The sequence below is a fragment of the Aythya marila genome, assembly GCF_965140915.1.
Source record: "Aythya marila genome assembly, chromosome: 16".
Lineage (NCBI taxonomy): Eukaryota > Metazoa > Chordata > Aves > Anseriformes > Anatidae > Aythya > Aythya marila.
In genome coordinates, this window is record NC_139057.1 from 9,796,067 (window position 1) to 9,939,504 (window position 143,438).

The 143,438-nt window shown below is 41.9% G+C and overlaps 5 protein-coding genes across 9 annotated transcripts in view; 3 read left to right on the forward strand and 2 right to left on the reverse strand.

The window, feature by feature from the left end:
* Positions 1–12,570: 12,570 nt before the first annotated feature.
* On the forward strand, positions 12,571–66,295 carry UQCC1 (ubiquinol-cytochrome c reductase complex assembly factor 1). 3 transcript variants are annotated; one of them, XM_082773441.1, is made up of 10 exons: positions 12,571–12,594; positions 17,482–17,586; positions 19,125–19,229; positions 23,163–23,267; positions 26,184–26,256; positions 32,202–32,259; positions 39,536–39,644; positions 60,408–60,485; positions 61,866–61,979; positions 64,546–66,295. In XM_082773441.1, the coding sequence occupies exons 1-10, from the start codon at positions 12,586–12,588 to the stop codon at positions 64,678–64,680; spliced, it is 891 nt and encodes a 296-aa protein (XP_082629567.1). In that variant the 5' UTR covers positions 12,571–12,585; the 3' UTR covers positions 64,681–66,295. The 3 variants fall into 3 exon arrangements, with proteins under 3 accessions (XP_082629567.1, XP_082629566.1, XP_082629568.1); XM_082773440.1 differs by lacking the exon at positions 12,571–12,594 and adding an exon at positions 15,282–15,308; XM_082773442.1 differs by lacking the exons at positions 12,571–12,594; positions 23,163–23,267 and adding an exon at positions 15,282–15,308.
* Positions 66,296–73,192: 6,897 nt separating this feature from the next.
* Positions 73,193–98,124, forward strand: FAM83C (family with sequence similarity 83 member C). Its single transcript, XM_082773625.1, has 4 exons — positions 73,193–73,780; positions 82,606–82,773; positions 87,119–87,243; positions 96,738–98,124. Exons 1-4 carry the CDS (start codon positions 73,226–73,228, stop codon positions 97,654–97,656), a joined length of 1,767 nt encoding a protein of 588 aa, XP_082629751.1. The 5' UTR covers positions 73,193–73,225; the 3' UTR covers positions 97,657–98,124.
* A 1,058-nt stretch (positions 98,125–99,182) lies between these two features.
* EIF6 (eukaryotic translation initiation factor 6) lies at positions 99,183–104,332 on the forward strand. The gene is made up of 6 exons (XM_082773574.1): positions 99,183–99,346; positions 99,456–99,541; positions 100,603–100,778; positions 102,047–102,223; positions 102,850–103,031; positions 104,140–104,332. The coding sequence occupies exons 1-6, from the start codon at positions 99,240–99,242 to the stop codon at positions 104,147–104,149; spliced, it is 738 nt and encodes a 245-aa protein (XP_082629700.1). The 5' UTR covers positions 99,183–99,239; the 3' UTR covers positions 104,150–104,332.
* A 163-nt stretch (positions 104,333–104,495) lies between these two features.
* On the reverse strand, positions 104,496–122,954 carry LOC309884517 (matrix metalloproteinase-24). Its single transcript, XM_082773572.1, has 5 exons — positions 122,889–122,954; positions 116,528–116,742; positions 114,754–114,892; positions 112,567–112,833; positions 104,496–110,340 (listed from the first exon to the last, which is right to left on the reverse strand). The coding sequence occupies exons 2-5, from the start codon at positions 116,597–116,599 to the stop codon at positions 110,003–110,005; spliced, it is 816 nt and encodes a 271-aa protein (XP_082629698.1). The 5' UTR covers positions 116,600–116,742; positions 122,889–122,954; the 3' UTR covers positions 104,496–110,002.
* An 11,024-nt stretch (positions 122,955–133,978) lies between these two features.
* LOC309884518 (matrix metalloproteinase-24-like) overlaps positions 133,979–143,438 on the reverse strand; it is a 33,480-nt gene continuing 24,020 nt past the window's right edge. Inside the window, exons 5-8 of one of the 3 annotated variants that reach the window (XR_014318636.1) lie at positions 139,707–139,752; positions 138,601–138,760; positions 138,134–138,248; positions 134,640–135,491 (exon numbers count right to left, since the gene is read on the reverse strand). Coding sequence is in view for 1 of the 3 variants with exons in the window: in XM_082773573.1 (XP_082629699.1) it covers positions 139,366–139,369; positions 139,707–139,752 (50 nt within the window). In the remaining 2 variants the exon portion in view is untranslated. The other 2 variants (XR_014318635.1, XM_082773573.1) reach the window with 2 other exon arrangements.

The following is a 143,438-nucleotide window of genomic DNA, read 5'->3' on the forward strand; positions in this document are numbered from 1 at the left end:
GAATTAGTTTCAATTTTCTGCAATGATTAGGTTAGCTGAAGTAATGCAGCTGGATTCTGTTTTCCCTGGTATCATTTTGAAGGGCACAGCTGTCAAGAGAAATGACTCTGTTAGTGGTAATCAATTGGCTGACTCTCTGCTAGGGGACACGAAATGTCTTTTTTTTGCTTGTTTTCTCTAGGAGTCTGCTCACTATAATATCTTGTGCCAGGCTTTGCCATTCAGGAATCAGTGCTGAGCAGACTCTGCCCATTGTAGTGCCAGAGAAATGCCATTACAATGAGTGTTATGCTTCAGTATATTCAGAAAGTGTCTGCTTGTTTTTGACATGATGCCACTTATTATTGGAATAAAGTTAGGAACAACTATTTTTGAAATTGATAAAATCAGCCACATTTCATTTTTGCTTGTGCAAATGGCTTCAAAACATTGATCATTCTCCAGAAATACTGAAAGAGAAACACAACTTGGGTCCTCCACAGGATTAGACAAGGGAGTCTATATCTTCATAGGAACAATCTTTTCTGTGAAGGTGCAATAAGACTCATAAATTTTAGATGGTAAAGAAGTCCTTAGCTCATATTGTTAGTGATCAGATTACAGGAGCCCAGAGAGAGGAGAGAAAAGGCTAATGGCTGTGTGGGGAGAATTGCATGCCACAGGAGGTGCTCCAAAGAAACACCCAAGGGAATGTGGCTTGTGAGGAAGGAGTTGGGGAGAACTGGCTTTTGGGGGAAGGCAGCACTTGCAGAGTGGTGAAGGACTAGAGTAGCTGAGGACTGGCCGATAGATGGAAAATAAAGATGGACTGAATACAGGATCATGGAGTGAATGCATACCCAAATGGAACAAGAGCTGGGTTGCAGTGCTGCTGGTGGAAATAGGAAGGTCCACAAGCCAAACAGTGAAACAAAATTTTATTTTATTTTATTTTATTTTATTTTATTTTATTTTATTTTATTTTATTTTATTTTATTTTATTTTATTTTATTTTATTTTATTTTATTTTATTTTATTTTATTTTATTTTATTTTATTTTATTTTATTTTATTTTATTTTTCCCCTGAGGGCTTAGTGTGAGTAATTCTTTCTTCTTTCCACTTGCCACTGGCTTTCAGGACTTTGCTCAGAGATTTGGTCCAGAAGCTGCTGAAGACTTAAAGCGGGAGGAAGCTGCTGAAACCCAGCAAAGTCAAATGGCTTCTGCCAGTGGCCCTGTGCAGCCAGAAGCATCGGTAGCTTTAGCATGAGTACCGACTGTGGCCATGTGTGCTGCTGGGGGAGGTCCAAAGTAACAGAGTTGAGAAACCCAAGTGTGAATGATGAGGCACTTTCATTTATGAGGTTTTTCACATGGATCATGAGTCTCACTGATGGGCTGCAGGCAGGCAGGCTGTCTTCTCTAAGCCATGTGCAGCTTTAAGGTTAAAAAGACTGAGCGTGCAGCTCTGGATGGTTACCTCAAATGTCTTAACTTCGGCCTTCGTGTGTTTTTCACAACAGCCCTTGGCTTCATCTTATTCAGAGCACTAAAGCAAGTGGCTTTCCTGAGAGTCCAAGGGGAGACACTGGTTCCAGAGGAGGGAACGGAAGCATCCAAGCTGGGAGCTGTTGAGGCACCCAGGCCCAGCACCCCCTACGCTCACTTCTCCTCTCCAAGGCCTGGCACCTGCAGGCCAGGACCTGTCCCCTTTCCTGCTGTGCTTGTGGCTGCTGGGAGGCACAAGGTGGGGGGGACTCCACATCCCTCATTGTGCGGCTGCATTTGGACTCCACTTGGGAAATTCCCACTCATGCCCGACAAGGGGAAGCCAAACTGCATCCCCAGGAGGGCTGAGGTAGATGTCTGCACCTGCAAGCCTTGCAGAGAGCTCACCCTTCAGGGAATAGGTGAGCTGACCAAGCCTGTGATGCCAGTAACACAGAGGAAGGACTTGGGCTAAATGCTTCCACATTCAACTGGGTCCTTTAGCTGCTGAGTCCTTAGGTAAACGGCTGTGCTGTAGGAAGATGAATATTTTAGGTACAATATGAGAACAGCTGCTGGAAGAGTCTAACAGGCAAGAAATACTGAGTGCAGGGAGGGAAAGAGGGGAGAAAGAAAGGTCACTAGTGCCCCATATTTGGGCTCTGGGCATGCATCCAAACTACTATGCCTGTGCAAGAATGTATTTGCAAGAAGCTGTCAGTGATGATACATGGCCACAGTGTTTTTACAGATCCTCGAACCACAGCCTGGTGTCCAAGCTTGGTCAAGGCTGAGGTGTTTGCTTGGACATCTAGTAGCTACAGTCCATGGATTTTCACTTCACGTTATCCTTACTGGAACTTGAACTTCCTTGGGGTGAGTTGGTCATGGAAGATGAGGCTCAAATGTATGCAAAAATATTAAAGAAATGGGACAAGTTCATTGATTGCTCTGCTCAGCTGGGGTCCCCGGCACAAGAAAGACATGGAAGTATTAGAACAAGACTGGAGGAGGCCACGAGGATGATCAGAGGGTTGGAGCACCTCTTATATGAAGACCGTCTGAGGGTGTTGGGAGTTGTTCAGCCTGGAGAAGAGAAGGCTTTGGGGAGACATTACAGTGACCTTCCAATACCTTTAGGGGGCCTACAGTAAACCTGGGGAAGGACTCTTGTCAGGGAGTGTAGTGATAGGACAAGGGGAAGAGGCCTTAAATTAAAAGAGGGTAGGTTTAGATAAGATGTAAGGAAGAAATTCTTCACTCTGAGGGTAGTGAGGCACTGGAACAGGTTGCTGAGAGAACCTGTGGATGCCCCATCCCTGGAGGTGTTGGGTGGCCAGGCTGAATGGGGCCTTGGCCAACGTGATCTAGGGGGTGGCATCCTTGCCTATGGCAGGGGTGTTGGAGTTAGAAGATCTTTAAGGTCCCCTCCAACCCAAATCATTCTGTGATTCTATGATTCTATCACTTCATTTTCATTTTTTTTCCCCCTAGGGATTATTTTGTGATTATAATCAGATCCGTGAATTCCAGAAAATGTGACTAGCTGGAGATTTTCTGAGGTATACAAACTTTAAAAATAGGTTGATTCTTTGGAGTGCTAGGAAAAAAGACCTGCTATTTATTTCAAAATGTAAATACAGTTAAGCTATCTTTCTCAAACCACTGTAATACATTGGTAAGAGAGAAATGCCATATGAAATAATTCACTTCTCGCAACAGTAATGAAATATTCCCCATGCCAGTAAGATAAGAAAGTGATGAGGAGCATGTGCTGGCGCTGTCTGAGTTTTAGAACATTTAACCTGCCCCAATAAGCTTACTGATTTTTAATAAATCTTGGAATTCTGGGGAAATTCCAGAGGTTTGGGAGGCTCTGGAGAAAAGGAATTTAATTCAGTACTATAAAGGGTCACTGTTTTGACCTAGCAATTATAAGCAAATTATGGGTCTGTTGATACCGACTGAATCTTGCAATATGATTGAAGGGTTGTAGTTTAATTCATAGGCAGGAAGAACAATTAAGATAATTTAGTTGGATGAGCTGCACACCCAAGGTAAAACTTTAACCTAGGGACTCTGCATCTCTGAGAATATCAGCTCAGTTTTTACAGACGTCAAGGTGGCAAATGCAACTTTAGCAATGACTGGGAGAAAAATAGAGAAGAAATGAGAAAACAATATGTAGGCACTCTAGGGATATACACGGCTCTTGAACACTGTGATATAGTAGAGCTGGAAGAAGGCAATGAGAAAGATTGGAGGTATGAAACAGCTTCTGTATGAGGAGTAATTAGATAGACTGGAGCTCTTCAGCAAGAGGTGACTGGGGCAAGAAAGAAAAGTGATGAGGGCTAAGAATGTGAACAAGGAGTGTTTGCTCCCAAACAAGAACCATGGTGCACCAAATGAAACAAGTTTTGGACAGGGTTGAAACAGAGATACTGATTCCTACAGCATGCCCAGCTGCACAACTCCTGACTATATGCTGGTTTCTATGTTACGTATCTACATATGTTAAATAAATAAATAAATAAACTGACAGAATTAATTTCATGTAAGAAAACTCCATGAAAAGCTGGTAGACACAGGGACCTGCGACTTTCTGAGCCATTGGTAACTGAGAAGCTGTGCCAGGAAAACCTCACTGCACATTTCTCCTGTCCTTGTTATCTTCTTTAGCGATCTGCTGTCACCCATTGAACACAGGCTAGATGGAGCCATGGGTTCACTTAACAAAACCATTCTTATGTTCTGTATGAAGCCCCAAATTTCCAGTGGACTAGTACAGTACAGCCTCCTGGCTTAATCCATTGCATAGGACTTATGGCACCTTGGCCACTGTCCTGTTAGAGAAGCATGGCTTTCTGATGTGGTCTCTTTTTCCCACCAATTTGTTTTTAAAAGGAAGTCTATTTTTAAAATTCATTGGAATTAAATGATGTTACAAAATAGCTGGGTATTACATATATGGAAAGAGAGATCCAGAACTGATCTAAAGACCAGAAGTATTAAAAAGCTCACCACAGTCAGCTCTAAGCTAATACTGTGAATATTAGCACTTCATTTTTTAAATAAGCAGCTTATTTCTACCTACTGTCCAGTTTTCACTTTGAATCAGTGAATTGGCTTATTTGCCTGCTATACTAAAAACTTATTCCTATGGGCATTGTTCTTCATATGCAGACTCTGATGATCTCTCCTCTCCTCTCCTCTCCTCTCCTCTCCTCTCCTCTCCTCTCCTCTCCTCTCCTCTCCTCTCCTCTCCTCTCCTCTCCTCTCCTCTCCTCTCCTCTCCTCTCCTCTCCTCTCCTCTCCTCTCCTCTCCTCTCCTCTCCTCTCCTCTCCTCTCCTCTCCTCTCCTCTCCTCTCCTCTCCTCTCCTCTCCTCTCCTCGATGGAAGACATACATGTACATCACCTTGGTTATGTTTTTGCTGTGCCCTTTCTTTGCCAGATTCTTTCTCCTGCTTTCATTTATTTGTTTGTTTGGTTGGTTTTGGTTAGACTTTTTCCATTTTTCCAAATACTTTTTGCACCAGATCTCTCATTTCACATTTGGTTAACATTAACTGTCTAATCAATGACACAGAGACAACACAAACTGTAGTTTTACTGGATTTTGACCTTCATTATCATCCAGGGTTTGGCTTTCCCTCTCTTCTTTGGTACCACATTAGGAGCTCATTCTCAGCCTTCTATTATAACCTACACTGCTCTCCATAATCACTGCTTTCAGATGAAAATCTTTCCATTTTACAAATTGAATCACAAGATGATAGACATACCCGTAATGGATCACAAGACTGATTCATACAGGTTTTGTTGTCCTGCCAGCTCTAGGAGGTGTGCATTTTCTGAGACCTGAAGGAGGCTCACACCTCTCACTGCTATTCCATAGGGTGCTTCTATCACTTGCTTGCAGCCGCTTACACCCGGAGGCCCACCAGTGCCCCACTCTCCCTGGACAATGCCAGCTGTCTCAAGGAGACTTCAGCTCTGGACATCAGGCTCTTTTTTGCACTGTGGCTTCCAGTGTAGACAACACTAACATTGCTCAGCTACCCAGCCCAGCAGGAGTGATGGGAGGCATAACAAGGACTCCCACTTGTCTCTATTGAGATACAGGTAATAAATACATTGACACCATGGGAGTCATCCCATTGCGTGGTCCCTCTGGGACTCTGGAGCAGCAGGACCACTTGCTACCACAGGGGAAGACCACCTTGTGCCCTATTCACAGACCGTGGCCAGCTCCTGCAGCTTTTGTTGGGAGCCATGTGAAGGGAGGGAAGAAGAAAGAGGGAATTACTGCTGGAAGGTGGTGGGTTGAGGGATGGTGGGGACATTTCTTGGTGAAAATTGTTCAGCCATTGCTAGTAGGGACTGACAGCATGCCTCTGATAGATTATCCTGGATAGCCAAGCCTTACCCCATATTATATGGTTTTAATCACAAGCATAAATGTACTCGGTATAAAACAGAAGGTCAAGGAGGTTTAAGACATGGTATATGAGAAAACATTTTCCAGATTTCAGCTTCCTCCAAGGTAATATGCAAGTGTAATTAAAACAGAACCTGGAAATATAGAGTACAGTACCCTATTGAAAGTGTGTTGTATGAGCTGAACTCCCTTCATTGATAGTTTTCCAAAACACACAGCTGCAATAATCTTTATCCAGGAGAAGGGAATAAATTAAGTCTGAACACCTCTGCATATAGTACAGTACAGTGTATGGCACTGCACCCCATATAACCTCTTAGCAGTAATGGAAAGCTGAAGGAGGCGCATGTGGAAAACCTCTCTGACCAGCAAACATTTTCTTCTTCAGAAAGCATACAGATGGGAAGAAAAGTTCATGAAGTAGAGGTGGCTTAAGTACTGGGATGTCTTGTTTCTGAAGCTGTCTGCTCAAGACGTTGAGACTCCACAATGGCAGGGTGCCAAAGCACACTTCAAGCTTGACAGGTGGGGAGGGAAACATCCTGGGCTTGCCCCAGCAAACAGTGACTACTGATGGCAAGTTAAAGTGAACAAATAGGAGTTTATCATGTTTAACAGTAGCAGCAGCCACTAGGATATATATGCTTGGAAAAAGTAATCAGGTCTGACTTCTGCTTCCCCTGAACAGTTCAGTCATGGAGTTCAGATGCTGCTTGCTAGGCTTCACCAAACCCAGTGAGTGCCCCAGTGAGGAGCCTGTTCTGCTCCAGGTCTGCTTTTACTACTGCAGCGCTTGCACAGGAGAGGGGTAGTTCCCTCTTGGAGACCAGAGCAAGGACCACTATGCACCTGTGGCCAAGGAATTCCAGATCAGGCAATTGATGTCCATACTTGCTAAACCTTGCAATATCCATAATACATTGTTGGGATTATACTTTTACTGAAAATTTCTCTTCTTTTTATATGCTTTTTTTATATAGCTTGAGAAGCAGCAGTAGTAAATGTATTCATACCGACCCCACAAACTGATTCAGTCTTACAGAGAGGACTAAGCATCTTTACTTTGTTAATAACACAATTAGCTTCCATTTAAATTCCTCTATCAGCTTGTAATGTCATCCCAAAGCTGAATTCAGTCTCAAAATGTCCAGATATACTATGCATGCAATGGTGAAAAATTGTGTGAAAGCAAAGTATGACAAATCCATTATAAATTACCAGTTCAACCCTACAAATGCCCTTTTCCTTCAGCACAGAGCCTCAGCTAGAAATCCAGTGGAACCTGGTTTTCCCCATGCTGAGTCAGGTGGCCCCTCACTTCATTTCTGGGACTGGGAGTTCTGGAAGAGCAGTGCAAAGACATCCAAGTGAGCTCTGGAAGAAGTCAGTCCACATATGCCAGGGCTCCAAAGGCCTGTTATCACTGATTTGTACTCCAAGTCCTAAAAGGGTGCATTAGACAGGATGCAGTGCCAGACCTGCACTGGCTCGTTGGTACATACAAGGCCCTTTCAGAACCTGGAGCACTGGGAAAGTATGCTGCAAAGACAGTCAAATAGCTGAGGGGCCAGCTGGCAGTCTTGCAGCATTGGCACTGAACCAGAGTTAATAAGACCTGCTGGACCTGAACAGAGTTTTTGAAATTGGGTTTTTCTTTATCATGATCTCCAGGGTGTCCTGGAATACCCATGGAGACTATTTTCACTCTGGAGTATCCCAGCCGCACTTGTCCCAGATAACAGAGAGAGATTCTGTTTTCCTATATATTCGTGAGATTTCCTTTGACTTTTCTCCTGTGGAAGCAGGAGCAGGCTGTTAAGAAGGAAAATCAATATAATTTTAAATTCTGCACTTAGACAGGAACTCCAGACCGAGCAGAAAAAAGACTGAAGTTGAGATCTGTACTTTTGCCCTAGTGCAGAGTATGTTTGTGTTTTGGAAACAGGGAGCTCTCCTCAGGAATGTTGGGCTAACAATTGCTTTATGTTAATTTTGATTCTTCCTGTGATCAAGAGGAGAAAAATAGAAGTTGTCTTGGAATTTCATATATTTAGACTGTTTCAAAAAGGTTGATTTACAAGTGTAGTTACTTTTCAAAAGATAAAAATATACAACTACATAAAAATGATCAGTGAAAAGAAAAAAAATCATGTTCTATGCTAACATTTGAAATAAAATCTGATGCTAACAGGAAATTAGGAGGACAGGAACATCAAAATATTTTTAAATGTGTTTGTTTAAAAGCTATATATCATTTCTCATTCATTAAGTCAAAGAACAAACAAAACTAGTACTGACCACTGAACCTGCTTGGGAGAGGTTAAATACATACCTAAACTCAAGATCTCAGTAGCCCAAAGACCTCTGTGCAATGTACGGAGAGTCTGTGGGGTCTATTGAAAATGAACAAAAATACTCAGAAAAAAATAGATAAAGGTTATTTCCTGTTGTGTTACATACAGAAAGGCTGGCTGACTGCAGTCACTGCTGGAGAGGAGGAAAGATAGCAAGTGAAAAATAGCGAAGGAGGTCATTGAGGTGGCTGTCTCTGAAGTCCAAAAAGTGGAAATTTCAGGAAAGATTTAGTCTGGAGATTCCAGCTTAGCAGGTCAGGCAGTGCTCACTGTACTAAATTCCCAAGTGCAGCCCCTTTGCCTTTTCAGCACTGTATTGCTCACTCTGAAAGACATAAGCATTCTGCAAGGCAGACTATGATACAGAGGCCACACAGGACCTGGATCACTGGGTCACCATAAACTGTTTTGTGTTTTTCACAGTATGGCCTTCACATACCTGCTTGTACTTCTTATTTCTGATGGCACTATAACAAGCTATTTAAAACCAAACTGAAACAAACCCTGTGTCATTTTCTGAGGAAATATGTGCATATCCACTAGCAGAGTGAAGAAAACCCAAGTAGTTTGTAAATGTTGTATAAAAAATAAACTTGCAGAGCTGCATTAAGAAGCCTTCTTAACAACTCTACAGAGCTTCTCACAGCAAATACCTTGAGGTCAATTTCTTAAAATATTAGCCAAACTCTGCTCTGACCTAATACCTTAAGGAACTTGACATTAAAGGGAGAACAGGGCTCACACTGTGCATCTTTTTAGTAAGTATGATGAAACTTTCACAGTGAGAGACTGGAATGAGCTTCATGTGGAAATTGGAAATCCCCTCATTAAAATATTTAAGTGCAGGTAAGAGAAATGTGCACCAGAGGATCTAAATTTAGTACAGCCTTGGACATGGAGGATGCTTCAGGTGATCTTTTTAGCTACAAACCTATGGGATTTGCAAAAGTTTGTACTTAATTATGCCAACCAAGGAATAACGTAACAATACAGAATCGAAGTCTCAGACTCTACCATGGCCTAGCATACCCTTAGAGCACACATTTTAAAACTAATAAATCATCTAAGCATCATTGCTGGTCTGGGACACTTCTTCATATTAGAAAGTTTCTCAAAATTGAAGTTTTCAGGGTAGTTAAATACCCAGTTTAGACAAGGCAACGTTCTGAGTCTGGGATTGAATTACTGGGCAAAAAAAACAGAGCCCTTGTCCTGCTCTTCTCATAGAGAACAGCCAGCACCCCAGGCCATAGTACTTCTGTGCAATGCTACCCATCTTCAAGCTTTGAAGATTTTAATCTGAATTAAATTTGAGCAACCTGATTTAGTGGGAAGTGCCCCTACCCATGGCAGGGGGGTTGGAACTGGCTGATCTTTAAGGTCCCTTCCAACCCAAACCATTCTCTGATTCTGCGATTCTATGAATTTTTCACATCAACGTCAGTCATCACAACTGTGTGTATTGGGCTTACATGGTAGGTTTCTGGTAGCAATGGGGGCTGCAGAGGTGGCCTCTGTGAGTAGAACCCAGGAGCTGCCCCATATTAGAAAAGAACCAACTCCATCCAGCTCCAACAGGGCCCCACCACTAGCCAAAGAGAATGATGCTGCTGCATCTCTAGAGAGGAGATTGAAGAAAGGAAAAAACTGCTGCACAACAGCAGCTGGGAGAGAGGAGCAAGGAAATGCAGAAAGAACCAGTCCTGCAGCCAGCCACCAGGGTCAGAGCAGGAGGGCAGGAGGTGCTCAAGGCACAGAGCAGAAGTTCCTCTGTGGCCTGTGGAGAGGCCCCTGGTAGAGCAGGCTGTACCCCTGCAGCCCATGGGTACCATCGTGGAGCAGATCTCCATGCTGCAGCCCATGGAGAGAAGCCCATGCAGGAGCAGGGGAGCTGGTGGGAGCTCCTGCCTGTGGGGGACCCATGCTGGAGCAGTTTGCTCCTGACACATGGACCCCGTGGTACAGAGCCATACTTGGAGCAGTTCTTGAAGAGCTGCTGCCTGTGGGAAACCCATGCAGGATCAGTTTGGGAAGGGTGGCATCCCGTGGGACGGACCCCACTTTGGAGCTGGGACAGAGAGTGACCATGAAGGAGTACTGGAGACGAAGTGTTATGGACTGACCGCAGCCCCATTCCCCATTCTCTTGCACTACCTGGGGGGAGGAGATAGAATAGAGTAGAAGGGTGGAGGGGGGGAGAGGGGGGAAGTGGGGAAGGTATTTGTGTTGAGTTCTCACTGCTCTGCTCTGTTAGCAGTTAGCAATCAAAGTACATTAATCTCCCTTATGCTGAGTCTGTTTTGCCCATTTGAGTTCAGCTGCCCGTCAGTGTGAAAACATCAGATTATGCTAGAGACCTCTGCTAGTCTTCCAGTCTTTCTTGTGGCATTTTATGACTATTTAGCAGTTCACTGTATCAGAAAGTCAGTTTCTGTTCTGATAAATTTTAATAACAGGTGTCCAAGTCACCCAGTTGATAATAGTCAACCATTCTCCCCTTGCTACTCTTCTTTTCTTACAAACTCTGCAAATAGACTGCCTGCAATTAAATGGAGCTGCAGTCCTGACAAACATTGAAGTCAATAGAAGGCGACCTGAGACTGGATCAAAACAGATAAAAAGATAAAAATTCCTACAGTGGCTTTCATGGGTTAAATCAAATCAAAATTATTAAAAAGAAATGCTAGGCGCAACTTGGATCTGTGAGTTCTTTCAAAAGAAAGAACTTTCTTTTAAATCGACTCAACTTTGGTGTAATATCTCAACACCAAAGAACTTCCTATGTGCTTGTAATTCACACCCGATGCTGCCAGCTCTCTCCTGATTCTGTGCTGCAAAGATCACAGTTCCTGGTTGTCTCCCCTCTAAGTAACCAATGGATCAGATGCTTATCTCATCTTCATGTACCTGGATAACAAGTAGATGTGGAAATTTTCCTCCCTGAGCTTTTTCAACTCTGAATAAACTTTACTGCTGCCCTTTGTGTTTTGATGCTTCCTGGACTGAGACTTTAACAATCAGGCTAGAATTATATCCCCTGTCCTCTTCGTTGCAACAGTCACCTTGTACAAATGAAGCCCTGCTAACCACCACAACAGCCTTGACCTAGATGTCATGTGCTCTAGAAAAGCTTATGCTTCTGCAGAACCAAAGTTAAACTCAAACCAAAACTAAAACAACCAACAATACAGGGGCTGTTAGTTGTTAGTTTCTCTCTGTATCTGGGCTAGCACAATCCCTAAAGGGTCTGGGATGGCTTCCCAGGCCTGCCTGGAACCTGCTGTGAAATGGACCTCATCAAGAGCAGTTCAAGCATCCTGGCCTCTCCAAATGGCCTCCTGGGGAAGCAGGGTTTCCCTGTGTTGGGGGAACAGGCTTCAGGGTGACCACTACAGCTTCTCCCCTTGTTCCCTCTATTACCTGCAGGAACAGAATCACTAGTGGCACCTTCTCAGACAAACTACTGACAGCAGCAGCAGTCAGGATGGAGGTTTCACATGGTTTGACAACACAGCTAAGCTGACCGATTAGCTGGCTACTGCCAAAACAGCCTGTCTGCTCTCCTCAGCCTGTCCCCAGCTATGCATTCCTGGCATTCCTCTGATCCTGTGGAGAGGTGGTTCAGGTAGCTAATTTCACAGAAAATTAATCCTACTAAAAACAACAAAAAAAGACATTTTTCTGGTGGTCTAACTCCTCATTGGCTCAGCATTCATTAGATGAATGCTAGTGCTAGCTCAGCCAGGAGCAGAACCTTTCCTTTCAGGTACAAGTAACTTTAGGTGCTTAGTTATATTAAACTGTATCCTTATTTCATCCACCAGCCCCATCAAACCTGACATGCAGGAGCAAGGAGAGGCCTTTACCAGCTCTGTCTTGACACACGTGGATTATCACTGCATCTATCTGAATGGGCGCAGCATGTAGGACTGCATAGCATGGTCCCAATCACTGGAGTAAAGAAGCAACCATTCCTGTGGTCACCAGGCTTTTGTCACCCCCAGTGTTCCAAAGAGCAGCAGAGAATGGTCTCTCCATCCTCCTCCTCTGCCTTTAGTACTGAACAGTCCCACACCTCTTCTTGGTCAAGCTTTGAAAATGACAAATACCAGCTATTTGGAGGATGCCTCTGCCTGCCCCCAAACTGAGTCTTCTTTCCTGTTCAGTCACCTGGTTGCCAGCACATGTAGGGGGCACCGTCAGCAGCACTGAATAAAGAACACCAGCAGTGAAATGGGAACTTCACTGTTCTGCCACTGTGACTTCTTGGTGCTGTTTGAAAATGCTCGCCCAGGAGCAGCTCCAGACTGAAGACTCATTATGACTGAGGTAAGACTCATGTGGTCATGGAGCTGCCCACCAAGCAGAGCTGAATGGTAGGAACTTGGGGACAACAAGGATTCTGTACATAAAGAGGAGTAAATTGCCAGTGCTTTGACCGAGGAAATCCCTGTAAAACTGAATTTAAAATTCAGATCCAGCAACTGTTCTGTCTCCACAGTCCCGTCAGAGCCAGTCTGGTGTGCTGTTCTGTGCTTGAGATAGCTGTGTTCTGCTATATTGCCATGAAAAGGAATTAGTGCTACAAATTCCTGAATGAAAGAGAACAGCAGAGGAACTTTAGGTTAAGACAATAATTTTCTGCTATTGAAATGTGTCAAAATCCTCCTATGTGATATTAGTTAAGACTGATCCAAACCTAGGCTGCTATCAAAAACTGTCATACTCAGTGTATTTCTCGGACACGCAGCTCCTAGTTGGAAATTGTCCACTGCTGTGGACAGACTGCTGCACACTGAGACTCCTCTGCCACTGATGGCAAGTCTTTTCTCTGTATAATAAAAAAAAGGAAAGGCTGTGGATGTGGTCTACCTTGACTTCAGCAAGGCTTTTGACACTGTTTCCCACAGCATTCTCCTCAAGAAACTGGCTGCTCTTGCCTTGGACTTGCGTACGCTTTGTTGGGTTAAAAACTGGCTGGATAGCCATGCCCAAAGAGTCGTGGTGAATGGAGTCAAATCCAGCTGGAGGCCGGTCACTAGTGGCATTCCCCAGGGCTTGGTACTGAGGCTGGTCCTCTTTAACATCTTTATCAATGATCTGGATGAGGGGATCAAGTGCACCCTCAGTAAGCTCACAGATGACACCAAGTTAGGTGCATGTGTCGATCTGCTTGAGGGTACGAAGGCTCTGCAGAAGGATCTGGATAGGCTGGACCTATGGGCTGAGGCCAACTGTATGAAGTTCAACAAGGCCAAGTGCCGGGTCCTGCACTTAGGACACAACAACCCCAAGCAGAGCTACAGGCTGGGAAATGAGTGGTTGGAACGCTGCCTGGCGGAGAAGGACCAGGGAGCATTGGAGGATAGTCAGCTGAATATGAGCCAGCAGTGTGCTCAGGTGGCCAAGAAGGCCAACAGCATCCTGGATTGCATAAGAAGCAGTGTGGCCAGTAGGTCTAGGGAAGTGATTGTCCCCCTGTACTCGGCTCTGGTGAGGCTACACCTCGAGTACTGTGTTCAGTTTTGGGCCCCTCGCTACAAGAAGGACATCGAGGTGCTCGAGTGAGTCCAGAGAAGGGTGACGAAGCTGGTGAGGGGTCTGGAGAACAAGTCTGATGAGGAGCAGCTGAGGGAGCTGGGTTTGTTCAGCCTGGAGAAAAGGAGGCTCAGGGGCGACCTTATTGTTCTTTATAAGTACATTAAAGGAGGCTGTAGTGAGGTGGGGGTCGGTCTTTTCTCCCACATGCCTGGTGACAGGACAAGGAGGAATGGGCTAAAGTTGCTCCAGGGGTGTTTTAGGTTGGATGTTAGGAAGAACTTCTTTACTAAGAGGGTTGTGAGGCATTGGAATGGGCTGCCCAGGGAAGTGGTGGAGTCACCATCCCTGGAGGTCTTTAAAAGATATTTAGATGTTGAACTTAACGATATGGTTTAGTGGAGGACTTGTTAGTGTTAGGTTAGAGGTTGGAATTGATGATCTTGAAGTCTCTTCTAACCTAGACAATTCTGTGATTCTGTAATTGCATGGTGTAGGAATCCTGGAGCTTCATCACTTTCAGTGACTCTAGCTCACTAATGGCAAAGAGGAGGCTTCAGAAATGGATGCGCATTCTCCTCTTTCACCTTCTCACACACACAAAAAAGCTGCTGTTATGAATGGCATTCAGCATTGCTTTGAGTCTAATACACAGAGGACAGCCAAGCAAATGGAAGCAGAGCTAGCTCTGACCTTCCTCGCTAGAACTGACAACAGGCAGAAGAAACAAATGAAATGGTGCACATCCCTGGGATCTGCAGTCCCCTGCATTGTTCAACATCTGGCACTGCATCAGAACAACTTGTTCACTAAACACAGTCAGATACAGTTTAGTCAGACGTATTTCAACCTATAGCTGCAGTGAGTCAGAACACCTCAGAAAAACTGCCTGCATGTGCAGGGATCTGGGATGCCTGTGGAAAGGAAGCCCAGGCAGGTGTCTCCATTGGCCCTGGGAGAGCTGACATTTAAGAACACAGGAAAGAATTCCAAGGACTACTGTGGAGTTTCAGAGCCATTAAAGCAGCTGCTACTGCCCTCTTGAGAAGCTGACATCCCAATAAATATGCCGGGAAAGAGGGGAGCAGAATGTTATAGCTCCCCAAGCCCTTTAAGCCAGCACTGCTGCTGAGAAGCGCAGCCTCCCTCTTCCCCAGCTGCTCTTGCTCACATCTGCACCAGCCTTGGACTAGCACTAACATTTGCGAGGTGATGTGGATGTGATGCAGACGGGGACTACCCCGGCGCAACAAGGCGGCTGGTTCTGTCCCACCGGGACGGTGCCAGCAGGAGCAGCGCGGGAGGCGCGCTGGGGGCAGTCACCGCGGGTGGGGGGGGGGGGTGCTCCGCCATGTTCTGCGGGAAGACACCCAGCACATCCCCCCCCCCGCCTTCCTCCCTCTCCACCCTTTCCTCCTCCTCCTCTCCGGCCGGAGGGCGGAAGGGACGGGGCTTCCCTGCCGGAAGCGGCGCGAGGGGCCATGGCGGCGCTGGTGCGGGCCGTGGTGAGTGGCAACGGCGGCGGGCGGCACCGCCACCCCCCCCTCACCCGCCGCCCTCCGCCCCGCCCCTCCCCGCGGCATGGCGGCGCTCTGAGGGGGCTGAGCGGCCCCTGCGGCCCCTCTGCCGTGCTCCGACCTCACAGCGCTCGCCCGGGGCGAGGAGGGGGCTGGATCGGGATGGGGAGGCTTCCTCTGGGTTTGTGCTTCCATAGGAGCCCTGCAGGGTTTTCGCGTTCTGGGCTTGGGCTTTATATTTGAGGATTTATTATTATTTTTTTCCTCTGAGGGTTTCCCTTTCTGGAGATCCCTGTCTCGCTTTAGAGGTGTTATAAAGGTTCCAATTTCCGTGTCAGGTGGAGGAGATTGGGTTCCTGTTAATGAGAGCGGGTTACTAATCAGCTCCTTCGTTTCCCATCCATGTGTACATTTTTGGTCTATTGGCTTTTGAAATCTCAGCAGCAGGTTACCAGATTTCAGCTTTGCATCTAGAGGTTGGTGCCAGGATCTGATTCCCTGCCCCAGTGCAGATACGGGCATGGCCAGCGCTGCTAGCTGGAGACCAGTGCTTGAGGAAAATGGAAAGCCCTTAATCAGAGAGCTTGCGCAATTAATCCACCTAAGTTTTAGAACCGATGTCTCAGGGTGTGGTTTCGCAGGCATGATGAGCCCTGCCCTTTCATCTGTCCATCTGAAAGCAGCTGAGAGCAAACTTGCCTGAGAGCAACTGAAGCGCAGTGAGCATGAGTTCCTGCCTTCCTTCTGCCATTGCTGCACTCCGACCTTATTCACATCGCTATGCTGTTGCCTACCTCTCTGTGTCCCAGTGTTTTTCTTGACCCCTATGCTCTGAATGCCAAAGCAGCAGAACTGGTGGAATATAAAGTTAGTTTCCTGCTGTGATGAGTTGAAGAGGCAGTCATGAGCAAAAGTGGAGGGGGAAGCCAGGGGGAAGGGGAGCTGAGCGCTAGAGGAGCAGTGAGTCACCGGGGGTTCAGCTGTCTGAGGAGCTGTGCCCCAGGGTGCTACTGGCAATGCCAGGCTGCGTGCACAGAGGGGGCAGGACACATCTCCCAGGCCTCCCTAACCCTGGCTCTTCTCCCAGCTACTTCTGGCATTCGTATGGCAAAGTTGGTTCAGTTCTTCAGCCTAGCCAGAAGAATTTCTCTTGGGATGAGAGATTTAGTTGGCTGCAATTTTTGTGATCTGAAGAGCCTCATTTTGTGATTTTGGGAGAAGCATTGGAGCATTAGTAAGAATGGGAGGATGCAGCTGGGAGGCTGGGGAGTTCTAACAGCAAGCAACACGCTTCACCTCAAGCTTTGTACTATCATAGCATTACTGATCCATGGTGTTTCCTAGTATCTGCTTTTGCATTAGGATTTAATAGTTTACTAATCAAATGAAAGTAAGTCTTCATACTTTAAACATCTCTTCCATGTATTAAAAATGGGAAGGGACTGTTTTGTTTTCCTTTGATCTTCAAGCCTCCTTGGGTTCTCACAGCGTATGTTATAGTCATGATTATTGTCTGAACATTTCAGTTAATAGTGCTGTTATGATACAATTGTCTTTTACTTAAGAAGAGTTCCTGATGAATGTTTGTGTGTTACCTAAGGTTTTTTGAAAGGTTGCCAGGAGGATTTAGATGACCCGTGGGTATTTGTTTTTATCTGAATCCTGACAAGACAGCTAGCTGCAGGAGGTGCTTATGCTGCCTGCGGACTTAAAGATCTATTGCAATCTATGTGTGTTTTCTTATTACCAAGAATAAGCCTCAAAAAATCTGTAAGACACATTGGAGTCTTTTAGTCATTCTTTATCAATTAAAAAAAAAAAAGTGAATTTTCTTTCCGGCTTTTAGTGTTAGTTAAACTGTTTGTATCAGAGCACTGGATTGCCTCAATAATTGTTTTCTGTTACTCAGCTGAAATGTAGACAGCCCACCACTTCCTTTGATTAATCTGTTTCTCTTATCAAACTCAGGTTGCATTACTTTACTGTAAGGCAAGATTTATTTTTTATTTTTTGCAATCAGAATTTAGATTTCTGTCAAATGCAAGTTTGGAGCTTAATCTGAGGGTTGTTGTACAAATGAGTAAATCTGTGGAAGCAGGATGACAGTTATACTGTCTTTCTATTAGGATCCTCTTCTTCATTGCTACTCTTTCTGTTCCAGAGCTGCCGGACTGGAGTAACTCAATGGATAGCAGTATGCAGTGGACTATTACAGACAGCCGTGGTCCAAGGCCAGTGTAGAAGGATGCTCCATAGTATTTTCCAGGTAGGATGTCACAGTATATTAAAGTGTGTAAACACTGGGATGAATTTGAATCTGGAATACTTTTTCAGTAAAGAGGCTTCCAGAAGTGGTGTCTTCACTTCACTGTGTATTGCTGAAATATCGAGGCAACTTAAAAGCTTTCTGCTGCTGAAGGAGTGAGGTCCCAGTCTTTATCACACAGTTGTCTTGATTCAGAATACAGAAATCCAAACGTAGGTGTCATTTTTTCAAAGCAGCTAATTACAAACAAGTCACATTTGCAGATAATTGCCAGCATTTTATGTTATAGAACATTTCTCTGCTGTACAGTAGCCTTGGACTTTCTAGTATAGATGGTATGTTTACCTAGCACAGAACAACATTGAGGAATATTATTTCAAAATTGCTTTGCAATTTTACTTCCAGTTTTAAACAAGCATACCTAGTATCAGATTGTGTCTATAGTAAATCAACAAGAGGATTGCTTAATAGCAGCCAATTATAGAGGTTAAAATGCATATATAGGAATGCAATACAAAACACAAATGGGAATAGATGCAGGTTATCAGAACAGAAATAGGGTATGTCTCTGGGTGTTTCCTTCACGTGTGCAAGGTAGCCAGAGGAGATTAATCCTCTTTTCTCTTTTCCTGTATATGACAGCTTGTAGAGCCAGGACTTACAGAATTAATTTCTAAGCTCTTTGGCTTTGATGTCTATCCTCTGATAAGACCTTCCAGTCCTGGAAAAATCACTTGTGCTTTTGTGACACTAATAAAGCACCAGCCCACATAAAGTAACATATAGCGTTGAGAGTAGTGAGAGAAATTAGCAGTTGTGAAGTTGATTGATAAAGTTAGACTTGACTCTGAGCCACATGTTAGGATTTAGAGGCTTCTGGGAATGGCTACACTGAACAAAACAGCATATTTGCTTTGACTGAATTTATTCATAAATAGTTTGCTACTGACTTGGGCAAGCTGTAGATGTATGATAGATATGCTTTCCAGTGTGGCGCTTCTTAGAATTCCACTCACTCCTGTACGATGTTTTGTTATTATGCAGTAGCTGTGTAATGCAAATCACGTGCAATGTAGAGGTTACAGTGACGACTATTACCCTGTAATTTGTTTTGCTCAAGTCTTGGCCATAAAGGCAGTTCAACGGACTATAAAGTTGTAGATTAAAAATGCCATAAGCTCTGTTTCTCTGCAAGGCCAGGAAAAATAATTATTTTTTTTAAGAGGCAAAAAGTGTAATTAGACATAGTTTGTGAGTCAAAGCAGTTAAGCTGTGGTTTTTGAGAGTGGAGCGTTCTGCCGGTCCATTCCATTAGTACATTTTCAGAAAACTAGTAAATTCGTAAAGTGGAGCATTAAGCATGAGCAGCCATTTTATTTGTAGCAGTTATGATATAAATTTGTGCTTTTTTTTTCTTCAGGATTATACCAAATTGGCTTGGAAGCAAAGTGAGGGTAATTGGTGTAAAGTTAAGTATTTACTAATCAATGGTCTCTTCAATTTTTCTTTTTCTTTTTTTGTTTCGTCATTTTTACTAGAGACACAAGACTGGCCGGTTCCAACTTTCTGAAGCCTGTGGTGGATTTATTCAAGCCAATGGAACCATTAAACAGCTAAATAGAACATTTTACAATACAAATAAGGTTAGAAGAGTTTTATGTTTTTATTGTCAGGGCACATTGTTCTAGGAATTGTACAAATACAGGTAATGAAATGCTTTTGAAAGCATGTAGGAGATGATTCATCTTTTACGTAAAATATTTTAGTATAGCATTAACAATGAATCCAATAAATTGAAAAGAAACTCTGTTGCTTTCCAGAAAATGAACTGCTAGTATAGGAGAGTCAAATCACATTTGCTTTTTTTGGGAAATGAGCCCAATGAGGAAAGAAGCAAAGTTGGGAAGAGTAGTTATTGGGGTGGGGGTTGGTGGCAGATGTTCCCTTCTTACCTTCAAAGAAGGAAGAACAGATGTTGTCCATACATATTAGAAGTGACAAGATGTTTCCAGATTCCTTATCTTGGGGATAGTGTGTAACAATGGTTTTGCTGTCTGCTTAACACTGACATTTGTCATGCAGTCTACTAATAATGACTAGTTATTGTCGTACCTTTTCCTGTTCTTCCGTCCTGTTTTGTTAATTTGTGGTGTCCACATCTCTTACATTTATTTTCTTTTGTCTTAGAATAGAAGTTTTCCAGAGCAAGAATTACTAGTTTAGCACTTAATCTAAGAGAGTCAATGTCTCTCATTTAATAAATGTCTCGATCCTGCTCTTGTTATTTCAGTATGAAAAGAATGGCAAAATGGAATATAAGCAAGAAAAATGAGAGAACAGAGGGAAAAGGAAAGTTGACAGGGAACACCAATTATTTCTTTCTTTTTTTTTTTTGTATTTTGTGTCAAAATTAACAGGATGTATATTATTGTACCTTATTTGTACAGATGTACCTTATTAACGTTTATAAATATGTAAAGGATGAGTGTCAGGAGGACAGAGCCAGGCTCTTCTTGGTGACACCCAATGATAGGACAAGGGGCAGCGGGTGTAAGATGGAACATAGGCGGTTCTGCTTAAATATGAGAAGAAACTTCTTTGTGGTGAGGGTGACAGAGTACTGGAACAGGCTGCCCAGGGGGGTTGTGGAGTCTCCTTCTCTGGAGACTTTCAAAACCCACCTGGATACATTCCTGTGTGACCTGACCTAGGTGTTCCTGCTCCAGCAGGGGGGTTGGTCCCTTTTTGTGGTCCCTTCCAATCCCTAATATTCTGTGATTCTGTTTTGAGCAATGAATTTCAGGTATTGAGCAAGAAAGTCAGCCTGAGGCTTATGTGCCTTTCAGTGTTTTGATGAGCTAACTTTAATTTGAATGAGACTTCAAAAACTTTTATCTCTTGTGTTTGATTTTATATACATTTATATGACTTTAATTGCATTTGGCTGCAGTCATGGCATTGGCAAGGTGAACTGCATGTCTCTGTCCATACATTGAACCAAGCATTCACTGCTTAAATCTCCTCTGTGTTTCCTGAGGTAGTCCAGTCAGACATCTGAATGAAGTAAGAATCATGATGTTCCACAGTAAAAAGCCATTTTCCAGTCATTTTTTCATTTCTTTTTTGGTGATGAGCTAACAATTGAATCAAAATAATTTTCGCTTTTAACTTAACTTCCTCTGCATAATGAAAAGTCCATAGTGGGGGGGAACTTCGTAATGCATTTATAGACAAGAGGTGTGTAGTAAAATTAGTCTGCCTAGATTCACTAAGAGTTTAATAGCATTTTAATTCAACTGGAGAAGGTGGAAGTTGATGTAGTGAGTTCAGTGTGACAGTGATTAGTAAGAATAAAGTTCTGTATTTAATGCATTCTATCATTGACTGGCTGGAGGGGGCTTATGAAGTCATCTTACAACATAAGGTTAGATGTCATTTTTAGTGTAGAGAAGAGTATTGTGTGGGATAATCTTGAAGAACAGAGTACTAAAGCTTGGATTAAATTTTCATGTACACATTCATGAACTCGCTGCATCCATCATGTGTTGCAGATGCTGTTGTTTTGCATGATAGCAGTGGACTTGGTGAACAGGTTTAATAGCCATTAGGTTTAAAGGGTCTGAGGTCCTGGACAGTGTGATGCTGTCTAACTAGGTGACTGATAGTAAAATGGCATTGAGCATGTTTCTTTTTAGTTACCTGAATACTAAGCGTGATGGAGGTCAAGACATTAATAGCCATCCGTGGATTGCATGAGTGCAAATCATTTTATCTCAAATGCTAATGATAGTGTGTACTCACTGGATATACGTGGGAGTTGATTATGGCTCTAAGCTAAATTTTTTGTAGCTTTGTAGTTAATTTTTATTGAAGTATAGCAACTTGTGCTGGATATGTGTCAGTATTTAAATATTTGTGTATCATTCATGCCATTTCAAAAAATAGTTGTGCTAGGAAAGCTATAGAGAATACAAAAAGAATAATGAGAAATCTGAAAAGCCTTCTATATGAGAAGAGGCTATTTTAGGACTCATCTAAATCACGGTCTGATAACTGATGGACCTATACATAATACTGGTCTGTAAAATTCGTAAAAGGTACTGAGAAAGGGCATAGGACATGGCTGTTTGCGGCTTCTTGTAGTTAAATTGAAAGCTTCCAATGAAATCCCAAAGTTGGGTTTAAAAGAGGCTCAAGGGAATTGATTTTATGTAACGAAGCTGTGAAAGTCATGTACCACAATTCTATGTATTATGGAGGTTAGATGGTTTTAAAAACTGTTTTGGAGTGCTGAATTTGTAGCTGCCAAGAATAAACATGTGCATATGTTTTCTAGAACAGGAGTGAGCATTAAAAGCTGGGCAAATATACCACAGGAACCTGCAGTGTATGTGACTATTTCTCTGCTCTTCTAAGTGTCTCTTCTAAGCATCTGCAGATGGTCCTTATTCGAGATGGGGTACTTCTCTGAGTAGTCTAGCCATGCATGGAAGTTCTTATGTGGCTAAATTGCTTCCCTGCTAAGAAAATTCTTTTCTTAGTATGTTCACATCTTAGGAGGAAGTGCTTAAAGTGAAATTCCAGTGAGTTAAAGCAATTTAACATTTCCTCGGTCATGGAAGTTTCTCAGATGATAATGGCTCTCAGCTGCATTCCTCAAATATATGTACAAGATACATTTGCAGTAGATTTTGGTTAGAATGGTTAAAAGTAATTTATTTATAACATAAATATTTATACTGCATCCTTCATTGATTAGAAATTATTTGCTGGAGTACAAATGATAATTCCTGTTGGCTGATATAGTACTGCTAGGAAGTTTTAGCCAGAATGTCACTAAGATTTCTTACCAGCCTAATGCTGTATAGTTAATCTGGAGGAAAACATTTATCTTCATGTTTGCAAACACTGCAAATCCTTGAAGAATAAATTACTCCTCTGATGTAGATTTTCCACAAGTAAAATTGAGAAAAACCGCAACGGGAATAAGAATTTGGAGGAGCTATCTAGTAAGATTTCAGTAAGCTTTTCACTGGCTTCATGTGCCTTCATTAATTTTATGATGGAGCGGATTGCTTTTTATCATACATAATTACTCTAGAATGCAATATGACTGTGAGAGTAAGACAGGATGTGAAAGGGCCAACTGTTTGTTTACTATCTGTTTACTATTCATTTACTGTCAATTTACTATTTGTTATTTACTCTGTGTTTGTGATTTGTTTGCTTATTTTATCTGTCTGAGTAAAGGACAGTCATCCAGAAAGAATATGGTAATTTCGAATAAGAGCAATCTTTCAGAAATCAGACCTCTGTACAGTCTGAGCCTGAGCTTGCAGTGGGATGCTCTTATTGGAACAGACACGTAATGCTTGCATTTATATACAGAAGAATGTCAAGAAGGAAAGACAGTATATACTGTTTTGCAGATAAAACCTAAATATGTATTTGTTTTGTTGAGCAGAGAAAGTAAACAGAAAATCTGAAGTTCTCTGTTAAACTTCTAGCTTGTCAAACTAAAATAGTCAGATCCAACTGCTGAGACTGATGTATATGGTAATCTTTCTGTTTTACAGCATCTTTCTGCAAAAGATACCTTGCAGACAGAAGAGAAAGTGGGTCCTTTCACAAGGATAATAGAAGCAATGGGTTTCACAGGACCTCTGAAGTATAGCAGATGGGTAAAGCATTTATTTAGTATCTTGGTTAATACTTTCAGCTTTCTTAAAAAGCAAAGACAAACAAACAAAAGCAGAAAAACTCACAGCTGTTTTTTTTTCTTGCAATAGGAACAATATTTATATGGAACAATTCTAATTATTATACAAGTATGTCATCACTTTATAACGTGGGGGATATAGTAATATAAGCTGGAACCTGCTTTGGTCTGTGTTGTCATCTTTGACCTAAGTAGGAACGTTGCATTAGCTTTGTAGAGTCTTTAAGCCTTCTTGAATTTCTTCAGATAGCCTATTTTCCTCTTTGTTTGTGCACCAAAGAACACAATAACCACCTTACTATCTTAAAAGTCAGTCCAACATCTGCACAGACCAGCATCTTGTCTCTGTTAATGACCAGTACCAGTTATCTAGACAGAATTTAATTACAGTAAAAGCATATAATGATACTTTTCTCGTGTACTTCCCAGTTTACAGCAATTGCCTGTTTCAGGATTTCTTGAACAAGAGTTGGCATTTTTCTGTAGATGAATTTTTATTCCATAAATCTATGCAGTTGCACTTTGAGCTCTTGTAAGCTTGTAACATCTACAGCATTCTATATCAAGGAGTTCCATAGCTTAAGTATCTGCTGTGGGAAGAGGTACAGTTGTTTTCTATTGATGTTTTTTGATTTTGTCATTAAAAAAAAAAAAAAAAGTGATTATTCTTTCCTTGGCGTGTATGTTCACCTTTTCCCTTTCACTTGTGGCTTTATTATCTTATATATGCTGTATTAGCTGAACTTTTTGCTGAACTGAAGAGACCTAGTCAAACTTGTTTCTGTTATTGAAACAAGTTTCATGTCTTGATTTTCATTGGCCTTCTTTGCATCTTCCCTTGTTCTGTGTTTCTGTGACAGGAGGGTCTCTGAAATGGACAGTAGTGAGATGTTACTGCTGTTTCAGTAGTAGCTGCCTAAGGCAGAGTCACAAATAGGTCCTTCTCTTCGGTGTTTGTAAAATAGTCCTTTTATAAAGCAGTTGTTAACAGTGACTAAATGAGAGCAGTTCTGTAGGAGACCTCCAGTTCCTTCTGCACAATGGAAAAAGACAGATGCAATTCTGAATTTTGCTGTGAACCAGGTCACAGGAAAAGGTGACATGACTGGGAAGGGCTGAGCCCAACTGTGCAGATGTTAAAAACTTATAAGGTGCTTTGAATATCTGCAAGGCAGAGTGGACTTCCTGTGAGACTGATCTGAAACTGTTGCTTATTGCATCTTGCCCCTCAGAAAGAAAATATAAAGAAAAGATAACTGGCAGTTATGGGGGTGAGGTATTTTGCTTGAAAACCAGTTGCTTATATCATATACTGATAAACATCATGAGAGGGTAGTTTCTGTCCCATGTGTTTGTGTACATATTGTTGTAATAAAGATTCTTGTTAGCTGCAAGTGTTGATTCAGAGCTCTCCTTAATTGCTACTCTTTAGTGCCTGCTTTTGGCTAGGGAGCTTGGGTTTGGAGAGAGTTATTTTGTGGTTAGGGCTCAGGAGACCTGAGTTCATTTTTGGCCTTGCCAGTGCTCTCTATGAGATCTTAGGGACGTTTTCTTAATATTTCTGTTTTTTTCTTTCTTCTCCCTTCCCCCTTACCTCTTCTACACACCAAAACTTTCATGATTAAATTTCACCAGTTTCTCCTGTGTTTCTTGTCTTATTTAAGGGCTGGATTGCAGGAACTGTTCTTTACAGTATGTTTTTAATGTCTAATAACGCTTAGTCTGGAGCAGTGACTTTCACAGGGGAGATCTCTACTCCCAGGCCAGGCAGTGTTTCTTTTAAAATTGAAACCTTCAGAACTCTGGTAAATGGTGTAAATTACTTCACTGCAAGAATTTTAGACGTATAATCAATTGTTGAGAAAGCTTCTAATCCTTTGTTTTTGACAGAACCTTGTGATTACTGAGTAAAAAATTAATGGCCTCTGTGTTTCCACAGCAGATCAAGTGTAACTTTCCTATCTTTCTTTTGGCTGGAGGAGCCAAAATAAATAGTACTTCAGCAGTTTGAAGTGCCATTTGATAGGCATTGAGTGCTCATCTATAATATATTGATCACCAAGACAATCCCTAGTAGTTACCAATGAAAAGAAAAGAAAACAAAACAAATAAACAAAAGAACCAATGCTGATCCCTGGCTTAGACATGTATGGGAGTAGGCTTTGGAATTTTAAAGTTTTTTTAATTTTCTCCTCCCATGATGTTGGTAGACAGGAATAGCTGTCAGTTATTCTCTTTCACAACTTTGTCTGTTATTGTGCTTTTTGAAGCTTCAGTGTGTCTGTCTTAGTTATCGATGATGCACTGATTTTTTTTGTGGTGGAATGGCAAGCCATGAACAAAATTTAAAGTTCTGAAGCACCTGAAATATACCTCACATCATTCATCACACAGGATTGCTTTCTTGCTTTTGAAGCTTTGTTGGCCAAATCTCATTTTTGTGGGGAAAAACAAGATATTTTTAGTACATCTGGTATATCACTACTTAAAAAATAAAGCATACAGAACACTAATTTATACATCAACAGGTAAAAATATTGGATGAATTTAGGAGTTGTGTGTTGGGATCTTTTGAGCTTCTGTAGGGAAGCTCTTTCATTTATTTTTCTGCAATTCTAGTTTTATACTAAACTAGATTTGGAAGGGTATTCAAGCAGCCACTTAGCCATTTTTTGCCTCGAGGCAAGATGAATTACAGTTGTGTAATTCCTGGGAAATAATAATTTATTGTACTCTTGAAAATCTCAGCTGATAATGAGTCTCAAAAGAAGTCTTTTCAGAAGAATACAGCATATGTATTTAACAAAAACAGTAGTGTTCTTATGATGAATGATTGTATTCATCATGTAATCAAGTATTGTCTTTTCTTTTTCTTTAGAAAATTAAGGTAGCAGCTTTGCGCATGTACACATGCTGTGTGGAGAAAACTGACTATGAGGAATTCTTTAACAGTAAGTTGTGTCTTTGAAGATACTAGAATTTGGAGTGTAACCCTGGTGAGAAAACTTATGATGAAAAATAATTAGATAGGTTTACATGTGTATCTATAAATAAGACAACAGTAAGACTTGCCATATGCTAACAGTGCACAGCCAACTGGAAGCTGACTATGCTACGTTATTACTTTAAGCTCTGAAGCTGCAAAGGTTCAATGGCATGCTCTGGCTTCTGGACTTGTTACATTTTGTCCCCTGCAATGGAGAATAAGAACATGGTGGGATTGGTAAAACCAGAATATCCTGGAATTTGAAGGATATTGCCATTTCTATTACGAAGGGTGGGATAAGCTAAGAATCCAAATGTCTCTTTCTTTTTTACCATGGTCTGATGGTCTCTGTCTTACCCAGTCCCATGACTAGTGAGAAAGTCCAGTGTAATCAGGATACAGGCATGAGAGAACCATCCCCCTCCACTGATGCACAGCTTTTTTTAATGATACAGGATCAGTTAGATTTCAGGGTTCTACTTGTCTCTCTTCCTTGTATCTGGTTAAGCCAGGACACATCTCCTGACTAGTTGGTGAGACTAGAACCAAGACACGTAAGTCCCTCCTTTAAGTATATACGAATTTTAGCTGGAATTGTGATGACTCTTCCTTGTTACACAGTTTAGTTTTGTTTTGTTTTTTTAGCTATCAGTGAAAAAATCTGTTGCTGCTGCTTTTGTTAGTATCAAATACAGATTGGTGAATGGGGAGCTGTATGATTCACTTAAGTAAATTTCAAATAATTATTCTTATATGAATTATTTCCCATGACAGTGTGATTATGGTTGCACTAGGCATAGGTGAGAGCTGCTGCGGCTTCTTCAAGAGATCAGCTGAAGGTGCATCTTTGTGTTTTAATCTAGTGCAGAACTTTCTGAGCGTGGTTTGGCACATGGTATTGCTGCTGCAAGATTTTCCAATGGCTTTCAAAGGTTTTCCAAAACTGTGATGTGGTTTCAGTGGTTGTAGGGAGAACTCTATAAGTAGTAGGATTCATCACTGATGATGAAAAAATTAGAACCTCATCTTTTCTGCACACACACCTCTCCCCAGCTGTGTGTCCTCTCAGACTTTCTCAGCTAAATAGTCTTGTCATATGTACCTCTCAGACATAAGTTTTGCTATTTTTAGCAGTTGTTTCACTATCTCTGTTTAACAGATTAATTGAAAAAGATTTATAAATGTTGCTCTAGATTGAAGGATTTTCAGAACCCGTCTAGGAAAGAGATACTGTGTTTTTTGTTTGCTACAGATTCTTCTGGCTCAGTACTGGGCAAAATGACTTCAATTATTATTTTTGTATTATTTTTGTATTATTTTTGTATTCTTGGTACTGTCTTACCATTTTAAAGAGAAAAATTCCCGGAGCTCCTCCTCTCTTCAAGCATATCACAAACAGCAGGTGGTCTTTCCCTCCTTTTTCTCCAGAATGTCATAGTTGTTCCTATTGTCTTTTTGCTCTACAGTACAAGTTGTAGCCAGTCAAGTTCTAAATTTATACACAGGGAAATCTCTGTTTGCATTCATAGGAGACCTTTCTAATGTAAGGAAGTAGTTTTGTTGACGCTGACTGTATGATGTACCTGTTGGTGTAAGTATGCCTGTGATGTTGGTGTCTATGGTGGTTGTTCCAAAGAACCCATTGTTCTAATATAGACAGATGTTTCTGTTACTTCTATCTCCTGCAGCTGTTTGGGGAATTGGCTCTAGAACCTAATAGGCATGTGATCTGTGTTTAAAAATTAATTCCCCTAAAAGATAGACTGGATGGGGTGGACAGGAACCTTTTACTTTGTTTGTTTGATTGTTTATTTTTAACCAATGAAGAGCTTTAGGTTGTACATGTAGTTCCACGAGCAGATGAGTTAAAAGGGTGGCCAAAAGGAAAAGGCTCACTTCTCCATCTTCCTTCCTCTTCTCTGCATGGGCTTTCTGCCTGTGTCTAGTCTGTTCAATTACCATGTCCTCTGATGAAATGTTTATGTCACTGAAAGAAACTAGCCTGCTTTTTTGCTGCCTTCCTGTTTTGCTGTGTTAGTGAATTAGTGACATATGGAAGGGACTGATGGCCAGAGGCTGTGGCATAAAATAGGTGGTGAGGAGTATGTGGTTCAGAGGTGGGAACATGGCGTAAAAGATACCCAACTTAGTTCAAGTCGTCCTGTTTTAATCAAACTATATCAGTCAGGAACAGGTTTTTCCTTTTCGAGTTGGTCCTTTTTCAAGTAAAGGGAGCAACACCTAAGCCAGAACTACGACTTATTCTCAAAAGAGCAGTCTGGGAGACTAGTAGGAACAGGAAGCAACTACCTCTTAGCTCTGTCTCTTGGTGATGTAGCAAACACAGGTGTGCCTGAGACCATGCTGATGTGGGTGCTACGCACCCACACAATGAACTGCACTGCTCAAGACCCCTATGAATGGTAATGCTGCTGCATGAGACTCAGATCAGGTCTGCCTGCACCAAAGTTGACTGCATGCAGACCTAGCGGTGTGGTTATGTTTTGCTGCCCCCAGCACTTCTGGCTGTAGTTGCATGGTGCTGAGATATCCAAGTGAAATGAACAGTCAGCTCAGGTCTCTGGAGATCTTATTAGCTTTTTCTCTGTAGTTTGTGAAAGCTGTTAACCTACTGAGCTGGCCTTGAAAACAGTATGCCCATGCATGTGTAAAACCATTTATGGGCTGATTAACCCTGTGTGATCAGAACTGGTTTGTCACAGAGTTGTCTTCAGTGTTTCTGGACCTGCTTTTGTGATGTGGTTACCTCATGGCTAGAATAATAACTGTGATGTGACCTTGTGGAACTCATACTGGTATGTGGATTTTGTGAGGTGGTTCTCTGACAGGTGACTTGGGTTGGCTGGATATCGTAGTGTTGAGGACTAGAACAATGACATAAAATGCACGTCTTACAGGCTATCTTGCTGTCTTGGTGCATTTCTGCTGATACCTTGTGCATTTTTCTGAGAGTTTCTCTCATGCACTGTGAGCACTGTCTGCTGCCCTTCTCTGCATTATGCTGTGGAACAGCAGTTCCTAAAACACTATGGATACGAGGTACATGAAGCTTCTGTAGCATAGAAAGGAGGTGTTCTAACTGAGGGTCTCCAGTATTATACTTAAGTTAACTTTAGTGTGTGTGCCATTCTGCTCTCTCTTTGTCCATGGATGATTATAAAGCAAAATTTTGGGAACTCTGCTTTTGGGCTGACATCCCAAATATCTGCTACACTGTGTTGCTTATATGGAAAGTGAGGCTGTTTTAGGATTTTTTCTGTCCTTTGTATAAAGGAGAACAGAGAAGTAGTAGAGGGAAGTAAGATTACTGGTGCAAAACCTTCTGTGCGTAAAGCTTCTAGAGTTTGGGTAGTTCTAACAAAATATAGGAAGCTCCTGTTTGTGAGGAGAACACTTCATGCTTACCCTTATATTTGAAAGACCAGAAGAGCTGTTAATATCAGGTAGGTGATACTGAGAGCTGAGTTGGAGTTTGTCTGAGCATGGAGTGTAGGGTTACCTTGAATTTATCTTCATCTGTTAATAGTGTTAATTGCCCTGTTATGCAGCTGCAGTAACAAAGAGCTGTCCCTATTTCAGGTAGTTCTTAGTAGGGTCTATCAAGAAGCACAAAAGAGATGGAGTTTACCTACAGTGCTTTGGATTCTTCTGGCTTCCGAAGCCCATCAGGCATCCTATTGGCACCTGCTGCTGTCTCAGTCATGCTCTGAGTGGAACGCTGATGTAGTGCACCTATTTTTTTTTCAGGGTGTGGGGATGCTATCCAATTGTGTTCTTCCTAAAATTGTGATAGTTGCAAAGGTGATCTATCATGAAAAATTCTACATTCAAGTTTGCTTCCCCTACTTGATGAATTTTAAGTGCAGAATATGACTGGAGAAAGAGGTACGTCCTCATAATCATGGGCATTCATGTCTCTTATGTGCACAGGTGTGAACAGGAGGTATTCTGTAGGCAGAATAGATTTATTCCCTAGCTGATACTATCACAGTAATATCATAGGTAATTACGCTTTGTAATATTTTTTTTCTGCATCTAACTATATTCTGAAGGGAATAATTTTCTCTTGAATTATAGGATTCATATTTCTGCCATGTTAGTTTCCTGGAATGAGGTCTTTCAAACCCCCAAATTTTATAAGTACCTTCTTTCAAAAAAGCTGATAACTAAGGGGAAGCTTGTTGCTTTAAAGAAACCATCTCTCCTTCAAGTTTAGGATACAGTCAGTCTTAATATTGAAGTTAAAAAAAATGAATTATGGAAATAGAAGTGCAACACTTGGAAAGCTAGAGGAAAAAATTCTTCCCTCCTGGTTATTGAACAGGTGTTTACAAACTCTCAGTATTTCCAGTAGTGGAGTTGTGAGCTTTGCTTTCCAATGAATTGTTAATTTTTGTGGTAGGAGACTGGTATGTGGGAATTGATTTCAGAAACCTCTCTTTTGAATGGAATGTTTCACTCTGTGTCTTACCTGTGGAACCTTCATTTAATGAAATGGTTTGATAAATGCAAGTGCTGTGTACTTTCTCTCTGATTAGAGATGCCTTAGCAAGTCTTTATGTGAAAGTAGTCATTTTTAGGCTCTTGAACTATTCCTAATAGGAATGAGACAGCCAGAAAGTTAGATGGGTGAGGAAAACCTCTGTTTAATCTCCAAACATAGACTGTTAGTGTCTTTTTACCCTCTTAGAGGTGGTGTGGGTGATACATGGGCATTTGATGCTGAAGATTGGCACCTCCTGTGCCCTGGTGGAGTTATCTCTTTGAGGAGGGAGCAATAGTGATTGTTTGTTGTGGAGGATGCCTGACCATGGTTGGTATGTAAAAAGAAAGAGGCTGTAAAAATATTGCTTCATAATCCAGGTGAGCCTCCTTGGTGGTACTTGGGAGCCAGGAAGTATAGGAGTTGGGAAAGAATACATTCCAGTACAGAAAAAGATAAGGCTGGCTTCCTTGGGGCATATCTGACAGGAGAGTCTGTTTTTGAATACTCTGGCCTTCTTAAAACTAGATTTGAATAGTTCAGAAGACAAGATGAAGTGCTTGGTAGGCGAAGGCAGCTGTGATGATTCCTTCTCATGAGGGATTCTCTACTGCTGTTTAAAAACTTCTTCAGGAGACAGATGTAGAAATAGCTTCCCACAAGGAAGCTTTAAGATTGAGAGGAGCTGGAGGACTTAATGTGCACATAGCCCATAGGTCCATGCTTTTCAAACATGAGGAAGAGGAGTATGTTGTGGCCTATAGACTAAATTTCCAGCCCCACAGCCTCATGACATGGTACAAATTCGGTGTGAACGTGCCTATGGAAACCTCTATAGCCCAGTGGCTATTGTAGAAGAACTAAGTATAGAAGAAGTTGTTTCTATGGTTGGTTGTTTTTAATACTCCTAATATGGCTAGAAGCAAGGTATACCCCAGAGTGTAGTGGGTTCTGCAGCCATGCAGCAAGTCCTGACAGCTGAGTTAGAGCCAGCATGGTGTCCTGCCTCCAGTAGGAGGCAACAGCACTTGATAAAGGATGAGTGTAAGAACTGAGCAAAGCATCCATTGTTACTGCCTTGTTATTCTCTACTGCTTTGGGACTTTAGAAGCCACATATTTTTCTTCTTAATTCTCCGTTATGGATTTTTTTTTCTAATATAAATTTTATCTGAGTTCTACGCATATGAAATCTTTTGCAATCTGCAGTGTCCCATGACTGCATGTTCTAAATTTTAAGCACATGTTTGACAGTAAATGATGTTTGCTTCCAATATGTATTTACTATGTAGAGCTAGAAATTAAATTACTAAAATGTATTTGGCTTTTGGTGGAGTGAATTTCTGTTAGATGGGAAAAAAAAAAAAGATGAAATTCATATTAATATTTAGCTTTGTTTCCATCAAGGGTGCCAAATGCCTGATACTTTGAATTCCTGGTTCCTTGTAGCACAGCTTCATGTCTGGTAAGTGGAACTTAAATAGTAATATAACTATTCTTAGGAAATAGAATGATAAGTACCTTATGGGGGGGCGGAGGGGGAAGTAGGATATATGGTTATTGATAACAATGTTTATATTCAATTTACTAAATACTGAATTTTGGTAGTTTTCTACTAAAGAGCAAAAAGACCCATGGAGAAGCTAACATTGTTTAAATCTCTGAATTCCTAGGTAGTGGAATGATCTGTGCCATGAGTTTTCAAAAAGCCTTGCCTAGCCTGTGTGGAAAAATCTTATTTGGGTGTTTTAGGAAAAGTTTAAATTTATGTAGAAGTGTTTTAAATTGTGAGAATTTGTGGTGGTTAAAGTTGCTGCTTGTCAGAAGCATTTAACAAATTATAGCGCTGGCATTTATTCTTGCACCTCTGAAATGTGCACACAGGTTGGTGAATGCCAGCTTGGCTTTATGTAAAAATATTTAACACCTTACACGTTAAGTGTTTTGGCACCTTTTTTCATTTGTGAAAATAGCCAAAAAAAATCAGTTCTTCATCTAATATTACCTACTCATAAAGGTCAGAGGGATGCACAAGGGAGTACAGTTTCATGAAAGACCTGGCACTTAACAAAAATTTCTGAAGTACATAGTCTTGCACTCAGCTATCCAAAGGCTGAAAGGAAGTTTGTACTAAAATAGTTGCCTTACGCACAGGCCCCTTATTTCCTTGCCTCCTTTTTTTTCCCCTTCCCTCTTTTTAATTTCCTGTCTCCTCAGTATATTGAAAGATGGGGCAGCTCATTTCACCAAGCAACGAGTAAATTAGCAGAACCATTGAATCAGTTAATGAAATCAGTGGAATCATTTAATGGATAACCCTTGAGACTTGCAGTTTATTTCTTACAGTTTCCTGTGAAAGGGACATTAATAATAGAATCAATAAGGCAATCGTGTTTTGATATTCGGAAAACTACTGCAATAAATTTCAAAATCAAACCATTTGTAAATACCTGGGGGAAAACGAAGAGGAGTAACATGAATCTGCAAAGAACTTTTTTTCACATCTTGATTTTGCATTGATAGGAAAATGTACCTTGTGCCAGCATCATGGTCAAGATGTATAATCTTCTCTCATGACTGACAGGTGTAAAAATAAATAAGGCAACTATGGTAGGGAACTGTGATAGAAAAGGAATACTGGATAGAGAACTTTTTAAGATCACTGCTACATAAGAGAAAGCCAAGAATTTGAGCCTGTGGTGCTAAGGAGACAGCTAATGAGGGACATTGAAGTTCTTTTATGCTTAAGGTATGGTCAACATGTTGACAGCAAGGTACTACACAACATTGAAGAAACTAAATCTCTGCTTCATTCAACAACAGACTCCGAAGTCTGTTGCAAGACTTCATCTGAGTATTGCGTCCCATAAGGAAAACTGCACTTGTTAAAGTGTTGAGCAGTTTGAGAGAGTCCAAAGGAGAAGAACCATCAAGTTTGTAGAAAACTGTTCTTGCAGAGAAATAATTATCAGATTTGCATAGAAAGGAGTGAGGTTACTGTACTACTTTGAGATTTGCTGCTTCAGAAGAAAGGGAGTAATCTGTCTATGGTTCATCCTAGGAGAACAGGAAGCAAGGGGCTTAAAATTGCACCAAGAGAGTCTTAAATAAAGACATTTTAAGAACAAGTTTATCTGGACTGTCTTAGACATTTAGTTGAGGCATTCCTGTCTTACCTTGAGGGAATGGGCTAATTGACCTAAGCAGAGGCACGAGGAGGGAAGATGGCTACGCAGCCAGGCTCAGATCTATTAGCTTGTGTCCTATCAAAAAACTATACATGGTTGTAAATACAGTAGTTAGTGAACTTGATAGGCTGAAGCAAAGGATAACATGCAAACATTCTAAAGAATAATGAGCAAGAATTCAGAATTCTGCTTCTTACCATTATTCTAAGCTACCATTGGTCATAAAGTATATCATGACATATAGCTGAAGTCTACTCAGGAACTTCCTTCTCCAGTATCCAAGTTGCTGACCGTTCATGAATGATCTGGGTTAAACAGAGTAAAGCAATAGCTTTCCAAAATTCTTGTTTATACTTCTGTTGTTAAGCCAGAGTAATTTCTCTGATCTAGTGTAACACAACCCTAGAAATTGTTGTTCAGGAACAACTGAGGAAGCCAGAATGACTGGCTATGCAGGGGATAGTATGAAGCTCTGAGTGGGCTTTATCCGTGGAAGCATATTATCACCTTGATTGCGTAGTACTGAGCCACATTACAGCAGTTGAATGGGGTGATGACAATTGCTGCTTCTGGTGTATAAGCTAGTCAGTGGACATTACGGGAATACCGATGGAAACACTCACAGCTGAGGCTCTTGTGGGAAACTGCTACTTCTTGCCTAAGATAGATAGAGGTGAAGGTTCTCCTCTTCCTTTTCAGGCATCCTTTCATATATTTTTCTTCTAACATAACCTATCTGCATGCATAAATTATCCAGCAAATGTTAGGTAGATAGATTTCTAAAGACAGTTTGGAATAATCCTGCTTTTCGTGCTTTGACGAAGATGAGTCAGTATTTGAGTAAACTGCAGAACAGATTCAGTAGTGAAACGATAAAATGTTTCACACTGTGTTGATCCAGTTAGAATGTTTATAGTCTTTAAAGAGTGTGTGTCTTTTTTAAACCTCAGACAGCAGGTGTAGTAACACACTACCAAATTTTCAAATAAACTGCAGATTTCCATGATCTCACTCGTGGTGCTGCAGAACAGCGCTATGACAGCACTATGCATCCAAACACAGAGAAACCTTTTAGGCTTCAAGGGTAGCCAGTTTTAACTCAGAACACTACTCCATTCCTGCTCATCAGTGACCAGTTGTTAACTGCTAGTCTGTGAACTACTTTCCTCTTGGTTTGCCATTGCTAAGGGAGACTAGATGGGAACCAGTGTTTATGCCTGTGGGTATTCTTGCCAAGCCACTTTTTTTTTTCCTTTTTTTTTTTTTTTGCTGTGCTTGTGTATTGAGTGAGAGAAGCATAAAAATATTTTTCTTAACCCAGAGTTAGACTTCTAAACTTAGTCTTTAACTCGTTGACTTACGAGTGAGCAAAAAATTTTGGATACAATAACTAATTAACATTTTCATACAAGTCAATTATATAAATACACAAGAGGAACAAAGGTCTTGAAACTGGTGGAAGTAAGAAAGAAGTTTTAAGCTTGCTGTGTGTTTGACTTGTGGCAAGATAGACAGCTGTCCTGATGTCTGGACCATTGATTTAGCAGAAAGCTTTGCCATTTTTCTGAGGGCAAGATGCTGAGAGATCCACTTTTTACTACCATCTTAATTGCATTTAGTTGCTGGGACAGTGGTGCTATTAGACTGAAATGGGGTTGTCACTGCCACAATATAAACCTTGGGAATTCTTACATGGCTCTGTTTCCTGGAATGGGAATTGCCACTCATCCCAGTGTTCCCTTCACTGACTGTTGCCTGTTCCCTTTTCTACCCACCCTCTACCCAGGTCCTCTGTCATTGTGGTGGTTTTACTTGGGTGTGCACCCAAATTCTACCATGGCTGCTCTCTCACTCCCCCTCCTCAAAGGAAAAGGGGGAGAAAATACAATGCAAGGGCTCAAGGGTTGCAATAAGGATGGGGAGTTTGCTCAACAATTATTGTGATAGGCAAAACAGGCTCAGAGTAGGGAGATAGTAAGATTTATTGCCCATTACTAACAAGCTAGAGAACTGAGGAACAAAGGAAAGAAACCAAAAACGCCTTCCCACCATCTGCTCTCTTCCACCTCCTTGCCCCAAGTGGGGCGAGGGAATGGGGGTTGTGGTCAGTCTACAGCACTTTGTCGCCACTGATCCTTTTTGGTCACTCTCTTCCCCTGTGCTGTGTGGTCCCTTCCCACAGGATAACATCCTTCCCGAACTGATCCAGCGTGGGCTTCCCACAGGCAGCAGCTCTTCCAGAACTGCTCCAGATATGGGTCCATACCACGGGGTCCAACCATCAGGAGCACACTGCTCCAACCGGGGTCCCCCACGGGCAGCAGCACCTGCCAGGTCACCTGCTCCTGCGTGGTCCCCTCTCCATGGGCTTCAGCTCTGACCTGGAATCTGCTCCAGTGGGGGTCCACCACAGGCCGCAGCCTCCACCAGTGCAGGTCCACCTGCTCCACCATGGTACTCCATGGGCTGCAGGGGGACAGCCTGCTTCACCATGGTCCTCACCACAGGCCGCAGGGGACTTCTGTTCTGGCGCCTGGAGCACCTCTCCCCCTTCTTCTTCATGACCTTGGTGCCTCCTCTCTCTCTCCCAGCTGCTGTGTAGCAGTGTTGTGTTTTTTTCTCTCCTTTCTTAAATATGTTCTCACAGAGGCACAAACAACATCACTTATTGGCTTGGCTCTGGTCAGCGGTGGGACCCTTATCTAGCATGGGGCAGCATCTAGATTCTTCTCACAGAAGGCACTCCTATAGCCCCCTGCTACCAAAACCTTGCCATGTAAACTCACTACGGTCACTCCACCTTATGATCACATGTCTATGTGACATGCCTCAGTTCCTCTCTCTGGCCTTCTGACCTCATTATGTTAGGATTGTGTTATGTTGGAGCCAGATCCATGGAGCCTCTAATGGTTGCTGTCATTTTCAAAAGCCTCCATCTAGGAATCAGATTCTGGCCCAAAGGCTATACTTTTATTGTTGGTGCGTCAGTTGAATGACCCTTGTATGGGACTTACATGTATGGTTCTATTTAGGGAAAAAAAAAAAAGAGTAGAGAAGCAATGTAGGTTTTGGTGCCTTCAGTTTTCTTTGACTCTGTGACTCATCTCTGGCAATAAATTTTTCTATCTTTGCAGGTTAAAACAAAGTTTTATTTACTAATCAGCACATCACATAGAATCCATCATAAAGATTGGCATCTGCCCTTTTACAGGTCAGCCCAACAGACAAATTCCAAATGTTTATGATTTTCTCTAAGCTGGCATTCACGGAGCACCAAATACTTCTAATGTCTGAAGGGAAGCCCAGATCTTATCTCCACTGAAGGAATGAACAGATGCATAAATCATTTTTTACCTCTTAACTCTTGTGGTACATTCGCTATTGGTAATACGTGGCTGCTTCAAAGAGGCCTGCAGTAGTGCTGCTCTGTTCCTTTTATAAAGTTGTGAGAAAAAGCTTTTATGTGAGCAGTTCCTAAGCTGTAGCATGTCTCTGTGCAAAGCTGTGACTTATTTTAGTTTCAATGTTTGAGCTTCACTGCATCCACAGTAACTTAGTCAACCCAAACAGGCTCTTCTAATCTGAAAAACAGGAGCCAAGCTGACTGGTAAAGTGGAGAACGTGGGGCTGATGATGGGACTTGTCTCTTAGGTTAGTGAGGCAATAGCCTGTATTTCAGTTCATGCTGTTTACAAATGTAGGAGGAAATAAAAGGAAATGCATTTGTGGTGGTGGTGGTTTATTTTTTAAACTGAATAGCAGCAATTAATTTCAAATGGCTTTAAAACTTGTTATAAATTAAAAAAAAAAAGAAAAATAAAACAACCCAACCTGGTATTCATAGTAAGATTGCAGAATCATCTAGGTTGGAAGAGACCCCCAAGATCACCTAGTCCAACCTCTGACCTAACACTAACAAGTCCTCCACTAAACCATAGCACTAAGCTCTACGTCTAAATGTCTTTTAAAGACCTCCAGGGATGGTGACTCCACCACTTCCCTGGGCAGCCCCTTCGAGTGCCTAACAACCCTTTCGGTAAAGAAGTTCTTCCTAATATCCAACCTAAACCTCCCCTGGAGCAACTTTAGCCCCTTCCCCCTCATCTTCTCACCAGGCACATGGGAGAATAGACCAACCCCCACCTTGCTACAGCTTCCTTTAAGGTACCTGTAGAGTGTGATAAGGTTGACACTGAGACTCCTCCAGGCTAAACAACCCCAGCTCCCTCAGCTGCTCCTCATCAGACTTGTTCTCCAGACCCCTCACCAGCTTTGCTGTCCTTCTCTGGACTCACTTGAGCACCTTGATGTCCTTCCTGTAGTGAGGGGCCCAAAACTGAACACAGTACTCGAGGTGTGGCCTCACCAGAGCTGAGTACAGGGGGACAATCACTTCCCTAGCTCTGCTGGCCACACTGCTTCTTATACAAGCCTTCTTGGCCTTGTTGAACTTCATACAGTTGACCTCAGCCCATGGGTCCAGCCTATCCAGATCCTCCTGCAGAGCCTTCCTACCCTCAAGCATATCAACACATGCACCTAACTTGGTGTTGTCTGCAAACTTACCGAGGGTGCACTTTATCCCCCTCATCCATATCATCGATAAAGATATTAAAGAGGACCAGCCCCAGTACCGAGCCCTGGGGAATGCAACTAGTGACCGGCCTCCAGCTGGATTTGACTCCATTCACCACAATTCTTTGGGCCCGGCTATCCAGCCAGTTTTTAACCCAAAGAAGCGTACGCAAGTCCAAGGCAAGAGCAGCCAGTTTCTTGAGGAGAATGCTGTGGGAAACAGTGTCAAAAGCCTTGCTGAAGTCAAGGTAGACCACGTCCACAGCCTTTCCTTCATCCACTAAGTGCATCACTTTGTCATAGAAGGAGATCAGGTTTGTCGAGCAGGATCTGCCTTTCAGAAACCCATGCTGACTGGGCCTGATCACATGGTTGCCCCACAAGTGCTGTGTGATGACGCTCAAAATAAGATCCTACAACACACAAACTTGTGATTTCTTCTAGCATGTACTGCGTTTAGGGGTTTTACCAAGTGGTTGGATGTGTATCCTAAGATCCCTGTAGTTGGAATAATTTAGGACAATGCTAAAGTGAGTTTGGGTGATGTCTGTAACTTGCTTAAGCTTTTGCAACTTGTCTAGGACAGACTCTTCCAGCATTTTAGTATACCAGGCCGAATTAACAGCTGGCTTCTAGCCTAGGATTAGACAAGATATTTGTTCCTACTCCAAAGAGTGATATGTTCTTAAGGCTATGGAATTTAGGTTGCAGTACTGTTTAACTAGATTACAGTACTGTCAGCCAAAGTAGAGTTTGCTGTCACTCTTCCATAGCTGGATTGGCCGAAATTCAACAGATACAGCTCTTGAGAACAGAATAGACAAATTTAGGATATTTAAAAAAACAGACCTTTGTTCCTGATCACAAAAGCACATACTCTAAGGAGAATCTTAAATAAGCTGAAATAGATTTAATTTATTCTTTAAATTTGAAGAAGAAATGAAAGCTATGAATAATATGATGTTTATGTTCTTGCAGGATGTGTTTGGTACGAATGAAGCAAGAGGGTCGTGCCGGAAAATACATGTGTCGCTATATAGTTCATTGCATGTGGGAGGATGTTCAACAGCGTGGTAAGGTGATGGGGGTAAGTTATCTTTGGTGTTGATAATCTTGATTTTTTTGATGATTCATCTCTTCCAATGCTTTTGTAACTTCACATGACTTGAAATAATTTTTAAGAATAAATTTATAGCCACGTATGTAGTTCTTTATTACCTTAAGCTGGTACACATAGCCTTAATCTTGGTCACTTGTTCCTGCAGCTGCACTGTCTATTGTACCGAGCCCGTGACTTTATTTTTGAAACCATATCATGGCCTGGATGAAGATACTGATTTGTCTGTAAATAATTAATTTTCCACGTGGTTTGCTACCTGATTGCAGAAACAGGGATGCTGCTGTAATAGGATGAGCGTTTGTGGATAGGAATTAAGCAGCTGGGGTAGGGAGAAACCTGATGTCAAACTTAAGTTGCAGCTATAAATCATTCCAGAAGAGCTTTGAGTTTTCTCTGTATCCAGGATGCTGAGTAAAAGGAAGGCTAAAGAACAAGGTTTTTGTTAACTGCACATGACTATTAAATAGTCATTAGTTTACTTTTCATTCTGGATTCTTGGTGTATCTAGTCTTCAACACAAAAGAAACATTCTAAGTGTAGTTCTAATGATAGTTGATTTCTAAGTTTGAAGGAAGAACAGGGTTGGGTCTTTTTGCCTGTGCCACGAGCAAAGTTATGCTAGTTGTAATGGTCATTTCTGGCCTTAAAATGCTTTTCTTCATCCTTGTGTCAGTGATGGTCTTCAGACAAGGCACTGCAGAAGCAGTGGACATAGGACACCTATGTTGTCCAACAAAGGACAACTCAACTCCAATTTGACAGTGGTGACAGTAGACCTGAGGGTGTTGAGGATGCCTATCTTCAGGGTGCTTCTAGTGAGAGAACAGGACTAGGAAAGATCTGTGCTGTGGAAAAAGAAGTAAAGAACGGTTAAATAAATAAATACAGGTTTGTCTGTGATGAAAATAAACTGTTCAAGAAGTGACAGTTTTCATATAGCAATAAGGTCATATTGTCAAGTTTAGTTCTCAGCCAAATACCCAAGGGAGAGACAGGAGTGTACCTCTTTGTGACGAACAAGCGACTTAACCAGTGAGTTAGGATTTGGTATGAGACCCCCAACAGTAATTCAAGAAGTTTCTTTCTGATGATCTTTTATTTTGCATATGGTCTTGGAAAGTGTTGATTTGGGTTATTTATTGGCAATTTTTTTCTATTTGTTGGGAACTTCTTTTCTTTACTATGTTGCAGGTTGCTTTTTAAGACAGGTCTAAATTTACTCATCTTGGATTTTTTGCTACATTAATGGGCAAGACAAAACCTCCAATATAGGAATCTCTAATGTCGTGGTCAGATGCCATAGTGTGAGTGAGCCTGGGCAAATCAGATGATAGCTAGTATAAGGTAGAGTTTGTTCTTGACATCTTCCAGTGTTTTTTCATTCTAGGAGACAGAGAATGATGTAAATAATGACATAACAGGTTTCAGACTGTTGATTTTGTGACGTGCAGATTGGGCATGAGCATTTCACTGAAAAGAGGATCTGAATGCCATTACGAAAAAGTTTTGAAGGCCAGATAGCAAACATCTCACATTATTAAGTAGCTGTTCTAAAATCTCTACTTATTTCAAACACTGTAAATTATTAACAAACTATTCTAAACTCTCTGTATTTGATTGTATTTCTCAAGTATTATGTTTTCAGTTTTTCATTGTCCTGTGCTTTCAGCCTTGACTTCCTGTTTATCATAGTCTTGTCTAAGAAAAGCACCAGAGAAAAAGACTGAATGAAATAGCTTATACATTTTTGGCCTTTTCCCATGTCTTCCATGTCATAGCAGCTGTTTCATGTTTCTTTATAAACTGGAGACAGTTCAGAGCCTTGTCCTAGGTGTAAATTAAAGGTTGCTCCTCTTTAACAACAAACAGAACCACATTACCCCTCCTCAGCTGCCCCCCCCCCCTCCTCTCATCTCTTCAGGGTTCTTTGAACTCCATCAGGGCACAGAGAGAATACTGCTTTTGGACAGAAAGCTATTTCTCTGTTCCTTTTTGATGATGCTGTTTTTATTTATATGAACTAAACTCAAATGTCATCGTTTAGTTTTCCTTACAGGATTTGGGGCTTGGACCCAATGATACCTTGAGGTCCCTACCAACCCCTACAATTCTGTGATTCTGTGTGATTCTGTGATTTGAAGCAGCAGCAAACAGCAAAGAGAAGCAAAGCTGTTTGCTACCCTTACAAGTATGTTGAATGCAAAAGTGAGGCATAGTGTAAGTTAGAGCTGTATCGATGCTTTTAAGTAGTCTCTGAGAAGAAAAAAAAAAAAAAAAAAGATAGGGCTTATTGTCCTTTCTTTGTGAAGGGAAGCACAGGGCTTCCATTTCTGCAAACTGAATTATTCATCTGCTCTCAAAATTCCCCCCAGATGATGAAAATTGAAAGCTTCCGTATATGTTTTTATCTAATCTGGAGCCTCAGATGTTAATATATGCTTTTTTAATTGTATGTTTGCTGTATGATGCAACTATAAAGAGATCATATGTTGTTTAAATGCCATTCATTCCTTGCTTTGGCAAGCTAGGCATCTTTTCAGTTTGTCCTTGAATTAAAATTTCACAATCTTTGTAATGATGATCATGCAATGTAATAATAAATATGCTTATACTGCAATAATAAGATGCCTACAATATGTTTTACATTATCAAGATATGCTTTTGGCTGTAACCTACTCTTAACATAGCTTTTATGTAGCAATAGCTGATGCTTAAAGAAAGCATGTACACATTTAAAGGCTTGATCCCACAAACAGCTACATCTGTGTGTATATTTAGTACAATTTAGCTGCACAGAAGTCCATAGATTTTAATGAGACTCCTAGTGAGAGAAGGTGGACTCTTGAGGTAACAGCTAACTAGAATAGGCACTAAGAAAGCCTAGTGAGCTGTACTAGTTTGTAGACTTGGAAATCAGGACAGTGCTCTGCCCCATCCTATTTGTGAAGGAACATTGCTTTCATAATTGTTCAGAGTTTTTTCTTTCATCCTTTAATTATTCCTAATCTTTCAGTCATTAGTTTGTCAAGTTTTTATTTTTAGTATTTAATAGTCTTTACTCTTCTGGTAGTATTTATTGTCTGTTGCATAAAAACAGTTTATGCATTGATGTTTGTAGAGGTTAGCTGTTCCCTTTCTCCTTATCCTCACTTTTTTTTCCCCTCTGTGCTAGTGATCTTAGCCTACTGTCCCATTTTGCCCATCCCTCTGCACAGGTAATTCTCCTTTCACCCATGCTTTCTCATCCTTCCTCACTTTTTTTCCGCTTCACATTCATGTACGCTCACTGAACTTCTCACATCTCAGCTTTAGGAGTGGTAAGTGATAAATAAAGGACACTTACACTGGATGTTAGGTTCTAACTATTAATCTTGATGTATGTATCTCTAGCCTTTCATCTTAAAAGAAGTTGAGGTAATTCTTTACCTTCTCTCTTAAAATCTGACAAAGAATCTGTGAGCCAGTTGAGAAATATGTATAAAAGCTGTTTATTTTAAAGCAGTTTAGTCCTGCAGTCAGTATATATTGAACCTTCAAAAGAAGATAGTTAAATATGTCAAGAGAAGAATAGTAGATAAAGGGAAAAGATTATGACTTTAATGTTTCACTGCTGGTGCTTTCAGATTTCATAATCTTAGACTTTCTCAGAAGTAAGTCAAATGAAAAGAAACTTTTCCTGAATTATTTTATGGCACTAAGATACCAACTGCAGAGCTCCCTAAAGGAGCAATTGAAATTCTATACCCTGATTTTCTGTCATACAGGGTATCAGTGGTCAATATTAACCCCCAATTGGTACATTCCTGTATTGTGGTACAAGTGACAGAGGACCTGTATGAAATTTGCAGGTTGGATGCAGTTAGATTAACTTGGTGACAGACAAAGCTGCAGTTCTTCAGCTTGTTTTCATATCTAGCAAGAATTACAACATTTGATACAGAAAATTGATATTATATTCCTGAATTGATATGGATAGTTTATTGAAATACTCCGTCTGCTCTTAAGTATATAAGTTCATTGGAGCTGAAAGTGATAGAATGCAAGGCATTTTAACTGCTAATTTACATCAGCTCCAACTCCAAATGGAGTTTGTATTATTTCAAAAACTGGTTGTTAAAATTGCTGAAATCTAAATCTCAGCTACAAAGTTTTGGGACCTGTTAGCCTGAGCTCCTTCAGCACTCCTGAATGTCGGCAAGAGTCAGAAACCAAAACTTGACACAGCTGTAAAAACACACAGAGAGCCTGTGGCCTCAGCAAATTCTACTGGTGCAGGCATATTTCAGATATAAATTTTACTCTGCTGTCCCTTGTACTAATGAAGTCAGTTTCTTTTGGTGGATTTGCAGCCAGGTGTGTCCAGTTCTGTGGCTAACCAGTGCTCTTTACTTAATTTTTCCACTAGTGACATTTCTATCAAACTTTAAAAACAAACAGAAAAATTGGCTTGATGCAATGGCTCAAAGTGTTAATAGTAACGTTAGGCTGGGTAAAAGACTTCTTTCGATCCTGCTTTGCCAGAGATCTCCACCTTGTGGCTTGCAGTGAATAGACTTATACTGTCCAAACTGGCAGCTGCTTTATCGTTTTATAAGGGTAATTCAATCAGAAATTTACTAGAAATTGCTGCTATTTGTCTTCCAATCAGAGTTCTTCAGCAACCTGAATATTAACCTTACTGATCTGAGTATTGTTTCACTAACTGGGTGTGTATAAAAGCAGTTGTTGCAAGTTTGAATGTATTTTAATATGCTTAGATGAAGCCGCAGACCTGATCAGAAGGATTTGTGGATGCTGGAGTTCCCTGGAATGGAATTTCAGATGGTAATCTGACAATAGAGATGTGATTCTTAAAACAAAAACAAGAACAACAAACACAATAAAAGGCAACCCCCCCTACTACTTCTGGATGCAGATTGCATGCAGCTTTAGAAAGGGGCATAACTCTTCACTCAAATGCAAGTATATTGTTGTAACCTCATTTTAGCAGTGATAATCTTGTGTGTTGTGGTAGCATTGTGCTTCTGAAATAAGTTTTTTTCATTGCAGAAGAACAATTCATTTTTAAACTGTATGTGTTCTAAAAGCTGCAAAAGAGATGAGAATAGGAGGGGCTGTCAAGCCCAGCATGCTTAAACATGTTTTAATTTATCTTAATCCCACTTTCCTGTTTTCCCACCAGACCACTCAGACCCCTGCTCCCCTGCCCCCCTTTTTTTTCCAGGAACACATCTAGGTGTCTTTTGAATTCATTTATTGGCTCTGCTGCTCATAGCACAATACAGTCTTTGTTATACTTTTAGCTAGAGCTGTTTATATACAGTGACCATAATTTGTTCTCAGTTACATTGGTGTACATCTTAAGTAACACCATCAGAATCAATAACATGGTTCACATCAATGTAGCTGAGAGCAGAATTTAGCTCTGTAAATTTGAACACAATTTTGGCTTAATACTCTTCGTACAATTAAAAGACTTTAGAAGATTAAAATGCCATTTGCTGTACACTAGCAAAAAAAAAAAAAAAAAAAAAAAAGCAGAGCCAGAATTTAAGTTTACATCCTACATTATTGGACTTTCCTAAACTTGATACAGTTCAATTAAAGTTGTTATTTTTGTGGAGAATTAAGTCTGACGCTTACCTAAGGACTCAGAAATCACAGTCAGAGTCAGACCAGTAAGGTTCTAGAATGGCTTTCAGAGATGAGAGGACATAGTGTAAAATAGATAAAATTTTCAAGATTGAATGCAGTCTTTGTGTGAATTGAACTACTGCAGTTGATTGACCTACAGTGAGAAGCTACTACACTTAAAGAATCAGGGGGGTCCCTTTCAGGCTGGTCTTTAAAATCTCGTGGAAAGTCATGGAGTCAATTTGGGATGCACAGAACAGAAACTACGTTATCATGGGAGAACAGGGGAGATCTGGGGCAGAAGGAAAGCGTGTGTAGTATTCTGGCAGCATAGCAGATGCGGTAGTTGAGATGAGGAAAGTATACTGAAGCAAAAGATGTAGAGAAGGTAGTAATCTTTTTTCAGAAAAACTCTGAGATAGAAGAAAGAAGAGAGCTTTTAGTACAGTTGAAAAAGTTAAAATAAAAATCTAAGGCCAAAGAGGAAAGATTTTAGTTTCAAATGGTCTGTACATTTTAAAATGTGCAACTTCACTATGACATTTTAAGGAGAAAAATGTTAAGATATTGATGATTATTTTAAGAAAAAAAAAACAACTTCTCAAAGTATTGAGATTCAAAATCACCGTATACATTTTTGTGCTTTTTTGTTCAATAGGATAGCAAGCTTTGTATGACATGTTTTAATTAAATTTAGTGTATTAAGAACATCATTAAAAATGATGTTTGAATTATCCACAGGTAGTTAATCTAATCTGAAGATTAACTGGGCTGTGGATGCAAAAGCCTTGTGAGATTAGGTCCAATACAGTTCTTTAAAATCAAAGCAATATCACATAGGCACTTCTACTTCCTCAGTGTTTGCTAATTAAAAAACAAACAAACAAACAAACAAAAAAACATGATCTTTTCCTCAGAGCATGAAAGCCAAGTTGCATCAGTTCTGTGCACCACTTGTGGGTCCAATAATGCCAGTGTTCACTTGATTTTCTTTGTTACAGGGGTTCTCCATCCCCTGTTTGTCAGTGTTAGAATCATGGATTATACAGTTATTGACAGTTCTTCAATCCCATTTAAGACAATGATGGCTCTTCTCTCTATTAAGAAACTAATCCACATGTAGAAACTTAAGCACAATACTAATTCTCTAGGTAGAAAAGCCATGTATGTATAACACACTTGTGTTTAGAACATAAAATACTGTGGACCCGAAGATCCTTTGTGCCAAGGATACATGTGTTCCTGGGCATAAAGGAAACGTGTTACTTATGGTCATACACAGTGAATTAAAAATATTCACTTTGGGTGGTTGAAGTGTTTTTGAAATCACAATTGTAGTGTCTGTTTCTCTAGCAGTATGAGAGTAGGGCTTTGAGATTAACATAATAGACAGAAAACAAGTCCTGTAGAAAATGGGATTATAGTTGCTGTTTTAGCAAGATAGCTAACAGCCTATAAAGCTTTTAGTAAAAAAATTTACATCTAGCTATCAATACTATATTTTGAGTAGGAAAGCATGATGGGGTCACACCATATGCTAGGAGCTGTGTGATTCAGAGGGGATAATGAAACATATTTTATTTATTGCATGCTGAGTGTGCATGAATAAAATTTCAGAATGATTATCATCTATGCAGCAGAGTAGATATTTTTTTAAAAAAAACAACAACCTTTTGGAGATATTTTCCACCAAGAGGTACTCTGATGTCTTGAATATAGTGGCCTGAAAATGCCAATTTATTGGCTAGTGTCATTGAAGGTTTAATAGGTAAGTCAGAAATGCATGTTTAAGGTCAAGTTCAATATGATGGAAATTAAGAAACTGGTTTTAAAGTTAGCTTTGTCTTGTTCTTTAAGGCTTTGTATGTGGTTGAAGTATTGCTTTTCCTTCATCAGTAGGATGTGGATTTTGATTGATTTGCCTAAATTCACCTTCTGAATGTCACCAAGAATGTACACCATATTCAAAATTAGAATCCAATTCTTATTGTATGAAGTCTATCTGCACATAATAGAAACAGAAATACAAGCAAAAAAAAAGGAATAGAAGCATCAACTCTTGGTCCTTTCTCAAAGAGCTCCAAAGTTCTTAGTGAGTTTCCAGTAGTCCTCACTTCATAAATGCAAAAGAGCAGCAGGTACTGCTTTCAGAGTAAATTTAGTATTATGTGATTATGGAAATCTTATTAACTTAAGTGTGCAGGCAGATGCATGTGTGTGTAATAATACCTTGAAAATACCTGGACCATGGTGAGGTCTGGAACAAATAGTAAGCATGGTGATGAGAGCTTAATGGGGTCTTTCTCGTGTTCACTTTTTATTGTAGTTCTAGATTTGCCAGGGATACCTGATACTGAAATCAAGGTATAATATATGCTTGGGTTCTTTGCAGTTGACCTGCCCACAGTTTGCTGCAAAGTCTGGTATTAAAAAAAGTAAATAAATCAAATTTCCCAGATGTATTTGCTTCTGTTGCCCTAAGGTAGTGTTTGTCATCTATTTTGTGCCTTCCTCTGGTGCCTGCAAAAACTACACTGGAAGCTGCCGTGTGACTTTTCTAGAAATACTTTTCATTATTCCCCGCATATACCTGTGTGACTCACTTGCCAAAACTGATTTTACTGTGCTGTGGTTGTAGATGTTAACTGCTGCCTCATGTTCCTCAAATTCTCCAGAACATAATGTAATTCCCAGAATTCAAATGTTGAGCAATGGAATTGCTTCTCACCACAACTGCACTATCTTTATTTTCACAGTGTAGAGATGACAGCAGAAACAGGGAAGTGATCGGTAGTGAACCTGTCTCAATTTCCAGGCTCAGCAGAACTGTTAGCAGTTAGGTTTTCAGTGTTCCTGGTTCCTGTCATTGCTCTGTGTATCACTTACTGTATCTTATGCTTTGCCTGTGGTCAATACAGGGTGGAATAATGTGTTATGCTAGGTGTTTAGGAAACTGTTATCAGCTTTCTATTCTTTTGGAGTTTGTCCCAAAATTCCACAACGGAGATCAACTGATCAGCTTGGCTAAGTCTTTGGAGTCTCTTCGAAGACAGGCATCTCATGTGGATGTAATTCTTTATTAACACCAAGCTGTTGCAGTGAAAATATATATACACTTTTAATCTCCCTTTCTACTAAAAATACCCAGACCAATGTCTCTTCTAAATCAAACCATTGAGAGGTTCCCCATGTACTTTGATCATATTGTTGCTTGTGCTTTTCACTGCCAGTCGAATGTCACTGATATCTTCTGTTTCCTCTTCAAAATCTGTATAACTTAAGCTTTCTTTATGTTTGTGGTACATGTCTGTATGAAAAGACAATAACATAAGCATTAGTTAGGGTTCCAGTGTGGTGCAGGGATGCTGCAGAGGGGCTGACATGAAAGGGCTGAAAATCCTGCTCTGGTTCTTCTGCAGATGCTGTTAGGCCACCCTATCATGGCACGTCTATCTGTGAATAATGCCATGTCAGGTAGTATTAACTGAGCATGAGCATTTGACCCCAAAAGAAACATGGTAACTCTTATGAAACATAGCAGCTTGATGACTTTATGGGAGTACATCATGCCAGTCGTTTTCTGTACATATTCAGCTTCCATTGAATGTTTCCAAATGCTAATTCTGTCCAAACTAAGGAGTGGTTGAAGTCCTACATTTGGCACAAATTCTGGCCTTGTCTCCACAAGGCACAGATAAAGTGGTTTTGGGATCTCTTCTCTTGTCTTTATTTTGAAGCAACTATGTTTTCTTCATTTGTGTCTGAGGGAAAATGTGTGTGCAGCTTTGCAGACTACTCTGTTTACAGGATGTCCTGGTTTCAGCTAGGATAGAGTTAATTTTCCTCCTAGTAACTGGTATGGTGCTGTGTATGTGGAAGAAGGGGCGCTGCGCGGAAGGAACTGCAAGACTGTTGTCTCTGTGTCAGCCAGTACAATGACTCTAATAGGATCTTTGTCATCCTTCCACAATATTTGTGCAATTGTGGTGATGAGCCTATACCACTCTCTCCTGTTATAAGAACAGGGTGCTGCTATTTTCATTGCCTTTTTTGCTTGACTCTTTGGTTTTGTTAGTTTACTTCTGCATTGATGACTTTTTGTAATAATGCATTGGCCATATTATTGTTTCCTGATATGCCTCATTTTGGCATTTACTTGTAGTATGTAGGTAATTACTTAAGGTCTTAACTTACCTCACCCATTTTGCATGGTTTTTGTTTTTCCTTCCTCTCATTGTTCTTGATAACTTTTGCATTGCCCTGATGCCTGAATTCACTTGAGCTTGTATCTTTTCTCCCTTTTTAGGTTTTTCACCTGCTTTCACAATTGCTGTGTCAGTATGTCTCATACTTCTCCCTTCCTAACTATCTTTTAGAGAATTAGTCTATTTCTCTACCCGTTCCTTTTACCTGTTAATTCTTTGTTTCCTTGCAGAATTCCTTTCTGTATGTCAGACTGGCACCACCACCTCTCTCCATTCTCTTGTTTTCTTTGATGATCATAATCCTGTTATAGTCATGGTGCCAGCTGCGCCTGCTCTCCGTTCCTGCCATGCTGCTTCACTGCTTACACAGGCATGTGCTGACTCTGTTTGTCATACTCTTCTAGCAGCCTCATATTGCAAAGGTCCACAAATAAACCTCATGATCTGTCTTCTCTGCTAAACCTACTCTTGAAAGTTGAAGCATCTTCATGACTTTGATTCTTTCAATCCCAGATCTTTCTTTTAGTTCCTTTTTTTTTATCTGAACACATGCTTTCCCATGCTAAATACTAGTTGCATATTTGCCATCTTCAGCATTTTCCGCCGTTTCTGTCCTTGTGCCTCATCTTTTTCTTTCTCTGACCTAGACTTGATTCATGTGTCTTCTGAAGACTACTGCTATGATCATATTTGTCTGCTTGTCACTCACTATGGTGTTAAATCTCCAGACCATCTCCCCTAGTTTTTGTGTTTCAATTGCCTCTAGTGGTTTACGGAGGAAGATGGCTGGTAGTCTTAGAATCAACAAATTATCTTGATTGGGAAAGACCTTTAAGATCACCAAGTACTACCATCAACCTGACCTACCAAGTCCCATCACTAAAGCATGTCCCTCACTGCCACATCCACACACCTCCTAAATACATCCAGGGACAGGGACTCTACCACTTCCATGAGCAGGCAGTTCAATGCTTCACCACCACCTCTGTGAAGAAGTTCTTCCTAGTATCCAAGCTAAATCTCCCCTGGTGCAATTAGAGACCATTTCCTTGTGTTCTATCCCTTGTCACCTGAGAAAAGAGACTGACATCTGCCTGGTCCTGCTGGTCACACTATTTCTGATGCAGGCCAGAAGGCCCTTGGCCTTCTTGGCCACTTAGGCACACTACTGGCTCCTGTGCAGCTGGCTATTGACCAGTACCCCCAGGTCTCTTTCTGCTAGGCAGCTTTCCAGCCACTCTTCCCCAGGCCTGCACTGCTACCTGGGGTTGTTGTGCCCCAGGTTCATGGCCTGGCACTTGGTCCTGTTGAATGTCATGCAGTTGGCCTTGGCCCATCAACCCAGCCTGCCCAGATCCCTCTGCAGAGCCCTCCTACACTCATGCAGATTCACAGTTCCACCTAACTTGGTTTTGTCCTCAATCTTATTGAGGGTACACTCTCTTCTCCTGAATGCAGCTCTGTGCCACTTCAGTTGTACAACTCTTCAAAGTACAGTCTTAAATTCTGCTGCAGAAGCAATGTCTTCATGTTTATAATGTACCTACTGCAGTGCCTAGTAGTCTGGCTAGGTAAGTGGATTGCAAATGTTTATGTTTTTCTTAGAGCTCAGTTTATTTTGTTACTTCATTTTCTGACTTCTCCAGCCTGTTTTATCTGTTCATAAAACTGCCAGTTCTGTGAAGTCCTTATTTTTGACTGCTTTTGCTAACAACTCCCACAGTAAAATAAATGGTGCAAATACAATGCATTCAATAATTGCAGTGCTGTCTTTCATGTTTTTTCCTTTGCTGTCTTTTATTCCTTTAATATAAGCAATTTTTTTGTACACATCTAAGCAAACTTTTCTGTTTTCCATGCTGTTTTGGGAATCTCAGTAGATTCAATTCTTTCTATTCCCTTGTCTGTCCTCAGTTGTTTTATCTTCTTCTGTTTCAGATCACGCACAGCACTTACTCTTTCTCTGTTGGTATTAACTAGATAATTATTGTTACATTTCTGTTAGAACTTGAATGTTTTTGTCTCCATATTCAAAGGGTAGGAAATAATGCAAAAGGTTAAAACAATTTAACCAAAACACCAGCATATCTGATCTTAGAAAGAGATCTATGTTGCTAGCATCATATTGATTTTCAAATTAATCACATGGCCTTGTGGTCATGAGAATGACTGAACATAAAAAGGGAGATTCAGCTCATGGTAAGGAGTAATGTGGATGGAAGACTGTGTCACTAAGGTCTTGGTGTATGGAAAATGAGCAACACTGATCTGAATTCATTTTTGTATGGCTTGGGCATAGATGTCATAACTCCAAATGTATGTGGAGGGTAACAGAAAGCAGCATTCCTGTGAATGACCAGTTGTTCTGGGAATATCACCTGAACTATATATTCACTTGTCTAGTTCATGCTGAAGGTACTAACGTTTTCTTCTATTTGTAGCTGTTAAATGAAGACTTTGGTTTTTGAAGCTGAGGAAATTATAGAGACACATTTAGTTGATGGAAGTTTGTGGTGATAGCCCAAGAGGACAGAGCTGTGTACAAGAAGATTGAAAATAAAGTCTGAGAGTATCCTAATTTTCCCCTTTTGTGTTTCCTGTTTAATTCTGTACTTGCAGGGGAGAAGATACTGCATATCTAGGTTTCATCTCTGTTATTTAGGAAACTGCAAAAGGAAATTTTTGCCTTTTTAAAATCCTTGATTGCTCTTTTAGGATCTTCTGAAAGTTTATTTATCCATGGAAGCATCAAGTCTGAATGAAATACAGAATTGGGAAAACTCACAGTATCTTACCATGCGGCTTTTTCATGGTTCACTTTTCTCCTTTGCCTTTTACTTGAGGGCAGAACTAGGGTACAGAAATAATTTTTGTTCGCTTCTGAAAGGTTACAGTAATAAAGAAACTCTTGTTAACATCAGAGTATATGGCAGGCAGGAGTTTTCACAGTCTGGCATTGTTTATTTTACCAGCAATTTGGAACCTTCTGCACTCTTAAAATATTGGCAAGAAAATATTTAACTGTTAACTATTCTGTGGCATGCGTGTGTTTGAAGCCCTGGGGAGGAGGAGTGCTTGGGGAAATTGGGTTTTTCTCAGCTTATGATTGAAACCAGAAGGTGCAGAATATTGGTAGAAGGTGAGAGTATTGTGACTTCAAATTTCAATTTTATTCGAATGTAGAACTGATGGGAGAATGCCAGGCAGGCCATGTATGAGCAGGGCTGTGATAGGAAATACTGTGAAGTCTGATGGGGCAAACACAAATAAGCCAGGCTGCTGGACACTACAGAAATGAATTTCAAAGTTAGATAGTGAAAGTGAGTGTTTGCATTTGTCCTGACCTCAGTCACTGGATAAAGGCTGTACAGTACTAGGTGTTAGCATCAAGGATTAGGTTTACTAATTGCATGGAATCTAGCAATTATTCCTCAATTTTGAAATGAAATAAAATGAACTCTTTTTTGTGTGTGGAGGGTTTTCTTGGAGAGGAGATGGCAACTGCTTTGGGGGACATACTTGTTCCAACTCAACAGAAACTTGGAAACTTCTTGGAGAAAGAGTATTTTCCCCTGGGGAAGAAAATAATTAAGGAAAACATGCTATTTGGTATGAACAAGATCATTCTTGTATTTGTGCATAAAATGTAGCCTCTTCCAGTAAGATTACTAAAAGCTACGCTAAAGATAGCTTTTGTTTTTCTAATCACACTAGCTTATTTCAGATGAATTTCTATGAGGTCAGCAACCTGATGATTGGAATCCAGGATCATCTAATGGTCTGTGGCTGTCTTGCTGCAAGTTAGGACAGGAACAGATATATAGACAGAGATGCCAATCTCTCTGCAAATATCAGCAAAAAATGAATGAAATGGAACATGTTAAGTAGTCATCTTCTAATGTCAGGTGAAGATCCAGTATACAATTTCTAACAATGACCAGAGATATTTGGGAAAAAGTATGAGAAAGAGAACAAATGTGTAGCATGACTTCTGGTATGTCCTCTCAGCATTCACTGATGTGTAATATGAAAGTTGCATAAGGACTGTCATATTTAGTGTCTACTAGCAGAGCAGTCATCTATGAACATGTAGTCCTTTTTTGACCCCTTTCATATTTTTTGTGTATTAATGTACTGTGACAATGACTTCTACAAATTAATGAGATTTTTTTCTCTACATGAGAAAATACTCCTGTTTATTTTTTATGTATTGGTTGGACATTTCATCAGCTTCTTTCTACATCTGGTTTCATGAGAGGAGTAATTTCTTGTTTACCTGCTCTATACCACTCATGGTTTTACCTTCTCCATCTTCTTTCTCATTCATTCATGAATACTACTAATGTGTCCTCTCATGTGTCTAATCCTCTTGGTATTTTGTGTTTTTTATTTTTTTATATATTTTCTGAGATGAAAAAGTATTATGTGCAGCGTTTTATGTATGGGCACGCTATGGATTTGTGGTGGAAGAGGTTCCTCTTGTACTACATTCATAATACTGTATTATGTTCATAATAATTTATGAAACTTATTCATCTTTCTCCACTATTGAATGTTGAGGTGAAATTTTTGAGATAGCTCCATTAAAAACTCTAATTTCTTGAATTGTGGCTGTTAAGCAAGGGTACATTGTTCTGTATTTTTTTTTCTATAAATTATTACTTTTTCTTAACATCTACTATTAGTACATTTATCAGTGCTGAAATTTATTCATAATTATCTGTGATTGTTAATCAATTTATTATTGTGTTTTTTTTTACTACTTCGTACTAATGGAAGTCGGGATTTATCAGTCTGTACTTCCTTGGGTCTCCTGAAATACTTCTCACAATTGACTCTACCTTTTGTGGCTCTGCAATCATATTAAAAGCTACCTAATATTTTTCATGTAGTTTAGAACTTGAGGAGCACAGGGATTTTGTTGCTCCATATTTTTGTCAAGTTGTTTTAAATCTTTTTCTATGGGCAGATCATACCACATGGAATACGAGGGACTCAGAATGCTGGGTGGTAGTGAGGTGGTGACAGAGCTTTGTTTATTCACTGCCTCATCCAGTGAAATATCTTGGCCATCAGATGAAGCTAGTAGGTGTTAATTTAAAGAGAAACAAGCAGGAGACAGTGGTTCTCCTCACGGTTAGTAGACAAGGGAACTTTTTGCTGAAACATCTTGTAGATGCAGAGAGTTCACTGGATAAGTTGCTTGAAATAAAGACCTTCTGAAGGTTAGTATATAAACAGATCTCAAGGGCTGAGAAATGCCCTGAGCTGAAAGTGATTGGGAGAATGCTTTGAGGAAGCACAGATAACCTTGCACTCTTTACTTCTCTTGCTGTATCTGACTGCTGTTGTGTGTTGGGTGGATCCTTGGTCTGATCCACTACATTTTTTTTCCTACTAAGGATTGTGTGTGACTTCCTCATAGTTATTCAAGTTTGTCTCAGTAATGAGACCAACTTTTGCAGGTTCTCTGCTACCTGCTCATGTTGAATATCTACCCTAAAAATTTACTTAGCTTTACTACTGTCTTCTCCAAGTGCCTCTTTGAAGCTTCTTTGTTTAGCTTCCTTTCAGTTTCTCAGACAGAATTCTTGCTTCTGGTTCATTCAGAAACATTTTAATGATCGGTTTTAGGCTTTTAGCAAGTAGGTCTTTTAAAGAAGTGTTACAGCAAAAACTCTCTACAGCTGCTCACCCTTACAGAATCAGCCCAACTAGACAGAGAGCACAGCAATTTGACCTCTCTTCCATGATCTTTCTCTTGAAAGGTTGTCAATGAGCTCTGCCAGCCACATACTACAGAGAAAAGAAGAATTCAGAACAAGCCGCCATATATTTAATATAATTAGGATTGTATTGTGACCTACTCTGCATTTTCACTTGTTACCATGGCAAAGTTTCCAAATTAATAGACTGCAGTATAGAAACATACCTCATTTTCTTAATACTGGCTGTCTAGTAGGGGTGGCCATCAGGTTTTCCTGAAATCTGTAGATAATGTAGTATAACTTGCTTTTCTATGTCTGCTTAAAAAACAGATATGCTCTAAGGTGTGTTATTGATGATTGTACAGTTTTTATGAAGGTAACAGAGCATGCAAAAGTCTTTTTCCATTAACATGTTTTTATAGATTGAAGGTTTTGGCAGGAACTGGTTGTGATACAATCTAAATAAATTTAGCTTTTTTTTTAGGTTAATACGATGTCGAACATTTAAGGTGGCTTTAAAGACTGTTCTCTGAGTTAATTATCTTCTGTGGTACATTACAAAATTAATGTCTCTTAATTAGAAAATTAGATTATTTTAAAAAGTTACTATTTTAAAGTGTACGGGGAATCACAGCTGCAGCTAATTACAAGCCAATACGCTTGACCTTGTTTGAAGACAAAGAAACAGGATGGTTAATAAAAGACTCAAAAAAAAAAAAAAAAAGATTGGAAAAATACTTTCTGTAATATCTTTGTCATTTCACAACTATGCGAGATTGCCTGAAGGAGCTAGCGTTTTCGTCCCCTTGCTATGGAGGTATTTTTAATCTGTTTTATTAGTTTAATCTTCTTGATCTTAGCTGCAGTCTCAGTCCCTTTCAAAATTGCTGTCCTACAAGTAATAGTTATGTTATTAGAAGAAGTAAAAGGGTTGTATGCAGTCTTTTCCATTTTATGCCATGTGCATTTATTAAAAGGTCAACAAAAACTTAAAAGCCCATATATAACTGTACGTGGTTATAATATTTATAACTAATGTAAACACATACAATAAGTCATTCTTTCCAAATGCAGATTTGGAGAAGGTCTGGGGGAAAAAAAAGTCTGAATGTTTGAGGATTGACAAAAAAATAATTGTGAATGATTAGTCTTTATGTCCTTCAGGAACTCCTGCCGACACTGACTGCTCTAGTAATCAGAACTGTAAACAGAAGTGATTCATGTTTGTGGCAGCATGGCTAACAGAAGTCATAGAATCACAGAATTCACAGAAGTCCTCAGAGTAGACTCCTTCATAACAACAGAAGGATACTCAGAGCTGTGTGACTAGTTTTGCTCAAGAGATGGACTGATTTTACTGTATCAGCATAAAACACTACTTTGCTACTACAAGTGTGACTACTCTGGGAGTGCTCTGATGATGCAGTACATCAGTGTACCTAGTGTAAACATTACCTTAACAACCTTGTCTTAGTTTGAAAAGAGGACTGTGGTGACACATTTACTGTGTACACACAAAAGAGCAAATACATTCTACAGGAGAAACATTTTATTCTAGAAGGAATGGTATAATGAGAATGAGGAGGTGGAAGCTAAAGCCAGAAAATTCAAATATGAAATGAGATACACATGTTCAGCTGTGAGTGTGATACACTTTAGCCAAACACAACTTACTGAGCTTAGTACAGAGGGAACTCAGTGAAATGTAATGGCCTGTGATATGCAGAGGGTCAGGTTCTATGATCTAATCATTTCTTCTGGCTGAAATCTCTTCATAAAAAAATCTAGTTCAACCATAACTTATGGCCTAAAGAGAGGAATTGCTGCATGAAATTCAATGACTAGTGCTTGCACAAGGTGAGTTGGAAGTGTCCCTTCTGACTTTATGGTTGGATTAATGTGTTAAAGTAGCTTAATGTCACAATACATGCGAGCAAAAACCATAACAGAAAGATACTCCTGTTAAAATGCTTTCAAGTAGCATAGCCTGTGGAGATGGCAGCTATGCCCACACTAGTGTGTACTGTGGCCTAGCAGGAACATGCATGTTGAGGGAAGCAGTTAATGATCCAGCATCCCTGATGCATGGGCTGAATCCTTATGTGGTGCTGGTGTTGGGCTGATCCTATGACCTGGATATCTCTTAGCAGGCAGAGCACATCCCAGCACATTTTCCAGCTAGTGCTCTTTGAGACAGACTTCTCTGCAGTGTAAACCAAAGCTGGTAGGGAGGGATGGAGAGGAGATTGATTATGAAAGAAGATTCTCCATCCAACCAGAGATTAGTATAGGCTTAACCTAAAGCACCTTTCTTTTTAACTGTACACCTATATGTATGATAGTTCCATACATGTATAGTGTACACAATGAAACAGTCTGCTCTTACTTTCCTAGAAATTTTGTTAGAATACGAACCCTTAACTGGGATTTGATATAGTAAACTGCCTGATGTAGCAGTAATACTCAGCATCTGGCTGTTAAATGATGCATGTTGAACTTGAGGCTGAAGATAAGATTTCTCATTGCAATATAGTAACGAAAATGCAGTGTGGACGCTGTAGTTTGGCAGGCGGAATGTGGGATCACAGAGTGCTTTAATGAAAAGTTGCAATGTAGTAGAAAGATGTACAAAAAATACATATATACACATATATATAAAATATATATGAACTAAGGTAGTTCTGTATGTTAATTTAGATGATGGTACATTCATTTATTCTGGTGACAGTTCTACAATGGATTGTTGCAAAGAAGGCAAAGGGCTGAAGTCCCTAGAAGAGCTCCAGATGTTACGGATTTTTTTTTCTTGTTATTAGCAATTACTCGCTTGGAGTTGTCTAGCATTTTTTGTTCTTAATAATGAACTGTGGAAGAGTCAGCAGAATCATGACCAGCCAGATCATGAAACTTGGTAGTGGTAAGAATATGTAGAAGTTTGAAAAGAGGAAGCATTTCCAACAAACCGTGATTTAGATTTTCTCATTTTTCATACTTTATAAAGGTGTTTTTTTTTTTTTCCTACAGTGTTTGTACTTAACCTCTGCTGTTGTATTCTTCAGAAGCTGCAGTATTCCTTTAAACATAATTTTATTGCTAAGATACTGCTTCATCCCCAAAGTCAAATTTTATATTTTAAACAGTTTGTCTTTTAAGATGTATTTATTGCCATGTTTGTTTAACTTGGTTATCTCCTTCATCAATCTGTTTCTTGCTAACTTAAAGCTGTTGCTCTTTGTTTTTAGTATAGAGGGCTGCTTCCCTGGGGAAGTATAGTCCAGGACTTGTCTCTGTAATGGGACTATTTGTTTTCTTTGCCCCTTGCAGTTGCCTGCTGTAACATTTGTAGTATGTGTTAAGTAATCCTTGAGGTAACATTTTTATTATGTCATAAAAAGTGCGTGGCAAATATATAATAACTCATGGAATTTGTTTGTTTAAAAATGGAAGGATAATTTATTGAGTGTGTTACATGAGACCTGCTCCCCCTTATTAGAGCTGTAGAAGTGCAGCTTATTTAGAAGTATGTTCTATTGAGAAAAACCACGATCTCTGACATACACAGAAAGTTTGAGCATGGTTGGGTAGAAATGACATCATAGTTTATGTACTCAATAAAAATTTAATTAAGTCATTACAGAAGTTGCAGTCATCATTTAACCCTCTGATTTCTTATGGTTAGTTCTTTTTTTTAAACATTCAATAATAACCAGTCACCAAATCTTGATAGCCTATAAAATATCTGCATGAATTTTAATAGCTTAAATTAATGGGAAAATATGAGTAACTGACATAAAAGGAATTTTCCTTGTGTTTGCCCTATATGCATTTCTATAAAAATCGACTGATGAAAAAAGATAGTGGTTTAATGGAAGAATATTTAACTGGAGATTTGCTAGTGTGGCAAAAACTAATTCACATTTCGATAGAAAAGCTGTTGCATAAGCACCAAGTTGAGTACCCTTAACGATGCTAAGAATTTAGGACATGGCTCATATTTTCATAAGTATTAAGATACTAAATATGCAAAGTTTTCACAGCTTTTCTTTAGCCTTGTGATAAGCTGTACATCAAAAAGCAGTAATGCTCAGTCCATTGTAGAATTGACTACCCTGTATTCCTGTTGACAGTTTTTTATAAAACCTGCCTCCAAGATGCAGTCTCATAGATGAGTATTCTGCTAGTATGCAGGTATTAAGATAATTATCTTTGCGTGTGAGGTCTGTTTAAAACAAGAACAAGCAAACAAACAAAAACCAATGGAAGCATAGCTTAACCCTCAGGAAAAGAACTGCTTATTAAACCACTCTGTTGATAGAAATAAAAAAATACAGGCAAAAGAAGTAGATGGTTTGCCTGAGGGAGGTGCACAGAGTTATTTCAACCTTCTCTCTACTGATCTCCTTTTGTTCTGTCTTAATCTCATGTAGGGGTTAGTTCTGCAAGCCAATGAGTGGCTTAGGCTATAACCAGCAAATATTTAAGCAATTGTTAAATTTAGTTAAAAGTCAGTGTGGAACTTAGACTGAGTCACACAGCATGAGGGGAAGTACCTGTGTCATCACAAACTGAAAGAAATTCAGTCATAGTGAATAACTAGTGCATCTGAGTTTCTACTGAGATGCTGTAAGAACAGAATTCATGTGATTCCCGAATGTACAAGTCAATATTGAGAAGTAATAGTAAGAAGTGGTAGGGATGCTATCTTTAGTATTATGGTATTTCTACTGTGACAGGATGCCCAGCTCTGAGGCCCATGCTTTAGGAAAAAAAAAAAAAAAAAAAAAAAAAAAAAGGACAATGCAGCTTAATAGTTAAAATGCAGAGGAGTCTTCATTATCTTATTCTGTAGTGCTACTGAAAGAGAACAGCCTTGCCTTCACTCTTCACCCAGTTGTATCTTTTCCTCTGTTCATGTAGCTCTGTGTCAGCACTGGTGGCTGAGGATTTTTCTGCCATTCCTTGACTTTATAGCCATAACCTTGACTTTGTCTTTCTTTTGTGTACAGACTTAATTGAGCTGCGTTACACGTTGTTCTAAAATCTTTAACTATAGGAATATCATTTCTTACAGACAAATTCTAACTTACATTGGTCAAGGCGCTTTTTCTTCTTTTCCTACTGATAATAATTTTTTCATCACCTCTTTAGATCCCCTACAGAAGGTTTTCTACTTTATTTTTCAGATTAATTCTGTTGTTCTAAAGGAAGATTTGAGAAGTATGGTAGAAAATTTCTATGCAGCTCTATTTGGATATGATGAGGTAAGAAGGATGTTTTCAGAGAAATGTGCAAGAACAAATAGACCCAACTAAGTCACTGAACACAGAATATTGCAGATGGGTAAAGCATTTGCTATATGTATTGTTGGAGAAATGTTACACTGTAAGCAGACTTCTTGGTGATAATCTTATGCCTTTTTAAGAAAAAAGAAAGCACCTGACATACTGATTTAAACCATTGGACATAGAAGAAGGAATATTCTTTGTTCTGTTTCAAAGTCCCTGCTGTCAATAAATAATTTTCTTCCTTTGAGTCCCATTGTATTCAGCTATCCTTCGAGAGTAAATAGAGCATTTATAAAGAACGTGTAAATGTGGAAGTATTTATAGGAAGTATCTGATCAATATAGGGAAGCAACAGTATCACTGTGCATAAGCATCTGTGGGATTTCCAAGGAGAAAATCCAATTGCATCAGCTCTTTTAGTAGTTATTTTTTTCCCTTCAGTGGATATTGTTCTTCATATGCTCTTATTCACGGGGTGGTATTTGCATTCATGTGGTTATTTTGCATTATTAATACATTATTAATGTCTCTTAAATTTAAACTTCAGAGTTTTGGACAGTGTTATGAATGTGAGTCTTTAATCTAGTTTTAAGTGTTGCCACGATGTGTCTGTGTCTGTTTTTTGTTTTTTTTTTTCTCTTTTTGTTGACAGTCTTTTTGGAAACAAGATGTCTAATTAAATTAACGACAAATATTGACCTCTTATCCACTCTTTCCTTTGGCAAATGTTGTCAGCAGAGGCAGGAATTATGATACTATGTACTATGATGAGAACACCACGTAATCTAAAAAGACAACAAAAGTTGGAGAGAATTTATAGAAAAGGTGTTAATGGATGTGATTCTCCTATAAGCCAAATTTAATATTAGATTTAATGGAATATCTAGATAGTTCTTGATGAAGAGTTCTCTTTTTCTCATTTAGTATGAAAAACATAAAAGCAAAGCAAAATAGCAAAGTCCTCGTTACTTCTCTGTGACATCATATTATGCATCCTTTTCCTCCAGTACGTAATTGGAGAATTATACGTCCTCCAATTGTCGTGGTCTTCACAAAATTTTGTAAGGTGGTGTTGTCTTCTTTGTAAAGCCAAAATCTTTGTGGTAAAGTTTTCATAACAGAAATGCAGTGATTAGCTCCTGCATTTAGGAATATCCTAACCTAGCTTTTTTTTCCAGACTAATTTGCCAGAATATTTGTTACAGACTGCTCTGCAAGTTACTTAATTTAAGGCCAGGCTTGTTCTCCGTTCTGTAAAAGGAGTGATGTTGATGCCTTTTTATATGTTGCTGTGGGCTTTGAGGCATCTAATATTGTCAGTTGGCAAGTAATTTTTAACCCACCTCTATACTTTAGGGAATTTTGTCTGATGATCACGTTCTGGCAGCAGCTCTTTGGAGAAACCTTTTTAACAGGAACTGCGAGGACCCTCGGCATCTGGAGTTACTCGTAGAGTATGTGCGCAAACAGGTATGCTACAGCTCATAACGTGAATTCTCTTCATTCTCTTGGTTTGTATATTGAATGTTTATTTTTGCTTGCATAATATGTAGCTCATTTCTCCTTATCAATATCACTTTTTTAATGTTGATTATTTTTTAGAGAAAAAGTAAAACCATAAAAACTGACTGATATTCATTGTGGTTTGATGAAAAATAACTACAGAGAAATTCACAGAGGATTGAAAGCAAACCTGTATTCCTTTTTTCTGGGCCCATGTTATCTTCTGATACTGAACTTAATGGACTGAACAAAACACATAATCACTATAATCACTTGCCTGAAAAATAGGGTGAAAGAATAGATTTTTGAAATCTGGAAGGTGTATGGAAGGTGAGTGGGTGTGGTGGTTTCACACCAACACATACCTAAACTCTGCCATGCTGCACTCTCACTCTCCTTCCTCAAAAGAACAGGGGGAGAAAATATGATAGAAGAAAAGCTCACAGGTTGAGATAAGGACAGGGAGACCACTTGCCAATTTTCATAAAGGGTAAAAACAGACTCAAAGTAGGGAACTTAATGTAATTTATTGCCTGCAACTAACAGACTAGAGCAGTGAGTACTAAAAGCAAAGTATAAAAACACCTCTCTCCCATTCATCCCCTTTTACCACCTCCCCTGAATGGCACAGGGGAATGGGGAATGGAGGCTGTGGTCAGTCCCTAATGCTTGGTCTCCAGTGCTCCTTCATGGTCACTCCCTGCCCCTGCTCCAGCATGGGATCTGTCCCACGGGATGCCGTCCTTCCCAAATTGATCCTGCATGGGCTTCCCACAGGCAGCAGCTCTTCAAGAACTGCTCCCACATGGCTCCGTACCATGGGGTCCATGTGTCAGGAGCAAACTGCTCCAGCGTGGGTCCCCCTCGGGCAGCAGCTCACCCCAGATCCCCTGCTCCTGCATGGGGCTCCTCCATGGGCTGCAGCATGGAGATTTGCTCTGCTGTCATACCCATGGGCTGCGGGGGGACAGCCTGCTCTACCATGGGTCTCTCCATAGGCGAGCTTCAGCTCCATACCTGGAGCACCTCCTGCCCTCCTTCTGCACTGGTCTTGGTGGCTACGGGTTCTCTCTACGTTTCCTCACACCTTTCTCACAGCTGCTGCTGTGCAGCAGGGTTGTTTTTTGTTTGTTTGTTTTGTTTTGTTTTGTTTTGTTTTCTCCCTTCATCATTGTGCTCTCTGGGGGTGTAAACAGCATTGCTCACTTTAGCCACCAGTGGGCCCTTTTGGGTCACCTGGCTGGAGTTGGCTCTTTTCTAATATGAGGTAGCTCCTGGGCTCTTCTCACAGGGACTGCCCATGCAGCCCCCCACACTATCAAAACCTTGCTACATAGCCCAGTAGAGCAAGGAAAGGCTGAATGCAGGTTGCCACAGGTTGCTCGGGATGCCGAAATTGTACATGGGTTTTAATGTCACTGGCAAGTCTTATCGAAGAGAAATTTGTCTAGGGTTAATAAATGCAGAGCAACAACCTGAAGCTCAAAATCTCTGTACTAACAAATTTTGTGAGGGAGGGAAAATAAGGAAAATAACATTGCATTCATGCATTGTATTCAACTCCTGCTGGAGAATCTGCTATGGACTGTCAGAAACAGGATGTTGTGCTTAGGTGGCTCTTCAGTCTGATCCTTGTTGCCATGGATGTATTTCCTCTGTTGAGAAATTCCTTCTCAGATTATCTTTTATTGCTAGTAAACATTGGAAATCCCTTATGTAAGATGTCTTTCACATGTGTTCTTGCTGATCCTGTCTTTAACAGTGGCTATTATTGGATGCGCAGAGAAGAATGTAACAACAGGGCAAGTGTGTGTGCTACTTCCCTGGTTGATTCTTAGCAATCTATGCTCAGGCTTCCTGAGCCAGAGGTGGTGTTTCTAATTTTTAATGCCTCTTGATGGGCTTTTTAGTTCCTTTCCCTCACCCCAGTGCTTGCAATGTCTTATGGCAGCAAGCATGGCATTTACAATGTGTTAACGCTATGTTATGTGACAATAGTACTTTGCTTAAATGTTTTGTTTGCGTTGCACCTTGAAATTTCATTTGATGCCAATTATTTCTTGTAGTGTAAGAATGTGAGTTCATTCCCTGTTCATCTCCTTCATCAGCCTGTGCGTTTTTGTAAATCTCAAAAGTTCCCTGCTGGTCAGGTTTTTTCCTACAGTGAAAAGCCCTGGTCTATGTGAAACCACTTTTATGAGAGCACTCCTTGCAGATAATGGTACTAGCAGTGTGTCATTTGAGTTAACTGCTTGGAAGATGAAATGAATCATGTTATTTTGCATCTTTGTCCTGTTGCCAAACTTTCAGAGGAAGCATTAGCTAAGGAATTAGACAACCTTGCGCAGTTAACTCCAGTTGATCTGCAGATACTTATCTCCTAGCCTGCCTGTAATGCTTAAGCAGTCATAAATCTTTTTCAGTGTACCTCTCACAAATGGCAAAGTATACCAGAAAGTAGCGTGTTTGCGTAGCTCTTGAGGGCCTTTAATGAGTGTCAGGATGCCTTGCACTAACACCCTGTCTCTTGCAGGTGCAGCACCTGGATGCACTGAGCGGGGAGGACCTGCTGTTGACGGGTGAGGTGAGCTGGAGGCCTCTTGTGGAGGACAACGCCCGCAGCATCCTCAAGCCCCTTTCCCCTGTTTACAATGACGAAGGACTCTGAGAGCATCTCTCAAACCAGCTTGGGAAACATGCCTGAAATTGAACTAGGCAGAGGCTGTGAGGTCAGGAAGTGAAAACTGCTGTTGAAAAAGAGCGTATTTAAATAGATATCTTATCTGTGGTAGCTGAATAGCAAATTGGACAGCCTTACTCTTCTGAATATTCACCTGTGAATAAAGCTAGTTGGTTTGGGAACCTGTGTTCTTTTTATGGCACTGCCTGGTCCTTGCAGACAAATTGCAAGACCTGCCTTCCATCTTTGGGAAAACAGATGTTTTACCATGACTTATAATTATCTCCAGAAGCCATTTCTGTCCTTTGCCTCATTTAGAGAGCTGCTACATACAGACTGTACGGTGTTCCTTTGCTTACTGAATGGTTGTTAATACAAATCTGAGCTTTGCATATTAGATGTTAATATATTCTAAAAGCCTGATATCAAGATGGCATGGTCCATTTTTGCTTTAATAGAGTTAAGAATTGCTTTATCAGGTTCTGAAGGATTTTCCATGAAAATCCTTTTCAGGAACTCTTTGCACAGGAATAGGAGGTGCAAAGAATAATGCATGGTCCCCAGTAATCCTCTAACTCTAACCATCTTAATGAGGAAAAAAAGTCTGAAACATGGCTGGGCTGTTGCTAAAAGCTACCTCAGAGCACTTGGTATTTCAGAGGAGCTCTGCCATGCTGATATTTCCATATTCTTTTGAGAGCTGTGGTATAAGAATTTCTTCATGAAAATAGCATCTATGTTTCTGTCCATGGCTCTTAATGGGATAGGACTGTGCTGCCCTCCACTCCCAATGCAGTGGTCCAGGGTTTTTCAACAAGAGCTGTCAACCCCAATTAAAAGTTTATATGGCTGTGCAAGCAAATTACCCCAACACAGTAATTACGGGAGCAATAGCTCCACTGATTAAATCAGCAGAGGCTGAGGTGTACTGCGTAGGTGGATGGTTCACCAGGCTATTTCCAGGTCAGTGACAAAAACAGTTTTCATTTCTCTCATGTCTAAAATTGTAGTCTGTAATAAATGCCAGTCTGGGTAAAAATGTTGTGTATGTGTTTTCTGGGCCATACGTGACTTTGATAAGAATAAGCCCTATGATATTAGGGTGTATTCCTAATAACACTATTAAGCAAAAGTGGAGGAGGATGATTCTTAGTTGATGAAATGTTATTTCTGCTGAAAGAGTGACTGTGCCTGGCTGTGACTGTTCTTTATGACATTGTATTCTTCATATTGTACGTTTTGTTGAATAGTTGACATCCCTCCTCTGTGTGAAGAGCAGTGGGATGTTGAAAATAGGCTCTCAAACACTGGTCTGCATTTTTTTTAGCCTTCACTTAAGGAACCTTCTCTATACAAAAAAGGCATTTTGTTATTTTTTTTCCAAGCCGAACTTCCTCAGTTTAACTTGTTATAAAATGAGTCATGTAAAGAAACCCTCTATGTGTGAGGTGTATCCCTTCTCTGTGAAAACATTACAGACCAAACAACTTGCTTGCAGTTTATTTAAGATGCTTTTGTTGAAAGCTGAGCTAAGCAGAGAAACCTCTTATGTGTGAAGTATTATACAGTGTATGTGAGATAATAACACCTTGTAATTCATTACAGCTGGGTTGTATTTACATAAAAGAAGGCTGAGCTGTGTAGGAATTTGCTGATTAATTTATTTTTAATGGGAGTGAAGTATACCAAGTACCAAAATAAACTTTACTTTGTGTATCTTACTGCTCCTGAAATAGGTGGAAAAATTAATGGTAGATATTTTGGCTCAAAGCTACATACATTAATTCATATACAAAACAGTCATTTAAACTTTAACCCCTTTCCTGCTATGTAATTTAAACCTGGACTCATGTTATTCATGCCATGGGAACACAGGACTGGGTGTACACCACCCAACCCAAAGGACATGGTGCTGCACACAGGTCAGAGATTGTGCAGTGTCTGTGGCACTGATGCTACAGAGCCAGCAAATCAGTAGTAGTCGTGGGACTGCTAGTCTGTGGATGGCAGTGCCATTAGGAGCATGGGTATTGAACAGCCAAATGGTCAAAACTAAAGCTTTCCTAAGTTTATGGGCAGGAGGCTTCAGAAATATGGTGCCAGACTGTGGTTGTTGGCATCTGTTTTTGTGCTTATTAATATGAGAATAGAAAGACCTATGATCATGGTTCTTTGCTTGCTCCAGAAAATACTTTCAACCACCCCTCTGTTACAGAGCTGAGCCAGCAGTCACAGTGTGTTTTGGACAGAACCATGTGGGGCACATTAAGACATTAGAAGATTGTTACAGACCTAGAAGATAGAAAATGTATGAAACGAGTGATCTTTGTTAGAGAGGAAAAATACATGGAAGACTACACAGGACTTTGCTTCCCAGACATTAATGACCTGGAGACAGCATTTGGATGTAAAATGACTCCTCTTACTCTTGATGCATGCCAGTAGGCTAGAAATATGCCATTGCCTACATCTTATGACATCTTTACAACCAGACTTGAGAATCCTTGAGAGAGTGTACATTTCCAGTAGCAAAATCTGCACCTTGCAAGCATTACAGGAGCAGTGGGTAGCAGTTAAGTGATTCCTGTGTACACAACTGCTCCAAGTGCAGCAAAACACAGTTCTTTTAAAAAAATATTGCAAAGGCCATCTTTTCCAGTTTTCCGGGTTTTGCAAAGGGAATCATCAATGGTATTTTGCTTATGGACAATTCTTTTTTGCTTCAGCATGGGGACACTTACTGAGGTTTAGGTTTATATATATGTGGAAATCCACTTCCTCTGAAAGGAGCTATGTTGAGCATTTTATCATCCAACCTGTGATATCCTGAATCATATACAGAATTCGGATGTTGCTGGTTATTTCAAAGGAATTGCTCTCCCAGCTGTGGCTAAAAATCCTGAGACGCAAACTCTCAGAAGCACTCATTATTTCAGCTAGGTTATTGTGGCTTCCTTGTTACTGCAAGCAGAAAATGAAGGCCAACCCTTGGTGTCCTCCTTTCCCTGTCTGCTCCTGTGCACCAGTAGTAATGTAAGTTCATGTTTTTGCCTGCAGGGTCAAACTTGGGAAGTCCCTTACTCCAGAGTAATATTTGGAGACATTTTGGGGTGCAGAGCAATCATCTGATACCATTGGATGCCTAATTTTTTTTTTTGTGGTTACATGTTTTTCTGCAGCTCATGTCATTACCTGTGTCTCTGTGTTCACACCCCTTTGTTGTATTCCTATCTAATAGTTTTCTCTTGCTTCTCAATACAGTTAAAGTTAAATACACTAAGAGCACAAACATCCTTGATGATGTCCAGGTGTCTCAGCCCTGTTGAAATGTAGTTACCACTTCCCAGATTTCTGAGACCTGTCCTCACCTTCCACAAAGTGTAGTTTTTAGTCATGTTCCTGCCACACCAAACCCTCAGGGCAGAACTGTGGCTCCTGACATAGCAGCGGGATTTAACCACTGACCTGTCTCATTTATACTGCCTTTGGTTTGGCAAATAAGGTAAGCAGAAACTGGAGACAAAGAGCAAATTTTTCCACTCGAGCTTTATATTGGATGAATGTAGAGTAGATGAAGAATAGCCATGGGAGGAGAACCATCAGCTGGGAGAGGATGGTGACTAGTTCTGCAAGCGTGGTCCCTGAGGTATGCACCTCTGCATGACACCACTTTGAGAAGCAGCAGGAGCCATACCAGTACAGACTTACCCTGGTGACCCACACCCATATTCTTTGATACTTTGAGCCTTACAAAGGAGGTCTTCATTCAGAAATTCTTATCAGCGTAGACCTGGTGCAGTTTACTTGTAGCGTTCTCCAGGACAAGTTTAATCCTGAGCGTGTAACAGGTTCTGTACATCCCAGAGATGTGCTGAAGTACTGCTGTGAGTGGAGAAGTTTCCTGATCCACTGCACAGGTATGCTGAGCAATTCATCACCCATCTTGAGCTCTGAAACTGAACTGTGTGTGGCTTCTTCCAGGAAGGTGAAAATAACAATGTTGGAAGTGGTAAATGTTTATAATAATACCTAGAAATTACCGAGTGTGTTTCTAACTCTTCTGCTTAGTACAGTTGTGCCACAAATGTATAGGATTCTGCCCTCCCCATCTGCCTCTTCACGTTTGCCGCTCTTTGTTTCATCTCTCGTATAGTCTCTCATACATTGAACTTCAATCAAAACTTCTGTGTCTGTTTCTCAGCTGACACAGCAGTGCTGCGTCAGGCTTGATTGGGCCTTTGGTGATCTAAGGGCAGACTTAACACCTCTTCTAGCAGCTGGGATGACAGTACTACCACTGCAGCATGCCTTGGGGAGCAATATCTCCACCTTTGGGCATATTGCATATGCACAGCCTGGCTTCAGCACTGTCTGTCTTTTCATGAAGGTCCGAGAGGCTGAGGAGAGGTCAAAACCTTGCACAGGAGCCTGAGAAAATTGGCAAGGACATGGGAAAGACCCCGACGCTCAACACGAGAGTGCTAGGCTCTACTGCTTTAGAAAATTGTGCTGTGCTTGTGAAGCGTCCACCTCTCTTCTGTGCCTGCAAAGGAGTTTTGCCCACTGATGCTGGTGGACCTTCTGTGCTGTGTTGGGCCAGTTGCATGACAATCCTTCCCAGGCTCCTCTGGTGAGATTTTCTTTCCTGCTTCCCTTCTTCAGGTGTATTTAACCGTCCTGCACATCCTACATAGGTTCTTGAAGTTGCTGAACATGTTGAGGGAGTACTTGTTTTGCTTACAGTCATTAAACCTGCTCAGCAGCTTGCTCTGCTCATTTGTGGGGCAGAAGAAAAGTTTGGGCCTCATCTTTCCACTGGGAATGCAGAGCAGGAGCTCACATAGGCACAATCCCATGTTTTCTAGTGCATTTCAGTGGCTGCACCCAGCATCTTTAGGGGATGTGGCAGCAGACCTGCCTGAGGGACCTGGGATGGACTGGTGTAAACAGAAATATCTACAGCCCTGTTCTTGTGCAGGTGTTTCATGTAAGAGGACCCTGCAACACGTTGCTGAGGCTGGATCCTGTTGGTGTTGGCATGCTACTGCAGCTCTTCAAGGAGGTAAGAGCCACCTCCATGCATATTTAGGAAGCAAGGAGTCTTGCAAATGCAAAGCTTTCATTAATGGTTACGTCACTGGCAAAAGGAGTGAGCTGGGCTCATATTCATACCTCATCCCACCTGCCTGTATCCTGGGCTGCTCCACATCCTGTCAAAGTGGGGCATCCTGTGTGGATTTGGTCATTGTCTCACATCCTTACCTTCATATCCTCTTCCTGCTGATAACTAGGCCCACTGACATTACAGTGCCCAATTCCATTTCTATGTATTTCCTTTGGAAGGAGAGAAGGAAAAGACATCTGAATGTGCTTTTTGCTGTGTTCAGCACAGAGCAGCAGTGACCAAAACTCAGGCTTTTCCCATCTAGCTGTAATATATCTGGCCACTGAATCCTCCTCAGTGGAACATTTCTGGGTTTTATGAATTTCCAGAAATGCCTATAGATAAGTGTGTTTGAACACCACGATGTTTTATGGTGGAGGATGTGAATTTCAGTGCTGAAATAGAGGTGAAAGAAGGATGTTGGATTTCCTGTATTCCTGGGTGCATGGTCTTCAAGACCTGTGCTATTAGGGAGTGAGGAGGCAGGCTCCCTTCCACTTGTGCTTGAAGAGGAAGTGGCAGGTACATTTTGTGGAAAGTCCTGGCAAGGTGTTTATGCTTGGTGAGCTCCAATAACATCTGTAGTAGAGCATGAGGTATTGCCTAATGCTTGGATCCTGACTGAGCCCAGGTACAGCTGTCTAGAGACATTCACTTGGAAGTGGGAATCAGTATGCATGTTTAGCCAGAGGGGAGTTTTCCCCTTTCTGATTGCAGAAAGTGTGTAGACAACACTTCCAGATAAGATCCTTTTAGCTGGCAGAAATTATCTGATGTGATTCCCACATCCTGTGTTGGCTGATCAGACTGAGGAGTACCAATTATAGACATCTGTTTCCCAGACAGGAACAGGATATATCTCATCTAATTTTAGATGTCTGCATGGTAAACCTCTGTCACTTACCTGGACAACCTGAGCTCTCCTCTTCAGCAGAGAAATACCTTCATGGTACATTTCATCTTACCTGCTTCAGATGTCTGCTGCAGCGTGAGCTGACTCCCAGGAAAGCTTTGCCTCTTTCCACTGACCAACACTGAAGAAGCCCAAGCTGACAAGCTTGGATGGAGAGATTTACACCATAGTTGCTTTCATGTGCTGATGTCCATGAGAAATTACTGGAGGGAGAGCAGGTTGCAACCAAACACTAGCTGGAGACAGTGGAAATCTCCTTCTAGAACCAGAAGCAGTTGCTTATCTAGCAGAAAACACACACCTGATGACCTTTTAATGTATATAAATATCAGAGAAGAGGGTGTTGAGAGGATGGAGTCTCTTTTCAGTTGTGCCCAGTGACAGAACGAGAGGCAATGGGCACAAACCAAAGCACAGGAGGTTCCAGCTGAATATGAGGGGGCACTTCTTTACTGGGAGGGTGACAGAGCACTGGGGCAGGTTGCCCAGTGAGGCTGTGGAGATATTCAAACCCCACCTGGATGCTATCCTGCGCAATGTGCTGTAAGTGATCCTGCCTGGCAGAGTGGTTGGAATAGATGATCTTCAGAGGTCCCTTCCAACCTCAGCCATTATGTGATTCTTTTAAAAGTTTATGCTCATTTTAGCTCTTTAGAAAGGCAAAAATAAGGGTGATTTTGCCCTTTTTTATGTTATCACTAGGGCAATGTTATCGCCCTGACAGAGCACCTTGAGAAGAACCATCAAATGTTTTACTTCCTTCTTTCCTTCTTTACTTCCTTCCTTTTCCCCCTAAATTTCTTTACATTTAATTTAACTATTCACCTCACCATTTTAAGTTAATATCATTCTTTAAACTGCTATAACGCTTATTCACACCTATAAACTTCCTTTCAGCAGCTTTGTTACAATTTTGTCCTAGATCTATTATCTGCAGCGGCAAACTCTGCTCCTGCTTGCTGCTGGCTACATTGCAGCACAGCTCTTGACAGGCAACTCAAATTTTCTAATCAAATGTGTTTTTTTCTTCTGTTCTTGCGGTTTGTGCAGTCCCAGTAAGAGTTTGTTCTGATTTCAGCAGTCTAAGGACCAGACAGCTCATCCAAACTAGTCATCTCACTCTAGCTGCAGTTGATAGGGAGTGATAGTCCTTTGGGACGTGATTCATCCCAGATGACTTAGAACCCAGTGTCTTAATGTGCTGGTTCACACTTAGGCACGGCTGTCTAGCGCCATTGACTATAGCCTGCTGATTATTTGAGAGTAGACATTTAGTGTTTTGATGACTTAATTTAGCCTGGATTAGTTTAATCTACTGGGTTTTTGTGACTTGAAGATAAAAGACAAACTGATGAGATCAGCTATGTAGCCAGTTCTTCATCCTGTGCTTTAACATCATTCTCTGGTTAGCTTCTGTGGAGTTCAGTAGCTCCAGGGTAAGTGGGATGAGTGAGGTGGGGGAGGTCTGGCTTGTAGTCTGGGGACTTCTGTGCTCCTCCTGTGGACGATTTTTCTGTGGTCTGGGTGCATTTCTAACACAGTGTTTTAAATCCCATATTAATGTTTGTCTGTATTGTTATTTTCCAAAAGTAACTTAATGGTACTTCTGGGAAAACTGGAATTAACAACTCCCCAACTACGTGGCATGTGGACAGTATCTTTGTTCACACTGCACCAGACTCAGACTTGATTTGCACTGTCCCTTCCATGAGGAATTTACAGGGAGATGCTAAAAGACCATATGAGCTATTGCTCTTGTGGTATCTAATGATGTGAACTGTGCTAAGATTCCTGCTGAGTTTCAGACAAATACCATGGTCCTGTGATAACAAAAAGATGGTGGTTTGGATTCCCTGCTGGGTGCCAGTGTAGCAGAGCCCAGGCTCCCAGGAAATGCTAAACAGGAGCTATGTTTCAAGGATTAATTAGTTTCTTGGCCAAATCTCGTTACCCACTTGGGATATATGTATTTCATTATAGCTGCCACTGAGAAGCATGTTTGATTTGGAACAAAATTCAAGCAGGAACAAGTTTCAACATCTGCATTTCCACTGAGAGCACAATGAGAGACAAAACAGGTTAGAGCATGCTTGGCCAAGGGTGGGGACCTGTCAGGAGAGAAAGGGAGGGCAGTGCATGAATCAGTTACAGGGAAAGGGAAGGAGCAGCTTGAAGAGATGATCTTCCTCCCCTTGCAAAAGGGATACTCTAAGTCCCAGTTATCAAGTGTGCAGTTGGCGGAGCTGCGAGAGGGAGCTGAGAGCCTGCTCCTCCCATAGGGTGGGAGGCTGTACCTCGTGATTCACTTCCAACCAGAGGAGTGGAGCTCATGCTGAGTCCTGAAGGAACCTGTTGGGAGGAACTCAGGAGTGCAGGAAAGGGACAGAAAATACCTGGAATCAGCCGGAGGACTGACGCGGCTGGAGAGGCTCTTCTTAGCAACAATAGCTCTGGTCATGTTCAACTACCTGGCAGTAGAGGTGAGACCCCAGTTCCACCGCAGCTATGGGAGCCAGCAAGGGATGTCTGGGCCACTAAGGAACCGCCTGGAGCAGCTGAAGAAGCCGTGGTGGAGGGAGCCCACCCCCCTGGTGCTCCAGCACAGTGAAACAGCCAGGCTTGCTGTTGACGCCTTTCTTGAGCAGGGGGAACGTGGCTACCTGAGTGCCATCACTGAGGAACGGGAGCTGCCTTTTCTTTCCACCCTGGACATGGAATATATGAGCCACCAGAGAAACCTAAGCTATCCAGAACTCGACACAATCAAAGACAAAGAGGGTGACCCCGGTGATGCAGATACTGGAGACAGGTCCTCCCTCTGCTCCGAACTAACATCTGGCACCTACTTCCCACTCATGTCTGATGTGCACCCTCCTGAGCTGGAGCTGGGGTGGCCAGGAATCCCACTCCTCACAGTGTCTGGCCAGACTCAAGCCACTGTGATTTTCCAAAGAAACAAAGCTAACAGCATTAAGGATTTGTTCCGGTCTCTGATCAGCCGGGCACGGACGGTATGTATAGAACTGTGTCCCTCCAGCGGGGTCTTCTGCTCCAGCCCCCAAGTCCTGGTGGCTGGTCCTACAGCTGTACAGCACATGCTCCAAGCTGGTGCTGCTGTCTAGATGTCTGGCATGATGTGGTTGCTCTTTCTCTAGCACATCTGTAACTGTTCTGCTTCTTTCCTTTCCTGTAATTTCTTTCCACCTCAGATTTCATGTCATCCAGGCAGTATGCTTTAAGGCATTCATGTCTGTATTTGTGGGTATGCAGAGCACGGTACCAAAGCCTGGAGCAAGTGGCAGGGTGTACAGTGTTAAAGCTTCGCTGTCCTCAAGCAGCAGTCATGCACCTGCTGGCCCTTCTGCCCTGCACCAGGGAGTCTACATGGCCAGGGCTGGCCTTGACCCCTGGATACCATGTCAGGCAGAGCAAGAGGATGGCACTGGTGAGTTGCTGTGGGAGAACAGGACCTGAGTAAACTTGTGGGACTGAAAATCCCTGCCTGTGGTTTGAAATAGTTCAGAATACATCGTGTCTTCTAGACTTGATGTCTGTGTCTCTCTGAGGATGAGTAAGATTAGCTCTCTTTGCCCCATCACACAGCCTCTGCTGAGTGGTGATTGCCAGCCCGTGGATGTAATCATAACTGGACAACTACCATACTGGTATATGAAGCATAATCCTGGCTTGGATATACTCACTGACCTATGCTTCTCACTTGTTGCTTCTTTTTACTTTGCCATTATACTGTGTACTAAACGAGCAACTCAGACACATTTTTAGCTTTTATTAGCTTTGTCCTCTTCGTGGTTCTTTTCAATTTTTCCACATCCTTCACATCCTTTATTTTTATTTTTTTTCATACAATTTCGTTCCAGTAGTGTAGTGATATTGAGTTAACTTTCAGTGCAAATATTTCTCTTTTAATCGGTCAGCTCGTAGGTAGTTTCTCTTATTGCTCTAGTCATTTTATATTTAACTCAATAGTCACTCCTTAAATCCATCACTGCCTAGTACATAAAGTAGGAACTAGAGAATTGGTAGAATTGGACTTTAGCTTTGTCAAGAACACGAGTCATTTCCAGGCAGACTGAAGGAAAGTGCTGTCTTATACCACCACCCACAGAATTGAGCAAACATAGTTATGTTGTCCTCAGTAGATGAAACTGGGACCATGCAGCAGCTCACATTGCTGTGTAGCTTTGTAACATTGTTGAACAACCACATATAATTGAAATTTAGGCATGACATGAAGAAAATGAACGTCTTCAATTTTTATCCAATAGTAGGCCATTTCGGCTCAGTCGTAAGCAGCTGTTGCTTAATACCTGAATTTCTATTGGGCTTTTTAGGCAAATATGGGAAGTTTTTTCCAGGAAGTAACAAACAAAAAGCTTTGTTTGTCTTTGCAGGCAGCCAGTTTATAACATTTTAAATAATCTGATAAATCCTGTGACACTCCAGCAGTGGGGATTAAGACAGTCATGGCTGAATGCACAAAGTAAATGACTACCAAGAAATGTCCCCTTGTTTCTTAGCATGCCCCAGATCTCTGATGACATTTTGATCCTTTAAACCATGTGAAAAATATCCTGCTGCTTTTTCAGTTCAGAGGAACTTCCTTGTTGCTGAAGAGAGGCTGCTTGGATATCAGGTGCTTTATTGTGCTCTGAGTACTTTTTGAGCTTTTTATTTTTGCTTGGCTTGAAAAAGCACTGATGATCTTCAGCCCTTTATTTTCAAACTGGGGATTTTCTCATAGTGTTTTTGACTTTTGTGTGAAATGTGATAATGAGTTTTCAATCATCTTATTGGTTCCCTACTGGTGTTTTATTGGCTTCTGTGTTAGGAGCTCTGGCCAGTGCTTCCCATGATTAACTCTGTGATTGACAGCAGTTCCAGCTCATCCACAACCCCAGTTACACATCTTTAAGTAGTTACTGAGTCATTTTGCTCTGCAAACTAGTCATTTTGCCCTTCAAACCATCCAAAAGGATGTTATTTGTACGTTTTCTAATACCAAAAGGGCAACCAAAGGTAAGAAACATCTTTTGCCTGAAGTGCCAGTAGCAACTGCACATAGAGCAGCTTCCTATTTTGCAATAGTTAGCAAATATTTTCTCCACTAGACAAATTCTCCTCATATTCCTCCTTCAGAGTGTTTGTTCTCCTACGTGCTTACAGGTAACATAAAAGAGGGAAACAGTGCCAGTGAGATGTAGGAAAGATGCTGAGATCTCTGAATGCTTTTCATTGGTCCTATAGACCGGAATGCATGTGTTGAAATGTTGTTTGCTGTTTTCTCCTGTACAGTCATAGTGAACAACATCAGCTGACATATTTTGCAACAGCATATTTGTACTGACAAATTATCAAAATAGGCATTTGTTTTATTGGTACCTTTTCCTGGTGTGGTTTGTTTTTCTACTTTACTGTATTTAACCAGCTGTCTTTGAAGATGTATTTTCAGATTTGAGCTTTTCCCTTTGCAGACATAAGAAGTTGCAGTGCAGCCACACCTTAGCCTTCACTTGATAATACTATTATAATTATACTTTTGTTGGATGAGCTCCAAGCTATCCAACTGTAGGGGTAGGGTCCATACTTCTTCTTTTGCCCCTCTTGTACAGCTCTGACACTGGCTGTGTGTTTGCATTTGCAAGTGATGGTAGAAGGGTCCTTGGTGGTCCCCCAGAGAAGCAATGTATTGCTGCAAATGGCAACACTATAGTAATAACCAAAACCACACTGCTATTGGCAAATACCAGTAAAACCAGCTGTGCTGGTTAGAAACCAGACAGATGGCAACCCCAGTGGGGTGCTGTTAAATGCTGTAATTCCCAAAGTGATGACTGCAGTAATTGTTGAATTGTGAGTTTCCAGAAGCAGATCCAGAAACATCTTTCTTTAACCCTACAATGACAAGGTGTGACTTTTCTAGAGCCTTTAGGACAGCTGTGTCTTTGCGGTGTCTTGGTGAGGAACAAGGAGGTTCTGAGCCAGCTCCAGCTTTGCAGCTAACAACCACTGAGGCCAAGGAGCTGGGCCCTGGACACGCAGGGTCCATTATTACCCCAGAGTGACTTAAATGTTTTTAAACTTGAGATATGAGTTGTCAGGAGTGTGAATTGGAGATGGTTTTTAGGTACCTAACTTCCACTGCTGCAGAGAGCTGCTGGAAATTATCTTTGAGGGTTTGGACCTCACTTTTGTGACAATACATTCTTAGGATGTTTCAAAGGGAAGACTTCCAGTGTCTTCATCCTCCAAGATATCTTGTCTTTGGGTTTTAACTGATGTTATTATTTAAGCTGCCTGTTTTGTTTATCAGGAGGATACATCAATCTGAGTGGCCCTTACAGTTGTCCTGTGGCACCCACACTTGGTACAAGCAGCCCCTCCGCAGGTACCTGTTCCTCCACTGCATGAGGCTGTAGTAGGGCACAACCTCCCCTCTCCCAACTGCAATGCACAGTGTGTGAGGGGCTGCCAGCTTTCTCCCCTGACATCAGCTGTGGGTGCACACCAGCGCCACCAGGAACAACTCTACCCAAATCCCTCCAGTGAAGGGACTGCATGTGAGGAGGCCATGAACAGAGCCAGCACCCATTCTACCTCCTGATGCCAAGTGAAGACCCACGTCAGAAAACATGAGTCTGACTATCACATGGGGCTCCACCCAGCTTGCACAAGCTGATGTCCCACTGCCTGGGGTGCCTGCTCCCACAGCTACATCAGAGCCCTGCCACAACGCTGCCAGGAGATGCAGATCTGCTTGGCAGCTGGCTGCACCCCAGCCCAGAGCACTCGGTGCCAAGGTGTCCCCATGCTGCCATACAAAGCTGTAATAGCACCTGCTCAGCTATATCCCTCTTACAGTGAGTACTATAGACTGGCTGTACTGGTTTGGGGCAGTCAACAACCCCAAGCTCTGCCAAAGCCTGTGAGCAGTGGTAGGGAAATGCAAACTGGTGTGGCCTTCTGTGCCCTTCAGGCGCATGTGGTGCCCCTGAGCTTGGAGGGTCTGGAGCCAAAGGAGCATCAGTCTCTCTTGACTCCATCATATTGACTTTTCAAGGCATGTTTAGATTGTCTCCAGAGAGAAGCCTGCCCCAGGAACTATGTCTGAGATGAGCTGGGCTATCAAGAAGCAAGTGTGGCTCAGAGGGACTTGCCTGGGGCTCTACACAAGGTTTGGGCTATAGATTTTTTTCCTGGTTCTTCCTCGTTAAAGAATGAGTGGCCTATGAAAGTCATTTGGCTAAATTGCCTGGTCTTGTAACCCTTGGTCTTTGGCTGAAGGCTACTGTGGAAAGACAGGGTGAAGTCCTGCTCTTTTGCGTAGGTCTCAGTAGTACCTAATGCTGACAACCCAGCAGTAATTTTGATTTGGAAAGTTGAAAATGCTTCTTGCTAACTTCAGGGTGCTCTCAGGACTGACTCTGCTGGATGATGGGATTTCAGGAAGGGAGAATAGTTTGCCAGAACATCATAAGGCTTCTAAAAGACATTAGCAACAAAGGCCATGAAAAGTACTTTTTGGAGTCAGGCTCTGAAGCCCATATCTGCCAGGGCGAGAGGGTGGAGGAGACATAATTTTGGCCTGGGCAGTAGGAATGTTTTTTAGTGCGTGTTGAGGAGCTTGTTGAAAGCACCTGTCACTTTCTGACAGTTGTCTTGTGTCCCATGTGGATGCCTGGGATCACACCCTCCAGGAAGGTACTCCCCCAAATCCTTCTGTGGTGGGCTGGGCCTGAGGTCTCCTGCAAGACAGAGAGGACCAAAGCCATTGTGAGGTATGTCACCAAGATGGTCTTTGGGGACAATTCAGATAGAGCCAGAAACCTTGTCCATCCACAAAAGTGTTAAATCCCCAAGAACTCAAATAGCAACCTTTTGGCATTGCTGCCCACCTCTGCTGTGGTCCTGGTGCAGACGGTCCAATGGCTTGTAAGGACACAGCAGGGCTGAGAGGAACCAGCCTGACAAAGTACTGGGCATGAGGGCATGGGGAGGCCAGCAAGGCCCTGTTCTGTCTACGGCAGCTGCCTCCAACCAGCACCTGAACCATGAGTGTGGGCTTGGAAAGAGGCCGTTTGGTCATGAAAACACACAGGAGAGCTACTGGGTGGCAGACGATCTGGAACAGTTTGCCTGTTCTGGGCTTCACAGTACAAGAAACTCAAAACCCAACTGGATACAGTCCTGGACAACCATCTTTACTTGACCCTGCTTAAGTAGGGAGGTTGGACTAGACAATCCTCAGAGGTTCCTTCCAACCTTGACCATTCTATGAGTCTATAAGGCAGAGACATGGGCATGTCCTCACATCCAAGGACAGCAATAGAGCTCCTCAACTCTTTTCTTTGTCTAAGCTGTGAACATGATTCAGCCTGCTCCTGTTTTAAAGTTTGAACCACTGCACACATGAAAGTCAGCTTCACTGCTGTCTTCTGCGTATAACTCTTTATTTAAAGAGGAGCAGCTGAGCAGAAGCAGCAGAGAGACGCTCAGCCTACATGGTCTGCTCCATAGGGTGGTTTGGGCTATTGAGAATTGTATTCATGGCCATGCTCTAACAGGGGCAGAAGAAGTGTTTGGAAACAGGCTTCCCACTCTCCCAGGGTGTATGATTAGCATCAGGAATATGCTATGTTGTGGATTTTGTGTGCAAAGTGTAGTGCAGGGCACAAACATTGAGTAGCAGGGAAAAGAAGGCCATGGGAGAGTCACTCCAAACCTCAGAGCTTTTGGGATGTATATATTTGGGCATCCTTATGATCAGAGGACTGGAACACCTGTTGTGCAAGGACAGGCTGAGAGAACAGGGCCTATTTAGTCTGGAAAAGAGAAGACTGAGGGGAGACCTCATCAATGTGTATAAATATCTGAGGGGAGGGTGTTGAGAGCATGGAGCCAGTCTCTTTTCAATTGTGCCCAGTGATAGAACGAGAGGTAATGGGCACAAACCAAAGCACAGGAGGTTCCGGCTGAGTATGAGGGGGCACTTCTTTACTGTGAGGGTGACGGAGCACTGGGACAGGTTGTCCAGAGAGGTTGTGGAGTCTCCTTCTCTGGAGATAATCAAACCTCGCCTGGATGCCATCCTGTGCAATGTGCTGTAGGTGATCCTGCCTGGCAGGGTGGTTGGAATAGATGATCTTCAGAGGTCCCTTCCAACCTCAGCCACTCTCTGATTCTCTAGTAGGTGGAGAAACTCAAGATTCTCCTTAAGCATGCAACTTACAAGTAACAGTTATCTTATTTAATGCTAAGGTATGGTAAGGACCAAAACTAAAGTTATTGATCACTAATTCCAGTATTTTTTCAGCTTTTGAAATGAAGCTGGCCTGTCTGTATATCTTTCGCTACTTTACTTTCTTCAGTGTGATGTCAACTTCCCTGCGTTCTCAGTGTTAACTGTTACTGGTCTAAGTCATGAGATAGCTCTGCAAGCACTCTTGGGTGAAGTGCATCAGGCCTGGTGCTAATCATTCAGCTCAGCAAGTGCTATCCTTTTGTCTCCAAGATATCACCCTATAGTGATGGCCAATGGATGGATCCCAGCAGTCCCCTCCTGATCCAAATAATAGCCTTCTTGATGGTGTCTGCAGGCAATGTCACTCTGAGGAAGAGTGGAACAGCTTTTCCAGTTACATTTTAGTCTACTTATGGTTGATTTCCCTTGGTCCATTGTCCTTTTTGCAGGTCATACTGTAATATGAATTTTCTAGTTCTGGGATAACTCACTTGTACTAGGTTCTTGTAAAGATGTGCCTTCTACTTTCTGTGGTTTCCTTCTACTTTTTTCAAGAATGCATTCATCCATTGGATGGGTTGCCATTGTATTCTTTATTCTCTCTCTCTCTCTCTTTTTTTTTTTTTTTTTTTTTTATTTTCAATTTTAGAACCACATCCCTTGCAAATCTTTTTAAAAAATCTGTTCTGTTTGTTTGTTTAATTTTAGTGTTATACCTTCTTTCTACCCTTAGAATTCTCAACTGTCTCTTTATGGTGACTCTTACTAACATGCTTTAAAATATCTATTTGCTTATCAGAAAGTCAAATTCAGAAGAGCTCTCCAATTGGTCAGTTTTCTCTGTGTTGAAATAGAAATTTTTCATTTTCTATGAAAACAAATCAGTAGTGCATTCCAAGGTCTTCATAGACAATATCTGCCCTGCTATGTTTCTTTGCCAAAAAATGACTGGACAGTTAATAATTCATCTTTGTCACAAAAGCCTGAGATCTGGGCAACTGCCAATTGCCTGTAAAAAGACTATCCACTTGATCTTTCTGACCCAGTGAGGGCAATCCCTGGTATAATGATGTGTATGTTTTTTTCCACATTATTTATGAGACAGATTCTTTCAGCCTGTTGATGTCATCATTAAGGCCACTCTCTGAACACGTCTGAAATGTTATTGCATTTGGGGGAAGTTTCATGAATGGAAAAGGGCAAACATCACATCCATCTTCAAAAAGTGCAAGAAGGAAAGTCCAGGGAATTACAGGTCTGTTAGCCTCACCCTACTCCCTAGGAAAAAAGTGTGGAGCAAGTCCTCCTGGAAAGTAAATCCAGGTAAATGAAGAATAAAATATGAATATGAAAGCCATAGTGTGCCTGTCCAACCTGATTCCCTTCTGTGAGTCAATGATAGGCCATGTAGATGGGGGAGGAGCAGTGGACACTGGGTATCTTAACTTTAGCAAAGACTTTGACATGGTGTCTCATAGTCTACTTATAGCCAAACTGGTGAGATGTGGTTTGGATAGTTGGACCACAAGATAGGTGAAAAAAAATTGGTTTTATCACTGCACTCAGGTGGTCCAAAGCCTAGCTAATGGCCCGAGGGGGTCAGTACTGGAGCCAGTACTGCTTAACCTCTTTATTAATGATCTGAATGATGGGATAGAGTGCAACCTGAGGAGGCTTGCAAGCAATACCAAAATAAGAGCAGTTAATGTGCTGGAAGGTGGGGTTTCTGTTCAGAGGGATGCTAGCAGTCTACAGAATTTGGCTGATGGAAACCCCAGAAAAGAAAGACAAATGCACAGTCCTGCATGTAAGAGGGAATAACTGCATACAGCAGGACGCACTGGGGACAACAGCCTAGAAAGCAGCTTTCTGGAAGAAAGCTCTGGGGTCCTGGGAAGAGGTCACCAATGTGCCTTGCCTTGTGCCGAAGAAAGCTGACTACATCCTGGGCTGTGTTAGCAGGACTGGCACCAGCAGGGAAGCAGAAGGGTTCTTTATTCTATGATTCTGTCTAGTTGCCCATAGGATGTGATCAAGGACATGTACATACTTGAGCAACATACCTTCTCCCTTACCTGTCAGTGTGTACTTCATGAAGAAATTATACTTCTTGAGATTAATATGCTAGTCATCTATGGAATCACTCTTTAAATTGAGTCATGATTTTGGTCAGTCTCAGTTCTTCCTGTTTGTATGCTATGTTTCTGACGCATTTGCTTAAGGCAATATGTAATTGTTGCACCAATGACATTGAGAGCTTCTGCACACACATTACCCTTTCAGCTATTTCTCTCTGTGAATGACAGATGGATGAGGCAGGAGGTAGCAGGACAGGGAATGTCTTCAGAGTCATTAAGAGTGATTTTATCTGCCATGGTGGGGTAAGGACTATTAAATACAAAGGTCCAGAAGCTATCTCCACTTATGGCCATTGACACTCTGTAAGTCTGGAAGTTTGACTACTTAATTCATGGTTTGAAGTACAATTCACTTGGGCATGAAGTTTCAATACTCGTCTTTTTTTTTTTTTTTTTTTCCCTCCTCTCTCCCGTCCCCCCACCCCCTTCTCCTGGCTAGGTGATAGCAATTGTGATGGATCTGTTTACAGACATGGAAATACTGTGTGACCTACTGGAGGCCTCAAGCAGACGGCATGTCCCCGTTTACCTGATCCTGGATGAAGAATACTTGAAGCATTTTGTGGAAATGTGCAATAAAATGTCTCTTACTCAGGACAGCTTTCCAGTAAGTTTTTAATCACACTTTGAATGTAACAACTGAGTCTTGGAATTGATAAAAAACATGAACTCTTTGTTCTGTTCTCTTCGACTGATCTCTAGGACCTGTTTTCCCATTGCCCCAGGCTAAGGGACTGAGGTCTGGTAAATTGAGATCTTTATGGAAACATGGGGGTTAGAGTGGAAAAGCCCTTCTAGTCCCATGTCTTGATGACTTGTGGTCCTCATTTCAGATTTACACTCAAGAGGTGTGAAGTCAAGCCAGTAAGATGCAATGCATTACTGGAAGCTTTGCTGCACTGGTGAATGTAGGATTTGCTTCTATGCTTGTGAATCAGTTTGGCACCTGGGTTCATGAAGGATTTGTGAAGAGCCTGATTCCCCACTCATTGGGGTGTCCATCATCAATGCTGTGAGGTACCCCGAGCAAGGCAAACACTGAAAATTAATGTGACAGTGAGACAAGCTCTCTTGGGAACTCCCAGACTCAGAAATTTACCCCAGTGGCATGCTGTCCCTCATATAACCTTTCTGGTTAACACCTACCAATGGAGGATGATTTTTGATATCATTTGTTAGTTCTGCAAGGCCAACACCTAGGGGCTATGCTCTGCATTGTGTGCCTTCCCTAGAATCATGAAGCTGATAGACTTCCAGCCAGCCATTTCATAAATTTTCCCCTCATATAGGGAAAATGCAAAAATAATATTTTACAGCATTCAGAATACAGTTGCAAATGTCTGAATTTCTGATAATGTTTAATCTGTCTACACAAAGATTAATTTAGACATGCATCCTTTTCTCCTCATGTTTTCAGCCTGGAGAAGAGGAGGCTGAGGGGAGACCTCATCACAGTCTACAACTTCCTCGTAAGGGGTTGTCAAGAGGCAGGAGACCTTTTCTCCATTAACACTAGTGACAGGACCCGCGGGAACGGGGTTAAGCTGAGGCAGGGGAAATTTAGGCTGGACGTCAGGAGGGGGTTCTTCACAGAGAGGGTGGTTGCACACTGGAACAGGCTCCCCAGGGAAGTGGTCACTGCACCGAGCCTGTCTGAATTTAAGAAGAGATTGGACTGTGAACTTAGGCACATGGTCTGAACTTTTGGGTAGACCTGTGCGGTGTCAAGAGTTGGACTTGATGATCCTTAAGGGTCCCTTCCAACTCAGGATATTCTATGATTCTATGATTCTATGATTCTATGTTGGTGATGCACTGTCCTTTCTTGCTAATCACAAGCCAACCCCATTTCATCCTGCCTGTTGAGATGGCAAGTGTTAGAGTAAATATGCTTCATGTGTGTTTGGTTTCATAAACATTTAACAGCATCATTGAAGTCACCTACTGGATCCAGATAAATTCAACCTCTCCAAAATGTATTTTGTTTGCTTCTTATCCAAAAGTATGGCCATTGTTTTTAATATTAACATTGGTTTACATCCATGGAAATGTCTATGTCTCTTTGTTAGACCTGATGTGACGTCTTGTGCTTTAATGGCTAATTAACACTTGCCTCACCCATTCAGTGACTCATCCTCAGGTTTCAATGTCAAGTCCCTCTTAGGCTTCTGCATCTTAAGCAGTACATTAACATACATGATTGATAGTCACTTCAATGAATGTACATATTTTATTCCTGGTTCTGAGTTGAGACTGGATATGATGGTAAATCTCCATTTGTAAAAAATTGGTGACGATATGGAGTTTAATGAGGATTATGGGACAATTTCTCCTGTAGCTTCTTACTTCTGAGAACATTCTGTGAGCTTAATTGTGTCATATCTTACTGCTGAGCATCAACAAATCCTGCAGTAGTTCATCAGGAATTGCCAGTGGTCACAGCAGAAGATTTTTGGATTTTTTTTTTTCAAATGACCTTCTATTAAACTTAAGACTACTAAGCTGAGTGAGAATGATACACATTGTCCTGGCTTTCCTTCAAGACTGCAGTATTCTCATCTTGCCTGGACAATTCAGGGCCTGGATTGTCATGAAGAAGAAGAAGATGGAAAAAATGAGATAGGTATCAGAAACTCACCCAGCCTTGGAAAGGAGAGAGGGAGATATGCTATGAAAATAAATCTACACGATAACCCTTACTTGGAGTGGTTTTAACTTCCACAGGGGAAGGGTGGGCTCTTTCCATTGAGAATTACTATTACTAGAATTTTAGCATTGGAAGAAAAAAATACCTGTGTTGAATGGCAACAGGATTAGTTGAACACCTCCCCAAGCATCCAGTGTATCTTTCTCTATTTCAGCAATTTGTTGTGGCTTTTCATAGTATCATGGAATAATCCATGTTGGAAGAAACCTCAGGAAGTCATTAGGTCCAACCTCCTGCTCAAAGCAGAGTCACCTGGGAGGTCTGGTCTTGAAAATTTCCAGGCATGGAGACAGCACAATCTGCCCAGTTAACTTGTTCTAATGCTTAACTGTCTTCATGGGGAAAGATTTCATCCCTTCTAATGGGTGACAAATCAGAACATGTTCTGGGTTGCAAGATAATGAATGAGAGCCAAGTGCAAAGTGCAAAGACTATGAAACTTCAGCTCTGTCCCTGCTAAAATTTTCCATGAGCTCAAGAGAAGACTCAACAAATATGAGAATAGGGCCAGGTGGGGTGCCCACTGAGACAAGCCACAAGAGGCTCAAGAATTTCCCTTAGCAGAAAACAGAGGCTTCAGCAATATTAGGGGAAAGTGTCATAAATGATTGCCAGAGCTGTCATGGCCTGCAGCAAGAGATAGTGTTGGGTTAGATGGACACCTGCGTAGAGGAGCCCTGAAGGCAATGGTGGACATTGCATGGGTGGTGAGACTTCCTCACTATGATGTATGAGTCAAGACTTTCCTGACCTGCTGCACTGAGCTCCCCAGAAGATGTTTCTGTGAAGCCAACCTCCTGCCTCCAGGGGCTCTGATGGAAGAGAAAGGCTGGCAGGAGCAGTGCTGAGCTGGGCCTCCCGCAGCGTGGTTGCCTCTAGCTCCTCATCCCCGAGGCACAACTTCTGTGCTGTGAGCTACACGTGAGGCCAGACACTGGGCAAGCCAGTCCCTGGCTGCGTACAGGCAGCCCCATGAGCCCATTCATGGTCATCCTGCCAGGGAAGAGGGAAGGAGAAGGGAGCACAGCTGTTTTCATGAGCAGCTCCTGGGGAGCAACAGGGAAAGGACACGAATCTGTGACCTGCGAAGAATGTCTGCAGGCAAATGAAAACTATTTGTGTCTTTTGTTTCATCCTGGCAGTGGCTGTTAAAAACTGCCGTGTTTGGCCAGACTGAAATCCACAGCATGGTGGAGAATGGTACCCACCTCTGTGGAGGGGCAAAACAGCCCCATCAATTTGTGCCACCCATACCTACCTCTGCTGCCACGGGTCTTCACCTTTTGGGGTACTGATGCCAAGCAGGGATGAGCTGCCCATGAAGGAATTGACCTGTTCAAATGCAGGTGGGGACAGTTTGTGACAGCTCCTGGTGTGCCAAGGCCACTACAGGTGGCCATGAGCTGGCATGGAAGGGCAGAAGGGATGATCTGGCAGGCCCCTGTAGGTGCAGCCTTGGAAATCTTTCTTTACGCTTGAGATGTTTTGTTGGCACTGTATTATATAGACCAGCCCAGTAACTGTTTCCAGTGACTGTTCTCCTCTTCTGCTTGCCCCAGCTGAGGTGCAAATAACTTTTATTATGGGCAAAAATTTCACCTTATGAAAGAGACTCCTGTTGGACACTGGGAGCCTTGTTTCCGATTTTGAACAGGGCAATCCGTTCTACAGGCTGAAGTTGGATCAGAGAAGTTCTTTGCAGTCTTTAAAAGAGGTGAGGATCAGGTTGGTTTCACCTGAGTACAGCAGCAGAAACTTAATACCATTTGAAAAAATACTGGTAAAAGGTTGTTCTTAAAATGTAGGCATACTATTCTGTAAGTCTTTTATATTGAGCAATACTTTGGCTTTAGGAAGCCTGTCACTGTATAAAAACAGAAGAGCATATTTAATTTGATTAAAAATATTAGCAATAACCTGGAAGAAACTCTATAGTCTTGCATACTTCAGAGATGATCTGTAGGATCATAGAATTCTTTTTTTTTTTTTTTTTTGAAACAGCATTTGTACCTGAGTGCAGCTTTTTAATATTTGCTGGAATTTTTATTCTATATAAACAGGCATTATTCCAAAATACTTCATATGTAGAAGTCAGAAAATAGAGAAAATAGTGCTATGCCTTGCTGCATTCTACCTCTAGAACCAGAGCTTCTGCTTGAGACTGTCTAATCATTGATGCATAGGGAAATATTTCAGTTTTGTCCAACACACATCCCCTTACCATCTCTACTTTCTTTGGTTTCAGAACATGCGCATAAGATGTCTGAGTGGAGACACATATTACAGCAAAGCAGGCAAGAAATTTGCAGGCCAGGTTCTGGAGAAGTTTATCCTGATAGATTGCGACCAAGTTCTAGCTGGTACATACAGGTGAGAAAAAACAGTGACTACCAATACAAAGATTGGTGACACTGCAAAAACACGCGTTTCCAAATAACTGAGTAACTCCAAGTTTCTTTTCTGCACGATAAAGATGCACTGCTGTTCCTCTTCATTTCACCCTTATAAACATCCTTTTTCAATTTAGTGGTTTACCTTCCATCCCATCCTCTTGCCTTTACTTTGCTGTTCAACATTCAGATAGCATTAACTGCCTGCCTGCCAACACCGATGCTTCCTGGACACATCTGTCTACAAGTATCACTGAAATTCTTGAAAATGTAAAAAATGCCCTACCAGATCAGATGATGCTCCACCTAGCCTAGATTTTGTCTCCAGTAGTAGAAGATGCTTTTTAGGGAGAGCAGCCCAAACTGCTATCTGTAGGGCATTTCCCTTGTCCTCCCACAGAACAAACAATTAGGGATGTTAAGAGAGTACTTCTCTACTTCTTCCCTTCCCTATCAGTTTTGAATGTACTGTACATGAATGTGCCCAAACTCATTGTCTATTTTAAACCAATCTCGTACTAATTTCATGAGTACCCCTAGTTCTAGTGCTGTACATAGGTAGAATTTATGTCCTACCTTCAGCGAAGTCACTGTGTTCACAGCTTTCCAAGCCTTCATCTTAGCCCCTTCCCCACCCCTTTTCCTGTCCAAATCGAAGACTTTGGCCTTTTCAGTCTCTCCTCTTAAGGCAGATGCACAATCTCTTGGTAATTTTAGTAGTCTTTCTCTGCATCCTCTCAAACATCACTATGCCCTTCTTGAGATGCAGACACCTCAACTGTATGCAGCCCCCAAGGCAGGGCACCAAGGTGTTACAGACTGTCAAAATGATGCTTTCTGCTTTGTAGCCTTGCTGACAGTGACTAGCATTGATTGATTGATTGATTTTTTCTGCTATTGCACATTGGACAGTTTAAATATTTACCTTTCCTGACATTGAATATCCATGTGCCACATTTATTTAGATGCTCTCTCCCACTACAGGGTTAAAATTGGGTTGTGAGCATTATTACAAAATGGCTCTTCCACTGCTGCCTCTTGAACTGAGTCTCATGCATCATTCCAGACCACATCCTGAATAGCACCTTTTCTTGTGGGTCAAAAAATTTAGACTAGTTAATTCTGGAAAGTAATAATTTATTGCTTCCAAAAAGTTTTTCTCCACTGCTTATTCCAGTGAAGCACTAACCTTCTCTGTATATGACTGGATGAAGAATTCTTTCACTATTACTACCTCTCCTAATTTTGCAGTTTTTGTAATCTCACTTAACATTGTATGATCACCATCACGTTCAGATCAGAGGGTCAGGAATAGCCCTGAGTCAGGTTACTGCTCGAAACACACATTCAATTCTCTGTGTCAATTCTTCCCTCTGCTGTTTTGGAGCAGGGATTTGGGTCTGTGATATGCTTGCTCTCTCTAGATATCCGTAGCTGTAATTTCTCAAGTTCTGGAAGATAATAATTCAGTTGAATAGGGGCCTCGTATCTGGTTCTCTGCTGTCCCACTATCCATGTGATGTTCTGGACTACAGGAACCAGTTTCTCTCTGTGGAATTTGTTTAACAGTGAACAGAAAAATTTCCACAGGAGAAAGTCAGGTATACTGCAGCCTGGTACTATACGTAGTATAGCAGATATTTAGGTTAGTCTCCCTGCAGTTGGGAAAGCTAGATTCAAAAGAAGAGTATAATTACCGAGTAAAGCCAAAGATCCATATATGCCTGTATCTTGGGATGATACAGAGAAGTGGGTAAGAGCATTCTTACATAGTTCAGCAGCCTTGTGTGTAAGAATCAGAGGTTTCAGGACCTCTGGGGTTGTATGTTGTGTGTTTCTTTGCGTTTGGTTTCCCATAGGAGAATTTTTCCCACCTTGGTTGTTCTGTTTTTGGCTTCCACGATACCTTCTGGCAATGGGTTATGCAGTTTAATTTATGATTTGTGTGAAGAAGTGATCCAATTTATTTACATTAAGCCTGCTGCTGTACAATTATATTTGATGCCCCCAAATTTCCATAACCTGGGAACAGTAAATCACAGTTTCCTATTTATTTTCTTGACTGCTTCCATGATTTCATCCTCCTCCATTATAATCCCTCATGTGAATCATCTCTTCTCAGAATCACAGAATATTAGGGATTGGAAGGCACCTTGAAAGATCATCTAGTCCAATCAAATACAAGCTCTTCTCAACTGAAGTATCCTCAGTTGTTCAGTCATTTCTCATGCAGAACTTCCAGACCTTTAGCCATAATGTCTATCTCTCATGATATGAATTAATTAGAACTGCACGAAGTGGTCAACATATCCCCACTCACTATATCCTTCAGCATACATGTAGTGGTGTAAGCGTGACTTCTGTCTTTTCCTTTGTCTCCATTCTGGCAGTTCCTAGTCTGCTGTTTGCTCTTTTGACTAGTGCTAAATACTGAAATGATTCTTGTTTTGAATTGTTCAAGGGAACTCTGACCTCCTTCCTAAGTGTTAATATCTAAGAACTAGTAAATATTCAGAGATCATCAGGATTTTTACAACAGTTTGCATTTATTGATGCTGGATTTTGTCTATCATTTTGTCACTTATTCACCCCGTACCATAAAATACTCTCATAGTTTCTTATTATCCAGTTTTTCTTTGACCACTCAGGACAATTTTGTTTCCTATGAGCCCTGTCATGACTTTTTTCCACTACTTTTCAGAACTTTTCTGAATGTGTTGAACTGCACATATCTCAGCACAAAATCTGTGGGATTCCAGTGGGTAAATTAAAACTATTGCTAGCATTTTTCCCCATCTATAATCAACTGTTACTCTTTGGGAAGACTTTCTTTTATACTCATCACTTAGGCTGAGTCCTTGGTGAAAGACTCTGTCAAAATCTCTTTGTAAATCCAAGCATCTTACATCAAGCAGTTTGTATGCATCTGTGTGCTTGCTGCCTCCTTCAAAGAACTGCAACAGGCTTTTGAGGCATGGCTTCCTTCCACAAAAATATGCTGAGTCTTCAGCATTATGAGTAAAGTTCTTTATGCATCTAATCATTTTACTCTCTATTTGCTTCTACCAGTTTGTTCAGTATGGAAATAAGAATGGCTGGTTTGTATTTTCCAGGAGCTCTTTAAAAGGTTCACATTTACTAATTTCCATTCCTCTGCTACCATGTTCAATTTTAAATTATAGGGTATTCATTGGTTAATAATTGGAAAATTGCTGACTTCCACTTTTTGAAGGCTCTTTATTTTAATATTTTCCTTTACTGTGCCTTTTAACTATGGTGACTTTTGGGATGTTTTTAAATGTCTTTATTTTGTTAGGTATGTTTGCTCTGAGCCTCTAATATAGCATCTTCAAACAATCTGTGCTGCCTCAAGCATTTAACCTTTTCAGTTACTCTTTTGAATTTCTTTTTAATAGCATCCCTCACTTTCTCTTATAAATTGAATGTTACTGTTGTGGATTATTTTGCTCCTGAAGGAATATTTGATACTTGTGCATCATCGTTATTTTTTGCCGACTGGCCTTTCCAAAGGAACTTTCTGAACTGAAATGTTATTTCTCCTTTTTTTGGTTTTCTGGTTAGTTTCTTCCCCAAAGCAGTCATTTATAGTGTGCAAAATGCCTTTTCTGCAACTTTCCTAGTCATGGCCCCTATTCAACATGGATATAACTGAGTGTCTCTTTATTCCTCTGCTTTCTGCCTTCATAGCCCCTTAGCATGCCATATTTACCATCAGCACTCTGCTCAGAAAGTTCACAGGCAAGTCCCGGTATTATGGTTTCCATATTTGGGATTGGAATTTTAATCCAACAGGAATATATTTCATTTGATGATATATCATTTACATTGACTTATTTTTCTTTAATGTGTTGTGCTATTGTCCCAGCAACATATCCCTTATTTATTCTTTCTGTATAGTTTCTGCCCTTGCAATCGTTCCTTGATTTTCTTCTACCCAGTAAGTGTCTGAGATGCCTCCTGTGTTAGCCATCATTTCAGCTCAGGTATTCCACAACATCTATCTGTTTCTTTAGTTTAGAAAATCTAGTTACTTAGTATTATTCTGAGCACCAGAAGAATTAATATGTTTCCTTGAGCATATTAAAATAACAGAGGGAAGGATATGAAGACATTTACTAATGCAGATGAGAGAGGAGCCTAAGGGCAAATGGGACTAGAGCTAAACAGGATCTTGAATTGGAAAACTTGAGTAAATGTTTGCCAGACTAGGAGCAGAAAAAAAGGTGTGTTATTGCCAGCCTGAAAGGCATTTTTTGTGTGTCTGAGTTGCCTTAGAGCAACTCAGCTCAAAAAGGGAGGCAGTCAAAGTACGGATATACATCCTGCCACTGACATAGAAAGGAAGGAGCTCATTGTTTGCTGCATTGTACTGAAAGGAACTCAGTTTTTGGTGTTGAAGCTGACTTGACAAATGAAACTGAAAAATGAGGGGAGAAAGCTAAGAGATGGTCACAAACACTCTACATCTGGCTTCAGCACAAAGGAAGAAACTAAGTACAAAAGTGTTTGGGAAAGGACAGGTAAAACTGGGGGGAGGGAGGGAAGCTGGAGAAAGCTTTGGATTTCTTCAGAAGAAAACACATACTTTCAGGTGTCCATGCCCCACGCAACAAAAAGGAGCTTCTAAGAGGGAGTTCCAGATCTAACCCAATGTACAGTTACCTTAAGAAAGAAATCATAATGAAGCAGGAAGTGAACATACAAGGAAAGGAAAGACCACTGTATCAGCCAAGAAACCCCTGGATGAAATGTATAGCAATAAAGTGAGCACTGCCAAACAATAAGTTATATAACACTTTGCAGAGCACAACAAAGAGGAGGAATTCTCAGGTGTATAAAAATAAAAACTGAATCCAGAAGGAAGAGACAAGGCATAATGCTGTAAGGATGAGTAAGAAATAAGTGATAACTGAGATGGCATGCCCAAATTAACTGAATGCATTGCACTGTTTGTAATGAAAAAGAAGATGAAAAAAGAGGAATGGAAATTACTACAAATGCACTGGAAGCAAGCTTAAAGAGCTTACTACAATAAAATCAGATTATCTCCTCAGATATTAGAAAGAAAATGTAACATGAAATTAACAGTCTAGTACTGCATTCTGTGTAATATCTGCATTTAACGAGTAAAATGATACACAAAGGTTTGCTTTGGAATGCAGAAAGATCAGAATGCCCTGACAGCCAGAGTCAAGCAATAAAACAATAAAAATGAGTAACAGAAATTACTGAGGAGAAAAAAATCTGCTGCAAACTGGCATGTCATCAGCTGGAGACAGCTGAAGCAGAGGAGCTGAGTGTGAAGAACTGCAAGCCACCTGCACAATGCAGCCATGAACTGCCGCCCCCCACTTTTCCAGAGGGGCACACTGAGACCTAGTCCCCAGTACCTGGGGGTGCTCCTGTCACTGCTCGGCCCAGGCCAGGCCGGCGTGGCCGCAGGACTCCAGCCTGAGAGCTGGTGCTGCACCTCCACCTCCTGGCCAAAGGAGCAGCTGCACGGGCGTCAGGCGGGAAGGGAAGGGAAGGGAAGGGAAGGGAAGGGAAGGGAAGGGAAGGGAAGGGAAGGGAAGGGAAGGGAAGGGAAGGGAAGGGAAGGGAAGGGAAGGGAAGGGAAGGGAAGGGAAGGGAAGGGAAGGGAAGGGAAGGGAAGGGAAGGGAAGGGAAGGGAAGGGAAGGGAAGGGAAGGGAAGGGAAGGGAAGGGAAGGGAAGGGAAGGGAAGGGAAGGGAAGGGAAGGGAAGGGAAGGGAAGGGCCTATCCTACAGAGAGCCTTACACAGACTCCTGCAATTTGTGCCCCAGAGTGATAGGAAACTGGAGATGGCATCTCTGTATGCAACAGTCCCTTATGGAAAAAATGGAAGGACAATCCTATGTTTTTTGAACCCACATGAACTTTTACCATCCACAGTGCTCTGCAGCAAAGAGCTCCTGAGCTAGCCTGTGTATTGTGTTGCATGGGGAAATGCCTCTTCTTGCCTGTACTGAATATGTAACCCATTAACTTCATTCAGTGCCTCATTTTTATACCAGAAGAGACCAGGAATGATCATTCCCTAGCTATTTCCTCCACGTGTCCTTGGCATGCAGTCGTCTCTAGGAGGATGGCTTTGGGCAGCAGGGCAGTGTCTGGCCAGGTATTGTCAATGGCTGTCATATTCCCAGTGTTCTTGTTTCATATGGAGACACTAGAGCTCAGCTCACATCCCACCAGAGCCTGAAGAGCGTGTTTTTTGGCACAGGGCTGGGGGGAAGCTGTCATGGTGGTACATCCATGGCTGACAAGGCCATGTCATCTTGCCATGGAAACCTGTATCATGGCTAGGAGGAGAGCTGTGCTCAGCACAAATCCATAGCTGCTACATCGTGTCTTGGGTACTTGGATGCCTCCTTCTAGGTCCTGTTGTGACGTGGACTGGGCAGGGTCCCACTGGGACAGCATGGGAAATTGCAGCACCCCAGCTGGACTGGGGGAAGAGCCACAGGAGGCACCAGTGGTGGGGACAGTCATAAGGCCAGGGGAGCTCATTGCTGGATCTGAGGTTGCTCTCTGTGGAGGAAAGCCAAGTTCATATGGTTGAGAGCAGAAAGCTGGGTGTATCAAGGGAGGCAGAACCTGGGCCAAAGGGTGCTTGAAAAGACAGAAGCAGAAGGTGGAAGCCACTGGGTCCACAGATGGAAGGAAAACCTAAGCAAGACCTGCTGTTTGCCTGCTGCTAAGGTGAGGCCAGAGTATATCTGTTGTGATATTCTTGCTGGACCATGTGAGACTATGAGACATGAAACCTCCTAGCTAGAACAAGGTGGGCAGACATGGCCTCTTGTCCAGCTCTGTTTCCAGCTCTGCTGGCAATAGCAGTTCCAGGCTAGATGAACAGGGATGTCAGGCTTTATTCAGCAAGAGAGCTGGCTGGGACCTCTCCATATTCATGGGATGATGCTCACAGTGAGAGAGATGCAAGCCTGCCCCTCCAGAGAAGTGGGTGCTCAGCCCCTTAAGTAGACTTGAGGTTCTGAGGAGTCCAAGTGAACACAAGTGTTTGAGTGAGCATCCTGTGGCTGTCCTGAACCATCCTCATGGCCTGTGGTCAGAGCACATAGGCAGGAGCTGATAGACTGCTGAGTACTCGACTCCAAATGGGGTAGTTTTATCCCCACCTGGGGCAATTAACCCCCTCCCTGGGGTAATTAACACCTTCCCTGGGGCAATTATCACCCCCTTGGGGTAATTATCACCCCCCCCCCCCCCGGATGTAGACATGGGATACATGAAATCTCCACTGTCTGGTCTCTCAGATTTCTTTAAAGAACTTGTACAGCTTTGTGAGAGATGACTTTCCTTTGCAAAAGCCACCTTTCCTATTATATCATATTTACCTATATGGCCATTAATTGTATTCTTTAGAAGAGTTTCTGCTAATTAGTGCTGTGCAGTCACAAGGCTTATTGGTCTGGAACATTAAAAAGAATTCTATCTCCTTAGCAACCTTCCATCCTTCTGATAAAGAAGACACTTTCAAGTGAGAGATTATACATCCCGGTTAGTTCGTAGAATCATAGAAACACAAGGTTGGAAAGGACCTACAAGATCATCTAGTCCAACCATGCTCCTATCACCAATACTACCCACTAAGCTACTAAATCATATTTCGTAGCAACTGTTCAGGTGCTTCTTGAACACCGTGAGGGACAGTGACTCCACCACCTCCCTGGGCAGACGTTCCAGCACCTGATCACCAAGTTGTTAAGATACTTCATCCTTGCATTCCTTTGACAATCTTGAACTAATGTTAAGAGGTCCTGCCAATTTGTTACTCTCTGCTTTGATGATACATTTTCTAATCTCTTCTACAAAGGTTTCAATATGAGACTGATCCTCTCATATTCTGTATAAAGGTGTGTTCAGGGCAGGGATCATTCCAAGCCCCTTCATGGTTAAACACCAATCCAAAGGAATTCTCTGAACATGCCTATTGCACATGGGCCATGCATTAGCCCCACAGAGAGATGAGTATTATTTCTTACAGCTTTTGCAGTGTGTGACCCAACCTTTTTGAAGGATGCCTTTTCTGCTTTTAATAGCTTCTCTTCTGTAATTTAACCATCCCAGATATTTTCTTTTTCCTCTTCCCTCCCCTTCTCTTCCCTTCCCTCTTCCTGTAAAGTGTAGGCATTTGCTTTCATCCTCCAGTATAGTATTTTTGAATAACCTTCATACTCTTCGGGGAGTGTGTGTGCTGAATGTAGCTATACTACTTTTTTTCAAAATAACATTATGAACCATAACAACTGTGTACTGCTCAGGACTAAGCCAAAAGATGCTTTTCCTGTTCTGAGTTCCCAAATACCCATCTTGTGACATTAACGTTGATGAGGTCCCAAAACATAGTGCATACAGAAAGATTCTGGGGAATCTCGCACCAATACTTATGGAAAATATCATTGCGCTTCCTGTCCTGTGGTATCCATGTGGAGCTCTAGAAACATCTTCTGCACCTCAAGATAGTGCCTGAAATCTCCATTCCTCACCCTACTGCATGTCTGTGTAGTGCCCTTGAGTCCACCATGCTGCAGCTCTTATGGAGAACAAAGGACCTGCCAATACAAGGGATGAGAGGAGAAGTCCAGGCATGTGTTGATATCCCCCCAAAACACTCTCCCTGTCCTCTATGAAAGGTGATGTTGCAGTGTCCTGTACTGGCCAAATGCTGTGCTAGGAGATCTGCCATACAAATTGGACAGAAAGAGCCTCTCAATACTGAGTTCAAGTGTTTGGTCAAGCTCTTAGACACGTGGTTTGATTTTTGGGTGGTCATGTGTGGAGCCAGAAGTTGGACTCAATGATCTTTGTGGGTCCCTTCCAGTTTGGAATATTCTGTGGAAGCCACTTGCACTTGCAATGACCCATAGCTTCTCCGTCTTCAGACAAACCATGCATGCTGCAGTGCCCCTGGGCAGACTGACAAACCTGCTGACAGATGTAAGGCTAGTACTCTCCAACACTCGAATGGGAGTTGGAAATGATGCTTCCTTGTCTGTGGGCAGAGTGCTGGCAGTAAGAAGCTGGAGAAGAAAAGGCCTGAAACACAGTGCTGTGCTTTTTAGCACGGGAACCATTTGCTGTTCTGCACTTTTCATAAGGCTAAGAAAACCTGGTGTTACTGTATTAATGGTTTCTACACTGACTGTACAGTGTAATTCTTGTCTGTTGTTTGTATTTTCATACAGGTCATTATATCACCGAGCCAAAATTAAATGACCATTAAAAAAATAAATATGTAATGAGTACAGCTATTACTACAAGTAATCTCAATTTACATACTTCAGAGGAAGTGTTAATTTAATAACATAAATTGGGTAGTGATAAATCACTCGTGTAAAAATCAATGCCAGCTGTCTCAGTACTCTGTGAACAAAAGTTACACGTGATTTTTTTTCTTCCTTTTTTGTAGTTTCACCTGGCTTTGCAGCCAAGTCCACACCAGCCTGGTGACCCACTTCCGTGGTCAAATAGTTGCAGAATTTGACAAGGAATTTCGGTACTTGTATGCAGAGTCCAAAGCAGTGACCAGCTTCTCTGTGTTGGATCCCGTGTGTCAGAACACCTCAAAAGGTACTGAATCCTTTTTGAAGCCCATCCAGAACGATGCTGAAACCCTGAGTGCCTCCAGCAGCCTCTCCAATGTAAGCATCAGAAGCATAAAAATGTCTCCCTTTATGAAAAACCTCAGCTGCAGTGCTCACCAGGAGAAGCATGATGTGAGCCCTGATTCTGGTGATAAGAAGGGGAAGGAAGACACATCTCTGAAGTCCACTTGCCCTGTGCAGCAAGGGGAACCACCAGACTCACCTAACAGTCCTTCAAATAAGACCACCTTGTATCATAAATCAAATCTCATGACAGCAAGGACATTTTTGCAGCCGGAGCCATCCCCTGTCCTCAGCTCCAACAAACCTAATTATCAAGGGGATGACAAAACAAACAGCGGCCACTGCTCCCCGGTGACACAGGAGCAGACACCACAGTTCCCTTCAGAGGGTGCCAATTGCACTGGGACAGGCATAAAGCAGAAGGAAGCTGCTGCTACCTCCAGGGAACCAACAGTAGAAAATGATAACTTTTATGGGACAGAAAAAAGACAGAATCTTGGACAAGGAAAATTGGACCTGTTATTACCATACAACCAGCTCAAACGCACAAAAAAGCCTGCAGTTCCTTCCTATGATAAACTTACTGAGGACATGTTGACGGAAAAGAGCAGCGCATACGGGGCTGAGAAAAGAATGACTCTTGGGCACAGTAAGCTGGATCTGATCACCAAATACAACAAGTTAAAATCTAAACACATACACAGTCGGTTTGAACTCTGACCTGGTTCTCCTGGGCCTTGGTGTGTCCTTTGGTCTTATTTTCAAGTGGTTGCTTTTCCCTACCAATCAACATATCTGGGGCTTGAAATCAAAGTACAGGTGGCAAATTAGTCCTGTTCCTATCAAAAGGTGTTTGTGTTGTGCTGCAATTTCTAATATACATAAATGACTGATTAAGATGAGATTAGCAAGTACAATTCAATTCTTCAATTACGAGTTGATAGCAAGGGAGAAAAAAATGACATAAACAGAACGCACACTTCTATATACTTTTTACTCATTTGGAAAAGAACTATTTCCCCCCAAACTTACAGAAAAACCACTGCTATAACTGGAAACTGTTTGGCTACTGAGGTTTTCAGGATGAACCCAGGTTCTCTTTGTATGGAGCAATTCCTCTCCCTGTAGCCATTTGCTGAAAATGAAATGGTCAAATGCAGGGTGATGTTAAAAAATAAAGGCACTGTTCTACTGGAAAGAGCTGTGTTGGGTCCCTCCTAAGGTGGTGAGCATCTTGAGCTTGGCCAGGGCCTCTTGCGACCCTGTCCTGGGGCCAGGCCCCAGCAGTGCTGATCTGTGCCATGCCAGGAAGATACGGATGGTAGCTGCACATGGGTGGCATGTCTGGGGACATGGGTGACACCTGCGAATGTGTGGTGATGGCAGGTAGGTGGTGTCTGCACATGGGCAATGCCAGCACACGGGCAGTATTTGCACACAGATTGTATCTGAACACAGACTGCAGCTGACATGGGTTGTGCCTGGACATGGGTGGCATGCCCAGGCACATGGATGGTGTCTGGATCGCTGGGTGTATGCTTGCACACAGGTGACATGTCTGCTCATTGGGCTGTTGGGACACTGGTGGTGGCAGAACAAAGGTGGTATTCAGTCATGCCTGGATGGGGAAGCTATGCCCGCACATCGGTGGCATCTAGACACGTTTTTTTCCAGCATGTGGGCAGTGTTGGCCCACGGTGATGGTCCAGACCATGGTGGTACATCCAGGCACGCAGACAGTGATGGCACACAGTGGCACATTTGAGTCCACAGCATATGTCTGTGTCCGGGGATAGCGATGACACGTGGTGGTGCGCCTGGGCACGCAGGCGGTGCCAGCACACAGCAGCGTGTCTGAGAACACAGATGGCGATGGCATGAGGAGACAGGTCCAGGCACAGGTCCATCACAGATGGTGATGGCATGAGGTGACAGGTCCAGGCACAGGGACGGTGCAGCATCCAACTACGCGGATGCCAACGCTGTGTCTGAGCCCACAGCGGCGTGCCTGGACCCACGGTGCCATCTTTGTGTACACGGTGGCCTGCGAGGGCCAGGCCCGCGGCGCTGTGCAACTCCCCCAGCGCAACGCCGGAGCCCTGAGCTGGCTGTGGAGCCCTGAGGCGCTGTGCCACAGCCCCGGAAAATGGCGACAGGGCGGGGAGGGGCCGGCAGAGCGCCCGCTCCTCCCGGCGGGCGGGCGGCGCTGTTCCGCGGGGCGCTGCCGGGGCCGCCCCGCCCGCTGCCTTCCGCCGGGGTCGGGAGCTGCGGAGCCCGCGTGCGTTCGGCGAGGGGCCGCTGCCATGGCCGTCCGCGCCAGCTTCGAGAACAACAACGAGCTGGGCTGCTTCGCCAAGCTCACCAACGCCTACTGCCTGGTGGCGATCGGCGGCTCCGAGAACTTCTACAGGTGAGGGAGCCGCGAGGGCCCGGCTCGACTCGGCTCGGCTCGGCTCGGCTCGGCTCGGCCCGGCGGGACCCCCCCGCGGCTGACCCCTAACGGCTCCTTCTCCTTGCAGCGTGTTCGAGGGGGAGCTGTTCGGGACCATCCCGGTGGTGCACGCCTCCATCGCCGGCTGCCGCATCATCGGCAGGATGTGTGTGGGTAGGTGGCGGGGGGCACCCGGCCTCGGGGCCCGCAGGTGGGCGGGCAGGGCTGGGGAGGCCGACGCGTGGCTCCCCTCATCCGGGATTACAGCAAAGCTGTAGGAAATGAAGCTCACCCGGTTAAAAATCATAGAATGGCTCGGGTTGGAAGGGACCTTAAAGATCACCGAGTTTCAACCCCCCCCTGCCACACGCAGGGATGCCACCCACTAGGTGAGGCTGGCCACGGCCCCATCCAGCCTGGCCTTGAGCACCTTCACGGGTGGGGCACCCACAGCTCCTCTGGGCAGATTGTGCCGGTGCCTCACCACCCTTACAGTGAAGGATTTCCTCCTTTGCTAAAAAGCAAACAAACAAACAAACAAAAAAGACAGCAAGGGTAATAAAAAGCATCTTCTTCTCAAGGCCTGAAGACAGGTTATTGATGCACATAAATCTGCTTTCTGGTAAACTGGGAGAAACCATTCCATTTTTTTTCTGAAGGTTAATGGTTCAGGGCCAGGACTGGAGGGGTGAGGGCAAGGGAGGCATTACAGATGTGAAGGTCAAAGAAAATTCTTTCACTTGTCTCCAGCTAGTGGTGTACTATTCAGAAGAGCATGCTTTGTGCTTTCTTTTTGTTCCTGAAAAAATAAAAATGTATTTGTCCTATGTTACCAATTTGCTAAAGGAGAGTAACAAAATCAAGTGGAATTTGTAGGCTTTGTGAGGACAACCAGCATCTACTGGGGGAAATTTCATAACAAAGTGTTTCATTGAGAACCTTGTGTTTCCTTCAGTTCTGTTAAAAAAGAATAGTGAATAAAAGTAGTGTCATTTACCCATTTACATTCTTTAAGTTTGTGCTTCATCATGGCTTTCCCTCACCTGTGGTGCCATGTTATTTTGTTTGGGCTGATTTGTGGGCTTGAAATGAACAGATGGGGCGGGGCAGTTCCAGCCTTTTTCTGAACTGCAGTAAAGTAATAAGCACAATGGAAATAGTTGCTTTTAAAATTACTGTAATGTGGAATTGTTTTTCTTTCTTATGTATTACTTTCCTTTTTTTGGTCATTTTAGGGAACAGGCACGGGCTGTTGGTCCCAAGCAGTACAACAGACCAAGAGCTTCAACATATCCGCAATAGCCTTCCAGATTCTGTACGAATTCAGCGAGTAGAAGAGCGTCTCTCAGCACTAGGCAACGTCACTACCTGCAATGACTACGTAGCTCTTGTTCATCCAGATCTTGACAGGGTATACGGCTGTTACGCTTTTACATTCCTTATGGTTGCATCTGAAATTATTCTGAAGCTGCAATTGGAGTTTGTAGCTATTGTTGCATACTATAAGTAGCATGAATTCCAGAAGAGTTATGCTAACAGTTAAGCTAATATCATGTAGGAAGCTGTGCTGCCTCACATTTCCTTTCTTTTTGGGAGAGAAATCACAGAATTGAATTTGGGACTTTTGACTCTGTTTCAGTTGATCTTCTTCTTCTCCTATAATTTTCCTTATTTGTTAATGTGGAGCCTGCTGTAAATTCAGTGTGTGCTCTTTTTTGGCATACTGTAGTTAATGGTGGGAAGCCGTGGGATGTGGAAGTTAATTGTCAAGTGCAGTTTGCTATGTGTATATAAAATGGACCGAAAAAAGAGCATCTATGTGTGTAATAAAGAGCATAACAAATTTGATCAGGACTGTAGCAGTAGTTACAAAATGCTGCTGATCACATTGAAATTTCTAATAGAGTTGGAAGAGATCATAGATGATGCAGTGTGTGTGTTTACAGTGAGGTAAAAGAAAAATGGAAGCTCCTGTATGAAAGTTAAAAACAAGGGCAGGGGACATGAAGTTACTGCCAATTTATGTTTGAGAGCTGATACTTCAATAGCACTAGAGAGGTGAGTTGTGTGGCTACAGCTACTGAAGGTCCTGATGTTTTCTTTCAGTTTATGCTAAAGGTGACGGAAATGGTGTAAGGAGTGCAAAGACAAAAAAGAGGTCAAGGTAAAAGCCTTCGCAGGCAATAGTCTTTGCAGCATACTATGTTTTAAGTGTAAAAAGTATGGTAAGATGGCCAGAAAGGGAGAAATCAAAACCAGTTACAATGAAAACCTGCTGAGCTTTATCTGGAAGGGAAGGAAGTTCTTAGAGTTATGCAGAAGGTTAAGACAGTACTCAGGTCTGGGACAAAAAAGGACTGATTCACAGGGGAATACCTACACAACAGGTGTTGACACAGTTCATGTACTGCCAACATCTTTGAGAAAAAGGGGAGGAAGAGCATTTCTCAGTGGTGGTGTGTTTAGTTATAGGAGCCTTGCTTCCAGCTCAAGTGTGCACAAGTAAGTGGAAACACCTCTGGAGTACAGAGGTTGATCAAGAAGAGTGAGAGTATTTTATGATGATTTGATTGCAATGCGTGGTGAAAGGATCCCAGCTAGTTCTTTGCAAGAATAGCTTGACTTCAAATTCTAGAATACCATTTTGCTGAGGATTTTGTTCTCTTTCTCTGTTTGCAGGAGACTGAAGAGATCTTGGCAGATGTACTAAAGGTTGAAGTATTCAGGCAGACTGTAGCAGATCAGGTCCTGGTAGGAAGTTACTGTGTTTTTAGTAACCAAGGAGGAATTGTGCACCCCAAAACATCAATTGATGATCAGGATGAACTGTCTTCATTGCTTCAGGTTCCACTTGTGGTAAGGCATTTGTGTTTTTTCTTGCTGCTCCCTTCCATTTCTATTTTATGGTTTTAAAGTTTCTGCAGTCTCATGGTCTCTTTAGGTACTGTTTTCACTGCAGGGCTGTTCCAAAAGGGAGATGAGGCGAAGTCCTGAAGGAGGCCAGTCTTCTGAGATGTTTTCTCCACCTTTTCTGAGTTTGAATAAGCTGCATAGAGGCTTTAGTTTGCTTCTGAAACATTGCTCTGCTGAGGTTATGCAAGATTTGCTGATTCATTCATATGGAATACGAAATAGTCTGGTTTGGCTAAAGGCACATTTCAAAAAAATCGAGTAATAAAATCCTGTGCTGGCTCAGTTGGATTCGTTAATTTCAAGATTGCTGTGCCTTTATGCTTGTTTGCTAGATTTGTTATTTTAAACTGAATGTCACAAAATGTTCTTTCCAGCTACTGCAGGCTATCTGTTGACTTTTAAGTGTTTAAGTAAAATCTTTGTTGATGCCAGAAGCTTTAATCTTTTCAGGGGTGTGAGTTGAGGCCCTCTACTTAAGACCTAGTAATAAGGAAATGTAACAAAATGTGGTGATGTCAGTGTGCTCTGCAAACTACTGCTGATTATTATTATTTTTTTTTCTTCCCTAGGCTGGAACAGTGAATCGTGGCAGTGAGGTCATTGCAGCAGGAATGGTTGTAAATGACTGGTGTGCCTTCTGTGGACTGGACACAACTAGCACAGAGCTCTCCGTCATTGAGAGTATCTTCAGGTTGAACGAAGCTCAGCCAAGTACCATTGCTACCAATATGAGAGATTCCTTGATTGACAGGTAAGGAGGATACAGCTTCATCTATAATCATAATGAAAACAGTCAAGATCTTACGATAAGGAAGCTATAACACTAGCTGTTTCTCAAAGTTGATTTCTCTCTTTGCTTCCTCTTTGCTTTTATTGGGTTACTGACGAGAATTACCTTGTTGCAGAAAGGTTTGGTTTATGTAGTTGATAAGCATTCTTAGTCATGAATCATGACTGCATAACAGTTCTTGTTGCATTTAGAATTGCAAGATTTTTTTCTGAGGAAACGTAAAAGTAGCCACTTCAACTTTCAGATACTTTTGTTCTAAATGCCAGTGCTAAGTTTATGACACCTATGATTTTTTTTTACTTATTTATTTATTAATGGAAAACAAATCTTGTTTTAAAACTCAAGCGAAGTTACTGGCATTTTAACATCTTGGCTTTTTTTTTTTTTTAAGCCTTTATGTCAAAGGTTTTGTCCAAGTGGAATGCAGGTTATCTTTTTTTTTCTGCCTGGACTGGTAGTGATAGAGGACCTTCCTCACTTGTTGATATATACAAAAACTTTTACAGGGTTTAGGCATGGCTATAGGTGAATGTCCAGTGCGAACTTCATTTGGACTTTCAACTGATTGTAACTCTTATCATTGCAGTAATGCTAGAGGTGTGCTTTTGAGCTGCTTAGGCCACTGTAATTTACTTACAGAGTTCTCAGTTCTCATAAAAATGTATGGGAATGGTTTATGGCATAGAGAAAGAATAAGGAATTCCTTAATTTCTTCCAATGAAGAACTGTTTGAAAGAGTTATTCTTACCTTCACAGTTCCTATGTAAAGGCCTTATGCTTCTGAGCACAGCGTAAAACCATAATTAAACCTGTGCTAAGCTTTTAATAACTGCTTAGACAAGACTGATTTTCTTGCCTTTGCCAACTTGACGAATGTGTTCTTAGAGCTAGCTGTTAGCAGTCACCAGGTCTCCTTCACTCTTTTCACAAACTCATATGTTCTAGGAAGGGAAATTTGCTACTGGTCCTTTGTAGCTGGAGGTTGAGAACTGACTATACTGGTGTTTGGAAATGTCTTCTGCACTGTGGCACTCATTTTCTAAATCTTATTTCTGTTTTGTCTTTTTAGCTTGACATGAGCAGTGTTGGTTCAGGAAGCTCCTAAGGAGTGAAGTGTCAAGCAGCAGTTTGGATTACAGACATCTAGATCTTCTGTTGTTTCTGCAGGCCCAGCACCAGGAAGAGGCTACAAAAAAAAATGTAGTGTTTTGTAAACTAAGTATTGTTGCAAAACGTGACAAATAACATATATAAGTTGCAAATATGGAATGCTTTCTAACCCTTTGCTAATGTTCTCCAGTTTTTCTTCAGTTGTGCTTTCTTTGTGATGCTGACCGAAGTCCTCAATTTAGCCCACATATACTTTTGCCTTTTGGATATTGATCACTAGAGATTGTTTTGCCTTAAATAGCAGATTAGAGTTCTGCTGCGCAGCAGACTGTTTAAGCACGTATATGGCACTGCCTTCTCTTTTCACAGTCTTGCTAAACAGTAATATTTCTGCTGTAAGTGAACTTAAGAGCCCTTTGCATTTTGTATACCAAAAATATAGTAGTTTACTTGCCAAAAAATAATTCGGAAAGCATCACCTGTTCTTGTGACCTGACTTGCAGCTATTCTCATAGGGCTGGTGATTCTGAAGTGATTAGCTCAGATTAGAAATGGAGTTTCTCCAAGAAGTCAATACAGGGACTTAACAGCCAAGTGTAACTGCTTCCAAAGCAGTGGTATTTGATCTGTTGTCTGCAGATGTCTGGTGACATATATGCTACTTCAGAGGCATCTGCAAAAGAGCCTGGAAAAACATAGAGTTGCCAGTAGGCTTAAATGTGCTGTATGGGAGTTGGCCACCTACACTGGAAAGCTCTTAAAAGTCAGCACATCAAAAAGGGTTGAAGAATGTCATCTTGAGTTACCTTGGTGACAAAGGTTAAGTAACGCAGTTGTAAACAGTTACTGCATTCAGTAATATGTTTTGGGTTTGGGAGCTTGCTAATGAAGAGTTCTGCCTTTGTCTAGCAGTGACAGTGACATAAATGCTGCTTTCAGGTAGAAGATAGTCATTTACTTCTAAACAGAGCTGTTGCTCCTTGACCTCTCATTTCAGTTGCTTTTCTTGTGCTTGCTTCGTACAGGTATGCTGAACGCATACAAATGTCTCTACTTCCTATCCAAAGGGTATATGGAAGCTGCCTGCTTGCTTCCGTGTAGCTGTATTATTCTCAGCTGGATTCTCTTGAGGAGTTAAGTCCTGAAGGCAGTTAGGGCAGAACTCTTTTTTTGGCCCTGGTGGTTCAGGCTCTGTAGAATATTAAATAAACCTCCGCATATGTTGGACTGTCTGGATGTTTGGGGAACAATTTATAAGTTTTGGGTTGATTAAAGGTTGTTCCTCAGAGTTTTAAGTGAGGATTGCCATAGGATTGTCTCTGGTAATAGCAAGCCCTGTTATCTAGCTTGTCTAGAACGGTGACAGGCAGGGGCTGCCATTTCCAGACAGCTCACTTGTTCTCTGCCACTGGGGAAGCCTATAAGCAGGTTACAGCTCTTCATACAATTTGGCTAACAATTTCTGGTGTCTGTGGCCCCTTTAATGCAGTGGACAACCTTTTTTGTCACTCATTTCAGGTTTCTTCCTCTTAGCAAGTCTCAGTATTTAGAGTTAGACACTGTTTTTCTTTGGTCACCTCACAGGGCTCTGATAAGGAATAAATGGTAGTCTGACCATCGCTGTGGGTGTTAGCATATATTCATCAAGTGTGAAATGAGTAAAACTGCGTTTTTTGTCTCTACTTTTAATTACAGTCATTATGCAGAAATCCTAGTTTGTATTAATGAACTTGACGCGTGTTAAAAATTGCTTATATATAAGATACATTAATCCAGTTTCTGTGAAATCCAAATCCTTAAATAAGAAAGATACTAGGACAATGTTGGTGATAGAAATATGCCAAAGAGTGAGAGACAGACAGAAGAATAAGGTATTACTAACTGTGATGTATGACCTCCTATGAGTATTGCATTGAAACCTGGGAACTGGAAGGTGGCAAACATGTTATCACTTCTAAACAAAGGGTTTGTGGGATTTCTGAACTAGTAAGGTGGACCTGTGTACAAAGAAAACTATCAGAAACTAGTGAAGAGTGAAAGTAGTAGAAATGTGGATACATGATAGCATGAGAGAGCGTAAACCTGGTGCTTTAATGGCAAGTCCAACAAAGCCTATGGAGTTATTTAAATATGAAGTTTCTTTGTAATCTATCTGAACTTCCAAAAGGTATTTGCAAGGTATTGTGCCAAAGGCTTTTAAAGACCCTGGATAATCCTATGGAATGAGAGGGAGGCTCTTTCGTATGTTACAGGATGGGGGGGAAATAGAGCAAAAGGCTGAATTTTTCACTGCATTTTTATAGGGAGCTCAGTTGGAAGCCATGATGTTCAGCTTATTGTGTCCTGTTTAGGACAGGCAGTGGATTAGTGGAGCAAAATTTACTCAAAATGATTCATTCTGACTAATAGGGATGAGGACTACCTGATGTGGTGATGGGAGCTTGTGTTGAGGTGTAATGACCAATTACAAGGCAGAAGCTGATCCCTCTTAGAGTGGAGGTCCACCTCTGTTAAGACTATAGCGATTGTATGACTAGTGATTAATTGCTGATTGTATTTCCCTGCATATTTATCTGGAAAAATGAATGTACTTTACTGGTGATCAAATTATTCCCAGTCAAAATGTGGAGGAAAAAAAGAATGCAAAAAATGGGCTGCACCTTGGAGGAGCTGAAACTGCTGCGCTCAAGGTAAGCATGCCAGGACTGTCTTCTGTACAGATGGCACATACTGCAGGGCAGTGTGTATCAGTTGAGTAAGCACTGATGTTCCCTGCTCCCCTGTGGTGGCAATGTGTCCTGGTTCTGTGTGTCCGGACAAAAACTGGAATGTGGCCACCTGTCCCTGGAGGTGCTGATGGAAGGCGTGCTGAGTCAGTACTCAGGTGATGTGCTTGTTTTGCATTGGACAGGATCTCAGCAAAAAGCTCAGACATGGGAATATAAGGAACTGTTCCCTATGTGAATATTAACATTTGTGTCTGGATCCAGGTCACTCCAGGATTGTGCAGGTGTTAATCTAACTAAAAGTGAGATGACAACGGAGTGAACTGGGTTGTACTTGCAGAGTAAATGGGCCAACTGCTCATCTACCTGCCTCAGCCCCCCCAAGTGCCAACGCTTGTAGCTGTTGAGGGCTGTTTCTCAGCAACTAAAATGCTTACAGAAACATCTTATGCCCCTGGAAATCACGGACAAATTTATAACATTTACCTGCACCCAGAGGTGCACTGAACAAGCAGTTCAGTGTGCATCAGCAGCCAGTTACGAGGTGGTGATAAAAGGCACCAAACTATTTCTCCAGTTCTTTATAGCATCAGTTCTTCATGGAACACTGGACTTTGGCACTATAGGGCAGAAGGCTTACCTTATTGCAGCAGGGTGCCTGATTTTACAGGGCAATATGTAGCTGTCTGAGGGAACAGCTGAGCTTGCTTCAGACCAGCATCATGCACATGCTGCTTGTACAACTTGGCACTAAGTATAAGATTTTGAAGAAAAATATCTACAGCTGGGCACTAGGAAAAAAAAAAAAACAAACACCCCTCCCTCATACCCCAAAAACAGACATTTCTCTTGGTTGTTGGTTTTGGTTTTTTTTTTAATGATGGCTGTTGGAAGTTGCTCAAAGGTTTGGGCTGTCACAGTCCCAGAAGAGATGGCAGCGTACAGATGAGTTTGATGTGCCATGTGGCTGTGGCATTCATAGTGTGCATTCTACCACATATATAGTACACATAGCAACATACAGAGTAGCATGTAGGGGGGAGTGTCTAATTAATTGCTCTGATTTCATTTGGTCCTTTGCACTCCTTCATCCATCATGAGACATAACCACATTTTTTCACTAAAATTCAGTTTTGCATCTACTAGCTTCTCACTTATTTCATAATATGTTTGTAATACTTTTTAAACACAATAAACAGCGTGGCTATGGAAATCAATTATGAAAGACAAAATACAGTTTGAGACCACATGTTATGCAGTCCTAGTGGGCTTCACTAAGAAGTATCTATTTGTCTATCTGGCTTCATCATAGCAATAGTTGAATCCCAGTTAGAAATTCAGAATGCTAACAATCTTTCTGCTGCTTCATTCCTCATCATTGTAATTACAAATATTTATAGCATGTTTGTCAAGAAAATAAAAATCCTTGGATTTTTTTTCCATAGCTGACATGGAGCTGTATTTTTCTATACTAGTTGGACATTCTGTGCATTGAACTTCTATTGCACTGAATAAAATTCAGTTATATGCAGAGGGCTTACACTAATCACCTATTCCCTATAGTTAGCGTGCAAAGCAGTTCATATGCTTACATGAATGGCACTTTTGTACTGGGCAGGACTTCACCATTAGATTGCATTGCAGGAGACTCTTCTGCTTCTAGTTAACATGGTAGAAGTATCGGCATCAATAAGAAAATGGACTAAGTTTGTGGTTAGGACACAAAATCCTAAACCATTTACAATTGTAACAGGGATAAGCAGAAGCTACTGTTGTGGGAAGAGAGTCATGAAAAGTTACTAACTGAAAGTTCAGGTTTTTATTTAGTGTTTAACTGATTTTTATGGCTCTGTCAAATGTGGCTAGTGATGAACTCATTCTACTGTGTAGCATGCTTCCTTTGGTCCTCGCCAAATTCTTGCACGTGAAGAAGTGAGCAAAAACAAACAAACAACAAATTTCAAAGGCATACGATGTTTGTAACATCTACAGGGATTGGTTTTAGTTTTATAAACAGGCCTAATCCTTACTGTATCTTGACTATTTCAGCAAAATATACTGACGATCTCACTCCAAAAAAAAAAACATTTCCATTTTCCTGAAACCCAACATACAAATTCTACAGTCTAGTTACACATGCCACATAACAACAATTCATCTTTTCCCAGCATCTTTACAGGGGCAGAGTGCAGTCTACGTCTGTACATTTTTTGTTATACTGGTAATTATTGGTTCATTGTTTCTGGCTGATGGGAGCTTAAAACAGCATCATATGACATCTAAATATTTCATTAATGGCTCCCAAAACAAAAGCATATTCTCTTCCCCCCTCCCCCCCCTTTTTTTTAAGACTCAATTACTTTTTGTCTTTAGATTGTCCCAATCTAGGACTTGATATCACCAAGTAACATTACGGTGTCTGTTTTGGTGCTTCTTGAGCTTCTGCTCTGCACTCGTTTACCTCTCGGAGTACTTAATGGTTCCTCATGCACTGTGCTGAGTGGCAGCATCGATTAGTTATGAATGTACAAAACATCTGACCAGCAGGTATTGGAAAATTGTTTCCAGGTAATTCCCTGTTTTTTTGTAATAAACAAAGAAGATCTTTTAGAATGGCTCAGCATCAGAATGTCTTCTTACAGTACTGAATTGTTCCTGTTCATAGATTCCATGATCTTAATTCATTTATGAGACAGCTATTAAAAAAAATGGTTCTGTTCAGAGGTGGTTTAGCTACACTGGAGAATGCTGGGTTTAACAGGGAGCACTGATGCAGGGAACTGAAGGAAGTTTCCCAGGTCAGTTGAAACGTCTGAAGAAAATCTGTCTTGAAGTCTCAAGTCTCTGATGTTTGCAGAGTGAGCCTGTGGAGAATGGCACGCCAAGACTGACACGACTGAGGCAGTTAGAAGGAATGAGGCTCCACATTGCAAGGTTGCCTGCATTTTTTCCAGTTTTTCTGCTTCTTTCGGTCCCAGGATGTCCAAAACTTGTAAGTCACTGAAGTAGTTTTGTTTGGTAGGCTTTTTTAATGCTTTTATTTTTTTTGTCCATATCCTCATCAGATCAATGAGTTGAAATGTGCAGCTGACTGTGTCATACCCATTCCTGGACAGGTCTTTTGTAATACACAACGTTTTGCTGCACCTCTTTGTTTTTAAACTGGAAGATTGTGTACACCAAGACAAGGATACACAGAGACAAAATGCAAGGGATCACAACTGCAATTGCATTTACAGTGCTAGGCACATCGTTTATTGTCACCATAATATCCACATCATCGTGAGGGAGGCGCCTGTCTTTGCTTCTTTCAACATCTTTCTGATTACAGCCCATCCAGTCTTTGAGGATTGACCGGGGATAGCCTGGCTCCACACTCAGCCTCTGGTTATCAAACTTCCAATACTCCTTCCCTTTGTAGAAGTAGGTATAAACTAGGAGACAAAACAGAGAATATTTCTCATCACACCATTTCCAACAGGTTAAATTGTGCACATGTGAGGGTGTACAGAGAGCCTGAAAGGCTGGAGGGTGGTAGCTGTCTAGGTCAATAGTGCATTCATCTAGGGCATTCCAAAGCCATGGAAGTAAGATGACATTTTTAGAGCTTGATTAAAAGCAGAAACAGAGAAGGGATACCATCCAGATGGACCTGGAAAGGCTTGAGATGTGGGCCTGTGCAAACCTTATGAGGGTCAACAAGGCCAAGTGCAAGGTCCTGCACCTGGGATGGGGCAATCCCAAGCACAAATACAGCCTGGGTGAAGAATGGATTGAGAGCAGCTCCGAGGAGAGGAACCTGGGGGTGTTGGTTGATGGGATGCTCAACATGTGTGCTTGCATCCCAGAAAGCCAACCATATCCTGGGCTGCATCAAAAGAAGTGGGGCCAGTAGGGCAAAGGAGGGGATTGCCCACCTCAGCTCTGCTCTTGCAAGACCCCACGTGGAGTGCTGTGTTCAGCTCTGGTTCCCACCACATAAAGAGGATGTGGACCTGTTGGAGTGCGTCCAGAGGAGGGCTGTGAGGATCATCAGAGGGCTGGAGCACCTGTCCTATGGAGACAGGCTGAAAGAGTTGGGGTTGTTCAGCGTGGGGGAGAGATGGTTCTGGGGAGACCTTACAGTGGCCTTCCGATACCTTAAGGGGGCCTACAGGAAAGCTGGGGAAGGGCTCTGTCAGGGGCTGTAGTAAGGAGACGGGGTAATGGCTTTAAACTACAAGAGGGTAGATTTAGATTAGATGTAAGGAAGGAATTCTTTAAGGATAGCGAGACCCTAGCCCAGGTTGCCCAGAGAAGCTGTGGATGCTCCACCCCTGGCAGTGCCCAAGGCCAGGCTGGATGGGGCTTTGTGCAGCGTGGGCTGGTGGGAGGGGTCCCTGCCCATGGCAGGGGGTTGGAACTAAATGATCCTTAAAGACCACTTTCAACCCAAACAATCCTGATTTTTTCTACGATTCTATGATTTGAGAAGCCCTAACTTCTTGTTTGGCTTGTGGGGGCAATGTTGCTCACAGAACACCATTCCCCTTGGCCAAGACAAGCTGATGGCAGGATTTAAGCTGTGAATAACAAAAATACTGAGCTCACTTCTCTCCACCTAAATTTTAACGTAAGTGTTCTGCAGTGATTTGTTTTTTACTAAAGCATCTGTAATATTTACTCATCATTACCAAGCTGTTAACAGTCTGAATATTGACAGTGTTTGCCTTGGTGTGATAGTATTTGGATGGATACACAAGTGTTTCTCTTTACCCCACCTGAGAAAGCAAATACTGAATAAAACAAGTCATTTTGATGACAGAATCTGAAAGATTTGGACTTCGTTAAGAAACGGTCTTGTCCTGCTGCTAATAACAGGCAGATGGTTTATGCTACATGTTGTCTGAAGTATCCTTCATCTCTACAGAGGACTCCAAGCTTCCTTTTTTAATCACTCTTAAGTGATTATTTTTTTTTGGGGGGGAAAAGGAAAGGGAAAGGAACACCAGTGAACGTGACTCTCCTTTATCTAGCCTCTTGCTTAGCTGGCTGTCACTGCAGTATTCCAGATGTATTGGAAAGCCCAACCCCAGAGCCCTTGTCCCACACCACAGCCCTCAAGTTAAACAAGGGCTCAATGGACAAACCCCTTCTGTTAGTTCTTCCCTAGTTGGCGGAAAGGGAAGAAATCTTCAAGTCAGAGAAAGAAATGCTCTAGAAGGAGCCTCTAGAGGTCCAAACCCATGCTCGGGGCATGTCTAACTTCAAAGTACATCCAGAAGGTTGGAGCCTGTAATAGGAAGAGAGCAACTGAGCTAGCTACAGCTAAGAGAACAGGAGAAAAAAAACAATAAGGTATGGCATCCCCACAGTCACAGCCTGGGAATGCTTGGTTAGGGACTCTTGTGGAAGCAAAACCAGAAAAAGTCCTTTTCCCATCCCAAATGGCTAGTATTAGAGTAATGTGGTTTAGTGGCTTGGAGGTACCTGGGCTGGGATGAGGGTCAGGAAGAATTGTAGACTGCCTGTGCTTGCAGGTGTCACTGTGGCCTTGGGCAGCCTGAGATGTGAGTCCTACCTCAGTGGAAAAATTTAAAACACCCCAAACCCAACAACGCAACTCCTGAGCTTGGTAAGATACTATTGGTCTAACTTGTATAATGATTACAGATACATACAGCCTTCTTTGCTGATAAAAGCTCCCTGTGGCGCCTGAGGGATTCCTCTCCACACAGTGATGGGCTTTGGGTATCCTGGGTCCGTTGCTCTCTTGTCCTCGTTGTATCTCCAATACCTGTCTCCTTTGAAGAAGTAGGTTTTGCCTACAGGCTCCCAGCGCAAAGCCGTGTCAATGCCTTCCCGGGGCAGACAGTTACCCAGCTCCACCAAACTGTGTGGGTATCCAGGCTCTGCTGTCACTTCTTTAAAAACCCAGTATTTATCTCCTGGAGACGAACAGGGATACAAGCAACATATGAGTATGCCTAATTAGTAGTTAAAGTGATACAAATGCAAAACACCTACACTGAACCACAGCATGGTGGTGACTTCTGGGCTTAAATGTATTATGTGAAAAGTTCCTCCTTGGCATTTTAAACCTGTAGCCTCTTGATTTTATTTGACACTCTAGCTCTTGTTTTGGAAATGTTAAACAATGCTTTCCCATTCACATACTCTAGGCCAGTCTTGATTTGAAAGGCTTCTCTCACATCCTGTCTTCGTCAGCTCTCATTGAGGCTGAGGAGTTCTAGGATATTTAATTGTTCCTTGTAGAAGGCCAGTCCATACTTTTTGCTAATTTCCATTGCCTTTCTTAGAGCCTTCTCTAGTTTTAATACATTTTACTGAGCTGAGGGACTGAAGCCGCATGCAGTATATTAGAAGACCACATGTACTTTGCATCTGTACGGGGGCATGGTGATGACTTCCAGCTACTCTTCCTTGCTTACAATTTGATCATGCTCAGAAACTGTCACAGTGCAAGGAGATGATATGGGCCTCACATAAAGATGGCCATATGGACTCTTCAGAGAAAACACCCATAACACATTTTTCCAGCACCTCGAAAAGATGTGAGCAGATCATGACACAGAAGCTCACATTGCACTGACAGGAAACAATATGTAGGAAACAGTAGTGTGCCCCTCTTAGACTAGAACAAGGACCGGGACTATAAATCAAGTGCCATGTACCTTCCATAAAAGCCACCAACATGCTTTAAGTCAACTAGCCATATTGATGCCTCACTGATCTCATTATGAACAACCTCTTGTTACAGATGTTTAATGGAAGCCTTTGATTAATGGGCAGTGGCCACAATTAAAGGTCTTCTTCAAGGATACTGACTACATTCTTCCTAATATTTCCCCAGACTCTTCCGATCAAGGTGTCAAAACCTTCATAATTGTCTAGAAGTGTGGTTTGGGGTTGCCCTGTATCTGGAGAAGCTCCAAGATGATGCCACAACATGTTCAAGGAGACAGGCAGGAGCCTCACACTCCCTGAGGAACAGGAACTGTTTCTCATTACCTGGAATTACATGGAAGCCAATATCTACTGAACTATATTAGCTTTATACAGAGATTGTACTGGCAAGGCCAACCCACACTAAGGAATATGTTAAGGCTTGGCTATCACATTGGAAGGTGAAAATCAAAGGAGAACTTTTATGTATGGCTCAGTTGTTAGAAGGACTAACAACCATTAGTAAAAATCTAGCAAAAATATGTAAGAAAAAGACAGGTCTGTGCTAACAGCCTCCCTGTTCCATTTATTCTTGTACAGCCCACATTGCTTACTGGACTAAAATGTTTTAGGGGTGTTGTCACAGAAACTACCTTTGCTAGTGCCTCTAGGGCAGAGAAGATGAGCCCTCTGTGACTCAGCTGCATGGCAAATAGTCAACCAAGCACTTCTACACGGGGATAGAGATTTTTTTCAAGACTGCAGGAGGTCCTGTAGCTGAACTTTCAACCCAAGTTGCAACTGACTGACTCACTGAACTCCCTTTGTAGCAGACTTTGACCCAGGAGAGCAGATCTGTCCCTGAACGTGATGGTATATAGGCCAGCAGTAAAGCCTCAGGAGGTTGCGCAGCACCAGTGATCTGCACTGTTCTGCAGCAGTTTGCACTTGGCAAATGAGCAAGGAGAGGCGCTGGTTCTGCTGTGCAATGACACATCTTTTCTGACTCTTTGATTTGAAATCAAAGCTGTTAAGCTGGTCAGTGGAACAGGAAACTTTAGTTGCTGGAAGTGCCCCCTTGGAAAAGGACAGGGATTCAGTGAACCCATTTTCATCATCTTAATGCTTTAATTGTGTGATGTGAGGCAGGTGTAGCAGGCTCATACTGAAATATACTGTACCTTTGAAGAAAACAAATTTTCCATCAGACCTCTCGTAGGCTGCATCAATCTTTGCAGGAAGACCTTTCCAGAACTGCTCAATTTGCATGGGATATCCTTCCTGCACCCGGTTGTTGCGCAGACGCCAGAACCAGCGATCCTGAGAAAATCAGAAAGCTCTTCAGACTGAGTACTTTCATCTTGCAGTCTGGCATCAAGCACTACTAATCCATGCCTAAGCCTGTAGCCATTAAAGGTAGAAGTCCTGGTCTGGATGAGAGCTCCAATGCTGCCCAACACCAATCCCAGTGAGGGAAGCACTTCATGGGGAAGATGGCAGCCAAAAGGGTAACAAGATGATTATTGGTACTGTGAAAAAGGGTGGACAGAAGGAGAAGAAAAAGAAGCAGGGGGAAGCAAGTTTACAGTTATATGACCTCCCAGGAGAGCTGGTGCTCAACTATCTGACCTTAGGACAGCCATACAGTGTATACCACTATGTATACCACCACATATGGTGACTGTGTGAAACACACAACATCCATAGGCCCGAAGGAGTTATTAAATATCCCTTTAGATATAAGATCATTAGTTAAAGACATAGTGGATGCTCAGGGAAGAGTAAGAGGAGGACAGAGTCTCTGATACTTCTCCAAATACCTTCAACAATTTTCAATTCAGACATTTTCTGTGGCTGATGTGTTCTGTACATTTAATAACCTTCCATATTTCCCACTCCACATTCATACCCAGTGGGCAGAGTGAAAGCCTTGGGTATTTTGGGAGTAGGACCATGGTTTTTCAGATGCAAGGTGATCTAACGTACATGGCTCAAATTCAACTTGATGTCAACCACAACCCCCAGATCCCTCTCTGTGGGGCTGCTCCCCAGCACCTCATTGCCCAGTCTGCACATGTAGCCAGGGTTGCCCCTTCCCAGGTGCAGGAGCCGGCACTTGCTCTTATTAAACTTCATGTGGTTGGTGATTGCCCAGCTCTCCAGTCTGTCCAGATCTCTCTGCAAGGCCTTTCCACCCTCATCCGAGTCCACAACTCCTCCAAGTTTAGTGTCATTGGCAAATTTGCTCAAAACACCTTCTAGTCCTACGTCCAAATCGTTTATAAAAACATAGAAGAGGACTGGCCCTAAACTGGAACCTTGGGGGAACCCACTGGTGACCATCCGCCAGCCAGATGTGGACCCATTTAGCGTAACCCTTTGAGCTCTTCCGTAAGACAATTGCTCACCCATTGTATGATGTTTTTGTTTAGCTGTATGCTGGACATTCTGTCCAGTAGGATCCTATAGGAAACTGCATCAAAAGCTTTACTGAAATCCAAAAGGATCACATCAGCTGGTTTCTCTTGATCGACTAGATGGGTGATCTTATCATAAAAGGAAATCAAATTTGTTAAACAGGACCTACCCCTCGTGAACCAATGTTGGCTGGGACCAATGAATGCATTGTCCCCCAGGTGCACTTCAATAACTTCAAAGACCATCTTCTCCATAATTTTACCAGGCACTGATGTGAGGCTGATGAGTTCACTTTTTGGTGCACAGACACCAAAATTCTGTTTAGTCTGTAAATCCCATTAGGCACTGTTTCAAAATATTACAAAGCCAGTCTGCTTACAGTTCCCTCTAACATTACTCATTTAGCAGCCTCAGAGGAACAGAGCTACCTTTAGAGACACTTCAAATGTAACGGTAACTACCTTATACTTTTATTCATCTTTTCCAGTAATGAAACTAAAGAAAACCATCCATGAGATAAGCAAGAATTTTTAGTACCTTGAAAACAAACATTTCTCCTCTAAAGAGAGCCACAGTGTTAAAGTTGCCATCGCAGATGTTGGGTTTCATGCCAGGAGGAGATGGCCTGTCACCTAGAGGAGGACTAGGAGGTCGTGGCTGTCTCTCGTGTTTCCTTTCTGAAGTGGAGTGAATTCTGCGAACAGGAAGAGTCGGTAAAGGCCTGGTTGGCTCCAAGGGCTCAACAGGAGGACCTAGAATTGAAAAGAAAAATGTTTAGTGAAGTGGGCAATTTTGGATTTTCTGTACTTTCCTCAGGTTTTAAAAGGCAACAGGCTGGATGAAGTGTGTTGTGAGGAATGTATATATTCTTTATGAACTATGTACACATAAGAGATCATTCCCTAGAAATGGGAAGCAGAACAAAATGTATACACACATGAAAGAGGTCCCAGAACAAACAAGGGATACGAACTGAAGAAGAGACAGTGTGTTTGTGTAGGTCTTTCCAAGGAGGCTGTAGATAAAAGGAGGATGCACACCAATCACATTCCCAAATGAGATTAAAGGTAATAGCCATTGAACAGAAATGTTTATTAGTCCATAACAACAACAACAACCAGAACAAAGTTATATTGAAGATACTGCTGCAAACTAAGGGAAACTGCAGAGGAATTTAGAAATTAGAAGGCAATTACTTTATTGCAGATTAGTCACTAATCTTCCTCTTCAGAACACCATAGGAACTCCAACAAACAACTGTGATAAGGGCCTTTGCTCTCATTCCATCATTCAGATGATGCCTTCCCCCCTACAAGCACAGCTCTTCCCTTCGATCCTTACCCAGATTATTCTGGGGATCTTACAGGGCTGCAAGAATGTAAAGAACTATAATAAATATAAGCAGCTGAGACTTGGAGCAAAGGTCTGCTTTTGAAATGACTGTCCCACAGGAAAATTTCATTAACAGTGATAAAATCTGGTCCATACCTAATTAAGAAAATCATGGTAAGATTTCTTGTTGTTTCTCAGAGACAGCCCCAAGTTAGCATGAAAATAAACAAAAGGCTACAAGAAGCAAGAGATTTGGCAAGTTTTACGTTTGATGTAATTAAATAGGATTTGATTTGATTGTTTATAGATCATGGTTTCCATCTCTTTCTGAAAAGTGATTTTTAAGCAGCTATGTAAAGAGATTGCAGGAAAAAAACTTTCATCACCAGGCAGAACAGGGGCTAACTGCTATCAGTCTCACTGTCTTAGGGGTTCAAGCACTGATGTGCTTCACATCAGCTGTATTACTGGGTGAAGCTTGTCCTCACAGGCCACTGCAAGAAGAGCTATCCTGTTGTGTATGATTGTCTTGCTCAAACCCAGAGAAGGCATCTACTAGTAAGGATATAGATACTCATGGAGGCTACGCACCTGTGGGATCAGAACAGTTTTGCAGATGAACATTCTGAACTATGATGCCTAAAATGATAGTTGGGTGTCCAAGCTCACATATCAACTTAGATCTTAAATGTTACATTTTCAAAAGGTTCCTATAATGATCAAGTGCTTAACATGGCCTAGAAGGGTGACAGGGTCAGTGAAAATCATTACAGATAGTGACAAAGAAGTCATCAGAGAAAGTCATCACATTTAACTGTTATTGAGATTCTAACAAGAATTATGTCCATAGGTTTCATGGATGTTATGTTCAGAAAGTGCCACTCCGATAGTATAGTCCAACTTCCTGTATAATTAGGCCAGAAACCTCCAGCTGCTAATCCTGTGACAAATCTAGTGTTTTTTTGTGCAGATACAGGATATTTTCCAGGAAGAGACATCTCGTTTGGGCTTCAAGTCTTCAAACTTCACAAACTTCAAGACATTACATAAAATATGTAATGCACAAATTGTTCCAGTCATTAAGCCCCTGTCATTTCTGAAATCTGTCTGACTTACTGTCTGAATTTGTGCAGGTTTAGATTCATTGTTTTTTTTTGGTTTTTTTTTTTTTTTTCCTTTTCTATCTCTAGTCTCTCAACATTTAGGTGTTTATAGATCTTGATAAGGATGAACTTTAAAGTTCCCTTAATGAGCTAAATGGCCCAATTCCACCTGTTCCTACAATGTCTTTTGGTTTTGAGATCTTGAAACTTGTCTTACAGCTGTTTTGCAAAGTGTTGCAAATGGATAACAGTATTTCTATATGATGACTTGTCCTTACCATGTTGTATTTTGTGCCATCTTTAATTTTTAATAACAATTGTTTTTATTTACTCCAGAACTATGATAAAAGACATTGAATATTGTTCATGGAAACTCTTTAGATGAGGATTCACAGTGTAAAATTATTCTTGGAAAGCTGTCAGATAATTTGCCTACATTAAATGAATAAAAATACTACTCTGTTACCTTGTATTTCTCATTCTCCTCCAATCTTAGCTGGTTAGTGCCCTGTATCTTAGCAGGCCATAAATTTCTCTTAAATCAAGTTCCCAAACTGTGATACTGCTATTACTGATGATCTGTGATTTTCTTCCCCTACTGGTATGCAGTAAATATTTCCAGGTACTGCCTGTCATAGGAGCCAACAGGATTAGCGTCCCCCTCTTGTTGGATATGTCAGTATGGGTGCATCTACACTAGTGTTTCCAGTGAGCTCAGGTGTGTGCTTTTGAAGAGAATTTCTCAATTATTTTCAATATCTGTGCCTTGGTTCACATCAAAACACATTAAACTATTTTTGGATGAAGCTAAGTTTGAAAAATGCATTTCAGGAGCATATCTAGGATACTGCAGCTGCAAATGGGCATCACAGGGAAAGACTAGAGATAATCTGCAGTAACCCCATTCCCCCAGCTGCTGTCAGAGTAAGTGTCAAGTCCTCAGCACTCTGTAACACCATCCCTAAATAACTGCTGCATCTACAGATGTGCTAGTATTATTCTTGCTAACAGCCATAGATGTTGTTTGCTAATATAGCCATAGGTAACATATTGTCATGTGAAGTATGTGCAAAAGCAACTCCTGCAATGAGCTACACACTAGCTGGCACTTCTGATTTAGGCTGGAAAGCTCATGGAAGTAGGACTGAGTTGGTACAGTGGGACATGATGCCAGAGGAAGGGATGGGAATGTGGAAAGGTCCCAGGCTGATCCTATACACTGAAGGCCAGAGTTCTGGTTTGTTCAGCTGTGACATGGGAACATGGTCCTCAGCTCTTGCTTTGACAAATTAAATGGGCCAAGAAACTGGAGACCTGTTTTGTCTACCCGAATATGTTGCAAAATGTCATTTGGATTCCTGTGCTAGCAGACTACTGCAAAGTTCACCTTTCTAAACGAGATTGCAGCATGTTGCTACAGCAGTGCAACCGAGGTGTAGTTATTTGTTCCCCGCTCTGCAAGAGGCTAACGTGCTGACCAAATCAAAGATGCATTTCTGTTGCCATTTATGGATCAGAAAAGCTTCTTTGGTTGCCAGTTTAATTGATATGGTGGAGCATCTTCATAAGACACCTATTTGGTAGTTTGTGAAGGACCACCAACTGTTTCAGCACAAAGTCTACACCTGGAAAGATCCCTGTATTTTAAGAAGCAGTTAGAAGTAAACCCACATGACTGTAGGGAGGGCTCCAAGGACTACTGTTGCCTTTAAACAGGGTGAGATGGGCAGCAGTCTGCAATGCAGAGAGGAACACCTGCTGCCAGAGGGAACTGTCTGGGAGGGACCCAAGAAGTCGCTGTGTTATGTATGTGTGTGCTGTATTCAAACTGTTTGATGGAAAGACCCCTAGCGAGAAAGGGAGTGAATGCCAAGTCAGGGCTGTTCTGCTTCTCAGACACAGCAAATGGACAGAAATGCTGAAACCAACAGCCATTTTGGATTTCCAGAAATAATAAGCCAAAAAATCCACACTTCGAGAGAAGAGAGCAAGAATACAGTCTTATAGAGATGACTGTAATAACATAAGGAGATGAAAATATTTTAAAACTCTCTTTCAAAGTAAAAAAGGCTGAGACAGGAATAGTATCTAAAGACACTAATGTTAAATGTGTCTGACAGGTCAAAAAGACATAAGCTGATATATTGTGCAGAATACAGACTATAGTTTTGTAATCATATGCTATAATTTAATGTTTCATCAATCATTGGAGGTATTCAAGATTCAATGAATTAGAGTTTGTTTTTTTGTTGTTGTTGTTGTTTTTTGTTTTTTTGTTTCTGGCATGTAAATCCTTTTTACAGAGATAATTAAAAAAAAAAAACGCAAAACAAAACAGTCTTTTTTTAGATGAGTATCTCTAAATTGTTAGAACAGCTGAATTGTCATGGAAAGAATCAAAACCATAACAAAACAGAGCATTAATGAAATGGGTTAAAACTATAGGAGTACAGGCAACTCTGCAAATTCAGGAAATTTGGGAATGGGCTATTCTGGTTCATCATATGGACTAGCGATAGGTACTGGGACGGGCAGAAAGGCAGCAAGACAGGATGGTGGAGCAGCACTGGGAAAAATTGTCCCAAGATGTTTGTGGACTCTCCAGCCTGGAGGCTTTCAGGGCTCACTAGAGAAAGCCATGAATGGGGCCAAGTAGTGTTGGCAAGTCTGCTACAGGTGGAAGTTCCAACTACAGACATAGGAGAACGCTTCCAGCCCAAATGCTTTCTATACCACTATGAAAAAGACCAACAGTGTAAGTGACAGAGGAAATAAAACTGCTTCATTTCCCAGGGTAAAGTGAGCTGTGTAAGAATGAAATAGCAATGTGCACAATGAGAGGGGACAAGGGGATGTGCTGTGAGCAGAGAAGCTGTGGACTCCAGCTTCAGCATTCGCAAAGATTTGCAGGGTATACCTGCTGCTGGACACCTGGTAGCTGTATTTGTGACTGCAGCTGGTAAAAACAATCCCTTTCTTGTTTCACAGATTTGCAGCACCAGGCAAGACTAAGAAACCATCTTGTGTTGTCTGCTGTGTAGCATGTATCCATACTTCATTCCTGTTCAAACCATGTTAGTTTTAAACATATTTAATATTAAAAAGAGGGAAAGCCGGAAATGAAAAGCTCACTGCAATCTTTAGTAAAACTGTTCCAGCCAAAAGGTACCCCAGGAATTAAAAGTACTGCCTTTCATTTACAGCTGGGGTTTGGAGAACTTGAATTTGTTCATCTTTCCCAAGGAACGTGAGAGGCCATTCTTGTAGTTTGGTTTTCGGAGCAGGTGCTTGGCCTTGATCCACAATCAAATACACAGATGTCAGCACTGACTGTTGCCACACCTAACTTCAAGGTGCCAGGCCCAGGGGTGGCATCCCTGGGCTTTGGTTCTCTTCTCCCTAAACAAGGGATAAGACAAGTGTGATGCCCCACTTAGATGCTTTAAAGGCAGGTCTCTGGAGTACAGAATGTTGCTGTGCAAAAGGATGGCTTGAGGGCCTTCCCATGGGGATGAAGGTTTACATGGGGTGCTTTTTCTGTTACACCAAGGGCTCAGATTCACAAGCAAGGACCACTCGTACACCAGGCTACAGCTACCCTACCCATGCTGCACAACAGCAGTCACATTCAACTCTCTTAAGGCTTATGTCCCCAAAGTCACAGTCTTCTGTAGTGAAGAAGAAAGTTAAAATAGCCCCTGCAACTCTTAAAGGCTTTCATTAATCCTGAGATGCCACTGAAATTTGGTCTACAGTTAGGGGGATGGAAAGCAGTAGCACAGCCTGCCCATTGCTGAAGAAAGATGCTCTCTTGTAAGATATGAGCCGCTTTTGGAGCCCAACCTGGCACAAAAGCAGAATGAACAGACCCTATATAGTTTGCCAATCATTGCTATTACATTAGTGTCATGACTGTAACCTGCTTTCAAAATAGATGGCTAAGGGCAGGATATAACAGTTTTATGAGCAGCAGAGATGACCGTGAACAAAGAGTTACTTAACAGATGCTGGCACCCTGGTATTTATTATGGAAACTGATTACACCCACCTAATTACACCCACTGATATGACTAACTAGGCAGTATTGCACACAAATCACAGCCTCTATCACTACATTTCCAAACAACTTCAGAGAATCAGTCAGAGCAAATCTCATTGAGAGAAAATTAAGTGAGAGGCTGTTGCTTGGGTCTGCTATTGAGCCTGAACCCGGTCATTGGGTCTGCACCTAGTTATTGTGTGTGATTCCAGCACCGGGGCCGAACCCTCCCCTGGGGCTGACCCTACAGCCATTCCCACACAAGAAGCAGGCAAGAAACCCCCTGGAGCCAGAAACTCTGCTCCATAGGGAGGCACCTTGCTGGGACTTTACAGACACTGTGTGGAGAAGAAGACTTTCTTCCTCTCTATTACAACCAAGGCAAAAAAAAATGTCAGAAAGCTTTTGGGTCACAGCAGATCACCTTCGGAGTGTGACTTCCGCCACTGGCACTTAGCCTCCTCCCTTCATGCTTCCTCTGTCGCAGACCATCTGAATACCAAGGTGACCTGTGAAGATAACACAGAGAGAGGAGGCATTTAGGAGCCACTGTGTCGATAGTTGAGGACAAAATATAATTGTACTGTCCTCCCGGCTATTGACAGAGTGTTCCCTCAACTGCACAACACCCGCCTGGAGGCATCCTGCACGGCTTGGCATCCATCAGGGCCAGCTCTGCATGAGCCAAGCGGCTCTCCAAGCCTGCCAGTGCAGAGGACATCCTTTGTTGCAGGTCAGGGGAGAGAAAAATCCACCTGCAAACAAAGGTGTTTCTTTATTCTCTTAATATTCACTCCAGGAATAAGACTACCAACAGGACTACAGCCAGGAAGTTAGGCTTTTGAATAAAATACAGGGAACTTAGGGTTGTAAAACAGTGAGGTACGTGTTTTTGCAGGACTTAGCCATCTATGCAGGTACAAAGGAAAGGCTTTTCAGATGAAAATCAAAATGTATGATCCAAAGGAGCATGGGAGAGTGAGAGAAACACACTGGGATGCTCTGCAGACCCCACAGAGAGAGGTCCCTGCTCATATTAAACGAGCTAGTTGCCAATGAGCTATCTCAGGGAGGAGAGATGGTCCACCCACAACAGCTCAACACTCAGGAAGGACTCCAGGAGTCCATGGCTGAAATCCTTGCTCTAAACAAAAAGAAATGCTTTCCTGGGCTCTGTAACAAGGTGATTCACCTTGCATTTGAGTTCTCTGCTTTGGGGTCAATAAAAGTGGGTCCAAAATTCCTGGGCTGACCTTAGGCAGAAGAAGGATGAGAGTTTAGGGCTCTGCAAGATGCTCCAGATGTGGTGCCTGCAGCCCAGTTTCCCTCTGGAAAAAAAACAAACATTAAGAAGCCTGACATTCACTCCACTTCAAAACAAAGCACTTTTTTGTACTCCAAAAAATCTGTAGGATGAAAGAAGTTTTTCCTGCCCAGCCATACCATAAAGCAGTGCTCCTCCTTTAGCTCAGAAAGTGCCTAAGAAGGGTGGGGCTCCCCGCTTTGCCAGGGGACAGCTAGTCAGTGTGGGCCAGCTCCCTCCTCTCAAGCCCAAGGTGTACAGCTCCAGGGCCAGCATGGTTGCAGGTGAGTCCCTGCATCGTGGCTGAGACCTTCATGGGTCATGTGGGCCTCAGGGATACCACAGGTGGTTACTCCCTGCCTGCATTTTGTAAGAATGGGAATGGAGATCTGGTGTATAGCAGGTGAGACTCAGTGGATGCACCAGAGGTGGAATCCGATGTTTTGTTCTGGGTCCTACAGAGTCGCTAGAAAGAAGGAAAGGTGAACATGAAGGGAAGCAACAGAGAGAGAGAATCTGGTATTTCTGTAGCATGCCAGAGATGTGTAATCATGGCAGATCTTTTCAGTTCTCTTATTGACAAATGTTGTCCTTCTCCTGCCCTCTGTGGAGCATGGATCTAAAAGTCCCAGATCTGGGAGCATCCTGTAGCATTTTGTGTTATTTCGGGGATGCTGGAAGAACACAAGTGAGGCTGTAGAAAGGCTGATGGTGGTATAGGAAACCCCTAAGTCCTCAAAGAGATGCTCATTTCAATTGCTTTTCTAGCTGCTGATGCTGCATAAGTACACAGGATGGAGGGTCACTGGGAATGAGGATACAGTTTGTCTCTATTCTCTGCACTCAGCAGAGTGCAAGAGTGCAAGGACACAGGATTAATTATACCATCCAAAAAAAAAAAAAAAGGAGAAAATAAAAGCAGCACTATTATTTGTACCATTACCAGTCAGTCTTCCAATACAGATAACACAGGGAGAGATAATACTACTATCTGATCAGCTGCATGCCTTAGTTCTTTTATGACACAGTGAAAAAAACCTGTTCATCTTCTTTGCTTTGAAAGAAAATAGTATTGTCAGTTTGCCAATGAAGTGGAGAGATGGTAACAGGTTTTGAAAGGAATACTAAGATGAACATTTTTGGAAACCTCTGTACTACTGTCTTGAGGACTGATACCTTAGTAAAAACAGAACAGTGATCTCAGTGGTGGCATCTGTGTGGCCCTTGATGTTTCTGAAGCCCACACTGCTGGGACTCCAGGGCTCGCAGTGCCTTTGGATTTTGGGAACTGTGTGACCTTGGGCTCACCTGTAAGATAGCGTGCAGTCTGCTTCCAACTCACCTGGACCTTACCACCTTTGTCCCTGCCACTGCTCATCCACCTGCTCACCAAGCACAGAAACTCACCTTCTTCACCCCTGCAAAGCAGAAGCTCTAGATGGAATGAGCAGTCACAGGGAGAATCACTCTGTCCTCAAGAGCTGGGATCTCTCAGAGTAGGTACTTCATTTCTGCATGTGAAAATTACCCTTCCAAATTCTGTCTTCTGGCACTTGTCCTTCAGGAGACGAACATCCATCACAATGCTGTAGAGGACTGTCATTACTGATCTTTTGGCATGGGGAGATACACTATAAGCATGCAAATTCATCACGCACAACATGCTTCTCTATCTCACAATCACTAAAATCACCTTCTATACATAGGGGTCTTCAGTGTTACTCCATACTTTTACCACCTTCAGAGGCCATTATCAGAAAATGGTCCTAATACGAATGTTTCTAGATCCTGCATGACAGCAAAGCTTGCTCAGATGGTCCCGCTCAGAATGCAGTGTTGTCACATGGAGCTTAGAGCCTTTTGCAACAGGTCTTTCTGCTGTTTCATCACAAGCCACCTGTCACATAAATGTAGGTTATATAGATCTAGGATTGCTCTATGGGAAGCCATTGGGAAAAAGGTGAGTTAAGCTGTGAAACCTATGCTTGCTGCACAGGAGTAAAAGGACCAGAAGAAGGTGCTACTTGCTCAGGACCTGCTGATCATCTATACCTGGATGTCAGAGGTGGCACTGTCCAGTGGTGATTAATCTGTTCCTTGGACAGCCACTGGCAGGGTTTTCACTACCACCCTAGACTTCAGCCCTCATGGGATGCAGCACATGCACTGACTACAAGATCTTCTCTTGGGCTGTGGAAAAAATGTGTGAGGCTAATGTCCTCAGCAGGGCTTGGGAGCATTGAGATCCTTGAGGTTGTCTCCAGGCTTAATGCTTTGGTCTGTCTTTGAGAGGACAGCAGACCTTTCATTTGTGACCTTAGGCTTCAAAAAGCCCTTGAAAGTAATGGCCTGGTTTACCAGCTCAAGTATCCATATAGATAGGAGTTTTTTCTGCACCTCATGTTGACCTCTCTGTACCCCAGGCATGGTGTTAGGAGGGTCACTCCTAATATAAGAGCCTGCTTCACAGCCCACTGCAAAACAGTGCTTAAAGCAGGACATGAAGAACAGAAGAAACAACGTTGAAAGATGATCAATTCAGGTTATGTGACAATGCTATGGCTGAGTATGCCTCATCTCTCCATCTGCATGGTATCTACATGCAGCCCTGACTTCAACACTAGAACAAGTAAAAGAGGCAGTCAGTTTAACTGAATATCCAAAGGACCTACATACTAGTATTACTTCCTGGCCATGCTGCTCATAACACCGGCACAAAAGTACAGTGGGAGATATCCTTCTGAAAAAGACATACAAAGGACAGTCATGGTATTTCCCTCTTTTTGTCAAGGCGCAAGCTTCAAAAAGCACCTGTTAGAAGATGGAAATCCTGCTGACTTGTTTTACAGTCCACTCTGTTACGCATGGTGAGCTGCTGCCCCTTTCATCATTAGCTCATAAATGGAAATAACATTTTAAACATCGACCTTATACCAACCAGAGAAAAGCACAAATCAGATTTCCTATCACCTGCTGTTTTTCCAGGTGAGTTTTGAAATAAATCCATCAGAAAATAACTTAATCATGCAACGAATCATTATATGAGAGACTCAGACATACACTTTTCTAATGGATAGAAAATAGAGATACAACATAAAAACACATTTGAAGTGCATCATTGTCAAAAGAAGACAAAGTGAACTTAAATTTCAGTACAGCCTTGTTCTTTTTTTTTCTAGCAAATTCAGTAGAATGACAAATTGGAGATTTTAGTTGAATTTCTTTTTTTTTTAAAAAAGGATGCTACATGCAAGGCATTAGCTCTATGTCTTATTGACTTTTGATTTATGACTTTTGCATAGCATGCTCCTACATAATATGTATTGAGCACATGCTGCTGCTCTGTAGATAATGTCAAAGCATCACATTGTCAAATGTCAAAGCAGGACATTTTGGTTTTTGGATAGGTGCTTGGTAGACAAGCTTTTGACATCCCCAAGGCAAGATGAGGCAGATTGGCATTGTGGAAATAAAGCACATTAGTTGAATGTTCCTGCTAAAGCTACAAAGAAAGATATTTCAGCAGGCCCCTCTCAGTTCTAAGGCGCTCCGATGAAAGGATTTGTTCTCATATCTCCTGTTCCAGGGAGAAACATAAACCTGCATCTTCCATCTATTCTTTGTGACCCATACGAGTAAGACCTAGACGTAAACTAATCTGTAGTTTCCAGTCCAGAACTCGGTGCTAAGGGATGAAATCTCTTGCTGGAGAAGCAAAGATCTTAATGCAGAAGCTGCTCCTTCTCCCTACAGGGATAGGTATCTCTACAACTAGCAACACCAACCCCAATGCACTTCAGTTCACAGACCTCAGAGATAAGCCTTTCATGATTTCATGATAGTCAACAAACTCATTCCTGATTACCACTTGAACTAGATAGTAATTCATTCATACTGCTTTTTTCAACATGAGTTTGAATTTTAAACATATTATGTTGCATAAGGAGAATCTTAAACATAGTTGTTGGCTAAAGTTTAACGTCACTAGGTAAGTGAAAACTCATTTGAAGTCTAGTGGTGGTGTTAAGCCATGGGGAGTAGAGTGCTGAGCTCTTTGCTCTATTACAGCCATGCACAAGAGGTCACGCAGTGCTCTCACAAACTGTCAGCCCCCAAAGGACACTACTAGGCCTTAATGTCCTTGACCAGCCTCATCCATGATCTCCAGGCCCACCCCAACCATGGGCTCAGGACCCCCATTGCAGCCCAGCCCTGGGCACTGGGGCCCTGCCTGAGCTATACTGATATTGGCTTGAACCACAAATGTGGAAGAAATATCGCTGTCAATTCCTCATCTGTTTCCTTTCCAAAAAGGTATCTGAAAATAGAGAAACCAGTCATATTTTCTTGATTGCACTTTCATTGTCAGATATAAAGTTTTTTTCCCCCCTTTCTAATTCACAGGAAGTAAATCAGTATTTCAAAATAGAAACAGCGTAGTGACATTATAGCAGCTTTCAGAAATGAAAGCTTAGGTATAATATTTAATGAAGCTTTAATGCCTACTACCCCAGCACTTCATTTCAAAACCATGCAGAGTCTCTGTCATCCAGAGTATCTGTGTACATAGTGTGTGTAAGTATGCATAATTAAATTATACCACTTGACAATTGCCATACAACTTCATCCTGTTAATGAACACTGAAGAGAAATCTTCAGTTGCACTAATGGAAAAAGGCAGCTCCCCCTGAGTGTACTTCAAGCCATCTTATTTTAAATGTTGGATTTTACTTGAATATCTATCTGCCTTACAGGGGGGATGAACTGCACTCATACAAATGCTTGTTTTTTCCCACTGCCTAGGCAGGAGTCAGGGAAACTAGTCCAGACAGAGACATAGCCATATGTCTACATTTGGACAAATGAATCTCATTCCAGTCACAAAACAAACAAACAAGCAAAAAAAAACACAGACTAAAACAACTGACATACAGTTTAGATCTCTGAAGTCTCTCTGCACTTCTTTAGAGTCTTACAGGTCTTGGCACAAATTCTATTAGCAGCAATTTAAAATTCATTGGTAGATTATTCATGTAAAGGCTGACTAGTATTGGATCTGCTGCTGACCCCAGCAGCAATCCCTTAGAGACACCAGCTTTCTGTGATGATTTCCCACTGACAACCATCTAACAGGTTTTTTTTGTTTGTTTGTTTGTTTTCTTTTTCCTATGTCTAATTCATATAATATCTAATGGTACTGGGAGACAGTATTTTACTTCAGATGTTATGCAGCTGTGAATATTGCATAGCTACGTAGGGTAAATGTAAGGATAAACTTGTACTTTCCTCAAAGAAAGAAATCAGGCATGTTTGACAAAGCACTGTCCACAAACGACCATGGACTACATCAGATTCATAGCCTCACAGCGAGCATCTTCCAGCTCAGCCTGCCCTCAACAGTGGCTCCTCCAAACTGCATCTCCCCCTGCTCCCCGTTTACTCCAGCCGACCCGCCCTGAAATCCCTGTCCTCATACCCTGATATCCATGATTGTATCACATGGTGCCATATCATCCCCATAATCCCTCCATCTCCTTTTCTCTCTCATTTCCTTGACCCACAACTTTGTGGCATGTTATACAATGATGTTCTTCTATTTCAGCAGGAGACTGAAAGAAGTGTTCCCTAAGTGGGTCCAAACTACTTTTCCCTGCCTTCTGTATATGGAGAAAAAAATGGTGGCATAAATACTTTTTGCTTTCCTTGATATTTCATGTTCTTCAAATTCTTCCCCTCTATTTGTGCTGGCTGTTCCTAACAGAAAACCCTTGGGTACAGCAGTTTGCATAATTTTCCTTTTTTCTGGTCCTTGATACTACAGACAGAGTGGATGGAGCAGCAGTGAGATCATGGTTATCCTGGCCTGTGCAAAGATACTGCCATTGGAACAACCATCTGATATTTGTGTGTGGATTAAGGGTTTTAAACAGGTCTCATTAAGCCATAGGAGGAAATCCATCCAGACTGGAAAGATTTTGAGTGATACCTGTTTGCATCTATAAACTACATGTTACACTCAGGCTCAGTGTAAATAGATGAGTGGATAGTGTTGCTCACCATAGATTTTCTGAATTCCTTGGAGGTCATCCTGGGGCAGTTTGAAGTTGTGTGTTTCCATGTACTGGTAGAAAGGAGCCATGATAGCGCTGGGATCATTGGAGTGTTCCAGACCCAGTGCATGTCCCAGCTCATGGACTGCGACCAGGAAGAGATCGTTCCCTGTGGAAGGAAGGCACACCTGGTTTAGTATGCAGCCACAGCTCAACACAATCCCAAGCCCTGCTTGCTCATCACATAAGAAGCAACTGCTTTTCTATTCTATTGCACAGCAAGTCACAGTGTCAGTGTCAACTCCTGGAGATGGCTTCAGTCCTGAAAGCCTGTGTGGCTTTAACAGTCATCATCACAGAATAGGCAGGAGACTCCTAAACGATGGCCACATGGAGCACCTTCAGAGCAGTTAAAACAGGCAGCTGCCTGGAGTGTATGGATACTGGCTGTAGACTCTTTTGTAGAGTTTACAGAAAATGGCCAATAAAATAGGCAGCTCAGATACCATGGCTTCCTTATCCCAGTGCTGCCAGGAAAGGTGAGAGCACTGCCAGTCTGCTAATCAGCAAAGGCATGGGGCAGGAAGGGAGCCTGGTACCCCTTCTGGGTCCTCCCGTGCTGTCCTCTGATCTGATCTGGACCACCAAATCCTAATGGACATCTGTAATGCACCAGCCAGGCTGATGAAGGGAGGAGGCGGGACACAGAAGACTAGAGCTAACACTCACCACCACATACTTGTGGTACAAGGGACAGCCCCATCTCCTCTAGCACAGGCTTCTCTCAGTGTGCTTTGCTTTGCTAAACTCCTGGCACTGCCATGTCAGCAGCAGCAGGTGAGCACTGGCAGAGCCACACAGGAAAATGCTGGTGACACTCAGTTGAATCTCAAAGGCAGGAGAGAGAAGAACGGAGAAGAGAAGGAACATGTTCCTGACAGGAAAAGGTGGAGGAGCCCTATCTGGTAGAAGGGTGAATTTGGGGTACCTTAAGCTCTCTGTTACAGACATACACTCCTCTTCAGCCCCATGGATATGGGCCACCCATCTCCTTGATCTAGAGTGGTCCCTGGATGTCCTGAGGGCATCTTGACATGGGAGGTGACACAAGCAATGTCTGTGTGAGGTGGTGAAGACACAGCCAACAATAAGAGCTTCCCTGTCAATAAAATGCCTGAGCCTTTCCCCCTGCCTGAATTGTTGAATTGACCTTCTCTGTTGTTGTTTTTTTTTTTTGTTTGTTTGCCTGTTTGTTTTTGCAAGGCACAGACCAAGAGCATTGGCAATCAGACACAGGAAAACACGGTGGTGGCAGCTCTGTGGCTGCTTTGCAGCATCTCCAAACTGCACATCTCCATTTCATGCATCTTCAAACCACACCTATCTCAGAGCGGCAAAAATCTTCAGATTTGTGTGCATGGCTGAGGTGTCCCTGAGACAGGAGTTTTCCCAGTTTCCCCAGACAGGAGAGTAGAACAGTGATTAGCGTAGAACTATCTCCACTTTTTGCTCCATGTAATCCAAGAAAATCTGATAACATTGAATCAGGGGCCTGTGAATCTTCACAGCAGGGTACTTTGCCAGAATCTCAAGACATCTTACCAAAATTAAGTAGCAAATAATGTTTATCTGGTTATACATACCACACCAAAATGGTTAAATCATCGGAACATTTGAGTTGGAAGGAATATGCATTTGCCATGTTAAAACACATATTTCAAATAAATGTTCAAATAAAAACATACAAAAAAATAGGTGGGCTAAAATCTAGCCATATAAGTATTTAAAATACCAGACTTCCTGTATTCTAAAAATCCAAATGGGGACTTACTTTTTGTAATCCATTGCTGGAAAATCTGATGTGTGCAGAACAAGTCAATAAAATGTTCAACACCTTAGTTATAAAATTCATGAAGTAGTTTCATAGTAAAGGACTGATCATTCTTCATGAGTTTTCAAAAATATTCAAGCTTAGAAGATGTACCCAATGTTCAAAAGTGATTAAATGACTCAAGGTCCTATTGACCATAAAAGGACCTAGCTACCTGTATCACTTAAATGCTTGTGAAAACATAATTTTCATCGCCACAACTATTCACACATGGGATTCCAACTAAAGATCACTCAGCAGAGAGCTGACTTTAATGAGAAGAGGGCTGTGTGCATGCTAAGTGCTTAGACACTCTCCTCATCAAAATGGTGGCATTCTATCTCTTGTTGAAGTATCTAAAAAGTCTTTGTAGTGACAGCACGTCTAGAACTTACCTCACTGTAAGTCTGCATACAAATCTACGTAAGTCCCTTGCTGCTTTATCAGGAGCATAATATCTGATACTATTTAAATTCAGTTTTATTAGCCTTTATTTACTTGTTTCTGCCCAAAACAAATACCAGCCCACTCTACAGTTGGAAAACAGAACTGCACAGACTCATAGAATGGTCAAGGTTGGAAAGAACCTCTGAAGATTGTCTAGTCCAACCTCCCTACTCAAGCAGGGTCAAGTAAAGAAGGTCATCCAGGTCATCACCGTTTGGTGTATCAACCACCCCTCAAAACTGTACATTATCTGCAAACTTGCAGAAGTCCTCTTTATCATTGTAAAAGGTAGGGAATTTCACAGCATGAAAGAAAACATACTGCTCATTTTCCTTTTCAAAAGTGGGTTATGATCTACTGTAAAACAAAGGCATCAAGCTTTAAAATTGTTGCCTGATGGTGGTCCTATCTCCACCCTTAGGTTGGACTTGCAACGTCTCATTGTGCGCTGTTACCCATTACTGTGTGGAAATCTAGCTGATCTGCAGCAGCCTTCAAAGAAGCCTGGACCTCTCAGATTGTTTCTGTCAGTTCTTGATTACGCAGTAAGGTCTCTGACTATGTTCTGCACAGCTTTTGTCTGAATAGTACTCTTCTATTAATGTCCATTTTTTTGGAGCAAAACTCAGGAGGGAGGACCATTAGACTAGCTTGATACTCGTCTGGTCATAAAGATCAGGCAATCAGATAAAGCTCCTTAATTTCCTGTTCAGTCCCTGTCTCCCCAAGCCAACAAGAACAAACTAAACTTGTATTCAGTATACACCAGCCACCTGTGTCATAAAGCAGGGCGAAGAAGGAACTGGCTACCCTTAATTTGTATTTGCAGTGAAAGCTTTCCAGAGAAATAAAACATTTTTTGCTAATTTGTACCATAAAATCTGCTCGGTCAGAGACCAAGCATCACCTGCTTGAAGCATCTCCTTCCTGATTCTCACAAGGCATCCCAAAGTTCACTAAAAATTACCAGGTAGAGGATAAGCCCCCAAGACTAAGGGCATTTTTGTAAGTTGGCTCACTGAGTGAAATAGTTTGATTTGCTATGCTAAAACATAAATAAACACAGTTAAATTAGCTTTAAAGCTGGTGCACATTCCTTACAAAAACTATGCTATCAGCAGATAAAGTTATATCTGACAGCCCACCTGCAACAATATAAAAGCATTGCTCATTATCATCATGCCAAAAGAGGTTAAGAATTATGTTTGGTTTAACAATTCTATTATTTTCCATGAAAAACCAGACACCAGAAAAAGAATACACACAACTTTAGAAGTAAATTTAAGTTGAATTTTCCTAACTAGAAGATATCTATATATATGTTTAGAATAACCCCCTCTTAGCAGACTGATTTAAGATAAATTGCAATATAGACACATATCAAAAGCAGTTCTCTGGTTAAGCAATCTCCAGTTGTTTATAAGATACCGCCCTTTCCTAAAGAGATCAGAAACCCATGATTTTATTGCAACAACACAAAAAACACTACAGATACAAATATTTATGAATGATCTTCCTTCTAGACGTGTACTCCACCACTCATGCTTCTTTTATTTGCATCTTCAGCTGGAGAAACAGCTATTAAATCAGCTAAGAAACATTCTGGGAAAGGTTTTCATGAAACTGCTAGCACGTGCCTTCTTTTATAGTTTTATTCGTTTTAACTACCAACATTCATGCAATGCATTTCTTAGGCAAATGTTTTTATATATTAAGGTGTCCAAGTTCTGTAAGTCAGCAAAAAACATTTATTTAAATGCCTATCAGTTTACAATAACAGTTCCCAGGGCTACTATTATGGAAATTGTTATATTACTATCAGTATTTACCACTGAACATGATAGCTGTACACATAGCTGTAATGAGCGTAGGTAGACTCTGTAGAGCACCTAGCACAATGAAGTGTAACTCCAGAGCTTGTAAGACAGCAGAAGTACAATTTAATAATACTGTACATCTGATTAAGAATACCAGAGCAACTGTGAATCTCTGATCTTTATCTTGTTAGTTTTATATTTTATCAACTGCACCATCATGCTAACCCTGATCTACTTACTGCAGTTTACTCAGACAATTAATAGACATACAAAGGTTATATTTTGGAATTTTATTGAAGTATAAACAATACTGAAGAAGTCAAATCATTGGTTGTGACAATACCATGCATACCATAATTACAGAAAAGATGGCATGAACTTAACATGCTTTTAAAATAAATTTCAAGTCCAGTAACTGTTTTCCAAGCACAACTTAAAGAAGCTTTAGGGCTACTCTAAGCTATGCTTTGGTACTTCCATCTACAGACCTGACCTGTTAGGTCTGAACTGTCAAACAGAAGAACATGCAATTTGTCTTGTGCTCCTCCATTCACCTCCACAACATGCTCTGCTTGAGAAAAGCTTTCAGTCTTGCACATAAAGACCCTGAAGAAGTGGTGATATTGCTCTACCATTTGATTGTATCAAGCAAGGGATGTGAAAAACAGCTCTTCGATCTGCAAAGGAAAAAAATGCACTTTAAAAAGAAAAATAAGCTTCATTTTGTTAATGAACTCTGACAGTTGTAAATTTAGCAATGAATATGATACATCTTAAGGATTTAATGAAAACTTTTACGACAGCTTAATTGGAGAAAGAATAGAGAGTGATATACAATCTTGAAAGAAATTGCACAACATGTATGTATGTATGCATACGTAACAAACTTAACTAATTCATATTGCTAAGAGAGATGCCCCCTATAAGGGCAATTTGACTCTTAACTTTTCTTGTCTACAGTGCAAACACATTGAGCAACTGCAGTACTAACTCATACAAGATCTGAGATGCTCTCCTTTATGATAGTTTCCCACCTCCCCTACCTCTTCTTTTTAAATGCAAGTTCTCACTTGACTTTTCTGAATAGACCATTTCTCAAACAAGATTGCAGCTGATCAATTTCTTCAGGGCAGGTGAGCTGCAGGTATAAGCACTCATTTGACCTCACCCTGGAGGAACTAACCTTTTGCCGGCAATTCAAGGTGGATAGATAATCCAGGTCAGGGCAAACAACTCAACTTTTTAAAGCCGCTACGTGTGGGATTTTTGGCTCCCATAGAGAAGGTCTTCAGGTTGCATGGCAGACCTTTCGTATATGAGTCATTGTACTTTTTGTGTACAAACACATCAACATTAGCCCTTAGGACTCCTGTTCAGGGAAGCACAGCACAGTCTGGGGTGTTACATTCAGCATGGTTGCAACAGTCTATTTCAAACTGTTGTCATGGACTGGGTATCTCAATGAAGACAATCAAGTAAAGGTGTCATCTCTGTAGCCATCATTCCACTAAGACACTCAGATCTCTGTAAGATCAAGCGACTGCAGGAGGACAAAATTGCATTACAGTATCAATCAGCGCAAAAGAGAGGCAGCTTGCCTTATTGGCTCCAAAAGACAGCATGCAAACTATGTTTGTTAGTGGTGTTACAGACCTAATTAATCCTGTAAGCTGTACTTCATCTGGCATAGTACAGATGAGAACACGCTTGTGTAGAAATTCACAGGAAAAATATAAAACACTTTTCTGGAGTGGTAACACTGTAACTGACCAAAGGGTATGAAGGCAAGAGTGGACACCCAGGGAGAGGGAAGCAGTAACTGCTTTCAGCTGGCTACTCAGCCAGCTGAAAGATTTTAGTAGATTTTTATTTTTTAAATCACCTCTTTTTCCTTTATTCTCTCCCTGAATGCTTATTCATAGAATATCCATATCAGCACATGCCCCCCCACTCCCTCTCAAGAGGAAGCTGTAAACCGTGATGAAGTTTACAGCTGCCTCCTCTTTTCCAGGCTGAACTTGCCAAGTGACCTCAGCCGGTACTCGTATGTCTTCCCCTCTAGGCCCTTCACCATCTCTGTAGCCCTTCTCTGGACACTCTAATAGTTTGACATCCTTTTTCTACTGTGGTGCCCAAATCTCCACACAGTACTTGAGGTGAGGCCGCACCAGCACAGAGCAGAGCAGGACAATCACCTCCCTCGACCAACTAGTGATGCCATGCTTGACGCACCCCAGGATACGGTCGGCCCTCCTGGCTGCCAGGGCACACTGCTGGCTCATATTCAACTTGCTGTCAACCACAACCCCCAGATCTCTCTCTGCAGGGCTGCTCTCCAGCATCTCATTGCCCAGTCTGTACATATAGCCAGGGCTGCCACTTCCCAAGTGCAGAACCCGTCACTTGCTCTTGTTAAACTTTACACAGTTGGTGATCACCCAGCTCTCCAGTTTGTCCAGGTCTCTCTGCAAGGCCTTTTTACCCTCAACAGAGTCAACAACTCCTCCAAGTTTAGTATCATCAAATTTACTCAAAGTCCTTCATCCATTTACTCCAGTCCTACATCCAAATTGTTTATGAAAACACTGAAAAGAACTGGCTGTAAAATGGAGTCCTGGGGGACCCCACTGGTGACTGGCTGCCAGGCTGATGTAACCCCATTTACCACAGCCCTTCGAGCCTTACCTGTCAGCCAAGTGCTCACCCATCGCATGATGTTTTTATCTAGCTGTATGCTGGACATTTTGTCCAGAAGGATCCTATGAGAAACTGTATCAAAAGCTTTACTGAAATCCAAAAAGATTACATCAACTGGCTTTCCTTGATCAACAAGATGGGTGGTCTTATCTTAAAAGTAAATCAAATTTGTTAAACAGGACCTACCCCTCATGAACCTATGTTGGCTGGGACCTATGACTGCACTGTCCCCCAGGTGCATTTCAGTAACACCCAGAATAATCTTCTCTATAATTTTACCAGGCACTGATGTGAGACTGATAGATCTGTAGTTACCAGGGTCTTCTTTCTTGCCCTTCTTGAAAATTGTCACAACATTTGCCAGCTGCCAGTCAACTGGGACCCCTCCAGATTCCCAAGACCATTGAAAAATAATTGAGAGGTCCCATGATGATGTCAGCCATCTCTTTGAGCACCCTGCAGTGAATCTCATCTGGACCCATGGACTTGTATGGATCCAGGTGGAGCAGCAAATCCCACACATGTTCAGGGTTGGCTGGGAGTTTGTCATTCCCACCATCACAGCCCTCCAGCTCAGGACACCCTGGGTCCTGAAGCCCATCATCAGCATTGAAGACAGAGGCAAAGAAGGCATTAAACATCTCTGCTTTGCCTATGTCCTTATTTGTAAGGTGACCATTCCCATCAAGTAGTGGACCTATGTTTTCTCTGTTCTTCCTTTTTTTGTTCACATATTTAAAAAATTCCTTTTTGCTGTCTCCCACAGACCTGGCCAGCTTCAACTCTAATTGGGCTTTGGCCACACAAATTTTCTCCCTACAAAGGCGAATAATGTCCCTGTAGTCCTTCCATGTTTCCTGACCCTGCTTCTAACAGCCATACACTTTCTTTTTGTACCTAAGCTCCAGAAGAAGACTCCTGGTCAGACAAAGTGGCCTTCTGCCCCGCCTGCTTGACTTCTGATATTCTGGAATTACCTGATCCTGTGCTTTTAGGAGACAGTGCTTAAAGACTGACCGGCACTGACGGACACTAATGCATTCAAACGCAGCTTCCCAAGGGACCTTACTAACTAATTTCCTGAGCAGCCTGAAGTCTGCTCTCCCCATATCCAGGGCTGAAGTTTTGGTGGCAGTTTTCCTTCTGTCACCAAAAATTTTAAACTCATGCACTTCATGGTCACAATGACCAAGACGGCCACCAATTGCCACTACCCCCTCTCTAGTCTCAAGAGAGGGATCTAGGAGGGCACCTTCCCCACTTGGCTCCTTTAGAACCTGCACCAAGAAGCTATCATCGACGAGCTTTAAGAACCTCCTGGACCTGCTTGTGTCAGCCGTGTGATATTCCTAGTTAACATCTGGCATATTATTTATCTCCTCATTCAGTGGAATGCAGCAAGTTTATTACAGATACTACTGTGTTTTGGCTTGCTTCACATCATCTGTTTTCACTGGGTCAGAAGACACAAAGGTTTTATCTCACCTTGATTCTCATGTTCTGCCTCTTTCTTTTTTTTTTTTTCTTTTTCTTTTTATGGGAATGACATCATTCTGATCCCTACTGGCTCCTTCCTACAAATCTCAGAGTATCTGATTCTCTGTGGAATGAAGTAAAATATTTTAATTTTGTTATACAGAAATCAATAGGATTCCCAATACCTACAGAGCTATATTTATACTCTACGTATCCAACAACTATTGACAAAAGCAATGGATACTAATTATCTTTTCACAGAACACTGTGAGCATAAGGTGTATTTAAAAGTACATTGCTTTGAAAGTAGAATTTGCAGGTGATCCTTATTCAAGAATTTTAGCTGTGATCAACAACTATCACTGTCAACATAGCAAAGCTTCAAAATCCAGACTGCACTAGCACAGCACTACCATAATGCCACTTCTATCTTTGTATAAATGACAGCATATAACACAAAAGAAAGCACTACTTACAGAGATGCTGTCCAGTACGAAGAAGAATTTGTAGACAGAAGTCTTCCATGTGTGCTGGTGGGCTTTCTCTCTTCACTTCACTTTTCTAATTCACACACTAAATGGAACATTTTTTCCATGAGTGGCTACGATGACTGACCAGCTTCTCTGGTGGAATTCACTTTAAAAAAATATATAATTTTTCAGGTCCTTTTTTTTAAGGCCTTCTATGCTTTGGTGGTTTGACATGACAGGGGTGTAATCTCAAACTCTTGCTTACTTAAGCAAGCCAATTTAATGTCTTTTTACCATGGATGGCTGTTTTGAAACCATGCATCTACATGCTTACTCAAATTCAGTTCAACATTAAAATATGATTTTAGAGATCTCTGACTTACGGGAACAGATCTCTCTGAGAAGTTACAGGATGAATCCAACATTAAATAGGTATGTTTTAGAGACTAAAAACTGAACTGATCTTCTTCAATGAAGAAAAGTACTGACCAACAGCATGATCTGGTGCAGTGAACTACTACAGGAAAGTCTGATAGAGTAAGTTTAAATTTTAATGCAAACTTATGCCCCCAAATTTCCAACATCTATTTTCGAGTCTTTCAGATAACAGGTCTTCTGCAACAGAAGATAGGTGAGTAGTATCAAAGCAGCTCTGATTTTTGCTCTGAAAAATTCTGATGCTTACTTTCAACAATGTCAGAAGCCTAGAAATAATGATAGATTCAAAATGCCATTTATTAGAACAAAATTCTTTAGATGTGGAGATGTTCTTTACCTGAGAAATCAGAGAAAGAAAATTTTAAAAGTATTTAACAGCAAAAAAGCAACATTATGGGTGTATTGTATTGTGAGTACATATGCTGTCAAGTTGCTCATTGATACTCTGTAGATTTTCTTTGCTGTCCTCAGCATTTCCCCAGAAAACAGATAATAAATTAGTAGTAAAATGAAAGAGAAATAGACAGAAAGCAAGGCAAAACATAGAGGAAACAGAATTAAATTTCAGAGTAAGTTAAGGATAAATGATTGTACCAAGTTGTGGCATTATGCTGGGTGAAGGGGCGGGGGTTAAAGGAAGCTATATTTTCTTTTTCAGCAAGCATGCACTGTACCTGTACAATTCAGGTAACTGGGCTGCAAGCAGACAGTACAGTCGTCCTAGAAAAGTGAATAACAATGCAAATCAAAACAAAAACCAAAAACTGGATACTCTTCATTCCTCTTAGTCCCCTTTCTCCACCTAAAACATTGCTATTTTAACTGAAGACATCAAATACAATCAGGATTGTTTAGTAGGTGATGTTTCCAAAATGATGCCTTTTATAATAAAGAACTACCTGACCGTGTTAGGAAAAAAAAATAGCCAAACTTATTTGTACATATCACTTAATACTAGGCAAACTTATACCCTAACTTACATCCAATATGTTTATACCATTAATCCAGTGAATGCTTACAGCAACCTTTTATATTCTCGCATTTCAAAAAAGTAACAGTAAGACATGGTACTTTTAAAGTACCTGGAAAAAAAACTTGCCAACCACCTTTATGCACCTATACAAATCAGTACTCCATTGTGAATAATCTTGATATTAAAAAATACCTGTTTTTAAGAAGAGATTTGCTGACAGAATTTTATGAGCTGAATATCTTCTTACAGCTCAGAGTTGCCATGAGAAGTAACTGCAATTTACTGAACTTCCAGGTACTGAAATGCTGTCTTCTTAGCAATTATAGAGAATTATGGAAAAAAAAAATAGATTACAAGGCACATCTGAAAGTCATTAGGCCTAACTTTCTATTTCAAGCAAGGCTAATCTCAAAACTGTATTAGGCTGCTCAAGGTCTCATACAGTCAAATTTTGAAAATCTCCCAGGATGGAGCATCCACAACCTCTCCGGACTCTATCTCAAAGTTGCACCATTCTCTTGGGGAAGAGTTGTCCCTGTTATGCCCAGGTCAGATTTTCCTTGTTGCATGTTGTGCTCATCACTTCTTGTTCATTTTTCTGTGCACCTCCAAGAAAAGTATAGTTCTTCTCTATAATCTCTCCACAGGTGGCAGAAGGCTGCTATTAGACCTCCCTCTTCCCCAGTCCTCCTCCTCAGTAGGCTGAACAAGTCCAGTTCCCCTGGTTTCTCCTTGTGTGCCAAGTGCTCCAACTCCTTTTCACCTCAGTGCTGCTGCACTGGACTCTTCCCAGCTTGCTGACACCTTTCTTGTAGCAGGGTCCCCAGACATCACACTCCATTTTTGTTAAACTCAAAATTTGACTGGTTTCAACCATGTAGTACTGACAAAAGGGAAGCTGGCTTTGCAAAATATTTAGCTAAGGAACAAGAGAAGATTTCTAGAAGAAAATGGTGACAACAGAGAAAGAAGAAGAGACAAAGCACAGAATCCATGAGTAAACTGGATCTCTCAAAGAGTGACTGTATGTCTTTCTTTGAGCAACTGAATTCCACAGAAGTGGAGATAAGAGGCAGAATCCCTTTAAGAAAGGAGATACAATTGTCACAAGAATCTGGAAGGTTTGGGGTATTCCTACTGCCAAAATAGAAAACAGTAAAATTCCAGTGGAAGACACTACTTGAGAAGAGAAGAACAGTTAGTTGGAAGGAACCTGCAAAGATCAGAGTTCAACTGCCTGACCTCTTCAGGGCTACCCAAAAGTTAAAGCATAGTAATGAGGGCATTGTCCAAATGCCTCTTGAGCACTGACAGGCATGGGATTCAACCATGCTTTGCTAGGAAGCCTCTTCCAGTCTTTGACCACTCGCACAGTCCAGAATATTTTCCCGATGCCCGGTCTGACCCTGGCACAGCTCTGTGCCCTTCCCGCACATCCTGCCATCGGTCCCCAGGGGACAGAGACCGGCACCTCCTTGGGAAGCTGCAGAGAGCAGCAAGGTCGCCTCTTGGCCTCCTTTCCTCCAGACTGGACCACCCAGGTACCTCTGCCTCTTCTCACAGGACAGGCCTTCCAGACTCTTTTTCCAGCTTTGTTGCCCTCCTCTGGATGCTTTCAAGGACCTTAACGTTCTTTTTATTCTGTGCAGTCCAGAGCTCCACATGATATTCCAGGTGAGGTCGCACCAATGCTAAAGGGAGAATCACATCTTTCAACTGGGTAGCTGCAGTGTGCTTAATGCATCCCAAAATGCAGCTTGCCCCCTTGGCTGCCAGGGCTCACTGCTGGCTCGTGCTGAGCTGCTGTCACCAGCACCCTAAGGCACTGCTCCTCCTGCTGAGCTGCTCTCCAACTACGTGTCTCCCAGTCTGTGTCAGCGTACTTTGAACACACTGGCATTGCCAATTAAATGCCAACTCAAAGCTATAGAGCCCCTCCCCAACAACAGGCAAAATTCTCCCTTACAGGCTGTAATACTCACTATCCATCAGCAAGATTCTGCTCCAAAATTAGCTACTCTAACTGGAACTTGTTCCTTGAGATCCCTGCTGAACATTTACATTCACCAGCTTTGATGGCTTCTGGCTGCCCTGAAAAATCTGCTGAACAAATGTGATGTCCAGATAGTGGCTTTAGAAGTGCTTGCTCTACTGTCCAAAGAGTTATTTACTGAAACAGTGCTAGTTCTTGTGTGGAATCACACAAGGAAGTCTATCCAGTTCGCTGTTGCTAACAGAAGCCTTTCTGGGAGCTGGATCAGGTCCTTCTCTTCCAGAATTTTCTCAATAGCTCCTACATTGATTTGTCACCAAATGAGATCCAAGAAATCTCATCTCCTGTATCAGTTCTGGCAGTGGCTTGTAAACGCTGACACTAATCTGGCTTGTCTTCGGAAGGCTTTAACAGGAAGCTTTCCAGAGAAGCCTCTAGAGGAAAACCACTGGGATGCATAGGAACATGTTTATTGTAATGATTGCAAAATCTGTTTGCTTCCTGTTACCAAAGACCAGCATTTCCTGCCAATAGTTAGAGATGGGTCACATCCAGTCTCGCTGAATATGAAGCGGTGGTCATCCTACGCTTTCAAAAGAGAACTTGATGCAGGTGTGAAGCTGGGAGAGTACCTGGAAGAAAGGATGCTGAACGTGCATCCTGTGAACTGCAAAATGATCAAATGTGATGTGAAGTTGAGTTACACCACAGTGGCTCCAGGAATAACTTGTCAGCTGGGGTTGTTTACTGAGGAAGATGAAGTGGGTGAACTTGGGCACGTTCCCACCTGCATGCCACACAACAAACATAGGGAGGATCTTATAATTCAACTCCAGGCTTGCTGAAAGAAAAAACTTCTGGTGATCCCTGGCAGAGCATCATTAACTCAGTACTTACCTTGCTTTAGCATTAAAAAGCTTCTCTAAACTTCTTGCCTAAATCAACCCTGCTCCACTTCAAGCCTTCAACCACTGTTTCAGAGTATTTCCTGACCAGGACAGTGCTTGGTACACATAAGCTTTGGAATGAAATCCAGACTGCACAGAAAAACTGCCAGTGGTATTACCACTACAGATGGGACAGCCCCAGTAATGCTCACTCTGCTCATGGGTGGCAACAGCAGAGATGGTGCCATTAGCAGAGCTGGTAAAACACAGGCACTGCCATTTACAGTGATGGCAACAAAAGCAAGTTTTGTCACTACAAACAGAGGACCTAACCGCTATATACAGCTATCCAGCTTTATCTATATAGCTATAGAGCTAACAGCTGCAACAGGTTGGCAGGCACCTCATATTTAGTGGTATGGTGTTGACACATGCACAAACAGCAATGATCTTTTAAAAGACCGTGAAGAAGATTTGCTAGGGATTATTTATGGTACTATTTATAATGTTAATCTGGGGATTAAAAGTGATTTCCTGTAATCAACCTCGATTA

Excerpts from the sequence above, each read along its gene's own strand:
- LOC309884517 (XM_082773572.1), bottom strand. The coding sequence starts at position 116,599 with ATGAAACCCAACATCTGCGATGGCAACTTTAACACTGTGGCTCTCTTT. Across the intron at positions 114,893-116,527 it reads GAGAAATGTTTGTTTTCAAG|GATCGCTGGTTCTGGCGTCT; the intron begins GTACTAAAAATT and ends TGATTTTCTCAG. Across the intron at positions 110,341-112,566 it reads TTTTATCAGCAAAGAAGGCT|TTTATACCTACTTCTACAAA; the intron begins GTATGTATCTGT and ends TTTGTCTCCTAG.
- UQCC1 (XM_082773440.1), top strand. The coding sequence starts at position 15,285 with ATGGCGGCGCTGGTGCGGGCCGTG. Across the intron at positions 15,309-17,481 it reads CGGCGCTGGTGCGGGCCGTG|AGCTGCCGGACTGGAGTAAC; the intron begins GTGAGTGGCAAC and ends TTTCTGTTCCAG. Across the intron at positions 39,645-60,407 it reads AGCGTGGTAAGGTGATGGGG|ATTAATTCTGTTGTTCTAAA; the intron begins GTAAGTTATCTT and ends TTTATTTTTCAG.
- EIF6 (XM_082773574.1), top strand. The coding sequence starts at position 99,240 with ATGGCCGTCCGCGCCAGCTTCGAGAACAACAACGAGCTGGGCTGCTTC. Across the intron at positions 99,347-99,455 it reads GGCTCCGAGAACTTCTACAG|CGTGTTCGAGGGGGAGCTGT; the intron begins GTGAGGGAGCCG and ends TTCTCCTTGCAG. Across the intron at positions 100,779-102,046 it reads TTCATCCAGATCTTGACAGG|GAGACTGAAGAGATCTTGGC; the intron begins GTATACGGCTGT and ends CTCTGTTTGCAG.
- FAM83C (XM_082773625.1), top strand. The coding sequence starts at position 73,226 with ATGTTCAACTACCTGGCAGTAGAGGTGAGACCCCAGTTCCACCGCAGC. Across the intron at positions 73,781-82,605 it reads TGATCAGCCGGGCACGGACG|GTGATAGCAATTGTGATGGA; the intron begins GTATGTATAGAA and ends TCTCCTGGCTAG. Across the intron at positions 87,244-96,737 it reads GTTCTAGCTGGTACATACAG|TTTCACCTGGCTTTGCAGCC; the intron begins GTGAGAAAAAAC and ends CCTTTTTTGTAG.